Raw genomic sequence first — 137,071 nt, 5'->3', positions numbered from 1 at the left:
CAGTTACACCTGCTCCTTACACGCATCGTGTGTTTATCATAACCTTCAGTTACGCCACTCATACACACAGTCATGTATTTATCATAACATTCAGCTACACCTACTCATACGCGTCATATTGTTTGTCATAACCTTCAGTTACGCCTGCTCACTTACATACGTCATGTATTTATCATAACCTTCAGTTACACCAACTCACTTACACACACATCATGTATTTATTTTAAACCTTCAGGTTACACCAACCTCACTTACACACATCATGTGTTTATCATAACCTTCAGTTACACCTACTCACTTACACACATCATGTATTTATTTTAACCTTTCTACTATCTGTTTTACTGATACTTCACATGTAGATCAGTCTGTTATGTTTACTCGTGATAAAGTGTTCTTTGACAGACCTATGCATTTCAATACAAAGTCAGTTGAATTTAACAGTATTGCGTTTCACTAAAGCCATCACTTAAACCAAGAGTCTTGCCCATGATAAGAAACTGTAATAAGAAATGATACCAGACATTTTGTTACCGATGTAAAGGACTTTATTGTATCGGTGTCGTTTTCATTAGTTTTTAACCGTTTGTTTATAGAGTTGCCTTTAATGTGTTTATATTTATTTCAGTCTTTTAATTTAATTTCGAGGATGGAACAGCCGAGATGAGTCAATACATCTCTTTCAATCAGTTGTGTGGGTCAATACATCTCTTTCAATCAGTTGTATGGGTCAATACATCTCGTGTTGTTTCAATCAGTTGTGTGGGTCAATACACCTCATGTCGTTTCAATCAGTTGTATGGGTCAATACATCTCATGTTGTTTCAATCAGTTGTGTGGGTCAATACACCTTATGTCGTTTCAATCAGTTGTATGGGTCAATACATCTCATGTAGTTTCAATCAGTTGAGTGGGTCAATACATCTCATGTTGTTTCAATCAGTTGTGTGGGTCAATACACCTCATGTCGTTTCAATCAGTTGTATGGGTCAATACATCTATGTGTTGTTTCAATCAGTTGTGTGGGTCAATACACCTTATGTCGTTTCAATCAGTTGTATGGGTCAATACATCTCATGTAGTTTCAATCAGTTGAGTGGGTCAATACATCTCATGTTGTTTCAATCAGTTGTAAGGGTCAATACATCTCATGTTGTTTCAATCAGTTGTGTGGGTCAATACATCTCATGTTGTTTCAATCAGTTGTGTGGGTCAATACACCTCATGTCGTTTCAATCAGTTGTATGGGTCAATACATCTCATGTTGTTTCAATCAGTTGTATGGGTCAATACATCTCATGTCGTTTCAATCACTTGTATGGGTCAATACATCTCATGTTGTTTCAATCAGTTGTATGGGTCAATACATCTCATGTCGTTTCAATCACTTGTATGGGTCAATACATCTCATGTTGTTTCAATCAGTTGTATGGGTCAATACATCTCATGTTGTTTCAATTCGATGTGTGGGTCAATACATCTCATGTTGTTTTAATCAGTTGTATGGGTCAATACATCTCATGTTGTTTCAATCCGTTGTATGGGTCAATAGATCTCATGTTGTTTCAAACCGTTGCATGGGTCAATACATCTCATGTTGTTTCAATCCGTTGCATGGGTCAATACATCTCATGTTGTTTCAAACTGTTGTATGGGTCAATACATCTCATGTTGTTTCAAACCGTTGTATGGGTCAATACATCTCATGTTGTTTCAATCCGTTGTATGGGTCAATACATGTCATGGTGTTTCAAACTGTTGTATGGGTCAATACATCTCATGTTGTTTCAAACCGTTGAATGGGTCAATACATCTCATGTTGTTTCAAACTGTTGTATGGGTCAATACATGTCATGGTGTTTCAAACTGTTGTATGGGTCAATACATGTCATGGTGTTTCAAACTGTTGTATGGGTCAATACATCTCATGTTGTTTCAAACTGTTGTATGGGTCAATACATCTCATGTTGTTTCAAACTGTTGTATGGGTCAATACATCTCATGTTGTTTCAAACTGTTGTATGGGTCAATACATCTCATGTTGTTTCAAACTGTTGCATGGGTCAATACATCTCATGTTGTTTCAAACTGTTGCATGGGTCAATACATCTCATGTTGTTTCAAACCGTTGTGTTATGTTGTACTTTTAACTCAACTGCAACTCCGTCCACAATGTTTTGTTTTTTCCTTGATACATAATTTAATAACAGTTACAGTGAACAAAAATTGTTTTTAAAAGTTTTGCTTCCTTAAAAGTTTTTGCTGATTGTGACAGGTACCTGGTGGGTATGCACAAATATAGTTTTGGTTTTGCTTCATCACCTAGAAACTCTGTGAAATAGACAGTTAACTGTTTATCAGCAATAACGTATTTAATTGCGTTTATGTTTCAAATACGCTATTATGTTCAACATAATTAAAAGTGTTTTTCTCCTGATTTTCGTTTGTATTCAATGTCCCGTGCATCAGGTTGCAGTGTCTAACAGTAGTCAGCAAGCATTGACGAATTCCAGTTGTCCTGATATCGTTTTTCCATTGTAGCAAAACTGAAGGTTTCAATGAAACGGTACGTGATGGGCAAATTTGTTTATGATTTTCGTGATCAGCAGCCAAAAAATCAATAAAGAACACCCAACAGTGTTCAAGAAGCAAAACTTTGTTGTGCAGATTATATGCAATTAGTATGATGTTCTTCCGCTAGGTGTTGGTGTTTATTTATTTCTGACCGTTCGACAATGGTTTATCAGATCAGGCATGTTTTAAGTAATAGAAACGTTGTTTAGGTATGACAATAATTTTGTTTCTTTTGTCAATAAACTTAGACTTTGTGACAGAAACAGAATGCTGATTAAGGTCACGTGACACAGCGACAAACAGAAACAATGGTAACAACGGATCCCTGATTAATGTCACGTGACACGAGGCACACCAAATATGGTGGTAGCAAGAGATCCTTCAATACGTTCACGTTACACAAGGGAATGTAAACACACATTTCAAAAGTAAGAACAAAACTTGTAATAGGGGAAGAAATCTACACGTAAAGCACGTATTTTCTGAGGGAAGATTGTTTGATTGATTGATTTAGTGTTTTATGGCACAAAGCAGCGAGGCTATCTGCGCCAGACATTCGGTAAAAATGTAAAAAAAAAATAAATAAATAAATGTAGTAATAGACATAAATGGAAATGAAGGTAAAACAAAAAAGTATGAAACCAATGTTGACACCTAGTCTACAATGTTAAGATAGAAGGCACAGTATAAGAAGTTGTAAGGTATTTACTCTAGCAAAAAGGTAATGATCATAACACGCCAGGAAGACTATCAGGTAAGTTCAAGAACCACCCTCAGTCACCTGAAGTTGGTCTTTCCAGTCCTGGTTCCGGGTTATGTGTCATAGCAACCAGTATCAAAATATAAAAGAATAAATGTTTTAAAAGACACTCCGCAAAATCATAATAATGAGTAGCCAAATGTCCAGTAAAAAGATAAAAATCAAGTAATTCTGAGGGAAGAGGGTTATGAGATGGGTGGGTTAAACAAGAGTTAAGATATTAGTAGTTATTACGTGGAACACGTGCTTTATAATGAAACAGTTTTTGATGACGAAGGTGTTGCTTTAAAATGTCTTTTAATAACATTATTATAATGATAAAAACATCAAGAATTAACTGGGAGATTGAGGTTTCTGATACAAGTGTTGATACAATAATATACACTATCAACAAGAGATGTCACCTTTCTCCGGTCTTCCCTTAAATTATTGTTTGTATTTGAATTTTGCGGAAATCTACACGAGAGCTATCTGCACTAGCTGTTTCTAATTTAGCAGTGAACGACTAGAGGGAAGGCAGCTAGTCATCACCAACCACCGCCAACTCTTGGGCTACTCTTTTACTAACGAATAGTGGGATTGACAGTCACATTATAACGCCACCACGACTGAAATGGCGAGCATGTTTGGTGCGACACTCAGATTACGAGTCGAACGTCTTAACCCATCTGGCCATGCCGGGCCGATCACTGGTCTTACAATTCTTTCCTTCTTTCAGAGTCTAAATGATATCTAGAATAAATTATTAGTAGTTATCGACGGTTTCTAATGGAATCCAAATTACACACTGCGTGTGTCTTTCATCCAGACATTCTGGAGTGAATCAAAAAGATACAAATGTAAAAAAATATATAGGAGGCATTGAGGAAAAATAGAGAAACACATAGAAGCCAGTGAGAAAATATACAGTACGTCTAGATACATAGATAATCCGGGAAAAATAGAATAACACGTAAACGTACCTTCAAATTCATGTGCACCTCAAGAGTCCAGTATAATTCCGTAAGTTATTCTTAAGTTCAATGCATCCATTAAGGATATATTCCCTATACACTCAGATGTTTAGTGAATTGTGTGTGTGTGTTTTCTAATAGCAAAGCCACATTGGGTAGTCTGCTGAGCCCACTGAGAGGAATCGAACCGCTGATTTTAGCGTTGTAAATCTGAAGACATACTGCTGTACTAGCGAAGAGTTTAATGAATTTCAAAATGATTGTTTGGTTGAAGTTAAGGACAAAGTAACACCATAGGTTATAACCGTGCTCTGCCCACCACAGGTATCGAAACCTGGATTCTAGCGTGTTATGTCTCAGACATTCCGCTGTACCAATGTGGAAGGGGATTTCGAAATGTATATATATATATATTTCTTACCGCTGTTCGCTAATGTAGATTTATTTAGTATCAGGCCTTATAACTGTACAATTTAACAAACGACAAACTGAATGAAATGGTATGTTTCATATCTCTAGTTAGCCTCTTAAAATTAATTTGTAACACGCGCGTTTTATAAGCAAAGAAACAATTCACCCTCTAGCAAATCTGTTCTCCCGAGAAATTTATGGAAAGTTTTTATTTCACTGTTTGTTATAACTGAATCGAAACTTCTCCCATTTGTTGTGTTTAGAGTGTCTCACAAGCAAGTTTTACTTGGTTATTAGAACCTCACCCACGGGACTGTAGTGTAGGATCTTTGGAATATATTTCATTTTCAGCAAGTAATTGACACGTTGTAGATCAACGTATTTCATGTTAAATATTTTTCTTGTTATCTGTGTTTTTTGTTTGGCTTATGTTGCATTTGGGAAGAACTGAAACCGAAAGAAATACAACCAATTATATTACTCAAGCCGGAGGACCAAGATACCTTTAACGTAAGAAAGCTGGGAATGGGGAGGAAGATGGAATCTCTTAAACAGTAATCTTATTTTTAAAACTCTGAACGTTCTGTGTCAGTTGTTATGTTTTGTTCAATATTCATAAGGAATGTCACCCAGCTTTCGAATAATAACAAATTTCTATTTAGAATTTTGTCCTCTTTTCAAAGGACTTCTAAATTTACTTGCTCATAAAATAACCATATTTCTCGACACTTCAAAGAGCAATAGGCAACGTTTTCTTTTTAAGTCTTGTTTGGAAGAAATAACAAACGACTCACTTTGTGGTAGAGCGTGTATCATTATGTGCAATGTGCGACGTCGTGAAAGATAAATCAGCTTAGCTTTTGTGTTTTCCAAACTTGGAAGTATATTTTCCAAGAAGATAAACCTTTTCTCCTTCTTGTGCTCCCAAAGATAAAAATAAAAAAATTATTCGATTCAATGATTAATGATTTGCGTCGAACGAACGTGACTGTGTCAATAAAACGATCATACCCGAGGGTTGTATTAGGTTTCCTCACTTCAACTGGGTTTGATTTATTTTTGCTAGAAGAATGTAGGAACCACCCAGTCTGAAGAGCAGGTACACACCTAAGCAGACCGATCGATTGAAGTTTGTTATGAGTAAATATGTATCATATTTCCTCTGAACCTGACCAAACAAATTAACTCATGTTCAATTTGAGCCTGACCAACCAAATGATTTCATGTTCTGTTTAAACCTGACCAAACAAATTAACTCATGTTCAATTTGAGCCTGACCAACCAAATGATTTCATGTTCTGTTTAAACCTGACCAAACAAATTAACTCATGTTCAATTTGAGCCTGACCAACCAAATGATTTCATGTTTTGTTTAAACCTGACCAAACAAATTAACTCATGTTCAATTTGAGCCTGACCAACCAAATGATTTCATGTTCTGTTTAAACCTGACCAAACAAATTAACTCATGTTCAATTTGAGCCTGACCAATCAAATGATTTCATGTTCTGTTTAAACCTAACCAAACAAATTATCTCTGGTTCCATTTGAGCTTGACCAAAAAACGATCCCATGTTCTGCTTGTTTCTTTTTTGTATAGTAAAGCCACATCGGACTATCTGCTGAGCCCACCTAGGAGAATCTAACCCCTGATTCTAGACTTGTAAATCTGTAAACTTACCGCTGTACTGGCGTGGGGCTTCATGTTCTATTTAAACCTGACCAAACAAATTAACTCATGTTCTATTTAAACCTGACCAAACAAATTAACTCATTTTCTATCTCAACCCAACTATCCAAATTATCTCATATTCAATTTGCACTTGATCAACCAATTGATCTCAAGTTGTATTTAAACCTGACCAATCAAATAATCTCATGTTCTATTTGAACCTGACCAATCAAATGATGTTATGTCCTATTTAGACCTAACCAAACTAATAAACTCATATTATAATTAAACCTGACCAAACAAATTATTTCAAGTTCTATTTTGACATAACCAAACGATATCATGTTCCAAGCTTCCAGATTAACTTGTAAGTAGACTTTAGTTGTTTTATTACACGTAAAGATCAGAAAGTAATTGTACTAGACGCAGTAAACTCTCAAACTAATATAACATATAAATAAACATATATATATATATAAATAAAGAGATTTTAAGAAAGGTGTTACTGTGTTTACTGTAACTATACATATTCTTTCTACAATATACTCAGTGAAACGTAAGAGACTCCAATTCGTTCAATCCTCAAGTTGATATAAAGTTAAAATAAATAGATCAGAGAAAGAATAAACCGATTAAAACGAAATATTTCTAACAGTTTGTTTGACAATAGAAGTCATGTTGATCTGGAATAGCCACGTCATTTAAAAAATATTCAACTTTTGGCTCAACATTCAACATATCAAATAAACAACTACCATGAGTTGAAGAAAATGATGGCATAGAGAAGTGTCCCAGATTTACATTTTGAGTTGGATATAACACTAATCAGAGACAAGTGTCCTAGACTTACATCTTCAGTTGGATGTAACAATAATCATAGACAAATGTCCTAGACTTACATCTTCAGTTGGATGTAACAGTAATCATAGACACGTGTTCCAGACTTACATTTTCAGTTGGATGTAACAATAAACATAGAGAAGAGTCCAAGACCTACATCATGAGTTGAAAGCAATGATGATCATAGACAAGTGTCGGAGACTTACAAAATTAGTTGGATGTAGCAATAATTATAGACAACTGTCCCAGACTTAATATTTGATTTCAATGAAACAGTAATCATAGACAAGTGTCCCTGACTTACGTATCGAGTTGGATGTAACAATAAACACAGACAAGAGTCCCAGATTTACGTTTTGAGTTGGATGTAACAACAATCATAGACAAGTGTTCCAGACTTACATCATGAGTTGGAAGCAACGATAATCAAAGACAAGTGTCCCAGATTTGTATTTTGAGTTGGATGTAACAATAATCATCGACAAGTGTCCCAGATTTACATTTTGAGTTGGGGCAATGATGATAATAGACAAGTATCCAAGACTTCCATTTTGAGTTGGATTTAACAATAAACATAGACAGTGTCCCAGACCTACGTTTTGAGTTGGATGTAACAATAATCATAGAGAAATGTCCTAGACTTCCATTTTCAGTTGGATTTAACAATAAACATAGACAGTGTCCCAGACCTACGTTTTGAGTTGGATGTAACAATAATCATAGAGAAATGTCCTAGACTTCCATTTTCAGTTGGATGTAATAATAATGATAGACATGTGTCCCAGACTTACATCTTGAGTTGGATGTAACAATAATCATAGCCCCCCGCTGGTACAGCGGTATGTCTCCGATTTACAACGCTAAAATCAGGGGTTCGATTCCCCTCGGTGGGCTGAGCAGATAGCCACTTGTGGCTTTGCTATAAGAAAACACACACAAACAATAATCATAGACAAGCGTCCCAGACGTACATTTTTAGTTAGATGTAACAATAAAGAGACAAGTATCACAGACCTACATCATGAGCTGAAAGCTATGATGATCATAAGCAAATGTCATAGACTTACAATTTGAGTTGGATGTAACAGCATTCATAGAAAAGTGGCTCAGACCAATGTTTTGAGTTTGATGTAACAATAACCATAGACAAATGTCCTAGACTTCCATTTTCAGTTGGATGTAACAATAATGACAGACATGTGTCCCAGAGTTACATTTCCGTTTGTATGAAACAATAATGATAAACAAGTGCCCCAGACGTACAATTTAAGTTGGATGTAGCAATAATCACAGACAAATGTCCCAAACCTGCATCATGAGTTGGAGGCGACCATGATCATAGACAAGTGTCCCAGACTTACATTTTGAGTTAGATATAACAATAAACATAGACAAGTGTCCCAGATTTACGTTTTGACTTAAATATAACAATAAACATTGACAAGTGTTCCAGATTTACGTTTTAAGTTAGATATAACAATAAACATTGACAAGTGTTCCAGACCTACATCATGGGTTGAAAGCAATTTTCATCATAGACAAATGTCCCAGACTTAAACTATGAGTTCGATGTATCAATACTCATAGACAAGTGTCCCAAAACTACATCATTAGTTGTAGGCAATGATGATCATAGACAAGTGTTACAGACATACACTATTTAAGTTGGGTAAAACAATAATTAGAGAAAGGTGTCCTTGACTTACATTTTGAGTTGATGTAACAATAAACATAGACAAGTGTCCGTGACTTACATTTTGAGTTAGATATAACAATAAACATAGACAAGTGTCCCAGATTTACGTTTAGAGTTGGATGTAACAATAAACATAGACAAGTGTCCCAGATTTACGTTTTGACTTAGATATAACAATAAACATTGACAAGTGTTCCAGATTTACGTTTTAAGTTAGATACAACAATAAACATTGACAAGTGTTCCAGACCTACATCATGGGTTGAAAGCAATTTTCATCATAGACAAATGTCCCAGACTTAAACTATGAGTTCGATGTATCAATACTCATAGACAAGTGTCCCAAAACTACATCATTAGTTGTAGGCAATGATGATCATAGACAAGTGTTACAGACATACACTATTTAAGTTGGGTAAAACAATAATTAGAGAAAGGTGTCCTTGACTTACATTTTGAGTTGATGTAACAATAAACATAGACAAGTGTCCGTGACTTACATTTTGAGTTAGATATAACAATAAACATAGACAAGTGTCCCAGATTTACGTTTAGAGTTGGATGTAACAATAAACATAGACAAGTGTCCCAGATTTACGTTTTGACTTAGATATAACAATAAACATTGACAAGTGTTCCAGATTTACGTTTTAAGTTAGATATAACAATAAACATTGACAAGTGTTCCAGACCTACATCATGGGTTGAAAGCAATTTTCATCATAGACAAATGTCCCAGACTTAAACTATGAGTTCGATGTATCAATACTCATAGACAAGTGTCCCAAAACTACATCATTAGTTGTAGGCAATGATGATCATAGACAAGTGTTACAGACATACACTATTTAAGTTGGGTAAAACAATAATTAGAGAAAGGTGTCCTTGACTTACATTTTGAGTTGATGTAACAATAAACATAGACGAGTGTCCCAGACTTACATTTTGAGTTAGATATAACAATAAACATAGACAAGTGTCCCAGATTTACGTTTAGAGTTGGATGTAACAATAAACATAGACAAGTGTCCCAGATTTACGTTTTGACTTAGATATAACAATAAACATTGACAAGTGTTCCAGATTTACGTTTTAAGTTAGATATAACAATAAACATTGACAAGTGTTCCAGACCTACATCATGGGTTGAAAGCAATTTTCATCATAGACAAATGTCCCAGACTTAAACTATGAGTTCGATGTATCAATACTCATAGACAAGTGTCCCAAAACTACATCATTAGTTGTAGGCAATGATGATCATAGACAAGTGTTACAGACATACACTATTTAAGTTGGGTAAAACAATAATTAGAAAGGTGTCCTTGACTTACATTTTGAGTTGATGTAACAATAAACATAGACGAGTGTCCCAGACTTACATTTTGAGTTGGATGTGACAGTAAATATAGACAAATGTCCCAGACCTACGTTTTGAGTTGGATGTAACAATAATCATTGACAAGTGTCCCAGTTTTAAATTATGTGTTGGATGTAATAATACTCATAAACAAGTGTCCCAGAACTACATAATTAATTATAGTCAATGATGATCATAGACAAGTGTCTCAGACTTACACTGTGAGTTGGATGTAACAATAAACATAGACACGTGTCCCTGATCTATACGTGTTTCTGACTTATAGATGCGGCAATGATGAACAATTATACCTTGTTAATTAAAAATAATCGTATAATAATAAACGGCTAACTAACTGCACGTATAAGTTTGAACAGCAAACTGCATTTTAGACACGTACCACTCCTTACAGGCAGGTTGGTAATATGGAAGTTGTCCTAATGACATTATTTTTTGTTACGTGTCATTGATTTTGGTTTTGTTAAATCACAAACATGTATCTATTTTCCTTCAAATAAATATAATGTTCTATTAAGTAAAAATATTAAAACTCAATGTATTACTAAACGCTCAAAAGGTGAACTCCACATGACGGATGTGGTGTGTTTAAAATATAATATAAATTTACCATCTTTTACCCAAAAGGTCTTTAAGGGACCGTATAAGGAGTGTTGTGTGTAAATAATGAAGGTTATGCTATTGTATTATGAGAAAAATAAGTTACAATAATCACAATCATGTGGGTCTCACGAAAATAATTGTCAGAACAACAAACAGGTTATATAGTTTGTATTCCTAACAATAATACACTCGCTATGAATTCTGGGACGGAATGAGACGCGTAGTTTGCAATATGGTTGACATATTGTAGTTGGAACACTGTTATATAGCTTTATATATGCTGAGAGTCGAGGAAATCTCAGGTTCCATACCATAAAACTGTTATTTTAAATTTTTCTTTCGGCGACCAAGTATAAAAATAGATAATTTGATTGATTCCTCCAAGATCGATATAAGTAGATTGATAAAAGATTAGCCCTAACTGTCATGTGATAAAACAGTATACCAATGAAGAACCATGTGTGCCTTTCATGTCTTGTCGCACGAGTTCCTTCGTTCAGCACTTTCTGAGAATGAATTAAAGTTATCTTCTGTTTCTACAGATAAAGTCTTATTTAACCCCCGAGTGGAATCATTAAAAGACCCAGACACAAGTAACAATAGGCCTATTGTCCTTGGTCACGTTCATGTTGCTTTAAAAAAAATCACAAACGTTTTTTGCCCTAAAGCAGACGCTCCAAGTCTCCTCAAATAACAACTAATCCGAGTATACATCTTTCTGTTTAGAGTAAGTTCTACAAATGCACGCAGTTTTCTATACCTTTAAAAGATTGAACTATCTTTCTTAAAAGTGATTTCAAACAGTTTCAACAACACAATTTCAAAGGTCATTCACGTGAAAGAAGTCTGTGTTCATCCCACTCAACGGAGATAATGACATTCATTGTTTATCAATCTAACATGTGATAAAGTTGTCAAGTTCAATACGTCTCTCTTTACTGTATCGGCATCTTCTTTGTTATTTATAATTAATGATGTCTACGACTTTCACACTGTTTACATAACTAGCACCTCTGTTGTCCACGATTTTTACGCCATTTAAAATAACTAGCATCCCTGTTGTCCACTGTTTTCATAACAAGCACCAATGGCATTAACACACTTTCTGTCCATTTATTGATCTGGTAAAAGGACAGCGGACACGTCTGGCCATCCGCAGGTATTGAATTTAATGTAAGATAAACACAAGATATGTAAGAAAACACGCCGTCGGCTCCTGACAAACAGATATATTTATATATTTATCTATAAATAAAGAATTCCACTTTCACTCTCCCTTTCCAGAGTTATTCCATCAACAGAGTTTTGAATACCAATCAATCTTTATTGTTGTTATTCAGTTGTTTGTTTCAAAGAAGTTATTAATTTTATTTACGAGACAGATCCTCACGTACAAAGATTACATATTTTGGAAGTAAAAGGCACAGAAAAAATAGCATAATTTACAAAGCCACGAACAAACTGCAGAACAAAATATCTGAAGTAAATAAACATGGTTTAAAACCAGAATATATTTCAAGTGAAATTATCAAACAGAAGTAACACCTCCTAAAGTTGAAATTCTGTTTTAATAAAATGAAAATAACATAAAACACTGACACTATAACATAAAATACTGATATTATAGCATAAAACACTGATACTATAACATGAAACACTGATACTACAACATAAAACACTGATACTATAACATACAACATTCATACTCTAACATAAATCACTGATATAACATAAATCACTGATATTATAACACGAAACACCGATACTATAACATGAAACACTGATACTATAACATGAAACATTGATACTATAACATCAAACACTGATGCTATAACATGAAACACTGATACTATAACATAAATCACAAATATTATAACATAAACCACTGATACTATAACATAGAACACTGATACTATAACATAAAACACTGATACTATAACATAAACCACTGATACCATAACATAGAACACTGATACTATAACATAAAACACTGATACCATAACATGAAACACTGATACCATAACATGAAACACTGATACCATAACATGAAACACTGATATTATAACATAAACCACTGATACTATAACATAGAACACTGATACTATAACATAAAACACTGATACTATAACATGAAACACTGATATTATCACATGAAACACTGATATTATAACATAAACCACTGATACTATAACATGAAACACTGATATCATAACATGAGACACTGATATTATAACATAAACCACTGATACTATAACATAGAACACTGATACTACAACATAGAACACTGATACTATAACATAAACCACTGATACTATAACATGCAACATTGATACTATAACATAGAACACTGATACTATAACATAGAACACTGATACCATAGCATAAAACACTGATATTATAACATAAATCACTAATATTATAACATAAACCACTAATACTATAACATAGAACACTGATACTATAACATGAAACACTGATATTATAACATAAACCACTGATACTATAACATGAAACACTGATATCATAACATGAGACACTGATATTATAACATAAACCACTGATACTATAACATAGAACACTGATACTACAACATAGAACACTGATGCTATAACATAAACCACTGATACTATAACATGCAACATTGATACTATAACATAGAACACTGATACTATAACATAGAACACTGATACCATAGCATAAAACACTGATATTATAACATAAATCACTAATATTATAACATAAACCACTAATACTATAACATAGAACACTGATACTATAACATGAAACACTGATATTATAACAAACCACTGATACTATAACATACGACATTGATACTATAACATAAACCACTGATACTATAACATGAAGCACTGATACTATAACATAAACCACTGATACTATAACATGAAACATTGATACTATAACATAAAACACTGATACCATAACATGAAACACTGATACTATAACATGAAACATTGATACTATAACATAAAACACTGATATTATAACATAGAACACTGATATTATAACATAGAACACTGATACTATAACATAGAACACTGATATTACATAAAACACTGATACTCTAATATAGAACACTGATTCTCTTACATAGAACACTGATACTCTAACATAAAATACTGATACTTCAATATATAACACTAACATTAGAACGCTAATACTCTGACATAAATACGGATACTCTAACATAAAACACTGATCTCTAACATGGAAGACTGATACTGTACCAGAGACATTGATAGTGTAACATGAAACACTAATACTCTAAGATAAAACACAGATTATCTAATATAAAACACTGATACTTTAACATTAAAATAAATTGGATATTTGTCTTTCTGTTCTTGTCCACTAGCTTGTTTGGATTCTGTTAATTAACGTCCAGAGATGATTGTCCTTATTCTGTTTATTACTGTCCACTGGTAGTAAAAACAACATCAGTAAATACTCAATACTCGTTTGGATTCTGTTAATTAACGTCCAGAGATGATTGTCCTTAATCTGTTTATTACTGTCCACTGATAGTAAAAACAACATCAGTAAATACTCAATACTCGTTTGGATTCTGTTAATTAACGTCCAGGAATGATTGTCCTTAATCTGTTTATTTCTGTCCACTGGTAGTAAAAACAACATCAGTAAATACTCAATTTTAAATATCCAGTTCTTATTAGAAATATTCTACTTTTAATCTGGTTTTAAAACGTTTGTCCTTTTGGCGAGTCCCTAGGTCGAACAACGAGAAGTCTAAATACTTACAATGCTAAAATCCATAGCTCGTTTATCCGCGGTGGACACACCTGATAGTCCAAAGTGGTTTTACGCTTATAAACAATTCTTATAAGATCGTTGGTATGTACTGGTGATAAAATATATTTGTAGTTCTCACTGCTCAGAAAATGTTTGTCCTTTATATGTCCGTTAGTGTCCACTGAAATAATAAAATAAAAGAAAGATTCCTTTGATTCATATGTAGGGTTTAGTGGTGATGAATAAAAATTATTTATTTAGAATCTCTTCGTTACTAATCATTTGTAATAAAAATGATGTCTTTAATTTGTTTGTTATCGCCATCTGGTGGGTCGTACAAACATTGTGATACGTAATGAATAAATGTATCTAGCCTGTTTGTTTGTTTTTGAATTTCGCGCAAAGCTACTCAAGGTCTATCTGCGCTAGCCGCCCCTAATTTAGCAGCGTAAGACTAGAGGGAAGGCAGCTAGTCATCATCACCCACCGCCAACTCTTTGGCTACTTTTTTGCCACCGAATAGTGGGATTGACCGTCATTTTATAACGCCCCCACGGTTGATATGGCGACCCTGTTTCGTGTGACGGGATTCGAACCTGCGACTCTCGGATTACAAGTCGAGTGTCTTATCCACCTGGCCATGCCGAGCCGATGTCTCTAGCTGTAGCCTTGTACGAATATCCGAAAGAAACAAAAACTATAGACATTTTCAACCCTTACAATGTATTTCATATCATTTTATATTAAAAATGTTCCAGTGTTATTTCTAACCATAAGAATACATAATATTAGTTTGTAGGTTTGCACGTGCGGTAACGTCACTAGGCGGTTAGTAAAACATTTACTTATTTATACTACTCGGGGAACGATATTAAAGTTTGTTTGTTTTGAATTTCGCACAAAGCTACATGAGGGCTATCTTCGCTAGCCGTTCCTAATTTAGCAGTGTAAGACTAGAAGGAAAGCAGGTAGTCTTCACCACCCGCCGTCAACTCTTGGGCTACTTTTTACCAATTGACCGCACATTATAACGCACCTACGGCTTAAAGGGCGAGCATGTTTGGTGCGACCGGAATTCGAACCCGCAACCGTCGGATTACGAGTCGAACGCCTTAACATACTTGGCCATGCCGGGCACGATGTTATAGAAGGGTTTCTGAAGTTATTTTGTAGATTAGTAAACAAATTTCTGTTTTGATTAATTTAAAATTGCATTAGCATAATTCTGAATTGTGATTGGTCCCTTGTTTCAGAGTAAAGATAGACAAGTAGGAATCTAGCCCCGGATTTCAGTGTAGGAAATCCGCAAACTTAGTGTTTATTCAATGGTGGGGCTAATTACAAGCAGAAAACTATCGAATAAGGGATTATATAATCCGAGCATATTTATTGTACTTAGAAAAGCAGGTAAGTTTAGCAGGGACAGGGACAATTATCTGTCGTAAGAATATGCCCGAAGGAAAAATAAAATAATTTTTCGAAAACTTATTTCAAAACAGAACGAACGGTGTTTTGTTGGGACATTCTGGGCTGGTTAAGTTTCACCATTTGACTTGTTCAATGAAAAAACAAAATAACCACTTTTACGATACCGCTTTCTTCAGAAACCTAGCTTTCTGGTAAAAAAGATTAATTTGAAAAGAAAATGAGTGAAACCGATAACTGTTGGCGTAGTAGCCCAGTCAGAGTCTTTGTAGATGAAAGCATTTCTCTAGGCCTAGTCCGTTCATCAGTGCCAGAATCTTCATTCGCTGAGAAAGATCCATCACCCTTATCTGACGTCAGTAGAGCTACGCTGAACTTACTACACGTGATGTACGTTAGTTCTGTTAAGGCTTAAGTGATCGTTAAGTGTCACGTGACTCCAGTCGTTTTTCCATCCGACACCTGAGGCTGGTTGAGAAAGGAGAACCCAACCTATTACACCTCATCTGCCAAAGGCGTAATCTCAGTAGAGGTTCTGAGGCTTAAAAACCCACATTTATGATGTCAAAAAAAATATTTATCCGATTTCACTGTTATCAAAATAAATAATCCACAAACAGTTTTGATACTTTGGATCTTAAATTACTGAAAGTTAAATTAACTAAATGTTTAATTACAACAAAATTCACTTTACAGGCGTGGGTAGTAATAGTAATGTACTAATAACACATGAATAACACTGAAACTACAGTGACATAACACATAACTGAAACTGGGTTTTGTTTTTTTTTATTCATCGCGACTGTGCCTGGATCGAATCGGGGGGAGGTGGTCATTAGGTGAACATTAGGTATCATTAGGTAAACATTAGATGGTCATTAGGTGGACACTAGGTGATCATTAGGTAAACATTAGATGATCATTAGGTGAACATTAGGTGGTCATTAGGTAAACATCAGATGGCCAATAGGTGAAGATTAGGTGGTCATTAGGTGAACATTGTTCAAGTAATTTAGGGCAGAACCAAGGCGAGAAATTGAAATAACCAGGTGGTTATGCAGCTTGATTCGCAATATGAGGTTCGCTGGTTCGAATTCACGTCTCACCAAACATGATGGTCCTTTTAAATATGGTGTCGTTATAATCAGTCGTAATATTCGTTGATAAAAGAGTAGTCCAAGAGATGGAGGTGGGTGATGATAACTAGCTGCACTCTTAAATTAGGAACGGCTGGTGTAGCTTTGCGCAATATTAAAACAAAGAAACAAACAGACAGTACCGAATCACAATCAATCACATCAGGTTAATAGGAACTGGATCAGAACGCTTACTACTGATAGACAGAAATAAATGTTGACTTGCCTTTGTGTTTCCCGATAGAAATATGCTTAACATGACAAGAAAAAGACCTTGTGGCAAGAATGTGACACAATATCAGTATAAGTCCATTGTATAAGATGTGTCACCGTTATCTGACACAATATCAGTATAAGTCCATTGTATAAGATGTGTCACCATTATCTGACACAATATCAGTATAAGTCCATTGTATAAGATGTGTCACCATTATCTATCCAAGTGTATAAGATGTGTCACCATTATCTGACATTATCTGAATATCAGTATAAGTCCATTGTATAAGATGTGTCACCATTATCTGACACAATATCAGTATAAGTCCATTGTATAAGATGTGTCACCATTATCTGCACAATATCAGTATAAGTCCATTGTATAAGATGTGTCACCATTATCTGACACAATATCAGTATAAGTCCATTGTATAAGATGTGTCACCATTATCTGACACAATATCAGTATAAGTCCATTGTATAAGATGTGTCACCATTATCTGACACAATATCAGTATAAGTCCATTGTATAAGATGTGTCACCATTATCTGCACAATATCAGTATAAGTCCATTGTATAAGATGTGTCACCATTATCTGACACAATATCAGTATAAGTCCATTGTATAAGATGTGTCACCATTATCTGACACAATATCAGTATAAGTCCATTGTATAAGATGTGTCACCATTATCTGACACAATATCAGTATAAGTCCATTGTATAAGATGTGTCACCATTATCTGCACAATATCAGTATAAGTCCATTGTATAAGATGTGTCACCATTATCTGCACAATATCAGTATAAGTCCATTGTATAAGATGTGTCACCATTATCTGACACAATATCAGTATAAGTCCATTGTATAAGATGTGTCACCATTATCTGCACATTATCAGTATAAGTCCATTGTATAAGATGTGTCACCATTATCTGACACAATATCAGTATAAGTCCATTGTATAAGATGTGTCACCATTATCTGACACAATATCAGTATAAGTCCATTGTATAAGATGTGTCACCATTATCTGACACAATATCAGTATAAGTCCATTGTATAAGATGTGTCACCATTATCTGACACAATATCAGTATAAGTCCATTGTATAAGATGTGTCACCATTATCTGCACAATATCAGTATAAGTCCATTGTATAAGATGTGTCACCATTATCTGCACAATATCAGTATAAGTCCATTGTATAAGATGTGTCACCATTATCTGACACAATATCAGCATAAGTCCATTGTAAAAGATGTGTCACCATTATCTGCACAATATCAGTATAAGTCCATTGTATGAGATGTGTCACCATTATCTGACACAATATCAGTATAAGTCCATTGTATAAGATGTGTCACCATTATCTGATACAATATCAGCATAAGTCCATTGTATAAGATGTGTCACCATTATCTGACACAATATCAGTATAAGTCCATTGTATAAGATGTGTTACCATTATCTGACACAATATCAGTATAAGTCCATTGTAAAAGATGTCACCATTATCTGCGCGATATCAGTATAAGTCCATTGTATAAGATGTGTCACCATTATCTGACACAATATCAGTATAAGTCCATTGTATAAGATGTGTCACCATTATCTGCGCAATATCAGTATAAGTCCATTGTATCAGATGTGTCACCATTATCTGCACAATATCAGTATAAGTCCATTGTAAAAGATGTGTCACCATTATCTGCGCGATATCAGTATAAGTCTATTGTATCAGATGTGTCACCATTATCTGACACAATATCAGTATAAGTCCATTGTATACATTGTGTCACCATTATCTGACACAATATCAGTATAAGTCCATTGTATGAAATGTGTCACTATTATCCTTGCTTCCGAAAAATCGATTCCAGCCAGGGGAACAGTTAAACCTGTGATTACATGGTATTTGATGAACATGTATGGTTGATACTAGTAATATAAGTGTCTTCTACTGACAACAGTTGAACCTGTCATTATATGGTATTTGATGAACACGTATGGTTGATACTAGTAATGTAAGTGTCTTCTACTGACAACAGTTAAACCTGTCATTATATGGTATTTGATGAACACGTATGGTTGATACTAGTAATGTAAGTGTCTTCTACTGACAACAGTTAAACCTGTCATTATATGGTATTTGATGAACACGTATGGTTGATACTAGTAATGTAAGTGTCTTCTACTGACAACAGTTAAACCTGTCATTATATGGTATTTGATGAACACGTATGGTTGATACTAGTAATGTAAGTGTCTTCTACTGACAACAGTTAAACCTGTCATTATATGGTATTTGATGAACACGTATGGTTGATACTAGTAATGTAAGTGTCTTCTACAGACAACAGTTAAACCTGTCATTATATGGTATTTGTTGAACATGTATGGTTTATAACAGTAATTTATTTCGCTTCGTTACTAAATAGAGAAGTTGGTAAAGCAAGCTAAATATGAAATTCAAACTATCAATCAGTTACCACTTGTCACCTGAGACATACCACATTTCACCACCAAAGTGAAAGAACTGGTGCCTTTTGCAGTGTGTTGAACCCTTTGTGTGATTGATTTGTAAGTTTCATGTTAGATTACACAGTTTAACCATTATTCATATTGAATTATCTAAATATACCTGCTTTAATACAAGTTATGTGAATAGTAATGGGAGGGAAGTTTTTTAATCAAAAAATAAATCAAACATAATCAACTTTAACATCAGTTATGTAAACACTACAGTGAAGTAATACATTGAAACAAAATAACAAATCATTCATGAAAACTTTAACAAAAGTTATGTAAATACCACAGTGCACGAATAAATTGAACCAAAATAAGAAATCAAAGAACTATATCTTTATTGTTTTATTAACACCTGTAGTGTGTTGGTGACGTAATTACATAGAACTATGGGGACATTAAGACCTCTACTGTATGGGTGTTGTAAATACACAGAACTATCTGGGTAATAATATCTGTACCGTGTGGGTGATGTAAATACCTAAAATTATCTGGGTATTAACACCTGTACTGTATGGGTAATGTAAATACCTAAAATTATCTGGGTATTAACACCTGTACTGTGTGGGAAATGTAAATACCTAAAATTATCTGGATATTAACACCTGTACTGTGTTAATTTTCCAAATCTATTCATCACGTGCGTTTTATCACATTTACGTTTGTTATACATGATACTTTATTGTGAACCTTTATACACACTGAATATTTATATTATCAAATACTGTATCATTTTTATATGATAATAAAACATCTCAAGAATTGAATATCTGTCAATTGTCACCTGACCCAGTTTAATTTGAATTGTAAAAGTTTTTATTATGTTTCCAGCCTCTTTGTTTGTTAAGAACGTACGACTTATTTCATGTTATTATTATATAAAAATATAGATGAAGAAAAAGAATGTTTTACTATTCTACGTTTGTACGAATAATAAGATGTTTGTCCAGCAACAGTGTGTTTTATTCATCATTTTTGTAACGGAAGTTTTTCTTCCAAGTGTAGATCGATGCACTGTTCCGTGTGTGGATATTTTTAAAGCACCTCTAACATTGTCTGAACCTTGAAAAGAAAAACCCCAGTACCGGAATATGATACGACAGGCCCTTCCTTCCCTCCCCTTTAAACATGAAGCATATTGTAGCACATAGTTCCTAGCTTGTCTGATTTTTATTCTTTTTTTTTGGTATTGTTTGAAAGAGCATTCTACTTTCTTCGTTGATTGGATATCGATTTTCTAAGACAACTCTCTTATGACATGGAAAGAGTCATACACGAGCATCTACGTAGTTTTTGTTGTGGTTCGGTTTGTAGATAATAGTGAACTAGCCATAAGTGAAACAGATGGATGGATATATCGTGCATTTTGAATGGCAGAGAAAAACACAAAACGTAACGGAAAACAGCACACGAGATGTTTATATCTTCTCCAGTGTTCAGAGTGAGGAACGTTTTGTATATATAACAAAGTAAGATATTCATATCCTACGTTGTTAATCACGAACATCTATGTGAAACATACACTGTGTTACGATAATAGCGAATGACTTGCGTTTGAAACAAAGGTAAAATAATCGAATCATAAGGTTACTATTTTTATCAATTATTGAAAATGCATTTTTAAACAGTATTAGGAAATCCTCAAAACAATTCCCTATGACACAGTATTATCAAATCCTCAAAACAATTCCCTATGACACAGTATTATCAAATCCTCAAAACAATTCCCTATGACACAGTATTAGGAAATCCTCAAAACAATTCCCTATGACACAGTATTATCAAATCCTCAAAACAATTCCCTATGACACAGTATTAGGAAATCCTCAAAACAATTCCCTATGACACAGTATTATCAAATCCTCAAAACAATTCCCTATGACACAGTATTATCAAATCCTCAAAACAATTCCCTATGACACAGTATTAGGAAATCCTCAAAACAATTCCCTATGACACAGTATTATCAAATCCTCAAAACAATTCCCTATGACACAGTATTAGGAAATCCTCAAAACAATTCCCTATGACACAGTATTATCAAATCCTCAAAACAATTCCCTATGACACAGTATTATCAAATCCTCAAAACAATTCCCTATGACACAGTATTAGGAAATCCTCAAAACAATTCTCTATGACACAGTATTATCAAATCCTCAAAACAATTCCCTATGACACAGTATTATCAAATCCTCAAAACAATTCCCTATGACACAGTATTATCAAATCCTCAAAACAATTCCCTATGACACAGTATTAGGAAATCCTCAAAACAATTCCCTATGACACAGTATTATCAAATCCTCAAAACAATTCCCTATGACACAGTATTATCAAATCCTCAAAACAATTCCCTATGACACAGTATTATCAAATCCTCAAAACAATTCCCTATGACACAGTATTATCAAATCCTCAAAACAATTCCCTATGACACAGTATTAGGAAATCCTCAAAACAATTCCCTATGACACAGTATTATCAAATCCTCAAAACAATTCCCTATGACACAGTATTAGGAAATCCTCAAAACAATTCCCTATGACACAGTATTATCAAATCCTCAAAACAATTCCCTATGACACAGTATTATCAAATCCTCAAAACAATTCCCTATGACACAGTATTAGGAAATCCTCAAAACAATTCCCTATGACACAGTATTATCAAATCCTCAAAACAATTCCCTATGACACAGTATTAGGAAATCCTCAAAACAATTCTCTATGACACAGTATTATCAAATCCTCAAAACAATTCCCTATGACACAGTATTATCAAATCCTCAAAACAATTCCCTATGACACAGTATTAGGAAATCCTCAAAACAATTCCCTATGACACAGTATTATCAAATCCTCAAAACAATTCCCTATGACACAGTATTATCAAATCCTCAAAACAATTCCCTATGACACAGTATTATCAAATCCTCAAAACAATTCCCTATGACACAGTATTAGGAAATCCTCAAGAAAAGACCCTTTGAGTCAATGCTAACAAATGCTATATTCTTACATGTCAACACGTTACTACTTGCAAAGGGAAAATTTATCGCAATTTTGTCTCATTCTTTCTCTTTTGGTAAGGTTTCAGTTTCTGTTTCATGAAGGTGCTGATATATAGTCATATATATGTGTTTCACATTAGCAATGACATGATATTTTTATGTGTTGTTACGTTTTCTAACGTAGACTTAAAATATATTTTTATAATAAAGATAGCCCTAACAAACAAACAACAATTATGTCTTAACAGAAATTGATATTATATTCCATCAATAGAGGGCGAGAGATGACTTAGTACTCTTAGAAAGAATGGAATTGATATTACAATCATTTATTTGATGGATGATGTAAACAGTGATAATATAATAATTTATTTCAAATATGTTACAATTATCATAGTTACCTATAATTTGTCACATAGGTACTAGTTACCACGCTTAACTCTCACTTTTGATATGACTACCAGTTATTTACCACCGTAGTTAACTCTTACCTGTCACGCGGCTACCAGTAACTTACTGTGGTTAACTCTCATCTGTCACATGACTACTAGTGTCTCACCACAGCGATTATCTCTCACTTGTCACATGACCACCAGTAACTTACCACAATGGTTAACTCTCATTTGTCACATGAGAACTATTGGCTTACCATCTTTATTGACTCTAACTCGTCACACGACTACCAGTAAGTTACCACAATGGTTAACTCTAACTCGTCACTTGACTGCAAGTAACTTACCACAATGATTAACTATAACTCGTTACATGACTACCAGTGACTTATCACAATGGTTAACTCTAACTCGTTACATGACTACCAGTGACTTACCACAATGGTTAACTCTAACTCGTTACATGACTACAAGTAACTTACCACAATGATTAACTATAACTCGTTACATGACTACCAGTGACTTATCACAATGGTTAACTCTAACTCGTTACATGACTACAAGTACCTTACCACAATGATTAACTATAACTCGTTACATGACTACCAGTGATTTACCACAATGATTAACTATAACTCGTTACATGACTACCAGTGACTTACCACAATGGTTAACTCTAGCTCGTTACATGACTACCAGTGACTTATCACAAAGGTTAACTCTAACTCGTTACATGACTACAAGTACCTTACCACAATGATTAACTATAACTCGTTACATGACTACCAGTGATTTACCACAATGATTAACTATAACTCGTCACATGACTACAAGTAACTTACCACAATGATTAATTATAACTCTTCACATGACTACCAGTGATTTACCAAAATGGTTGAAAAAACAGAAATTGAAAAGCACTAAAACAGAATATGTTACATAAACATTGTTTTGTTGAAATACTTGTTATACGTGTTAAATTTAATAACGATAAATACGTGTTATTTGTATCTACTGTACAGGAAATTTTATTCTAAATATGGTTAAGTCTAAAATGTTTAGTTATATGAGAACTGAGCAGCGGTCTGTTTTAATATAAACACTCTTACAGTAAAACAGGAGTTTCAAACACTTTATTCCTACAACATCCGGGTAACTTGAACAAAAGTCGTACGCAGAAATAGAACATGGACAGAAGTAGCATGCTTTAAATCTGGATCGGTGGCAGAAGTCCAGAAAGCGTCATGCGTGTGTGTTTTCTTATAGTAAATCTACAGCAGGCTATCTGCTGAGTCCATCGAGGGGAATCAAACCCCTGATTTTAGCTTGGTAAATCAGTAGACTTACCGCTGTACCAGCAGGGTACAACTAAACTATGAAGAAGTTGTTTATGTAACTGTTTTGTGTTATTTTAAGTTTTAAAAAAGTATTGTTCTAAACTGTATAAGTGCATAACTTAGCGTGGAAAATATGTTTGTATCATAACTGTAGCACAAAACTGTGTAGAGTGATATCTGCGCATGTCCGTTCCTAGTTTTATAATAAATAGATTCGTCTTTAGGCAGGTAGTCAATAAATACATTACCCAATCCCATGTCGTGTGTTACACTGACACGTTGTGCACAGACAGAGAAACAGAAGAAGTGTTGTAGATGAAAACTGGTTAATTCAGAGAAGAATTCCGGTGTGACATTGATAAATATATCAGAACCAAAATCAGTCTAACTATGAGCATAAACATTACTTTCATTTTTCATATTTGTAGAGGTTATAATGCTTTGTTTCATCAGTTGGGTTCCCTCACTGTTAACGATATTTTCGGCCATAATCCCAATAATAGTTCACGAGATTTAACCAGTTTACGAGATTTAGATTATTAGTAAATCTGTATACTAACAAACAATACAAGGTACCTGACATAATAGAAATATAATATTCTATAGTTTAAAGTGATTAAAAATACGTTAAAAATAATAACAAATACTGTTCATGGAAACAACATTAAACGAACCAAAGAGTATAATACACAAACACTATCAGACAAAGACATATAGCTAAGTGGATGAGTGCATGATTCCACTTTTTATTTCTTTTTTCAGTTGTGTTTAAGCCTTATGACGCCGTCGTATATGACCAGCACGTTATGCTTGGAAACGCAGCAAAACTCGAATGTCACGTGCCTACCCACGTGCTAGACTACATACGGGTGACTTCGTGGATCAAAAATGATGGGCGACGCATATCACCTTCAAACACAGATGGTAAGTTGAAGAAATTGTAAGTACATATCAAAACGTCAAATTGTATCTGCTTCCAATAGCTGGTCTGGTAACAAGGGTTAATTCTTTACGTCTTATAATTGCAATGTTTGCTTATTGTCAGCACTGATTTGTCGTACGAATTTTCTAAGTTCAACAACATAGAAACCATTATGGCCAATTATATGTTCCACCAAATTAAAATAGTCATCAAACCCTCCACAACACGATGGTTCTAGATAACAGTGGATTACCTCTGGATTGACAGTTTTTAAGGACTTTTTTCACATGTAACAGAGAAAACATAAAATATTGTTTAAAACTAAAGAATACATTGATACGTTATTTTACAGATGTTTGTATATTTCCATGGGAACAAAGCCAGTGTGTTTTCAGCGAACTGTATTAAAATAGTTCCATCAAAAAGAGTAAAGTTCAAGAAGCTGTTATGTCAATCTGCAACATGTCATGTGGTACTGCTATGTCAATCTTCAACATGTCATGTGGTACTGCTATGTCAATCTGCAACATGTCATGTGGTGCTGTTATGTCAATCTTCAACATGTCATGTGGTGCTGTTATGTCAATCTTCAACATGTCATGTGGCGCTGTTATGTCAATCTTCAATATGTCATGTGGCGCTGTTATGTCAATCTGCAACATGCCATGTGGTACTGCTATGTCAATCTGCAACATGTCATGTGGTACTGCTATGTCAATCTTCAACGTGTCATGTGGTGCTGTTATGTCAACCTATGGGATGTCATGTGGTACTGCTATGCCAATCTTCAACATGTCATGTGGTACTGCTATGTCAATCTGCAACATGTCATGTGGTGCTGTTATGTCAATCTTCAACATGTTATGTGGTGCTGTTATGTCAATCTTTAATATGTCATGTGGCGCTGTTATGTCAATCTGCAACATGTCATGTGGTACTGCTATGTCAATCTGCAACATGTCATGTGGTACTGCTATGTCAATCTTCAACATGTCATGTGGTGCTGTTATGTCAATCTTCAACATGTCATGTGGTACTGCTATGTCAATCTGCAACATGTCATGTGGTGCTGTTATGTCAATCTTCAACATGTCATGTGGTGCTGTTATGTCAATCTTTAATATGTCATGTGGCGCTGTTATGTCAATCTGCAACATGTCATGTGGTACTGCTATGTCAATCTGCAACATGTCATGTGGTACTGCTATGTCAATCTTCAACATGTCATGTGGTGCTGTTATGTCAATCTATGGGATGTCATGTGGTACTGCTATGTCAATCTTCAACATGTCATGTGGTGCTGTTATATCAATCTATGGGATGTCATGTGGTGCTGCTATGTCAATCTGCAACACGTCATGTGGTGCTGTTATGTCAATCTGTGGGATGTCATGTGGTACTGCTATGTCAATCTTCAACATGTCATGTGGTGCTGTTATGACAATCTACGGGATGTCATGTGGTGGTGTTATGTCAGTCTACATGATGTCAAGTGGTGCTGTTATGACAATCTACGGGATGTCATGTGGTGCTGTTATGTCAATCTGTGGGATGTCATGTGGTACTGCTATGTCAATCTTCAACATGTCATGTGGTGCTGTTATGTCAATCTGCAACATGTCATGTGGTGCTGTTATGTCAATATGCAACATGCCATGTGGTGCTGTTATGTCAATACGCAACATGTCATGTGGTGCTGCTATGTCAATCTGCGGCATGTCTTATAGTGTTGTTATGTCAATGTAATAGATGTCATGTGGTGCTTCTATGTCAATCTATGGGATGTCATCTGATGCTGTTATGTCAGTCTACGGGATGTCATGTGGTGCTGTTGTGTCAATGTAATGGATGTCATGTGGTGCTGTTATGTCAATCTACGGGATGTCATGTGGTGCTGTTATGTCAATCTACGTGATGTCATGTGGTGCTGTTATGACAATCTACGGGATGTCATGTGGTGCTGTTATGTCAGTCTACGTGATGTCATGTGGTGCTTTTATGACAATCTATGGGATATCATGTGGTGCTGTTGTGTCAATGTAATGGATGTCATGATTTTTTATACATTTCTTCGAGAAAATGAAGAAATCTTTACTACGAATAAATCTAAATAATCTAAGTTATCCGTACCAGGCTGGAACGTTAGGTTTAGAAATAAGTTTTCTAAAAAAACCCACATTCTCTCTTCAGTTCTCCGTGAAGCATACATTAAGTCATTAGTTCTCCGTGAAATATACATTAAGTTATCAGTTCTCCGTGAAACATACATTAACTCATTAGTTCTCCGTGAAACATACATTAACTCATTAGTTCTCCGTGAAACATACATTAAGTTATCAGTTCTCCGTGAAACATACATTAACTCATTAGTTCTCCGTGAAACATACATTAACTCATTAGTTCTCCGTGAAACATACATTAAGTCACCAGTTCTCCGTGAAACATACATTCAACCATCAGTTATTCATGAGAGCTACTTTCAATCATCAGTACTTCCTGACAACTACTTTCAATCATCAGTTCTTCCTGAGAACTACATTCAATCATCAGTACTTCCTGACAGCTACATTCAATCATCAGTACTTCCTGACAGCTACTTTCAATCATCAGTTCTTCATGAAAACTACATTCAATCATCAGTTCTTCCTGACAGCTACTTTCAATAATCAGTTCTTCCTGACAGCTACATTCGATCATCAGTTCTTCCTGCAACTACATTCAATCATCATTTCTTCCTGACAGCTACTTTCAATCATCAGTACTTCCTGACAACTACTTTCAATCATCAGTTCTTCCTGAGAACTACATTCAATCATCAATACTTCCTGACAGCTACATTCAATTATCAGTACTTCCTGACAGCTACTTTCAATCATCAGTTTCTTCTGACAACTACATTCAATCATCAGTTCTTTCTGATAACTACATTCAATCATCAGTTTCTTCTGACAACTACATTCAATCATCAGTTCTTCCTGACAACTACATTCAATCATCAGTTCTTCCTGAGAACTACATTCAATCATCAGTTCTTCCTGAGAACTACATTCAATCATCAATACTTCCTGACAGCTACATTCAATCATCAGTACTTCCTGACAGCTACTTTTAATCATCAGTTCTTCCTGACAACTACATTCAATCATCAGTTCTTTCTGATAACTACATTCAATCGTCAGTTTCTTCTGACAACTACATTCAATCATCAGTTCCTCCTGACAACTACATTCAATCATCAGTTCTTCCTGACAACTACATTCAATCATCAGTACTTCCTGAGAACTACATTCAATCATCAGTTCTTTCTGATAACTACATTCAATCATCAGTTTCTTCTGACAACTACATTCAATCATCAGTTCTTCCTGACAACTACATTCAATCATCAGTTCTTCCTGAGAACTACATTCAATCATCAGTTCTTCCTGAGAACTACATTCAATCATCAATACTTCCTGACAGCTACATTCAATCATCAGTACTTCCTGACAGCTACTTTTAATCATCAGTTCTTCCTGACAACTACATTCAATCATCAGTTCTTTCTGATAACTACATTCAATCGTCAGTTTCTTCTGACAACTACATTCAATCATCAGTTCCTCCTGACAACTACATTCAATCATCAGTTCTTCCTGACAACTACATTCAATCATCAGTACTTCCTGAGAACTACATTCAATCATCAGTTCTTCCTGACAGCTACTTTCAATCATCAGTTCTTCCTGACAGCTATTTTCAATCATCAATTCCCTCCGCTGCCCTAGCGGTATGTCTGAGGACGTAAAACGCTTCAAATCGAGTTTCGATACCAGTTGTGGGAATATCTCTGATAGATCACTGTGTAGCATTGTGCTTAACTTCCAACCAATAAACAAACTTCTTATCTTATTTGTTCATACATTTACATAGAATAATTACGGAGTGTATTTTTAATACAAAATATTTTAATTTATTTACTGAAACTGTAAGATAAGCATAAAATTTATTTTTAATAAGATTGTTATTTATCTACTGAAATGTTTTTTTTTGTTTTTTTTTATCCTGTTCACAATTTTCTCATTAATGATAGTTTTTTTGTTTTTGAAATATATAGGAGACAAGTATCTGATATTACCGAGAGAGGGCCTGTTGATACGTAATGTCACGAGCCGAGATTCCGATGATTCTTACCTGTGTGAGATTTTCAATCGTCTGACGGGAGAAACCAAGCTGAGCACAAAAGCGGGAAAATTATTTGTAACAGGTTTGTTAGACTTACTGTTCCTTCCTAATGCATCGCCATTACTAATTCTTTTGTCAAATTTCTCACGGCACTTAAATTTGTTGCAGTTACAAGTACATGACGTTTTTTTTAAATGAAAATTTAATATAATAAGCCTGAATTAGCAGAGATCTGTGTTAAGCCTCGCCATATTAACAGAATACTGATACGTGTTACTGATACCGTGCAGCAATTAGTTAAACTTTACAGAGCCGACTTGAGGAATGAAACCAAGTTTACAGAATTACACTAATTACACTCGAGGTAAAAACAACTGTTTTATTCAAAACCGAAGTTTTGGTTTCTGTCTTACTCGAAAGCTACAGTGTCATAAACCCGATAACACACGCACACAGTAATTAAAAACTGACTTAATAAATAGTAACGTCTGGCGTTATCGCACGCGCGTTAAAGTGAATTAGAATAACTAATGAAAAAAACAAACAAAACTTAAGCTATCTAACTTAGTATCAACCAAGAATTATTTAAGATTTATAACACTACAAACTTTGAATTTACGATCAAGGAAAGTATTACGTACAACGGTGTGTAATTCGAAAGTGACCGACAATAATAGAATCTTTATAATCGAGATTCATGGAGTGTTCCTTAAAACGTTATGAGCAGGACTACCGGTTTCACCAAGATGTATATCATTACACTGGTTACATGTACAGGTCGATCGGTTTCACCAATGTATTTATTATCACACTACTGGATGACCTGATTTACCGATTTTAATCGCACCAAGCAAATGTAATCGATGACCGGTTTCACCGATGTATTCATCATTACACTGGGTACATGTACTGTACAACAGGTTTCACCACAAGAAAACAAACGTTATATTTACGAATAGGATGAAGAAACTTGGTAAATGCATGTCAGTAGGATGATCCAGTTTTATAAACTCTACTAACCCTAATCCAAAACTCTACCACTGAACGTGATTATTTATGTAAACTAAACGGACTTTCAAGAATAAGCAGCGCCCCCTTGCGATCGGAACGGTAAGCACTTCAATAATGGAAGAATTTTGAGGAGAGAAAATTTTACATCTAAACATCATAGTGACACTAGTTCTTGCTGGAAACATTTAATATCCAATAACCAGAGTTAATGCAATATTTTTTCGATATTTAGAAATATCGATTATTTCAAGGACAATTAAATTATTAAAAATTGTTGTAAATTTTGTTCGCCGGACATAATGCGTTATCTGCCATACGATTTGACGCCGTTTGTTTGTTTTTCGACATACAATCTTAATTAATTATGTATCTTAATTTTCTATAGATCCACACGACTCCATGCCACCGACTATATCTAGCTTCAGGTCCAGTGTGCATGGTTCTCAAGGTGACATGGTTACGTTACCGTGTGTAGCTCAAGGGAAACCTCCACCCCAGTATCACTGGTACAGGGAACACCATGGATTACGATCTTTCATTCGATCTGGTTACCTGGTTCTTCAAACAGGTATTATAGTGATACAACAGGCGCGTGTAGAAGATAGTGGAACCTATGTATGTGTTGCAAATAACAGTTTGGGAGCCGTGGAAAGCACAACAGAACTGTTCATAACCGGTGAATAAGTTTTGTATACAGAACTACATAGATTAAGTATGAATTAAAATGTTTTTTGGTATCCAGTAAATTTTACACTTCACTAAATATAAGTTAGTAAGTTTCAGAAACGATAATAAGTTTTAATATTGTCGTGCGTTGTAAGGAGCAAAAAATATAGCAAATAAAAAGTAGAGGACATAACCAGTGATTACGAAAAAACCCACTTGCAGAGAAAAATATGTATGTAAAACGGTTGGTATGAGAAGAGAAAACTATGCAGAGGAGCGAACTATGTTTTGACCTTCTTCGGTCATCGTCAGGTTCACAAAGAAAGAAAGACGTAATTGACCGATAGCTGACCACATGTTTGAAGGGGGTTGTGTAATTGAGTCTAGGAATGTAAAGGACGTGTTTAGATGTTTGATTATATTTATTAATGTAGGTATAAAGGTGTTTTTTTGTATTGGTTTATTTTGGGCTTGAGTTGTTGTATAAGTAAGGCTTCTTTAATTTTGCGTTTGTTTATGTTTGTTTCTTTATTTAGTATTTGAGTGTTTTCTATGGTTATGTTGTGTTTATTTGACTTGCAGTGTTTCAAAACGTTGGAAGGTATTTTGTGTGTGCTCTTTGAATCTGGTTTCCATTTTTCTACTTGTTTCTCCAATATAGAAGTTGTGGCAGTTATCACATTGTATTTTATAAATAATGTTGGTGTGGTGTTTGTCAGTGTAGTTTTTACATAGGATAGACCTCAGTTTTGTGCCTGGTTTTTGAATAAATTTGATATTAACTGGAATGTCATATTTTGTTACTAGTTTTTGCCAAATGTTGGTTATTTTTCTGCTGATGTCGGGAATATATGGTATGCAGCAGTATATGGTTTTGTGATTTTTTGATTCGTGAGATATATTTCCTTTTGTTGGTTGATTTTGCTTTCTGTCTAGATGTGTGCGTATAGTGTTTTATATGGTTTGTGGAGGAAACTTATTGATGTTGATGAAGTATTGTTTTATTTTGTCTACTTCATCGTTAATTTTATCTGGTGAGCATAGTTTTATGGTTGTGTTTATTTGGTTTCTTAGTATGTTGAGCTTTTGTTTTGTTTCATGTGCTGAGTCCCAAGGAATGTATAGTCCAGTATGGGTGATTTTTCGGTAGATTTCTGTTTTAAATTGTTTTAAATCCATTCAGTATGGATTTCTGTTTTAAATTGTGTGTCGGTTCTTGTAATTTTGAAGTTAAGAAATGATATTTGATTACTTCCTTCCTGTTCACATGTGAAGTTAATGTTGGGATGTATAGAGTTAATGTGATTGAAAAAATTCAGTGTGTGTTCTGTAGATGTGAATCCCGCAATTGTGTCGTCTACATATCTGTATCAGTATAGTGGTGGATGTAATGCTGTGTTAATTGCTTGTGTTTCAACTTGTGTCATAAAAATATTGGCTACAACTGGTGATACTGGGTTGGCCATGCTTAGGCCATTTGTTTGTATATAGTTGTGATTGTTGAACATGATGTTTGTCTTCATCGTGGTGAATTCTATGAGGGTTGCTAACTGGTTACTGGGAATTTCTATAGTTGGTTTAGGGTCTCGGATATAGAGTTCTAAGGCTATCTTGCAGGCTTCAGTGGTTGGAACTTCTGTAAAGAGGGATATAACATCGAAACTGGCCATTAAGGCTTTATGATTAAGTTGATTAAGATTAGACTTGAAATTAAAAGAGTCTTTGATGAATGAGCTGGCTGATGTTACATATTTGGAGAATGCCCATGCTATGTATTTACCAAGATTGTAATTAAACGATTCATATGTGGACATTATTGGTCGTAATGGACAATCTGGTTTATGAGGTTTGGGGATGCCGTATATTTGCGGTGTGCGTGAGTCGGTTTTTCGTAGGTAGAAATAAAGTGTTTGTGAAATTGTGTTGGCTTTTTTCATTTGTAGTAGTAATTTGTTTAGTTGCGTCTCGTGTGTCTTTGTTGGATTTGTGTGTATTGGTTTAAATTTGTTCGTGTCTGATAGAATGTTCTTCATTTTTTTGATGTATTCATTCGTGTTCATTATGACTACAGCGTTACCTTTATACTCTATACATCCCAACATCAACTTCACATGTGAACAGGAAGGAAGTAATCAAATATCATTTCTTAACCTCAAAATTACAAGAACCGACACACAATTTAAAACAGAAATCCACCGAAAAATAACCCATACTGGACTATACATTCCTTGGGACTCAGCACATGAAACAAAACAAAAACTCAACATACTAAGAAACCAAATAAACACAGCCATAAAACTATGCTCACCAGATAAAATTAACGATGAATTAGACAAAATAAAACAATACTTCATCAACATCAATAAGTTTCCTCCACAAACCGTAGAAAACATTATACGTACACACCTAGACAGAAAGCAAAATCAACCAACTAAAGTAAATATATCTGACGAATCAAAAAATCACGAAACCATATACTGCTATATACCATATATTCCTGACATCAGCAAACAAATAACCAACATTTGGCAAAAATTAGTAACAAAATATGACATTCCAGTTAATACCAAATGTATTCAAAAACCAGGCACAAAACTGAGGTCTATACTATGTAAAAACTACACTGACAAACACCACACCAACATTATTTATAAAATACAATGTGATAACTGCCACGACTTCTATATTGGAGAAACAAGTAGAAAAATGGAAACCAGATTCAAAGAACATAAAAAGTCACCTTCACACGTTTTCGAACACTGCAAGTCAAATAAACACAACATAACCATAGAAAACACTCAAATACTAAATAAAGAAACAAACATAAACAAACGTAAAATTAAAGAAGCCTTACTTATACAACAACTTAAACCCAAAATAAACCAATATAAAGGAACGCCTTTATACCTATATTAATAATATAAAATAAATAAAATTATTCAAACATCTAATACCGCCCTCTACATTTCGACACACAGTTACACAACCCCCTTCAAACATGTGGTCAGCTTCCGGGCAGTTACCTTTTTCTTTGTGAACCTGACGATGACCGAAGAAGGTCGAAACGTTGTTCGCTCTTCTATGTAAAATATTTTCTCAACCCAAACGAGCCGTTTTTGCATATAAATAATGTATCGTGTTTTATGTTGGGTGAATAAGGGTTAAATAATGTACCGTGTTTTATGTTAGGAAAATAAAGGTTAAATAATGTATCGTGTTTTATGTTAGTAGAATAAAGGTTAAATAATGTATCGTGTTTTATGTTGGGAGAATAAGGGTTAAATAATGTATCGTGTTTTATGTTGGGAGAATAAGGGTTAAATAATGTATCGTGTTTTATGTTGGGAGAATAAGGGTTAAATAATGTATCGTGTTTTATGTTAGTAGAATAAAGGTTAAATAATGTATCGTGTTTTATGTTGGGAGAATAAGGGTTAAATAATGTATCGTGTTTTATGTTGGGAGAATAAGGGTTAAATAATGTATCGTGTTTTATGTTGGGAGAATAAGGGTTAAATAATGTATCGTGTTTTATGTTGGGAGAATAAGGGTTAAGTAATGTATCGTGTTTTATGTTGGGAGAATAAGGGTTAAATAATGTATCGTGTTTTATGTTGGGAGAATAAGGGTTAAATAATGTATCGTGTTTTATGTTGGGAGAATAATGGTTAAATAATGTATCGTGTTTTACGTTGGGAGAATAAGGGTTAAATAATGTATCGTGTTTTATGTTGGGAGAATAAAGGTTAAATAATGTATCGTGTTTTATGTTGGGAGAATAAAGGTGAAATAATGTATCGTGTTTTATGTTGGGAGAATAAGGGTTAAATAATGTATCGTGTTTTATGTTGGGAGAATAAAGGTTAAATAACATATCGTTTTATTCCAAGTTGTTAATAATAAAATGTAATTAAAATATCCTGTTTCATGTTCACAAACAGCACGTCACAATATTAACTTTTCTTTGTGAAGAAGAAACAAGAATCACATAAAAATCCTCTTATTATGTTTTCATAAGTACTGATCTGGGAGTAAAATACAGATAAAACTCACTGGGTAAATTTACTTGTCAGAGAAAAGTGTGAAATAATGTGTAATTTGAGTGAACGTGGTTGAAAGTACCAATAATGAGGCAATCATAACTTGTGTGTTAAATACATGAATAGGTAATAGCTCCTGAGATTCTATTGTTGATAGTTGGAATATAAGTATATCAGTAGTCGTGATGTCATTTGATGGTTTGTTTTTGAATTTCGCGCAAAGGCTACATGAGGGCTATCTGCGCTGTCATTTGATTTTATATATATTTATATATTTCTTTGTTTTTCTTTATCTTCTTGGCCCGGCATGGCCAGGTGGTTAAGGTACTCGACTCGTAATTCGCAGGTCGCGGGTTTGAATCCCCGTCACACCAAATATGCTCACCCTTTCACCTGTGGGGGTGTTATAATGTAACAGTCAATCTCACTATTGGTTGGTAAAAGAGTAGCCCAAGAGTTAGCGGTGGGCGGTGATGACTAACTGCCTTTGTTTTAGTCTTACACTGCTAAATTAGGGACAGCTAGCGCAGATAACCCTCGTCTAGCTTTGCGCGAAATTCAAAATAAATAAATAAATAAACCTTTATCATCTTGGATGCATACTGTCATATCATCTCTGAGTGTCTAAAACATGCAGCCAACAGTTCGATACCGAAACAAAAACACTTCACAACAACTCATTCATGGCAACCACATAAAGATATAATACACTTAATTAAAAACAGACGTATACTCCGCAGACAGTACATTCAAAATCGAAACCCCACACTTAAAACTCAGATAAACACAATAAGAAATAAAATACGAAACTTAATCAGACAACAGAAACAAGAAAACTGGGACACCTTCTGTTCCGATCTAAATCATAAAACTGATCCTAAACAATTCTGGACACATTTGAAAAGATTTACAAACACAGGAACAACAAACACAGTATATCCACCACTGGAACTGGATGGAGAAACAGCATACACTAACACAGAAAAAAGCCGAGATATTTAAAAACACCTAGAAAACACGTTCAAAACACATCATGAACCAGACATGAACAGATACTTTTATAATACAGTCACAAACTTTATTGACCAAAACAGAAGCATTTTTACACCTAAATTTCCAGTCAACAATATTACACACCAAGAAAAAACAAAAGACTGGAGCACTCATCAACTGGTAAAACATATCACTGTTACAGAAGTAGTAACTGCTAATAAAAACACAAAAAACAAAGCTCCTGGAGAAGATGGTATTCAAGCTATCCTCCTAAAACAAGGCACTCAGAGATTATATGAACACCTAACAGCGTTATTTAATCTCTCACTATCAACTGGATATATCCCCGTTTCTTGGAAGGAAGCAATAGTATTAATGTTCCAGAAAGAAGGAAAGTCAGCGAATAAACCAAACAACTACCGCCCGATTAAGCAACCAGTTGTATTGGCAAAGTATTAGAGAGGATAATTAGTAATCGTCTGTCAGTTTACTTAGAAGAAAATTCAAAATTACCAGAAATTCAAAACAGTTTCGAAAAAACCATAAACTACAGACCACCTGATTCGACTTACAGAATCAATTACCGACAGCTTCAACAAAAAAGAATGCACTGTAGCTTGCTTTCTCGACATTGAGAAAGCATTTGACACAGTGTGGCATAACGGCTTAAGACATAGATTGCTTGAAATGGCATTACCCCAGGAAACTATTCGCTGGCTGTCCAACTTCCTGGATAACAGAATGTGTAAAGTAAATGTAAATGGGGCCCACTCAGGGTCCTTTTCACCCAAGCAGGAGTCCCGCAGGGAGGGGTTGTTAGCCTATATTATTTATAATGTACGTGAGTAATATGCCTCTGTCGGACCTAAATTTAGGTTATGCATCACAGTTCGCTGACGATGTAGCAGTCTGGAAAAGTGCCCCCACTCCGTCAATAGCAGCAACGAACCTACAACCAGTCCTAAATAACATCGAAGAATACTGCCAGAAATACAGAATCAAAATTAATATTCCAAAAACCCAAGTCATAGTATTCAGCAGACTGAATAAGCTGAAAAAAGATCCACCAAAACTCTATATGAATGGATCACTTTTACTGACTGCTACTTCTGCTAAATTTCTAGGTCTAACCTATGACTCAAAATTAACGTGGCTACCACATATTAAGAATGTACTGATACGAATCTGGAAAAGAGCAAACTATGCAAGAAGTCTTTCAGGTAAAATCCAAGGAACATCACCAGACAACATACTTAAAATCTACAAAACGTACATTAGACCAACAATAGAATATGCATCACCTGCCTGGATTAACATAGCACCCACACATGTACAGAAACTTCAACGTATACAAAATTCTGTACTAACTTCAGCATACAAAGTACCACGTAGCACCTCAACCACATTCATGCACAAGTATGCAAACATAGATACAATAGCTGAAAGACTCTTGCATAATTCTCTAAAATATTTCAATAAGAATTGGCACAAAAATAACTTAATGTGTGATCTCGACAGATATCACGTACATGATGTAAATGGTACTAAATATCTTTCCCCTTTTAACATATATTTAAGAAATGTAACACAAGCTGGCCACTATGCACTAGACACTTAGTCCTTGTTTCTTTTTATTTTTATTTTCTTCTCTTTTTGAATTATTATTCAAGTATTGAATAATAATAATTATTATTACTTTCTTTTCTGTGTGAGTGTTTGTGTTACTACAAGTAGTAGTAGCATTCTCTCAATCGAGAAAAAGGAGAAAAAATACAAAAAAAAAAAAATATATATATGAAAATACAAAAAAAAAAAATTAAATGAAAAAAAAAACAAAAAAACTTCTTGTTCGTCCATGCATGGACTGAGCCCTGAAATGGACCTGAGTATGATGTTATACTTTTACTCTGGCCCAAAGCTTTAAAAAAAAAAACAACCCTAAAGACAGACGCTATAATCGTTCGGGAGGGAGGAAGAGGTCAAATGTACCTGACCCTCCTGGGTATTTAACAACATCAATACCCAAATACCCACACAGTCAAACTTATCATCTTGGTACTGTACACATACAGCGCTATCTAGTGTCGAGTGCCTAGGTTATATCGTCTAGAGAGTATAAAATATGAATTATATTATTAAAGAATAGTATTGTTGTAATATTAAACTTAACAGAAATATTATACTTTTACATTTTCTAAACATTGTAAATATTTTGTGGTAAATTTCTACATATTAACTTGGATTATTTGTTTTATTAGTACTTTAACTATTTAGTTTAAAAAGCTCTTGTTAGATGTTGTGGTTGTAACTAGTTTTTAAGATTCCAAAACACATGAAATTTGTTATTGTTTCTATTCTCTTAAAATAAAAACCAGAAACACGACTTCAGTGAATTCGTGTAAGAGGGTATTTCATCTAAAATTTAGGCCCGGCTTGGCCAGGTGGGTTAAGGCGTTCGACTCGTAATCCGATGGTCGCGGGTTCGAATCTCCGTCGCACCAAACATGCTCGCCTTTTCAGCAGTGGGATTGTTATAATGTGACGTTTTTAAAAGAATAGCCCAATAGTTGGCGGTGGGTGGTGATGACTAGCTGCCTTCCCTGTATTTTTACACTGCTAAATTAGGGACGGCTAGCGCAGATAGCCCTCGTGTAGCTTTGCGCGAAATTAAAAAAAAAAATTAAAACCTAAGGTTTAAACCTGGCGTTTCTTCAAGTTCGATTTCATACATTGAAAACTTACTACAAGAAATATTCCGTGTTATCCGCCTACTAGTTGTTTTCAATCTTCCTGTCTTTTGCATGGAAATCAATAGTAGACAGGAAATATTTCCAGTAACTATCGATCAAACAAAGTGTCCAGCAATAGCACTTATAGTCACGCGACTTACACATAAAGTTTCTTAAAGAAAAGCGAAATGTTGCTGTCGTTCAAAGCGAACATATTATATGACAGAGAGATACCTAATGAAGATAAGTTTGGACAGCTTTTGTAGAAAACATTCAGGCCAAATTTGATATTCCTGTTCTGCAGAACACAAATATGATTTGGAAAAATAATTGGATTAAGATCGATTGATTTAGTTTTTTGTAAGTCCTGTAGAAAAACATGTTCGAAGCTCGGCTCGTTCCAATGTATTCACGATTATGTGTTTTACAGTTAAATATTCAAAATGTAATTTTTACAATGCTTTTAGTGGATCGTATCTTATATTTGCGTGTTTCGTGATTATTCTGTCGAGCCTACATGTCTAGTGTTTTACAGTTTTACGTTCCATGGATACCCGGTTAATTATTACCAAATGTTGTTTTACAATCTAGATTTGTAAGTAACTGACTAATAATGAAATGTCTCTTTACAGACTAAATATGTACTTGGTTAATTATAAATAAATCAGATTTAACAATTTATATATGTACTTGATTAATTATAATTTATATTATTTGATTACAATTAAATGTTATTTTACAATCAAGAGATTTACTTACTTTATTATAATATAATTATTATAAATTAACTGGGATATATGTTCCCTGGAGGGGAAGTATATGTAAATTCGTGATTAATGAAAGGTTATCTTAGCACATGAACAGTTGCTTCCCTTAACTTGTTCAGTGCCGAAATAACTCGTCCAAGCCGATCGGAAACACAGTGCCACGGACGAGTAATTCGTTCTCAATAATACCTAACTTCAACGCTAGATGTCAGCATCATACATGCATTTGACCTACTTTCAAGCTGTTTCACTTTCGATTCAAAATGGCGTCACGAAAAAGTTACCAGACGAAGAAGCATTAGAGTTGTATTGTAGCAGCTGAAATACTTGGCAGTCAACAGGTTAAATGCGGTTGTAACGAAAATAAAGATAAAAAATGCCCATAAAATCAGTAAAACACAAAATATGAAACCGAAAATGTACGTGTATCTTCAAATAGATACAACAAATTTCCATGCCAAATTTTTTGAACATCTATCAACAGAGGGCAAAACAGTAGTAAGTAAAGCTCACAAAAATATCAAAACTGAACTTTTGAATGTACCATTGCACGGATTTAATGAACTTCCATACCAGTTTTGGTGAAGATTCGTCTATACCATGCAAAATGGTTACATACACATACAACAGACAGTACTAGTATGTTTATATACATCTACCTGCATGTATATTTATTATATTTTATTACAAATCTAGATGTGTCCTTTATAATTATATTTAAAGGGTGTTTTCCATAATTACATATTGCATCAGACCGGTTAAAGTTAAACGTAAGGACACTGTCTAAATCTAACTGACTTTATCTTTCCAGCTCCGTTACTTTTAGAAGTTAACCCAGATTTTAAGATGGCAAACATTGGAGAAACAGTTGAATTCACGTGTATTGTAAATGGACACCCAATCCAGTCAGTGACTTGGTTACGAAACTGCCGCCCTCTGTTGTACAATAGTCGCATCACGCATCTTGGGACCAATGTTTTAAGAATCGCACCAGTTGAGAGAGGAGACCGTGGAATGTACCAGTGTGTAGTGGCTAATGAGAAGCAAGTGGTTCAAAGTGCAGCAGAATTAGTATTACAAGGCAAGTGGAAACAACTTGCTTTCCTTCAATTTATCAGAAAACCTTAACGTCACGAGCCATTTTGTCTGAATAACAGATATTAATTTTAATAACATTTCAAATAATAAACAGAGTAGAATATAGTGTTAACATGTCACTCGTAATAAGAAAATGTATTATAAAAATTATGAGTGAGCAAGAAAGAAAAATGTAATAATGTGCTATATGTATGTAAAAAATGTAATAATGTGCTATATGTATGTAAAAAATGTAATAATGTGCTATATGTATGTAAAAAATGTAATAATGTGCTATATGTATGTAAAAAATGTAATAATGTGCTATATGTATGTAAAAAATGTAATAATGTGCTATATGTATGTAAGAACGGGTGGTATGGGTTGAAAAAATTTTTACGTAGAGGAGCGAACAACGTTTCGACCTACTTCGTATGATCTAACAAAGTCGAACCATTGTTATGTACTGTAAAACTAAAGAACAACACTGGTTCTGCACCAACCCAGAGAGAGAACCAACGTTGATTGTTTTATAGACCAATTAAAAACAACACTGGTACTACACCAACCCAGACAGAGAACCTATATTGACTGTTTTATAGACAAACTACAAAACAACACTGGTTCTGCACCAACCTGGAAAAAGATAAAAATGTTGATTGTTTTATAGACCAATTAAAATCAACAATGGTACTACACCAACCCAGACAGAGAACCTATATTGACTGTTTTATAGACCAATTAAAAACAACACTGGTACTACACCAACCTAGACAGAGAACCTATATTGACTGTTTTATAGACAAACTACAAAACAACACTGGTTCTGCACCAACCTGGAAAAAGATAAAAATGTTGATTGTTTTATAGACCAATTAAAATCAACAATGGTACTACACCAACCCAGACAGAGAACCTATATTGACTGTTTTATAGGCATACTACAAAACAACACTGGTTCTACACCAACCCAGACAGAGAACCAACGTTCATTGTTTTGTAAACCAATCAAAAACAACAATGGTTCTACACCAACCCAGACAGAGAACCTATAGTGACTGTTATATAGACAAACTACAAAACAACACTGGTTCTGCACCAACCTGGAAAAAGATAAAAATGTTGATTGTTTTATAGACCAATTAAAATCAACAATGGTACTACACCAACCCAGACAGAGAACCTATAATGACTGTTTTATAGGCATACTACAAAACAACACTGGTTCTACACCAACCCAGACAGAGAACCTATAGTGACTGTTATATAGACCAATTAAACAATAACATTGGTTTTATACCAACCGAAAGTGGGGTGAAAACTGGTAAAAGATTAACTTGTTTGTGTTTATAAAGTGTTAGATCCTGGTAGAAAATTAATTTCCACGTGTTTACAAGGTGGTAGAAACTGGTAGAGAATTAACTTCCATGCGTTTATAAAGTGGTAGAAACTGGTAGAGGATTAATTTCCATGTGTTTATAAAGTGTTACAACCTGGTAGAGGATTAATTTCCATGTGTTTATAATGTGGTAAAAACTGGTAGAGGATTAATTTCCATGTGTTTATAATGTGGTAAAAACTGATAGAGGATTAATTTCCATGTGTTTATAAAGTGGTTGAAACTGGTAGAGGATTAATTTCCATATGTTTATAAAGTGTTAGAACCTGGTAGAGGATTAATATCCGTGTGTTTATATTGTGGTAGAAATTGGTAGAGGATTAACTTCCATGTGTTTATAAAGTGTTACAACCTGGTAGAGGATTAATTTCCATGTGTTTATAATGTGGTAAAAACTGGTAGAGGATTAATTTCCATGTGTTTATAATGTGGTAAAAACTGATAGAGGATTAATTTCCATGTGTTTATAAAGTGGTTGAAACTGGTAGAGGATTAATTTCCATATGTTTATAAAGTGTTAGAACCTGGTAGAGGATTAATATCCGTGTGTTTATATTGTGGTAGAAACTGGTAGAGGATTAATTTCCATGTGTTTATAAAGTGTTAGAACCTGGTAGAGGATTAATTTCCATGTGTTTATAATGTGGTAAAAACTGATAGAGGATTAATTTCCATGTGTTTATAAAGTGGTTGAAACTGGTAGAGGATTAATTTCCATATGTTTATAATGTGGTAAACACTGGTAGAGGATTAACTTCCATGTGTTTATAAAGTGTTAGAACCTGGTAGAGGATTAATTTCCATGTGTTTATATTGTGGTAGAAACTGGTAGAGGATTAATTTCCATGTGTTTATTAAGTGTTAGAACCTGGTAGAGGATTAATTTCCATGTGTTTATAGTGTGGTAAAAACTGGTAGAGGATTAATTTCCATGTGTTTATAAAGTGATAGAAACTGGTAGAGGATTAACTTCCATGTGTTTATAAAGTGTTATAACCTGGTAGAGGATTAATTTCCATGTGTTTATATTGTGGTAAAAACTGGTAGAGGATTAACTTCCATGTGTTTATTAAGTGTTAGAACCTGGTAGAGGATTAATTTCCATGTGTTTATAAAGTGGTAGAAACTGGTAGTGGATTAACTTCCATGTGTTTATAAAGTGTTAGAACCTGGTAGAGGATTAACTTCCATGTGTTTATAAAGTGTTAGAACCTGGTAGAGGATTAACTTCCATGTGTTTATAAAGTGTTAGAACCTGGTAGAGGATTAACTTCCATGTGTTTATAAAGTGTTAGAACCTGGTAGAGAATTAACTTCCATGTGTTTATAAAGTGATAGAAACTGGTAGAGGATTAACTTCCATGTGTTTATAAAGTGTTAGAACGTGGTAGATTATTAATTTCCATGTGTTTATAAAGTGGTAGAAACTGGTAGTGGATTAACTTTCATGTGTTTATAAAGTGGTAGAAACTGGTAGAGAATTAACTTCCATGTGTTTATAAAGTGGTAAAAACTTCGATAAATGTTGTTCAGTGTCGACTCTTTACAACGTGATCATTGAAGTTACGACTAATTGACTACACTCAAATTACTTTTCGTACTACGAGAAACTCCACGACTAAACAGTGGGTTTCACTAGATAGTCACCACTCTCTCCACGACTAAACAGTGGGTTTCACTAGGTAGTCACCACTCTCTCCACGACTAAATAGTGGGTTTCACTAGGTAGTCACCACTCTCTCCACGACTAAACAGTGGGTTTCACTAGGTAGTCTCCACTCTCTCCACGACTAAACAGTGGGTTTCACTAGGTAGTCACCACTCTCTCCACGACTAAACAGTGGGTTTCACTAGGTAGTCACCACTCTCTCCACGACTAAACAGTGGGTTTCACTAGGTAGTCACCACTCTCTCCACGACTAAACAGTGGGTTTCACTAGGTAGTCACCACTCTCTCCACGACTAAACAGTGGGTTTCACTAGGTAGTCTCCACTCTCTCCACGACTAAACAGTGGGTTTCACTAGGTAGTCACCACTCTCTCCACGACTAAACAGTGGGTTTCACTAGGTAGTCACCACTCTCTCCACGACTAAACAGTGGGTTTCACTAGGTAGTCACCACTCTCTCCACGACTAAACAGTGGGTTTCACTAGGTAGTCACCACTCTCTCCACGACTAAACAGTGGGTTTCACTGGGTAGTCACCACTCTCTCCACGACTAAACAGTGGGTTTCACTAGGTAGTCACCACTCTCTCCACGACTAAACAGTGGGTTTCACTAGGTAGTCACCACTCTCTCCACGACTAAACAGTGGGTTTCACTAGGTAGTCACCACTCTCTCACGACTAAACAGTGGGTTTCACTAGGTAGTCTCCACTCTCTCCACGACTAAACAGTGGGTTTCACTAGGTAGTCACCACTCTCTCCACGACTAAACAGTGGGTTTCACTAGGTAGTCACCACTCTCTCCACGACTAAACAGTGGGTTTCACTAGGTAGTCACCACTCTCTCCACGACTAAACAGTGGGTTTCACTAGGTAGTCACCACTCTCTCCACGACTAAACAGTGGGTTTCACTAGGTAGTCACCACTCTCTCCACGACTAAACAGTGGGTTTCACTAGGTAGTCACCACTCTCTCCACGACTAAACAGTGGGTTTCACTAGGTAGTCACCACTCTCTCCACGACTAAACAGTGGGTTTCACTAGGTAGTCACCACTCTCTCCACGACTAAACAGTGGGTTTCACTAGGTAGTCACCACTCTCTGCAATCGTGCAGACGTTTTTATGGAAGATTTTGAAGAAAACGCTTTCTCTTCAACACGAAGTTTCTACAGATGTTATGCTAACGAAACCTCCGTTATCCGAACCACTTCAGTATGAAAATGTACCAGCCAGCTTCCTAAACCACTTCAGTATGAAAATGTACCAGCCAGCTTCTTAAACCACCTCAGTATGAAAATGTACCAGCCAGCTTCCTGGTGCATAAACCACTTCAGTATGAAAATGTACCAGCCAGCTTCCTGGTGCATAAACCACTTCAGTATGAAAATGTACCAGCCAGCTTCCTGGTATATAAACCACTTCAGTATGAAAATAAAGCAGCACAACCTCCTACCATTTCTTGACATGTTCACCAGCAGATAACTGAGGCTTGAAAGATGTTTTTTTAACCTAACTTCCAGCCAAGTGTAGGATTTGACACACTGACCTGAAGACGTTGTCTTCATATTACTTATGTTGCTGTCTATTCAACTATGCATTTTCGTGAATGCTCTGCCTAAATAATCTGGAAGAGAATTTGTAAAAACCATTTCTGAAGAGAAATCTCAGCTGGCGAAGTGGTGAACGAAACAAGAATTTCTGAAGTCGGGTAGTTTAGTGTTGTTTTCTACGTCGAAATTTACAAAACAAGACGGTAACGCCCCCCTGAGCTTACACTATAATCCTGTCCGAACCTACACTATAAACCTATCATAAGCATTGCACTCTTGACCTACACTACAACCCTATCTGATGCACTGCCCTCCAAACCAACACTTCAAACTTATCTGAAGTATTGCCCTATAAACCTACAGTACAAACCTAACTAAGGAAACGTTCTCTTTCACAAAGTAAATATATTGGCTACTAAAATAAAATTACAAAATGAACTCTGATAAAGCTAGACGTACTCTCTTCCTGGTATAATAAACACGCCTTTCACGCTGACAAGATTGTATAACAGTTAATCCGTGTCACTGTTAAACTGTTTATCGTTTATTATACAGAAGCTGCCCCGTGAGAATTCTAGAGTTTTTAATAGTTCAGTAGTCACACGGGTCAGCTACTGTTTACCTTTTCATTGAACAGTAACTGACAGTAACTGCACAAACCTACACAAAAGGCTATCTGTGCTATACGCCTCGTTTCTCGCAGACATACTGGGGGACTTCACAGATGGACACGTGTTTTCGAATTATTGCAATTGAGATATTATTATTTAAACAGTAGTACTGGTGATAGAAGATTCTCCTAAACTTTTAAGTGTTTTACGACTGGTAATGTTTCTTTACGACTCGTTTCTACGCAGATCTGTTTGTATTCATGAAATTCCGTTATGTAATTTATTGGGTTCATCTGAAGAAACATTTCAAACGGATTGTTTTTAAATGTAATATCCTGAAAGATATACTCAGTTAACAACTAACAGAGGTATAGTTTTAAAATAATATAAATCACTTTACGTTGTTTCTATTTTTACTTTTAATTTCGTAGAACACTTCAGGGTAATATTTTAATGAAGCAATAGCTATTAAAATACCAAAATGAATTATTATTTCCTTTGTAAAGCTATTGTGATTTATTCAGATTTGTAAATCAGTGAACTTGAATCTCTGACTTTGTGTTTTGTTTCCTAGAACAAGCCCCAACTTTTCTTTTTACCTTCAACAAAAAGTACGTACATCCGGGCTCTTCACTTTCTTTGAAATGCTCTGCATCTGGCAATCCGTTACCACAAATAACGTGGACACGAGATGGCGCTGCTTTACCAGAAGCTTATCACATTCGAGTCGGAGATTATGTTAGTGGTACCAACACAGTAAACAGCTACATTAACATTACCACAGTAAGTATAGAAGATGGCGCTACTTACGCCTGTATCGCGACAAATGGCGCTGGTCAAGTTTATCACTCTAATCGTGTGGACGTGTATGGTCCACCGTTTGTCAGACCGTTGTCCAATCACACTGTCCTTGGAGGAAAGCCAGCTGTTTTCCATTGTCCAGTAAGCGGTTACCCTCTGAAAGAAATAATATGGAAGAAAGGTGAGGAATTATTGTTTGCTATCTGAATTCGACCCTTGTTGAGTGAACGAGTGGGGATGGAGGTAGAAAGCGAAAACGTGCCCCCCAAGAACCAATGTATATATAATGGAAAATTGTGAAAGATTAACAACTGAAGAGATGTTAAAAATCATAAGAGAATTTAAAACAGAAATATGTGTATATTTATTACATTAATAACACGTTTCATAAATAATGCAAGTTATTTATATAATGTATTTAAAAAACAAACAAATATTAAATGTTCTAAACTTAAGTGATGAAACTTGGCTCTAAGATAAAATATATCTTATCGATACTTTAAATTCTATGCGCTTTTTTTCCGATCTTTTCAAAGCATATTTAGTATTTTCTTTGTGTTATTTTAGGATAAATAAAAAAAAATATGACGTCTTTATTTCAGCAAATAAACGTCTTCCATTTAACCATCGACAAAAGACCTTTCCTAATGGTACCTTGGTTCTTCAAGACATCCAGAAATCAGTAGATGGCGGTTTGTACAGCTGTGAAGCTATTGGTGAGAAAGGAGAAACAGCTCGAAGTAGCATGGTGATATACGTAGCAAGTAAGAAACGTGTAGCACATGTTACGAAGGATGTTCTAAATATATGTAGCCTTTTGGAAATTTCAATTAAAAAACAAACATACTTTATATACCATATTTTATTTAGAAGTTATTTTAGACAACTATAGGTATACCTTCCTCAGTTCACTCTTGATCAGTGTTTGTAAGATGTCATATAACGTAATAGGAACAGCACAAATAGCGCGTGGTATAGCTTTGTGCTTAACAATAATAAAAACAAAAAAACACAAGTAAAGCCTTTTTCTCCACCCATTAACACGAATTTCTGAAAGTTCAATATCCAACTTTATCTGTTCTTTATTTTCATTATCAACTTTATCTCTTCTAGAATACATACTAAACTGTAATATCAACAAGAAACGTTAAGCATCTAGGCTTGACAACTTAATAACTTCTAAACTGTTAGTACTCTTGTTAATATCATGGTTCATCAGGCTGCTGGACATACGTTAGTACTCTTGTTAATATCATGGTTCATCAGGCTGCTCAATATACGTCAGTACTCTTGCTAATATCGTGGTTCATCAGGCTGCTTGACATACGTCAAAACTCTTCTTAATATCATGGTTCATGAGGCTGCTTGACATACGTCAGTACTCTTGCCAATATCATGGTTCATGAGGCTGCTTGACATACGTCAGTACTCTTGCCAATATCATGGTTCATCAGGCTGCTTGACATACGTTAGTACTCTTGTTAATATCATGGTTCATGAGGCTGCTTGACATACGTCAGTACTCTAGCTAATATCATGGTTCATCAGGCTGCTTGACATACGTCAGTACTCTTGTTAATATCATGGTTCATCAGGCTGCTTGACATACGACAGTACTCTTGCTAATATCATGGTTCATCAGGCTGCTTGACATACGACAGTACTCTTGTTAATATCATGGTTCATCAGGCTGCGTGACATACGTTAGTACTCTTGTTAATATCATGGTTCATCAGGCTGCTTGACATACGTTAATACTCTTGTTAATATCATGGTTCATCAGGCTGCTTGACATACGTCAGTACTCTTGCCAATATCATGGTTGATCAGGTTGCTTGACATACGTCAGTACTCTTGCCAATATCATGGTTGATCAGGCTGCTTGACATACGTCAGTACCCTTGTTAATATCATGGTTCATCAGGCTGCTTGACATACGTCAGTACTCTTGTTAATATCATGGTTCATCAGGCTGCTTGACATACGTCAGTACTCTTGTTAATATCATGGTTCATCAGGCTGCTTGACATACGTCAGTACTCTTGTTAATATCATAGTTCATCAGGCTGCTTGACATACGTCAGTACTCTTGTTAATATCATAGTTCATCAGGCTGCTTGACATACGTCAGTACTCTTGTTAATATCATGGTTCATCAGGCTGCTTGACATACGTCAGTACTCTTGTTAATATCATGGTTCATCAGGCTGCTTGACATACGTCAGTACTCTTGTTAATATCATGGTTCATCAGGCTGCTTGACATACGTCAGTGGTCCATACGTTAAGTTTTACTTTTTTTGGTAGATGCAAATCGCATCTAAACATGCTTCTAACACAATCACGTTAAATTAATGAAGTTACTGCAAAGAAACAAGTGTTAAAATAGGCCTATGTAAATTACGTTCAGATTCATTATGTTCTGATTCTAATCACTTAGTCCAACAATCGTATTCGTTAGTTTAAAAAGATGTTTTATTCCCCAGGTATTTCAAAGCTAAAAATCCAGTTTCAGTACTCGTGGTTGGTACGATAGAGTTATCGGTTTGTGTAGCATTGTGCTCAACGTCAAACAAGCAGTAACTGATTGTGTTTCTTCTACACAGCGCCACCAGTAGTTGAGCCCTTCAACTTCAACCCTGATCTAACGACTGGTCAGCGTGTAACGGTTGTATGTGTTGTATCAGACGGTGACCTTCCCATTACAATAAGGTGGTTAAAGGATGGAATAAGTCTGCCATCCAGCCTCCACGCGTCCATCAATATGGCCAACAATTATACATCTCTACTGTCCTTCCCAGTCGTCCGTCGTGAACACAGCGGAAACTACACCTGTGTAGCCTCTAATCCAGCGGCTTCGAATAATTTTACAGCCACGATGGACGTTAAAGGTAACGTGAATTTATGTTGTATAATTTTTGAAACTACGTATTTAAATTGCCCATTGAATTGGACAACGTGTTTAATCATTCATATGACAGTATAAAAAATTGGTCTTTATATAACCTTCTAAAGTCCAGTTGGAGGAGTCTCTTGTTTTAACAACTTACACTACCAGTATGATGTTATGGTGTTGTTTGAACAGACACCAGTATGATGTTATGGTGTTGTTTGAACAGATACCAGTATGATGTTATTGTGTTGTTTGAACAGACACCAGTATGGTGATGTAATTGTGTTGTTTGAACAGACACCAGTATGATGATGTTATTGTGTTGTTTGAACAGACACCAGTATGATGTTATTGTGTTGTTATAACAGACACCAGTGTGGTGTTATTGTGTTGTTTGAACAGACACCAGTGTGATGTTATTGTGTTGTTATAACAGACACCAGTGTGATGTTATTGTGTTGTTATAACAGACACCAGTGTGATGTTATTGTGTTGTTTGAACAGACACCAGTATGATGTTATTGTGTTGTTTTAACAGACACCAGTATGATGATGTTATTGTGTTGTTTTAACAGACACCAGTGTGATGTTATTGTGTTGTTTGAACAGACACCAGTATGATGATGTAATTGTGTTGTTTGAACAGACACCAGTGTGATGTTATTGTGTTGTTTGAATAGACACCAGTATGATGTTATTGTGTTGTTTGAATAGACACCAGTATGATGTTATTGTGTTGTTTGAACAGACACCAGTATGATGTTATTGTGTTGTTTTAACAGACACCAGTATGATGATGTAATTGTGTTGTTTGAACAGACACCAGTATGATGATGTAATTGTGTTGTTTGAACAGACACCAGTGTGATGTTATTGTGTTGTTTGAATAGACACCAGTGTGATGTTATTGTGTTGTTTGAACAGACACCAGTATGATGTTATTGTGTTGTTTTAACAGACACCAGTATGATGATGTGATTGTGTTGTTTTAACAGACACAAGTATGATGATGTAATTGTGTTGTTTGAACAGACACCAGTGTGATGTTATTGTGTTGTTTGAATAGACACCAGTGTGATGTTATTGTGTTGTTTGAATAGACACCAGTATGATGTTATTGTGTTGTTTGAACAGACACCAGTATGATGTTATTGTGTTGTTTTAACAGACACCAGTATGATGATGTTATTGTGTTGTTTTAACAGAAACCACTATGATGATGTTATTGTGTTGTTTGAACAGACACCAGTATGATGATGTAATTGTGTTGTTTGAACAGACACCAGTATGATGATGTAATTGTGTTGTTTGAACAGACACCAGTATGATGATGTTATTGTGTTGTTTGAACAGACACCAGTATGATGATGTTATTGTGTTGTTTTAACATACACCAGTATGTTGATGTTATTGTGTTGTTTTAACAGACACCAGTATGATGATGTTAGTGTTGTTTTAACAGACACCAGTATGATGTAATTGTGTTGTTTTAAGAGACACCAGTATGATGATGTAATTGTGTTGTATGAACAGACACCAGTATGATGATGTTATTGTGTTGTTTTAACAGACACCAGTATGATGATGTAATTGTGTTGTTTGAACAGACACCAGTATGATGATGTTATTGTGTTGTTTTAACAGACACCAGTATGGTGATGTTATTGTGTTGTTTTAACAGACATCAGTGTGATGTTATTGTGTTGTTTTAACAGAAACCAGTATGATGATGTTATTGTGTTGTTTTAACAGACACCAGTATGATGATGTAATTGTGTTGTTTGAACAGACACCAGTATGATGATGTTATTGTGTTGTTTGAACAGACACCAGTGTGATGTTATTGTGTTGTTTTAACAGAAACCAGTATGATGATGTTATTGTGTTGTTTTAACAGACACCAGTATGATGATGTAATTGTGTTGTTTGAACAGACACCAGTATGATGATGTTATTGTGTTGTTTGAACAGACACCAGTATGATGATGTAATTGTGTTGTTTTAACAGACACCAGTATGATGATGTAATTGTGTTGTTTTAACAGACACCAGTATGATGATGTAATTGTGTTGTTTGAACAGACACCAGTATGATGATGTTATTGTGTTGTTTTAACAGATACCAGTATGATGTAATTGTGTTGTTTTAACAGACACCAGTATGGTGATGTTATTGTGTTGTTTTAACAGACACCGGTGTGATGTTATTGTGTTGTTTTAACAGACACCAGTATGGTGATGTAATTGTGTTGTTTTAACAGACACCAGTATGATGATGTAATTGTGTTGTTTTAACAGACACCAGTATGGTGATGTTATTGTGTTGTTTGAACAGACACCAGTATGGTGATGTTATTGTGTTGTTTTAACAGACACCGGTGTGATGTTATTGTGTTGTTTTAACAGACACCGGTGTGATGTTATTGTGTTGTTTTAACAGACACCAGTATGGTGATGTTATTGTGTTGTTTGAACAGACATTAGTGTGATGATGTAATTGTGTTGTTTTAACAGATACCAGTATGGTGATGTTATTGTGTTGTTTGAACAGACACCGGTGTGATGTTATTGTGTTGTTTTAACAGACACCAGTATGGTGATGTTATTGTGTTGTTTGAACAGACACCGGTGTGATGTTATTGTGTTGTTTTAACAGACACCAGTATGGTGATGTTATTGTGTTGTTTGAACAGACACTAGTGTGATGTTATTGTGTTGTTTGAACAGACACTAGTGTGATGTTATTGTGTTGTTTTAACAGATACCAGTATGGTGATGTTATTGTGTTGTTTGAACAGACACCAGTATGGTGATGTTATTGTGTTGTTTTAACAGACACCAGTGTGATGTTATTGTGTTGTTTGAACAGATACCAGTGTGATGTTGTTGTGTTGTTTGAACAGACACCAGTATGATGATGTAATTGTGTTGTTTGAACAGACACTAGTGTGATGTTATTGTGTTGTTTTAACAGATACCAGTATGGTGATGTTATTGTGTTGTTTGAACAGACACCAGTATGGTGATGTTATTGTGTTGTTTTAACAGACACCGGTGTGATGTTATTGTGTTGTTTTAACAGACACCAGTATGGTGATGTTATTGTGTTGTTTTAACAGACATCAGTATGATGTTATTGTGTTGTTTTAACAGACATCAGTATGATGTTATTGTGTTGTTTTAACAGACACTAGTGTGATGTTATTGTGTTGTTTGAACAGACACCTGTATGGTGATGTTATTGTGTTGTTTGAACAGACACCAGTATGATGTTATTGTGTTGTTTGAACAGACACCAGTATGGTGATGTTATTGTGTTGTTTGAACAGACACTAGTATGGTGATGTAATTGTGTTGTTTGAACAGACACCAGTATGATGATGTTATTGTGTTGTTTGAACAGACACCAGTATGATGATGTTATTGTGTTGTTTGAACAGACACCAGTATGATGATGTTATTGTGTTGTTATAACAGACACCAGTATGATGATGTCATTGTGTTGTTTGAACAGAAACCAGTATGATGTTATTGTGTTGTTTCCACAGACACAGAAACCAGTATGATGTTATTGTGTTGTTTCCACAGACACCTGTATGATGATGTAATTGTGTTGTTTTAACAGATACCAGTATGGTGATGTTATTGTGTTGTTTGAACAGATACCAGTATGGTGATGTTATTGTGTTGTTTGAACAGACACCGGTGTGATGTTATTGTGTTGTTTGAACAGACATCAGTATGATGTTATTGTGTTGTTTTTACAGACACCAGTATGGTGATGTTATTGTGTTGTTTGAACAGACACTAGTGTGATGTTATTGTGTTGTTTTTACAGACACCAGTATGGTGATGTTATTGTGTTGTTTGAACAGACACTAGTGTGATGTTATTGTGTTGTTTTAACAGATACCAGTATGGTGATGTTATTGTGTTGTTTGAACAGACACCAGTATGGTGATGTTATTGTGTTGTTTTAACAGACACCAGTGTGATGTTATTGTGTTGTTTGAACAGACACCAGTGTGATGTTGTTGTGTTGTTTGAACAGACACCAGTATGATGATGTAATTGTGTTGTTTTAACAGACACCAGTATGATGTTATTGTGTTGTTTTAACAGACACCAGTATGACGATGTAATTGTGTTGTTTGAACAGACACCTGTATGGTGATGTAATTGTGTTGTTTTAACAGACACCAGTATGATGATGTAATTGTGTTGTTTTAACAGACACCAGTATGATGATGTTATTGTGTTGTTTTAACAGACACCAGTATGGTGATGTTATTGTGTTGTTTGAACAGACACCTGTATGGTGATGTTATTGTGTTGTTTTAACAGACACCAGTATGATGATGTAATTGTGTTGTTTTAACAGATACCAGTATGATGTTATTGTGTTGTTTGAACATCAGTATTTTACTTTCTGTAAACAAAACTCTAGTAGTGTTTACTTAGAGAAAAGTAAATTATGTTTTAATCATAGTAAGTGTGTAACACTTTTTGTCTGGCATTTTGATGTTGTTATTGTATTTACTGTTAGTCAGAATAAACATCACTCATTCATCAAATGTTGGTGAATACATTTAGATAGTGATATTGTTTATGTTATCTTCCAATAGTTCCTCCGTCTTGGAAAACTAAACCTCATAGTGAAGACTCAGTTGTTAATAAGAAAGTTATTTTACACTGTCAGGCGGACGGTTCACCTCCTCCTGTGATACGTTGGAAAAAATCGACAGGTATGAACTTCTCATGTGGTTCACATTTCTGATCATTAGCTGGACTGCTGGCTAACCAGGCTGAAATTTGACACTGAGTGGGCAGAGCACACACAGCCTTTTGGGTAGCTTTATGCATAGAAACATCCTAACTTCTGACTAACCCTTTTTAAGATCGAGGGTAATAAAGCTGATACTGTAAAGGTTTTCTCCTGAGCCTAATGTGGAACAGGAGATTCATATCACAGATTAACTGAGACGGTCCACAAGAGATGGGGTTATTCATCATACTGGAACATTATTGTGGACAGACTCCAACAACAAAAAGAGAAGTATTACTGTTGTTACATTTCCATCTAGGACTGAGCATGAGGGATGATTTATAACATGACAAATATATACATATAGTACTTTCTTCTATCTGTATTTATTTATATAGTTCTGTGTGTGATAAGAAAGAGGCGCTTCTATATATGTTTGTTCTTAGTTATAGAGTTTGAAGATTTTTGACAATCAAAGCGTGAGATGAAGAGGTTTGTTTGTTTTTAATGACAAACTACATATGTTATATTCAGTATATATTACATATTACATTCACTGTACATCTGAAAGTACGACTAAAATGTTATCACAATCGAGACAGTTTTGAAACTAGAAATTGTACAATGTTAACTAGATCGTGGTTATATAAAGATAATATGAACTTTAGAATAAAACAATATTTATTTTTCACATAATTATATTACATATATTATACATTTAATTATATCTAATTCATTCGATACTTACTATATATATAATATATTATACATTTAATTATATCTAATTCATTCGATACTTACTATATATATATATTCGTGGTGTGACGTAATACATTGTTTTTTACTATTGTTTTGTAAGCTATATATTTACTATCAAAACGTTCTGTTCACGAGCTGATATGGATCAATAGACATAACAGTTTATTTCTGATATACAACTGAGAATGCAATACGTTGTTTTACCGACTTTGATGTAAGTTATCATTGCTACCAATTATATATATAGATATATATGATTTTTAATAAGGTGTAAGTTAATAACATAATACTTAATGAGGTGTATATATAGTAATATGATACTAATAAGGTCTGTATAAAATAACATGATACTTAATGAGGTGTATACATAATAACATGATACTTAATGAGGTGTATACATAATAACATGATACTTAATGAGGTCTACATATAATAACATAATACTTAATGAGGTGTATATATAGTAATATGATACTAATAAGGTCTGTATAAAATAACATGATACTTAATGAGGTGTATACATAATAACATGATACTTAATGAGGTGTATACATAATAACATGATACTTAATGAGGTCTACATATAATAACATGATACTTAATGAGGTGTATACATAATAACATGATACTTAATGAGGTCTACATATAATAACATGATACTTAATGTGTAGATTAATAACACGATACTTAATGAGTTATATACACAATAACATAATACTTAATGAGGTGTATATATAGTAATATGATACTAATAAGCTTTGTATAAAATAACATGATACTTAATGAGGTGTATATATAGTAATATGATACTAATAAGCTTTGTATAAAATAACATGATACTTAATGAGGTGTATATATAGTAATATGATACTTAATGAGGTGTATACATAATAACATGATACTTAATGAGGTGTATATATAATAACATGATACTTAATGAAGTCTACATATAATAACATGATACTTAATGAAGTCTACATATAATAACATGATACTTAATGAAGTCTACATATAATAACATGATACTTAATGAGGTGTAGATTAATTACATCATACTTAGTGAGGTGTATACGTAATAACATGATACTTAATGAAGTCTACATATAATAACATGATACTTAATGAAGTCTACATATAATAACATGATACTTAATGAAGTCTACATATAATAACATGATACTTAATGAGGTGTAGATTAATTACATCATACTTAGTGAGGTGTATACGTAATAACATGATACTTAATGAAGTCTACATATAATAACGTGATACTTAATGAAGTCTACATATAATAACATGATACTTAATGAGGTGTAGATTAATTACATCATACTTAGTGAGGTGTATACGTAATAACATGATACTTAATGAAGTCTACATATAAAAACATGATACTTAATGAAGTCTACATATAAAAACATGATACTTAATGAAGTCTACATATAATAACATGATACTTAATGAGTTATATACATAATAACATGATACTTAATGAGGTGTATACATAATAACATACTTAATGAGGTGTATACATAATAACATGATACTTAATGAGGTGTATATATAATAACATGATACTTAATGAAGTCTACATATAATAACATGATACTTAATGAGGTGTATACGTAATAACATGATACTTAATGAAGTCTACATATAAAAACATGATACTTAATGAAGTCTACATATAAAAACATGATACTTAATGAAGTCTACATATAATAACATGATACTTAATGAGGTGTATACATAATAACATACTTAATGAGGTGTATACATAATAACATGATACTTAATGAGGTGTATATATAATAACATGATACTTAATGAAGTCTACATATAATAACATGATACTTAATGAAGTCTACATATAATAACATGATACTTAATGAAGTCTACATATAAAAACATGATACTTAATGAAGTCTACATATAAAAACATGATACTTAATGAAGTCTACATATAATAACATGATACTTAATGAGGTGTATACATAATAACATACTTAATGAGGTGTATACATAATAACATGATACTTAATGAGGTGTATATATAATAACATGATACTTAATGAAGTCTACATATAATAACATGATACTTAATGAAGTCTACATATAATAACATGATACTTAATGAAGTCTACATATAATAACATGATACTTAATGAGGTGTAGATTAATTACATCATACTTAGTGAGGTGTATACGTAATAACATGATACTTAATGAAGTCTACATATAATAACATGATACTTAATGAAGTCTACATATAATAACATGATACTTAATGAGGTGTAGATTAATTACATCATACTTAGTGAGGTGTATACATAATAACATGATACTTAATGAAGTCTACATATAAAAACATGATACTTAATGAAGTCTACATATAATAACATGATACTTAATGAAGTCTACATATAATAACATGATACTTAATGAGTTATATACATAATAACATGATACTTAATGAGTTATATACATAATAGCATGATACTTAATGAGGTCTACATATAATAACATGATACTTAATGAGGTGTAGATTAATTACATCATACTTAGTGAGGTGTATACATAATAACATGATACTTAATGAAGTCTACATATAATAACATGATACTTAATGAAGTCTACATATAATAACATGATACTTAATGAAGTGTAGATTAATTACATCATACTTAGTGAGGTGTATACATAATAACATGATACTTAATGAAGTGTAGATTAATTACATCATACTTAGTGAGGTGTATACGTAATAGCATGATACTTGATGAGGTGTAGATTAATAACATGATACTTAATAAAGTGTATGCTTAGTAACATAATACGTAATAAAGTGAATACATAATAATATGACACTTAATGAGGTGTATACATAATAACATGATATGTAATAAAATGTATACATAATGAGATGTATACATAACACTGATGTATTTTATAACATAAACTTATTGGGAATTTTAACTAAAATGGTCAAACAATGAACTATAAAATGTATAATTATTTTATACATACGTTTATTAGTTCTGAAAATGTTATTGATAATAAAATAACCTGTGACTTCAGCAATGAACGAAGATGAGACATAATAAACAGAAATCAAACTTACACAGTAAACAGGAATAAGACATACACAGTGAACAGAAATCAGACTTACACAGTAAACAGGAATAAGACATACACAGTGAACAGAAATCAGACTTACACAGTGAACAGAAATCAGACTTACACAGTAAACAGGAATAAGACATACACAGTCAACAGAAATCAGACTTACACAGTAAACAGGAATAAGACATACCCAGTAAACAGAAATCACTTACACAGTAAGCAGAAATCAGATATACCCAGTAAACAGAAATCACTTACACAGTGAACAGAAATCAGACTTACACAGTAAGCAGAAATCAGATATACCCAGTAAACAGAAATCACTTACACAGTGAACAAAAATCAGACTTACACAGTAAACAGAAATCACTTACACAGTGAGAAAAATCAGACTTACACAGTAAACAAAAATCAGACTTACACAGTAAACAAAAATCAGACTTACACAGTAAACAAAGATCAAACTTACACAGTAAACTGAAAAAGACTTAACACAGAATAAAACGAGTATTATTTATAAATGGTTTTAATAAGGACTGAAGAAATAAGTAAAAGACCCACTTTAGTAATTATCTATTGAGAAATTCATAAAACAGAAATGGAAGAGTTATAGGTGGTTTTATCATTTTATCGTGATGTTACTGCGTATTTGTGTGAGTTTTGTTTCCTTCTATTCACCATCAGATGGCGACATAAATGAAGAAATCCTAAAATAAATCAGTGGAACCCGAGAGTTGCTGAAAAACGTCATATTTAAAATACTTTAACTGATAATTTATATTTGAATAAATAAATATAAGTTTCTATGATATTACATCACCATGAAACTGGTGTATTCTCTAAGACATGTTTCTCTACTAACCTGTAGAGATTTCCAGTAAAACAAGTATTATAATTATAAATTGGTTTTATTTTATTTTATTAGAATTTCATCCATTTTTAAAATACATGTTCATATTTTATTTCCAAGGAGTTTTTATACTCCTGTAAGAGTATTTAAAATAATTATAAAATTTAACAACTAAACATTACAAACTATAGGTGTCGCTGATGCAGACTTCAGAGTGGTTATCAGCAACGCGAATGTCCAGATTTTAGAAAACGGGTCGCTACTAATTCGAGAAGCAGATGTTGACGATGGTGGTCACTACATGTGTCAAGCGACCAATGGTGTAAATCCAGATTTAAGTATGGTTGTTGAACTGAACATTCATGGTAAGTACGTCTGTTGAACTGAACATTCATGGTAAGTACGTCTGTTGAACTGAACATTCATGGTAAGAACGTCTGTTGAACTGAACATTCATGGTTATACGTCTGTTGAACTCAACATTCATGGTAAGTACGTCTGTTGAACTCAACATTCATGGTAAGTACGTCTATTGAACTCAACATTCATGGTAAGAACGTCTGTTGAACTGAACATTCATGGTTATACGTCTGTTGAACTGAACATTCATGGTAAGTACGTCTGTTGAACTGAACATTCATGGTTATACGTCTGTTGAACTGAACATTCATGGTAAGTACGTCTGTTGAACTCAACATTCATGGTAATACGTCTATTGAACTCAACATTCATGGTAATACGTCTATTGAACTCAACATTCATGGTAAGTACGTCTGTTGAACTCAACATTCATGGTAATACGTCTATTGAACTCAACATTCATGGTAAGAACGTCTGTTGAACTGAACATTAATGGTAAGAACGTCTGTTGAACTCAACATTCATGGTAAGAACGTCTGTTGAACTGAACATTCATGGTAAGTACGTCTGTTGAACTCAACATTCATGGTAAGTAGGTCTGTTGAACTCAACATTCATGGTAAGAACGTCTGTTGAACTCAACATTCATGGTAAGAACGTCTGTTGAACTCAACATTCATGGTAAGTACGTCTGTTGAACTCAACATTCATGGTAATACGTCTATTGAACTCAACATTCATGGTAAGAACGTCTGTTGAACTGAACATTAATGGTAAGAACGTCTGTTGAACTCAACATTCATGGTAAGAACGTCTGTTGAACTCAACATTCATGGTAAGTACGTCTGTTGAACTCAACATTCATGGTAAGAACGTCTGTTGAACTCAACATTCATGGTAAGAACGTCTGTTGAACTCAACATTCATGGTAAGTACGTCTGTTGAACTCAACATTCATGGTAATACGTCTATTGAACTCAACATTCATGGTAAGTAGGTCTGTTGAACTCAACATTCATGGTAAGTACGTCTGTTGAACTCAACATTCATGGTAAGTACGTCTGTTGAACTCAACATTCATGGTAATACGTCTATTGAACTCAACATTCATGGTAATACGTCTGTTGAACTCAACATTCATGGTAATACGTCTATTGAACTCAACATTCATGGTAAGTAGGTCTGTTGAACTCAACATTCATGGTAATACGTCTATTGAACTCAACATTCATGGTAAGAACGTCTGTTGAACTCAACATTCATGGTAATACGTCTATTGAACTCAACATTCATGGTAAGAACGTCTGTTGAACTGAACATTAATGGTAAGAACGTCTGTTGAACTCAACATTCATGGTAAGAACGTCTGTTGAACTCAACATTCATGGTAAGTACGTCTGTTGAACTCAACATTCATGGTAAGAACGTCTGTTGAACTCAACATTCATGGTAAGAACGTCTGTTGAACTCAACATTCATGGTAAGAACGTCTGTTGAACTCAACATTCATGGTAAGAACGTCTGTTGAACTCAACATTCATGGTAAGTACGTCTGTTGAACTCAACATTCATGGTAATACGTCTATTGAACTCAACATTCATGGTAAGTAGGTCTGTTGAACTCAACATTCATGGTAATACGTCTATTGAACTCAACATTCATGGTAATACGTCTATTGAACTCAACATTCATGGTAAGTAGGTCTGTTGAACTCAACATTCATGGTAAGTACGTCTGTTGAACTCAACATTCATGGTAAGTACGTCTGTTGAACTCAACATTCATGGTAATACGTCTATTGAACTCAACATTCATGGTAATACGTCTGTTGAACTCAACATTCATGGTAAGTACGTCTGTTGAACTCAACATTCATGGTAAGTACGTCTATTGAACTCAACATTCATGGTAAGTACGTCTGTTGAACTCAACATTCATGGTAATACGTCTATTGAACTCAACATTCATGGTAATACGTCTGTTGAACTCAACATTCATGGTAATACGTCTATTGAACTCAACATTCATGGTAAGTAGGTCTGTTGAACTCAACATTCATGGTAATACGTCTATTGAACTCAACATTCATGGTAAGAACGTCTGTTGAACTGAACATTAATGGTAAGAACGTCTGTTGAACTGAACATTAATGGTAACTACCGTTGTCGAACAAAATTCGTGTTAAGTTTCTTTCATAAAACCTAAGTGATTTAAACATATATATATATATAAACATAATGTCATAGGTTTGTTATTAGAGATACTTTGAAAAGACAATTAAAAGCCAGCTGTATAGACAGATCTAAGTAATAACACCACAGTGTTATTCCTCTAAAAGCACCAAACACCCGAGTATTAACACAGTAGTGTTATTACAAAGAGTCTATGTTACAAATCGCCTGCTGTGTCATGTTTAAGAAGTAACTTTACAAACGTATACATATCAAAACCCGATGTTTTTCAGTTTCACATGATGTTTATCTTCCAATTTCTAACACTGGGTTTATCTAATTACCTCATGATACTGTTTAACATAGTTTAAAAGATCATTTTTAAACAAATCTCTAGTGGCAGTTCAGACGGACCAAAGGTTTGAGACTCACAGTGTCAGAAGAGGCGAGAATGTCGTTCTTCAGTGTCGTGCTAAAGGGGATAAGCCTATTACTGTAACGTGGACCAATGAAATGATTCCTTTAATACCACGTGAGAACCCAAGGTAAGATGTCATGGAAATTGGTTTTATCTCATATAACATATAAACATGTTTTTCAATTTTTACATTTATTTTACTTTATTTTTATTTAGGCTTGTTTTTCGTTATAACGAATTAATATACGTAATTGAATTTTTCTATAAGTAAGAAAGTTAAAGTTTGCGGTAAACCCTACAATCTTATGTATTGTATGATTGTAAGTATAAACAACAGTAATAGTATTTTATGTATCGTATCACTGTAAGTATAAACAACAGTAACAGTATTTTATGTATTGTATCACTGTAAGTATAAACAACAGTAATAGTATTTTATGTATTGTATCACTGTAAGTATAAACAACAGTAACAGTATTTTATGTATTGTATCACTGTAAGTATAAACAACAGTAATAGTATTTTATGTATTGTATCACTGTAAGTATAAACAACAGTAACAGTATTTTATGTATTGTATCACTGTAAGTATAAACAACAGTAATAGTATTTTATGTATTGTATCACTGTAAGTATAAACAACAGTAATAGTATTTTATGTATTGTATCACTGTAAGTATAAACAACAGTAACAGTATTTTATGTATTGTATCACTGTAAGTATAAAACAACAGTAACAGTATTTTATGTATTGTATCACTGTAAGTATAAACAACAGTAATAGTATTTTATGTATTGTATCACTGTAAGTATAAACAACAGTAATAGTATTTTATGTATTGTATCACTGTAAGTATAAACAACAGTAATAGTATTTTATGTATTGTATCACTGTAAGTATAAACAACAGTAACAGTATTTTATGTATTGTATCACTGTAAGTATAAACAACAGTAATAGTATTTTATGTATTGTATCACTGTAAGTATAAACAACATTAATAGTATTTTATGTATTGTATCACTGTAAGTATAAACAACAGTAACAGTATTTTATTTATTGTATCACTGTAAGTATAAACAACAGTAACAGTATTTTATGTATTGTATCACTGTAAGTATAAACAACAGTAACAGTATTTTATGTATTGTATCACTGTAAGTATAAACAACAGTAATAGTATTTTATGTATTGTATCACTGTAAGTATAAACAACAGTAATAGTATTTTATGTATTGTATCACTGTAAGTATAAACAACAGTAACAGTATTTTATGTATTGTATCACTGTAAGTATAAACAACAGTAATAGTATTTTATGTATTGTATCACTGTAAGTATAAACAACAGTAACAGTATTTTATGTATTGTATCACTGTAAGTATAAACAACAGTAACAGTATTTTATGTATTGTATCACTGTAAGTATAAACAACAGTAATAGTATTTTATGTATTGTATCACTGTAAGTTATAAACAACAGTAATAGTATTTTTTATGTATTGTATCACTGTAAGTATAAACAACAGTAATAGTATTTTATGTATTGTATCACTGTAAGTATAAACAACAGTAATAGTATTTTATGTATTGTATCACTGTAAGTATAAACAACAGTAACAGTATTTTATGTATTGTATGATTGTAAGTATAAACAACAGTAATAGTATTTTATGTATTGTATCACTGTAAGTATAAACAACAGTAACACTATTTTATGTATTGTATCACTGTAAGTATAAACAACAGTAACAGTATTTTATGTATTGTATCACTGTAAGTATAAACAACAGTAATAGTATTTTATGTATTGTATCACTGTAAGTATAAACAACAGTAATAGTATTTTATGTATTGTATCACTGTAAGTATAAACAACAGTAATAGTATTTTATGTATTGTATCACTGTAAGTATAAACAACAGTAACAGTATTTTATGTATTGTATGATTGTAAGTATAAACAACAGTAATAGTATTTTATGTATTGTATCACTGTAAGTATAAACAACAGTAACACTATTTTATGTATTGTATCACTGTAAGTATAAACAACAGTAACAGTATTTTATGTATTGTATCACTGTAAGTATAAACAACAGTAACAGTATTTTATGTATTGTATCACTGTAAGTATAAACAACAGTAATAGTATTTTATGTATTGTATCACTGTAAGTATAAACAACAGTAATAGTATTTTATGTATTGTATCACTGTAAGTATAAACAACAGTAATAGTATTTTATGTATTGTATCACTGTAAGTATAAACAACATTAATAGTATTATATCTACAAAATCATGGAAAAAAGAATCATCTGCTTCGCTAGAAATTTGTTAGGTTTTTTCTTTGCTTTAGGTCTAAACACAACTAGTCTGTGATGAAGAAAGACAATATGTATTATGTATTGTCACTTAACTCAATGTTGAAAGACTTGTGCGACCAGTCTTCTAATTATGTTCAAATAGTCAGAAGTTGATAATAGGGAGGTACAGCAGGTCATTCACCCATCAGAAGAGGTTTTCAAGTTAAAAGAGGTGATAGAGAGATTTGAAAAATTAGGATTTCAAAAAGGAAAGTAGATTTGTGTTTCTGTTACAATAAAACGACAGAAGGTTATGGTAGAAGTGAGGAGGAAATAGAATATATTGAAATGGTTAAGACAGTAAAATTGTAAAGAAATAAGGTCAGTGTTACAACAAGAGGACAAAAGGTTATGGTAGAAGTAAGGAGGAAATAAAATATATTGAAATGGTTAAGACAGTAGTATTGTAAAGAAATAAGGTCAGTGTTACAACAAGACGACAGAAGGTTATGGTAGAAGTAAGGAGGAAATAAAATATATTGAAATGGTTAAGACAGTAGTATTGTAAAGAAATAAGGTCAGTGTTACAACGAGATGACAGAAGGTTATGGTAGAAGTGAGGAGGAAATAGAATATATTGAAATGGTTAAGACAGTAGTATTGTAAAGAAATAAGGTCAGTGTTACAACAAGAAGACAGAAGGTTATGGTAGAAGTGAGGAGGAAATAGAAGATATTGAAATGGTTAAGACAGTAGTATTGTAAAGAAATAAGGTCAGTGTTACAACAAGAAGACAGAAGGTTATGGTAGAAGTGAGGAGGAAATAGAATATATTGAAATGGTTAAGACAGTAGTATTGTAAAGAAATAAGGTCAGTGTTACAACAAGAAGACAGAAGGTTATGGTAGAAGTGAGGAGGAAATAGAATATATTGAAATGGTTAAGACAGTAGTATTGTAAAGAAATAAGGTCAGTGTTACAACAAGACGACAGAAGGTTATGGTAGAAGTGAGGAGGAAATAGAATATATTGAAATGGTTAAGACAGTAGTATTGTAAAAGAAATAAGGTCAGTGTTACAACAAGAGGACAGAAGGTTATGGTAGAAGTGAGGAGGAAATAGAATATATTGAAATGGTTAAGACAGTAGTATTGTAAAAGAAATAAGGTCAGTGTTACAACAGAGACGACAGAAGGTTATGGTAGAAGTGAGGAGAAATAGAATATATTGAAATGGTTAAGACAGTAGTATTGTAAAGAAATAAGGTCAGTGTTACAACAAGAAGACAGAAGGTTATGGTAGAAGTGAGGAGGAAATAGAATATATTGAAATGGTTAAGACAGTAGTATTGTAAAGAAATAAAGTCAGTGTTACAACGAGACGACAGAAGGTTATGGTAGAAGTGAGGAGGAAATAGAATATATTGAAATGGTTAAGACAGCAGTATTGTAAAGAAATAAGGTCAGTGTTACAACGAGACGATAGAAGGTTATAGTAGAAGTGAGGAGGAAATAGAATATATTGAAATGGTTAAGACAGTAGTATTGTAAAAAATAAGGTCAGTGTTACAACAAGAGGACAGAAGGTTATGGTAGAAGTGAGGAGGAAATAGAATACATTGAAATGGTTAAGACAGTAGTATTGTAAAGAAATAAGGTTAGTGTTACAACAAGAGGACAGAAGGTTATGGTAGAAGTGAGGAGGAAATAGAATATATTGAAATGGTTAAGACAGTAGTATTGTAAAGAAATAAGGTTAGTGTTACAACCAGACGACAGAAGGTTATGGTAGAAGTGAGGAAAAATAGAATATATTGAAATGGTTAAGACAACAGTATTGTAAAATAAATAAGGTCAGTGTTACAACAAGAGGACAGAAGGTTATGGTAGAAGTGAGGAGGAAATAGAATACATTGAAAGGGTTAAGACAGTAGTATTGTAAAGAAATAAGGTTAGTGTTACAACAAGAGGACAGAAGGTTATGGTAGAAGTGAGGAGGAAATGGAATATATTGAAATGGTTAAGACAGCAGTATTGTAAAGAAATAAGGTCAGTGTTACAACGAGACGACAGAAGGTTATGGTAGAAGTGAGGAGGAAATAGAATATATTGTAATGGTTAAGACAGTAGTATTGTAAAGAAATAAGGTTAGTGTTACAACCAGACGACAGAAGGTTATGGTAGAAGTGAGGAGGAAATAGAATATATTGAAATGGTTAAGACAGTAGTATTGTAAAGAAATAAGTTTAGTGTTACAACAAGAGGACAGAAGGTTATGGTTGAAGTGAGGAGGAAATATAATATATTGAAATGGTTAAGACAGCAGTATTGTAAAGAAATAAGGTCAGTGTTACAACGAGACGACAGAAGGTTATGGTAGAAGTGAGGAGGAAATATAATATATTGAAATGGTTAAGACAGCAGTATTGTAAAGAAATAAGGTCAGTGTTACAACGAGACGACAGAAGGTTATGGTAGAAGTCAGGAGGAAATAGAATATATTGAAATGGTTAAGACAGCAGTATTGTAAAGAAATAAGGTCAGTGTTACAACGAGACGACAGAAGGTTATGGTAGAAGTGAGGAGGAAATATAATATATTGAAATGGTTAAGACAGCAGTATTGTAAAGAAATAAGGTCAGTGTTACAATGAGACGACAGAAGGTTATGGTAGAAGTCAGGAGGAAATAGAATATATTGAAATGGTTAAGACAGTAGTATTGTAAAGAAATAAGGTCAGTGTTACAACGAGACGACAGAAGGTTATGGTAGAAGTGAGGAGGACATAGAATATATTGAAATGGTTAAGACAGTAATATTGTAAAGAAATAAGGTCAGTGTTACAACAAGAGGACAGAAGGTTATGGTAGAAGTGAGGAGGAAATAGAATATATTGAAATGGTTAATACAGTAGTATTGTAAAGAAATAAGGTCAGTGTTACAACGAGACGACAGAAGGTTATGGTAGAAGTGAGGAGGAAATAGAATATATTGAAATGGTTAAGACAGTAGTATTGTAAAGAAATAAGGTCAGTGTTACAACAAGAGGACAGAAGGTTATGGTAGAAGTGAGGAGGAAATAGAATACATTGAAATGGTTAAGACAGTAGTATTGTAAAGAAATAAGGTCAGTGTTACAACAAGACGACAGAAGGTTATGGTAGAAGTGAGGAGGAAATAGAATATATTGAAATGGTTAAGACAGTAGTATTGTAAAGAAATAAGGTCAGTGTTACAACAAGACGACAGAAGGTTATGGTAGAAGTGAGGAGGAAATAGAATATATTGAAATGGTTAAGACAGTAGTATTGTAAAGAAATAAGGTCAGTGTTACAACGAGACGACAGAAGGTTATGGTATAAGTGAGGAGGAAATAGAATATATTGAAATGGTTAAGACAGTAGTATTGTAAAGAAATAAGGTCAGTGTTACAACAAGACGACAGAAGGTTATGGTAGAAGTGAGGAGGAAATAGAATATATTGAAATGGTTAAGACAGCAGTATTGTAAAGAAATAAGGTCAGTGTTACAACAAGAGGACAGAAGGTTATGGTAGAAGTGAGGAGGAAATAGAATATATTGAAATGGTTAAGACAGTAGTATTGTAAAGAAATAAGGTCAGTGTTATAACGAGACGACAGAAGGTTATGGTAGAAGTGAGGAGGAAATAGAATATATTGAAATGGTTAAGACAGCAGTATTGTAAAGAAATAAGGTTAGTGTTACAACGAGACGACAGAAGGTTATGGTAGAAGTGAGGAGGAAATAGAATATATTGAAATGGTTAAGACAGCAGTATTGTAAAGAAATAAGGTCAGTGTTACAACAAGAGGACAGAAGGTTATGGTAGAAGTGAGGAGGAAATAGAATATATTGAAATGGTTAAGACAGTATTATTGTAAAGAAATAAGGTCAGTGTTACAACGAGACGACAGAAGGTTATGGTAGAAGTGAGGAAGAAATAGAATATATTGAAATGGTTAAGACAGTAGTATTGTAAAGAAATAAGGTTAGTGTTACAACGAGACGACAGAAGGTTATGGTAGAAGTGAGGAGGAAATAGAATATATTGAAATGGTTAAGACAGTAATATTGTAAAGAAATAAGGTTAGTGTTACAACGAGACGACAGAAGGTTATGGTAGAAGTGAGGAGGAAATAGAATATATTGAAATGGTTAAGACAGTAATATTGTAAAGAAATAAGGTCAGTGTTACAACAGGAGGACAGAAGGTTATGGTATAAGTGAGGAGGAAATAGAATATATTGAAATGGTTAAGACAGTAGTATTGTAAAGATATAAGGTCAGTGTTACACGCAGTCAAAGATTCTTATCGTGGGATGATGACACGTAACAATTCTGTCATTGAGATGTATCAAATGGTCTAACAATAACGAGATGCCGACAGCTGTAAGCCTGGTGAAATTGAAGCGACCTGTATGGAGGAATACAAACATGTGTTATCAGGCGGAAAAGAAGCAGATGTGCATGGATACATTACCAAGTGCTCAAACACCTAGTAGCAGCTGGTATCGTATGGTGCAAAGCAATTAGAAAATAGAAAGGGCTCTCACCCAAAATTTGCACCTTATAATATCGTAACAATACAGATAAGAAAAGGATGGCACATAATATCGTTTATTTACCAGTTGACAAAAAAGTACCTCACTTAATGTGGTTTATTTACCAGTTGACAGAAAGAACCTCACTTAATGTCGTTTATTTACCAGTTGACAGAAAAGTACCTCACTTAATGTGGTTTATTTACCAGTTGACAAAAAAGTACCTCTCTTAATGTGGTTTATTTACCAGTTGACAGAAAAGTACCTCTCTTAATGTGGTTTATTTACCAGTTGACAGAAAAGTACCTCTCTTAATGTCGTTTATTTACCAGTTGACAGAAAAGTACCTCACTTAATGTGGTTTATTTACCAGTTGACAGAAAAGTACCTCACTTAATGTGGTTTATTTACCAGTTGACAGAAAAGTACCTCACTTAATGTGGTTTATTTACCAGTTGACAGAAAAGTACCTCACTTAATGTGGTTTATTTACCAGTTGACAGAAAAGAACCTCAATTAATGTCGTTTATTTACCAGTTGACAGAAAAGAACCTCAATTAATGTCGTTTATTTACCAGTTGACAGAAAAGTACCTCACTTAATGTGGTTTATTTACCAGTTGACAGAAAGTACCTCACTTATTGTCGTTTATTTACCAGTTGACAGAAAAGAACCTCAATTAATGTCGTTTATTTACCAGTTGACAGAAAAGAACCTCAATTAATGTCGTTTATTTACCAGTTGACAGAAAAGAACCTCAATTAATGTCGTTTATTTACCAGTTGACAGAAAAGAACCTCAATTAATGTCGTTTATTTACCAGTTGACAGAAAAGTACCTCACTTAATGTGGTTTATTTACCAGTTGACAGAAAAGTACCTCACTTAATGTGGTTTATTTACCAGTTGACAGAAAAGCACCTCAATTAATGTCGTTTATTTACCAGTTGACAGAAAAGAACCTCAATTAATGTCGTTTATTTACCAGTTGACAGAAAAGTACCTCACTTAATGTGGTTTATTTACCAGTTGACAGAAAAGAACCTCAATTAATGTCGTTTATTTACCAGTTGACAGAAAAGAACCTCAATTAATGTCGTTTATTTACCAGTTGACAGAAAAGTACCTCACTTAATGTGGTTTATTTACCAGTTGACAGAAAAGAACCTCAATTAATGTCGTTTATTTACCAGTTGACAGAAAAGTACCTCTCTTAATGTGGTTTATTTACCAGTTGACAGAAAGAACCTCACTTATTGTCGTTTATTTATCAGTTGACAGAAAGAACCTCACTTAATGTCGTTTCGTTGCAGATTCACAGTAAATAAAATGTTTTATTTCAGGTATACAATAGAAAACAAGCGCTTGCCCGACTTCATCTCTTCCACTCTTCAAATCACCTCAGCTGACAGACGAGACTCAGGCTCGTTCGTATGTCTCGTTGAAAACCCATATGGCAGTGATGAAACAAGGTTTCGGCTTATAGTGCAAGGTAAACTTCGTATGAAGTATGATCGTCAAGTCCAGAATACACTTCTCATTTTGTAAACTATAAAAGGTTTTTCCTGGTTAAAACTGTGGGCAGGATGTGATAAACTATTTGTTTCTACTTAATTGCTGGAAAGTGTGGAACAGCAATAAGTATCAAAAGTCTAATCATAATAGAGGTCACCACCGGAGTTAAATATGATATGTGCTTTTCATATCGTTGCTTAAAACCGAGCTCTTCATATAGATCTAATTATAGATTCTATCGCTCTTTAAATTACGATTAATCTTACACTAAAACTGAAATCTCAACTTTAGGAATCATATGTTTACTTGACATGTAAATATAAAACCACAGATTGCAACAATTAAACATTTCAGTTATAAGAATTGATTAGATATAAACTCCAGTAAGTTGAAGAACTAGTGCAAAGAATTGGTTAGATATAATATTCAGTAAGTTGAACAACTAGTACATAGAACTGGTAAGATATAATCTCCAGTAAGTTGAAGAACTACTGCATAGAATTGGTTAGATATAATCTCCTGTATGTTGAACAACTAGTTCATAGGACTGGTTAGATATAATATTCAGTAAGTTGAAGAACTTGTACATAGATCTGGTTAGATATAATATTCAGTAAGAACTACCACATAAACTGGTTAGATATAATCTTCAGTAAGTTGAAAAACTAGTAAAAATAACTTTTTAGATATAATCTTGAGTAAGTTGATGAACTAGTACAAAGATATGATTACATATTCTCCGCTAGAAGGAGTTTAGGTACAAAATATAAAAATCTTCTTTGCTGCTACTGAGATATTTTTCGCTAAATGAAGCTGAACTGATATAAATATAGATACTCAGTTGCTTGTTTTGATATGGGCGGCAGTCTCTGTTACAATTAAAAATAAATCTAAGATGTTTTAAGCTCTTATACCACCGAAAATCTTTGAAATATGTTTTCAATAATATTAAGTAAAATCATTGTAACTTCTTCTTTTGTGAACTTATTTGAAGTCTTTTAATATTTAGAATTATCAGAACTCCTGTAGATTAGTACTGGCTGTTGAGTGTATGTTAATTGTATTTCCATGTTTTTAACTTTATGCAGAACGGCCTGATGCGCCTTTAAGGTTTCAGGTAAAGAACACATACAGCCGATCTGTTACCTTGACGTGGGCGCCACCTTTTGACGGAAATAATCCTATTACTCGTTACTTATTGGAATATAAAGAGGCTTCAAGTAAGAAGTACCTTTAAACTGTTTTGGTTATATATTTATTTCCTTAAGAACCATTCGTGTACATCACATGAAATGATCGCATTCTCTTTATGATTATTTTACAATGGAGAATATAATTAAAACATTACGCAGCAGAAAGCATACATAAATATTTTACATAATAATAATAATTTATTTTTAAGTATCTTCCGAGTCTCTTAACGTATTTCAGAAAGTATTTTAACTAATATAATACGTTTTAAACTAAAAATAAATAACTGTACAACAGCGATATTGCTTTCCCTGAAAGAGCTAAACCACAAGCTAATATCATCTTTTGGTTTCCTTTTTAAATACATACACAATGTTTGAAGTGTGGAGGAAAAAAGAACGCAACTGTTTGTGAACTTCTTGAGGATCTATACTATACTTCTTGTTTTTCAAATGCATTCTTTGTTTTTTATTATAAAAGTAATTAAATTTCAAAAATTAGAAACGTTTTGAATTAGACGAGGTTAGATCAGGTAAGATAATTAAAAATAATAATAATAATACTTCTTCATGAAATACACTAGCGACCAGCTCGTGCGTTACGTAATTTGATATTTTAATGCGAGTTGCACATTCGCCTAATGATTTAAGTTTTGTATGGCGGAATTATTAGTTGCACCCGATTTAAAGAGCAATGAAACAATAAAATTAAGCATAAATAAATGTGTGTTATTAAAAGTTATAGTATGGAAACTCTTATAGTTCCTTTGTGGAGCCAACTCGGTCACAATGACCGAGCCCGTAACGGGATGTTTCTATTGAGATTTATCCCTGTGCTATTTTGTCTCATTCTTTCCTTGCTCTTACACGAAGTTTTAAGGAAAACATAAACAGTTTTTCTCCTTAGTCTCTTACTGCAATAAATAGTTATTGCATCGTCTGTTAATCCTTTCCCTTCTGAGATGCTTACAATCTACTAAAAGATAACAAGATGGTTTTGGACTTTCCAGGAAAGGAGTGTTTGGTAATCCCGCCCCTATCAAGAATTGTATACATATATATATCACGTTATCTGCATAGATTCTTCATATCAATTAAAATAGTTACTCCGGATGTATCAAATGTTGTCCCTTATACAGAAATTCTTACCACTAGGGATTTTTATTTTAGAATTTAAGCACGAAATAGGCTATCTATTCTCTGCACACCACGGATATCGAAACTCGGATTCTAGTATTGTAAGTTTTCAGACATACTGCTGTGCCACTGGAGGATGAGAAGTTAATTAGTCACGCAAGCGTTTTATGCAGGCTAGCCTTGTTTTTCAGGATTACGTTAAAAACCCAAACAACAGTCTAGGATAAAACTGTAGTTGAGAGAACTTACAGGAAATGAGAGTTTCAAGAGTGTTAAACATTCTAGTAGTTATGATTATTGCTTGAAAACCTAACATTTAACTACATATAAACATAAATAAGATGTTACCACTTCGATCCTTTGTTACTCAGAACTTGTATTTATTTATGAACCTCAGTGCAAGGTGAACCCATATTAGATTTGTATTCTCTGCACGCTTTTATTGGATGAATGTAGTAATTCGGTACTCGAGCACAATACTTACGTGCACCTAATCTCATACCATTCCTATCACTGCCACCTGGTGCCAGGAGTTTCAGTATAAAAGTGATTCGAATAAATTTCAAGGTTATTTTATGTGTAACGAAGGAAGGAAAGCTGATAGGTCACATAAAGCCGAATATCTATCTTGTCTTCGAAACAAACACTTAGTTTATCTTTGTTTAAAATAGGCTACAAGTTTACAACAGTACCTTTTAGTTAAATATGTTTCTGTGGTAACTAGATACATACAACCAGAATAAAAGTGCACTTCCCGAATAAAATGAGGACGACTGAAAGTATTTTCTTTGCAAAATTTTATTTGGGAAGACGTAACTTTCCACACAAACAACATTTTTCTGTTGGCGAACAGCAATCTTCGCATGAATTATACAATTTACTTTAATAAGCACATATTTGATACAATATTTTAAATATTGGAAAAGATCGATGTGGAAATATTCGAGAAAGATTCTATTTTACTGACCAGTTATTTAACTACCTTTAAAGTGAAAGTTTTATGCCGTAACAGCGTAATATCACAACAATTATGAAGTTATAATACATGCATACATGTACGTCAGTGAATATCACTGTGTTTTGGAGTACACAGCGTAAATGAAGTAAAAGTCTTAAGTAACAACTCAGTAACTATTAGGATAAACAACCTAACCAACCGACTCACTGATGGAGTAAACAACCTAATAACAAATCATTTGTTGAATTGCTAGACGATAACAGATGAAACTTAAATATTTTACCTACTTTTTCATATTAATCAACGTCTATTTATAGGAGAAAGTGAAGTAACTCAGCAATTCATAAAATAGCAAACTAGAAAAATGTCGCTTGTCTCTTAGTTCCTAATTGTCATTGTATATTACAGGTCTCTTAGTTCCCGTTTGTCATATCTTTACAGTGTCTAACAACCTTGTCAATAATGTCACATTTTTGTGAAGTACAAACCATGTAACTTTTTAATAATACAACTTAGCACTGTTATATGTGAAGATAAGCCAGCACTTGGTGGAAGCACCATTGGTAACAATTATTGCTGTGAGTCTATTTGGATAGATGGCGTCTACCAGTTTTGTACAATGGGATGGTATAATTTTTGTCTATTCTTCCTGGCAGTATTGCTCCAGTTCTGAGGATCATTGATGAACTGCAGTCTTCATGTCTTTCCACAAATTTTCTATTTGATTCAAGTCAGGACTTTGATTGGACCACTCTAAGAGATTCACTTTGTTCCTTTGGAGTGGAGCTTTGGTCAGGACTTTGATTGGACCACTCTGAGAGATTCACTTTGTTCCTCTGGAGTGGAGCTTTGGTCAGGACTTTGATTGGATCACTCTAAGAGATTCACTTTGTTCCTCTGGAGTGGAGCTTTGGTCAGGACTTTGATTGGACCACTCTAAGAGATTCACTTTGTTCCTTTGGAGTGGAGCTTTGGTCAGGACTTTGATTGGACCACTCTAAGAGATTCACTTTGTTCCTCTGGAGTGGAGCTTTGGTCTTGTTCTTCAGGTCCTGCAGAAAAGTGGATTTTGGACCCAGTTTTAGATTCTTGACTGACTCAAGCATGTCTTCCTCTGGGATTCACTTATTCCATCCATCTTTCACTCAACCCTGACAACCTTCCCAGTCTCTGGTGGTAAGAAGAATCTTCATAACATAATGCTGTCACCACCATGCTTGACAGTTGATGATGTTGACTGGCTGATGTGCAGTGGGGACGTAACACATTAAATTTTGGCAATAAAAACTAACTTTGTGTCTCCTCTGACCACAAATCCTTCTACTACATGTCTAAAATGTAATTTAGGTGATTTGTTGTAAACTCCATATGACATATACCAGCTTTGTGTTTCTACCAGGGTATTTTCAATTCATGAACATTCACTCCCATTTCAAAACATTGCAAATCTCTCAATGTCACTGTTGGCTTCACAGTGACATACCTAATCAGTTTCCTGATTGTCTGGCTGCTAAGTTTGGAAGGATAGCCTCATCTGGATTGTATGAAGAACATTCCACTTCTTTATGATGGGCTTCACTTTACTCAAAGGGACAATCAGCAACTATGACAATTTTTTGTAACCTTTTCCTGATCTGTATTTCTCTATCATTGACTTGTTTGGAAAGATCCTTGGTTGTTATGATTGGTTTGTCGTGCCACTGTGTGAGTTGTGTTTTGAACAGATGCATTTGTTCTGAAATCAAGTTAAATCACTTTGATTAAACACAGACAACGACCATTACACTTATTTTGTGACATCTGAAACTAATCTCTTGCACCTGACCTGATTTAGGGTTGCCATAGTAAAGGGTTTGAATATTTATGTTATTTAGAATATTTAAATTTTCTTTAAAAATCTAACCTACTTACCGAATATCAGCGTTTTTTTTCACCTTTCTAAGTTTGTAGTAGATTGTGGATTCTAACTATTATATTCCATTTAAAAATTTCATAATTGCAAGTTTAAACGGCAACAAAATGTAGAAACTGTCCACAGATAAATACTGTAACAAAGCACTTTATGTATCATCGGTTCTCGGTTTCTAATTTTACTTATGTATATAGTACCAAATGTAGTCGCTAGGGGAAGAAAAAAACCACATTACCCTCTACCCAGCGGGAGGAATCGAACCCAAATTATGCGTTTCTCAGTCCGTAGACTTACTGCTGTTCTACCGGAAGAAAATTATCGGATAAAAAACCACAAGAATTATAATTATGTCTATCATAAGAGTTATATGATAAATAACTCCAGAGTTATATGAAGTACACCGTCAGTTATATAAAGTACCTTCAGAGTTGCGTTAAAAATATGTCAGAATTATAAAATCTCTAAAAATATATAAATTAGTAAAAAATGATTCGTAGTTTAAGTTAATATACAATTAAGATATGTTTTAGATACAACACAAATATAATCTAAATTAATATACAATTAAAATATGTTTTAGATACAACACAAGTGTAGTTTAAATTAATACACAATTAAGATATGTTTTAGACACAACACAAGCGTAGTGTAAATTAATATACAATTAAGATATGTTTTAGACACAACACAAGCGTAGTGTAAATTAATATACAATTAAGATATGTTTTAGACACAACACAAGCGTAGTGTAAATTAATATACAATTAAGATATGTTTTAGACACAACACAAGTGTAGTTTAAATTAATATACAATTAAGATATGTTTTAGACACAACACAAGTGTAGATTAAATTAATATACAATTAAGATATGTTTTAGATAAACCACAAGTGTAGTTTAAACTAATCTACAATCATAAATTCTAATAGATTGAAACCCTCTACTACAGTTAAATAGTAAAAGCTTCAACTAGAATTTATTCACAGAACTGGTAATAGAATAAAGTGACACCTGACGGTTCAAAATTTTTACAACTTTATTCATGTATCAGTTACTAGTTCTTAAAAGCGGACAAATGACGATATACCATTTACACAGTAAATTTTGTTTTAAAACGTTCGTAACACGATTATCTGTATATAGCTATCTCTAAACACCAGTGGGGACAGAAGACAGTCAGCACCAGCCACAGACAACTTCATACTTGTATCTAAAGACTACAGGAGACAGTTAATCAACACCGTCTACAGTTAATTTTATAGTTGTATCAAAAGACTACAGGAGACAGTTAATCAACACCGTCTACAGTTAATTTTATAGTTGTATCTAAAGACTACAGGGGACAGTTAATCAACACCGTCCATAGATAACTATATAGTTGTATCTAAAGACTACAGGAGACAGTTAATCAACACCATCCACAGTTAATTTTATAGTTGTATCTAAAGACTACAGGGAACAGTTAATCAACACCATCCACAGTTAATTTTATAAATGTATCTAAAGACTACAGGAGACAGTTAATCAACACCATCCACAGTTAATTTTATAGATGTATCTAAAGACTACAGGAGACAGTTAATCAACACCATCCACAGTTAATTTTATAAATGTATCTAAAGACTACAGGAGACAGTTAATCAACACCATCCACAGTTAATTTTATAGTTGTATCTAAAGACTACAGGAGACAATTAATCAACACCATCCACAGTTAATTTTATAGTTGTATCTAAAGACTACAGGGGACAGTTAATCAACACCATCCACAGTTAATTTTATAGATGTATCTAAAGACTACAGGGGACAGTTAATCAACACCGTCCATAGATAACTATATAGTTGTATCTAAAGACTACAGGGGACAGTTAATCAACACCATCCACAGTTAATTTTATAAATGTATCTAAAGACTACAGGAGACAGTTAATCAACACCATCCACAGTCAATTTTATAGTTGTATCTAAAGACTACAGGAGAGAGTTAATCAACACCATCCACAGTTAATTTTATAAATGTATCTAAAGACTACAGGAGACAGTTAATCAACACCATCCACAGTTAATTTTATAGTTGTATCTAAAGACTACAGGAGACAATTAATCAACACCATCCACAGTTAATTTTATAGTTGTATCTAAAGACTACAGGGGACAGTTAATCAACACCATCCACAGTTAATTTTATAGATGTATCTAAAGACTACAGGAGACAGTTAATCAACACCATCCACAGTTAATTTTATAGTTGTATCTAAAGACTACAGGGGACAGTTAATCAACACCGTCCATAGATAACTATATAGTTGTATCTAAAGACTACAGGGGACAGTTAATCAACACCATCCACAGATAATTTTATAAATGTATCTAAAGACTACAGGAGACAGTTAATCAACACCATCCACAGTTAATTTTATAGTTGTATCTAAAGACTACAGGGGACAGTTAATCAACACCATCCACAGTTAATTTTATAGTTGTATCTAAAGACTACAGGGGACAGTTAATCAACACCATCCACAGTTAATTTTATAGATGTATCTAAAGACTACAGGGGACAGTTAATCAACACCGTCCATAGATAACTATATAGTTGTATCTAAAGACTACAGGGGACAGTTAATCAACACCATTCACAGTTAATTTTATAAATGTATCTAAAGACTACAGGAGACAGTTAATCAACACCATCAACAGTCAATTTTATAGTTGTATCTAAAGACTACAGGAGACAGTTAATCAACACCATCCACAGTTAATTTTATAGATGTATCTAAAGACTACAGGAGACAGTTAATCAACACCATCCACAGTTAAGTTTATAGTTGTATCTAAAGACTACAGGGAACAGTTAATCAACACCATCCACAGTTAATTTTATAAATGTATCTAAAGACTACAGGAGACAGTTAATCAACACCATCCACAGTTAATTTTATAGATGTATCTAAAGACCACAGGAGACAGTTAATCAACACCATCCACAGTTAATTTTATAGTTGTATCTAAAGACTACAGGAAACAATTAATCAACACCATCCACAGTTAATTTTATAGTTGTATCTAAAGACTACAGGGGACAGTTAATCAACACCATCCACAGTTAATTTTATAGATGTATCTAAAGACTACAGGGGACAGTTAATCAACACCGTCCATAGATAACTATATAGTTGTATCTAAAGACTACAGAGGACAGTTAATCAACACCATCCACAGTAAATTTTATAAATGTATCTAAAGACTACAGGAGACAGTTAATCAACACCATCCACAGTCAATTTTATAGTTGTATCTAAAGACTACAGGAGACAGTTAATCAACACCATCCACAGTCAATTTTATAGTTGCATCTAAAGACTACAGGAGACAGTTAATCAACACCATCCACAGTTAATTTTATAGATGTATCTAAAGACTACAGGAGACAGTTAATCAACACCATCCACAGTTAATTTTATAAATGTATCTAAAGACTACAGGAGACAGTTAATCAATACCATCCACAGTTAATTTTATAGTTGTATCTAAAGACTACAGGGGACAGTTAATCAACACCATCCACAGTTAATTTTATAGTTGTATCTAAAGACTACAGGGGACAGTTAATCAACACCATCCACAGTTAATTTTATAGATGTATCTAAAGACTACAGGGGACAGTTGATCAACACCGTCCATAGATAACTATATAGTTGTATCTAAAGACTACAGGGGACAGTTATTCAACACCATCCACAGTTAATTTTATAAATGTATCTAAAGACTACAGGAGACAGTTAATCAACACCATCCACAGTCAATTTTATAGTTGTATCTAAAGACTACAGGAGACAGTTAATCAACACCATCCACAGTTAATTTTATAGATGTATCTAAAGACTACAGGAGACAGTTAATCAACACCATCCACAGTTAATTTTATAGATGTATCTAAAGACTACAGGAGACAGTTAATCAACACCATCCACAGTTAATTTTATAGATGTATCTAAAGACTACAGGAGACAGTTAATCAACACCATCCACAGTTAATTTTATAGTTGTATCTAAATACTACAGGAGACAATTAATCAACACCATCCACAGTTAATTTTATAGTTGTATCTAAAGACTACAGGGGACAGTTAATCAACACCATCCACAGTTAATTTTATAAATGTATCTAAAGACTACAGGAGACAGTTAATCAACACCATCCACAGTTAATTTTATAGTTGTATCTAAAGACTACAGGAGACAGTTAATCAACACCATCCACAGTTAATTTTATAGTTGTATCTAAAGACTACAGGAGACAGTTAATCAACACCATCCACAGTTAATTTTATAGTTGTATCTAAAGACTACAGGGGACAGTTAATCAACACCATCCACAGTTAATTTTATAAATGTATCTAAAGACTACAGGAGACAGTTAATCAACACCATCCACAGTTAATTTTATAGTTGTATCTAAAGACTACAGGAGACAGTTAATCAACACCATCCACAGTTAATTTTATAGTTGTATCTAAAGACTACAGGGGACAGTTAATGAACACCATCCACAGTTAATTGTATAGATGTATCTAAAGACTACAGGAGACAGTTAATCAACACCATCCACAGTTTATTTTATAGATGTATCTAAAGACTACAGGGGACAGTTAATCAACACCATCTACAAATAACTTTATAGCTGTAGCCTTTAGGTTAGAGAGAATTGGAGACAGTCAACAGAAACCACAGCTGACTTTCAGACTGATCCAGTGAGGATATTTGTTACGGCCTCGACATTTAAATACCGTTTTTGGAGACCAAGAGAAGCATTGTTTGTCACGGACAGAGCACAAAACTGCTAGGCTATTCCCAGCGTCGTATAAACCTAAGAATCCGCGTATTGTCACTATGTTTGGAGGCTAATATTGAAGTTTAACTTCTTGCTACACTCGAACGTTTGGCAGTCTTCAGGTTTAACGTGTTAAAAACTTTATTCTAGTTATAGCTTACAGTTGTAGCAACTGATTCGCGTTACAAAGCCTACTCTTCGCGTTGTTACTTGTATAAACCTTTTTGTTTCCCCTCACAGAATCATGGGAAAAGTCGACGGACGTCGTATCTGTCGTTAATAGTTCCAACCAGTACACTGTCCAGGGTCTTTCTTCACTTACCATGTACAGCTTCCGATTACGTGCACAAAATACTCTTGGACCAGGCGACTTCAGTGAAATACTTAACATTACAACCGACAGTGAGCGTAAGTTGATCACTAAACTTATGAGATAGTAAATATCTTAAGATTTTGTTTAACATTGATTTATTATTCCTATGATCGTACAGTTTGTGTGTGAGTTTTTACTTGCATTAAATTGCTAATTCACATTCTAACCAATCACATTTGCTTTTCCTAAATATATATGTATTATGAAACTGACACAAGCGGTGACGTGGAGATATTATGCAGATTTATGATCACTAAGGTGCACTCTCGTAACCTAACGCAGTGAATATATAGTTGAAGTTGAATATATAGTAGAAAGTTGATTTTGGAATATTTTGTTATGTTTTTATGCAATTGGTTTATTCTTATTTCTCCTGATTTTATTAGTTCAAATAATTAATATTATTATTTATGTTTTATTGTTCCTTAATATTAGTATTAACACAGTTTTTGATAACTCTAACTTTTATTCCAGGTGTTGTTGCAGTTTAATAAATTGTTTGTTTATTAAACCCTAGTTGTAGGAACGGGTTATTTCAGATTGTTAGAACTGTCATTTAAGGTGAGCATTTGTTTACAATAAACTTTGTATGTACAAGGTCTAGGGTGAATGTGGTTTTTACTATAAACTCTGCATGCAATAGGTCTAAGTTCAACGTGGTTTTACCGTACATATTTCATATACATCAAGGGTGAGCATGGTTTCACTGTAAAAACTTTAACAACGGCTTTGGTAAGAATTCTTTAATTCACAATATAAGAACTTTTGAACATTTCATGAAGTCAGTAGACTGTTCTACAAAGTGCCCGTAAGCTACGTTAACAAATGTATTTACATGTAACACTAGAGTATAAACAAAGTGTTATCACTCAATTATTGTGAAAATATACAACAAAATATCTTCTCAGTGCCTAAAGATACTCGTTTTTATCTCCTTCACAATTAAATAATTAAGAACACAGAGAGGAATGTTCAACTCAATCATGTTACTTTATTTCTCAGCCACACTGACATGTTTTACTGCATCATGTTACTTTATTTCTCAGCCACAGTAACATGTTTTACTGCATCATGTTACTTTATTTCTCAGCCACACTGACATGTTTTACTGCATCATGTTAATTTATTTCTCAGCCACAGTAACATGTTTTACTGCATCATGTTACTTTATTTCTCAGCCACAGTAACATGTTTTACTGCATCATGTTACTTTATTTCTCAGCCACACTGACATGTTTTACTGCATCATGTTACTTTATTTCTCAGCCACACTGACATGTTTTACTGCATCATGTTACTTTATTTCTCAGCCACAGTAACATGTTTTACTGCATCATGTTACTTTATTTCTCAGCCACACTGACATGTTTTACTGCATCATGTTGCTTTATTTTCTCAGCCACAGTAACATGTTTTACTGCATCATGTTATTTTATTTTCAGCCACAGTAACATGTTTTACTGCATCATGTTACTTTATTTTCAGCCACAGTAACATGTTTTACTGCATCATGTCAATTTATTTCTCAGCCACACTGACATGTTTTACTGCATCATGTTACTTTATTTCTCAGCCACAGTAACATGTTTTACTGCATCATGTTACTTTATTTCTCAGCCACACTGACATGTTTTACTGCATCATGTTACTTTATTTCTCAGCCACACTGACATGTTTTACTGCATCATGTTACTTTATTTCTCAGCCACAGTAACATGTTTTACTGCATCATGTTACTTTATTTCTCAGCCACACTGACATGTTTTACTGCATCATGTTACTTTTATTCTCAGCCACAGTAACATGTTTTACTGCATCATGTTACTTTATTTCTCAGCCACAGTAACATGTTTTACTGCATCATGTTACTTTATTTCTCAGCCACAGTAACATGTTTTACTGCATCATGTCAATTTATTTCTCAGCCACACTGACATGTTTTACTGCATCATGTTACTTTATTTCTCAATACACACTGACATGTTTTACTGCATCATGTTACTTTATTTCTCAGCCATAGAGAGAAATGTTTTACTGCATCATGTTACTTTATTTCTCAGCCACAGTAACATGTTTTACTGCATCATGTTAATTTATTTCTCAGCCACACTGACATGTTTTACTGCATCATGTTACTTTATTTCTCAGCCACACTGACATGTTTTACTGCATCATGTTACTTTATTTCTCAGCCACAGTAACATGTTTTACTGCATCATGTTACTTTATTTCTCAGCCATAGAGAGAAATGTTTTACTGCATCATGTTACTTTATTTCTCAGCCACAGTAACATGTTTTACTGCATCATGTTAATTTATTTCAGCCACACTGACATGTTTTACTGCATCATGTTACTTTATTTCTCAGCCACACTGACATGTTTTACTGCATCATGTTACTTTATTTCTCAGCCACAGTAACATGTTTTACTGCATCATGTTACTTTATTTCTCAGCCATAGAGAGAAATGTTTTACTGCATCATGTTACTTTATTTCTCAGCCATAGAGAGAAATGTTTTACTGCATCATGTTACTTTATTTCTCAGCCATAGAGAGAAATGTTTTACTGCATCATGTTGCTTTATTTCAGCCATAGAGAGAAATGTTTTACTGCATCATGTTACTTTATTTCTCAGCCATAGAGAGAAATGTTTTACTGCATCATGTTACTTTATTTCTCAGCCATAGAGAGAAATGTTTTACTGCATCATGTTACTTTATTTCTCAGCCATAGAGAGAAATGTTTTACTGCATCATGTTACTTTATTTCTCAGCCACAGTAACATGTTTTACTGCATCATGTTACTTTATTTCTCAGGCACAGTAACATGTTTTACTGCATCATGTTACTTTATTTCTCAGCCACAGTAACATGTTTTACTGCATCATGTTACTTTATTTCTCAGCCACAGTAACATGTTTTACTGCATCATGTTAATTTATTTCTCAGCCACACTGACATGTTTTACTGCATCATGTTACTTTATTTCTCAGCCACAGTAACATGTTTTACTGCATCATGTTACTTTATTTCTCAGCCACACTGACATGTTTTACTGCATCATGTTACTTTATTTCTCAGCCACAGTAACATGTTTTACTGCATCATGTTACTTTATTTCTCAGCCACAGTAACATGTTTTACTGCATCATGTTACTTTATTTCTCAGCCACAGTAACATGTTTTACTGCATCATGTTACTTTATTTCTCAGCCATAGAGAGAAATGTTTTACTGCATCATGTTACTTTATTTCTCAGCCACAGTAACATGTTTTACTGCATCATGTTACTTTATTTCTCAGCCATAGAGAGAAATGTTTTACTGCATCATGTTACTTTATTTCTCATCCACAGTAACATGTTTTACTGCATCATGTTAATTTATTTCTCAGCCACACTGACATGTTTTACTGCATCATGTTACTTTATTTCTCAGCCATAGAGAGAAATGTTTTACTGCATCATGTTACTTTATTTCTCAGCCACAGTAACATGTTTTACTGCATCATGTTAATTTATTTCTCAGCCACACTGACATGTTTTACTGCATCATGTTACTTTATTTCTCAGCCACAGTAACATGTTTTACTGCATCATGTTACTTTATTTCTCAGCCATAGAGAGAAATGTTTTACTCCAACATGTTATTTTTCTTTTTCAGCCCCAGAAGCGATTCCAGAGGAAGTGAGGTTTACGCCCACCAGTTCTCGAGCAATACGTGTTGAATGGAGAGTGAGTTTTATTCTTTATAGTTACTGTAAGAAGATATACTGTTGTGTATCTGTAAGAAGATATACTGTTGTGTATCTGTAAGAAGATATACTGTTGTGTATATTGTGTTGTTAAAAATGTAATATTTTGATCACTTTTTATGGCTAAACTTGTTAAAGTATTGATTGGAAACCTGGTGCCCTAATTTATTTTTACATGAATAACAACATTTTTTTTTTAAATTAGAAAGTTGAGTTGTTCTTGTTGGCGATTCAGACTTTATTTGTTAGTGAACTCTGACCTTTACTGACCGTGAGTCAACTTTTCTACTTTTGGAACCTACGAGTTTTTACACAAAATTTCAAAGATTGAGGTTGACAAAGATTTTACCCATATTTCGACATGAAATTTAAACTGTATTTTTGTGTTTTCTTCATAACTTTAATTTTTACATGAGAATTCCGCAAGTCACGACTTTAGAGTTAACTTCCAATTTAAGGTGTGCATTATTAATGTTATATTGAAATCCAAATATAACTTGCAGGTGTGAGTCAAGGGTTAACATTTAGTTAAGTTAGAGGGGGTATTACCGCCCCAGCAAGAGGCGATCTGTATATTAAAGTATTCCGTGCACTGTCACTCTCAAAAACTCTATATAAACACAAATTACTTGCCTTGGTGCAAGATTAAGGATTTTCAATCGATGGGATTGGTATAATGTGTCAGTCGTTGGTAAAAGAGTAGTCCATGAGTTGACGGTGGGTGGTGATAATTAGCCGCCTTTCCTCTTGTCTTACTCTACTATATTTGGCACGGCTAGCGTAGATAGCCCTCTGTAACTTTACGTGAATTTCAAAAACAAACAAACAATGACAGATCGTTTAAGTCCAATATTACGATCAATGTGAGACCTGACATGGCCAGGTGGGTTAAGGCGTTCAACTCGTAATGTGATGGTCAAATCCCCGTCACACCAAACATGCTCGCCCTTTCAGCCGTTTGGGCGTTATAATGTGACGGTCAATCCCACTATTCGTTAGTAAAAGAGTAGCCCAATAGTTGGCGCTGGGTGGTGATGACTAGCTGCCTTCCCTCTAGTTTTACATTGCTAAATTAGGGACGGCTTGCGCAGATAGCCCTCGAGTAACTTTGCGCGAAACTGAAAAACAAACAAACAAAGATCAATGTTTTATATGTAAATCTAAATGTATTAGAGCTACCATACGATCCTCGGTATCAAAAACTAAGAAATAACTGGATATTAAATGTAGCCAGTCTTTCAGTGTTAAAGAGCATGCGCCCTTCATTAAGGAAGTATCAAGTTTACATTATGAAATTTCAAAATAACAAACGTTAACTCACATTTGACATATAACACCTTTTGTTACTGGCTTCTAACAAAGCACTCTATAATGATTGACTAAGACCATCTACACATGGTAGCACTGCTGCTATCTAATCATTCATAAAACTTTGTCAGATTTAGTAGTACCATGATTTGAAAGTTGTTACATCACCACGTTTGGAAATACAGATATTTGAATTTCCCACAGTCCTTGTCAGTAAAACTGTTGTTTCTGTGCTACACGAATATAACATTACCCTGTAATAAATTATAACGTGTTCAGGTACATACAACCTAGGCTGCTCTCACTACACTTAAGGACCGTTGATCTTAGATTTTAAAAGAGATATTTATACAAGTTTTCACTTGGCAAGAGCTTCAGTGACGCAGGTAAACTTAGCATACATTGTACAGACGTTTTAAAATATATTTTATTAAATAAATATGATTTCATTTCAGACATATGACCATATAGTAATGGGTTTTATTCCTTTAAACAGTATGCTTTCACTTGCTATAATAAAAACACTCACCAGCGAATTATATAGCTTCCTCCTTACTTGTTATTGTTGTAACAGTTCACCACACCTTGTCTTGATATAGTTGTAACAGTTCACCACACCTTGTCTTGATATTGTTGTAACAATTCACCACACATTGTCTTGATATTGTTGTAACACTTCACCACACCTTGTTTTGATATTGTTGTAACAATTCACCACACATTGTCTTGATATTGTTGTAACACTTCACCACACCTTGTTTTGTTATTGTTGTAACAGTTCACCACACCTTGTTTTGTTATTGTTGTAACAGTTCACCACACCTTGTCTTGATATCGTTGTAACACTTCACCACACCTTGTCTTGTTGTTGCTGTAACAGTTCACCACACCTTGTTATTGTTGTAACAGTTCACCAAACCTTGTCTTGATATTGTTGTAACAATTAACCACACCTTGTCTTGATATTGTTGTAACAGTTCACCACACCTTGTTTTTTTATTGTTGTAACAGTTCACCACACCTTGTCTTGATATTGTTGTAATACTTCACCACACCTTGTCTTGTTGTTGCTGTAACAGTTCACCACACCTTGTTATTGTTGTAACAGTTCACCACACCTTGTCTTGATATTATTGTAACAATTCACCACACATTGTCTTGATATTGTTGTAACAGTTCGCCACACCTTGTTTTGTTATTGTTGTAACAGTTCACCACACCTTGTCTTGATATTGTTGTAACAATTCACCACACCTTGTTTTGTTATTGTTGTAACAGTTCACCACACCTTGTTTTGATATTGTTGTAACACTTCACCACATTTTGTTTTGTTATTGTTGTAACACTTCACCACACCTTGTCTTCATATTGTTGTAACAGTTCACCACATCTTGTTTTGTTATTGTTGTAACAGTTCACCACACCTTGTCTTGATATCGTTGTAACACTTCACCACACCTTGTCTTGATATCGTTGTAACACTTCACCACACCTTGTCTTGTTGTTGCTGTAACAGTTCACCACACCTTGTCTTGCTGTTGCTGTAACAGTTCACCACACCTTCTCTTGTTATTGTTGTAACAGTTCACCACACCTTCTCTTGTTATTGCTGTAACAGTTCTTCACACCTTGTCTTGTTATTGTTGTAAAAATTCACCACACCTTGTTTTGTTATTGTTGTAATACTTCACCACACCTTGTCTTGTTGTTGCTGTAACAGTTCACCACACCTTGTTATTGTTGTAACAGTTCACCACACCTTGTCTTGATATTATTGTAACAATTCACCACACATTGTCTTGATATTGTTGTAACAGTTCGCCACACCTTGTTTTGTTATTGTTGTAACAGTTCACCACACCTTGTCTTGATATTGTTGTAACAATTCACCACACCTTGTTTTGTTATTGTTGTAACAGTTCACCACACCTTGTTTTGATATTGTTGTAACACTTCACCACATTTTGTTTTGTTATTGTTGTAACAGTTCACCACACCTTGTCTTGATATTGTTGTAACAATTCACCACACATTGTCTTGATATTGTTGTAACACTTCACCACACCTTGTTTTGTTATTGTTGTAACAGTTCACCACACCTTGTCTTGATATCGTTGTAACACTTCACCACACCTTGTCTTGTTGTTGCTGTAACAGTTCACCACACCTTGTTATTGTTGTAACAGTTCACCACACCTTGTCTTGATATTGTTGTAACAATTAACCACACCTTGTCTTGATATTGTTGTAACAGTTCACCACACCTTGTTTTTTATTGTTGTAACATTTCACCACACCTTGTTTTTTTATTGTTGTAACACTTCACCACACCTTGTCTTGTTGTTGCTGTAACAGTTCACCACACCTTGTTATTGTTGTAACAGTTCACCACACCTTGTCTTGATATTGTTGTAACAATTCACCACACATTGTCTTGATATTGTTGTAACACTTCACCACACCTTGTTTTGTTATTGTTGTAACAGTTCACCACACCTTGTCTTGATATCGTTGTAACACTTCACCACACCTTGTCTTGTTGTTGCTGTAACAGTTCACCACACCTTGTCTTGATATTGTTGTAACAATTAACCACACCTTGTCTTGATATTGTTGTAACAGTTCACCACACCTTGTTTTTTATTGTTGTAACATTTCACCACACCTTGTTTTTTTATTGTTGTAACATTTCACCACACCTTGTTTTATTATTGTTGTAACAGTTCACCACACCTTGTCTTGATATTTTTGTAACAGTTCACCACACCTTGTCTTGATATTGTTGTAACAATTCACCACACCTTGTTTTGTTATTGTTGTAACACTTCACCACACCTTGTTTTGTTATTGTTGTAACAGTTCACCACACCTTGTCTTGATATCGTTGTAACACTTCACCACACCTTGTCTTGATATTGTTGTAACAGTTCACCACACCTTGTTTTGTTATTGTTGTAACAGTTCACCACACCTTGTCTTGATATCGTTGTAACACTTCACCACACCTTGTCTTGATATCGTTGTAACACTTCACCACACCTTGTCTTGTTGTTGCTGTAACAGTTTCCCACACCTTGTTATTGTTGTAACAGTTCTTCACACCTTGTTTTGTTATTGTTGTAACACTTAACCACACCTTGTTTTGTTATTGTTGTAACACTTCACCACACCTTGTCTTGATATTGTTGTAACAGTTCACCACACCTTGTTTTGTTATTGTTGTAACAGTTCACCACACATTGTCTTGATATTGTTGTAACAGTTCACCACACCTTGTTTTGTTATTGTTGTAACAGTTCACCACACCTTGTCTTGATATCGTTGTAACACTTCACCACACCTTGTCTTGTTGTTGCTGTAACAGTTCACCACACCTTGTTATTGTTGTAACAGTTCACCACACCTTGTCTTGCTGTTGCTGTAACAGTTCACCACACCTTCTCTTGTTATTGTTGTAACAGTTCACCACACCTTCTCTTGTTATTGTTGTAACAGTTCACCACACCTTGTCTTGATATTGTTGTAACAGTTCACCACACCTTGTCTTGATATTGTTGTAACAGTTCTTCACACCTTGTCTTGTTATTGCTGTAACAGTTCACCCCACCTTGTTTTGTTATTGTTGTAACAGTTCACCACACCTTGTCTTGTTATTGTTGTAAAAATTCACCACACCTTGTTTTGATATTGTTGTAACACTTCACCACACCTTGTTTTGTTATTGTTGTAACAGTTCATCACACCTTGTCTTGATATCGTTGTAACACTTCACCACACCTTGTCTTGTTGTTGCTGTAACAGTTCACCACACCTTGTCATTGTTGTAACAGCTCACCACACCTTGTCTTGCTGTTGCTGTAACAGTTCACCACACCTTGTTATTGTTGTAACAGTTCACCACACCTTCTCTTGTTATTGCTGTAACAGTTCACCACACCTTGTTATTGTTGTAACAGTTCACCACACCTTCTCTTGTTATTGTTGTAACAGTTCACCACACCTTCTCTTGTTATTGTTGTAACAGTTCACCACATCTTGTCTTGATATTGTTGTAACAGTTTTTCACACCTTGTCTTGTTATTGCTGTAACAGTTCACCACACCTTGTTATTGTTGTAACAGTTCACCACACCTTGTTATTGTTGTAACGGTTCACCACACCTTCTCTTGTTGTTGTTGTAACGGTTCACCACACCTTCTCTTGTTATTGTTGTAACAGTTCACCACATCTTGTCTTGATATTGTTGTAACAGTTCTTCACACCTTGTCTTGTTATTGCTGTAACAGTTCACCACACCTTGTTATTGTTGTAACAGTTCTTCACACCTTGTATTGTTATTGTTGTAAAAATTCACCACACCTTCTCTTGTTATTGTTGTAACAGTTCACCACATCTTGTCTTGATATTGTTGTAACAGTTCTTCACACCTTGTCTTGTTATTGCTGTAACAGTTCACCACACCTTGTTATTGCTGTAACAGTTCACCACACCTTGTTATTGTTGTAACAGTTCTTCACACCTTGTCTTGTTATTGTTGTAAAAATTCACCAAACCTTGATTTGTTATTGTTGTAACAGTTCACCATACCTTGTCTTGTTATTGTTGTAAGTTTACCGTACTTTATCTTGTTGTAAGTTGTATCACATCTTACCTTCTTATTGTTGTAACAGTTCATTGTACCTTGTCATATTATTACTGTAACATTATCATGTTATTTTTGTGATAACACATGAATCCTTGTCTAAAATTATCGTTATGATTTATCTTGATTATTACCATTCTATTGTTATGACTCTATATATTACAGTATATTAAGAGGACAGTGACCTTATTCATATATATGTGACTGTACCTACTTGACTGTTCATTTTTATCGTTTTGCAGAGAATTTTGCATAGATACTCCTAACGTTGCCTGAGTATGGCTGTAACCTTTTCTGTAAGGTTTTCGTACTTTTAGTTTAAGCCTTACCTATATATATATATCTTTACCTATTTACCATTTTAACCTAACTATAATATGGTTTAACCCTATATATGACTGTACTTTCCCTAATAAAATGTAGTATCTTTACCTACTTACCATTTTAACTAAAATATGGGTTAAGTCTTGTGAATATACTACTTACTTGTCTATATACTTTCACAAGTTCACAGAAAGGCTTCTCTCAAGAGTAAATAAAACCAAACTTTATAGTAACAAATTCTTTTATTTCTTGTGTTTCATATGTCATGCTGTTTTATATCATTCTCATGATTCATGGCCTGCGCACGTTTTACTGACGTTATAACAGTACCAACTGTTAAGTGTTTGCTTCCTTACTAACAGACAACATACTAGTTAAAACAATGATCCTCGAGGCGTCCTTTGGCTCTCTGTCGAAGAAATGATTGTACATTGATAAGGTTTTCATATATATGTATATGTTCATAATTTATGTAATTAATGCCTAGAATTCATTAATAGTAAGTTCATAAAGCATCTAATTAATTTTATTTCTTTTAACGCTATTCAGGCACCCGATTCGAAAGATAGCCATCGTATAATGGGGTACTACGTGGGATACCGTCGAAGAGGTTACGAGAAAACTTTCTCTTACAAAACAGTTGTTGCTACCATGGAAACAGATTACCACTGTGACATCAATCAGCTTGATAGGTCCACTGTATATGAAGTCATAGTTCAAGCCTTTAACGACCAAGGTTCAGGCCCTGCTACAAATGTCAAGTCCGTGGAGACTTTGAAGCACGGTATGTCGTGTTACTTGTTCGTGTGTTGAGACTTTCAAAAATGTTCATTCAGTTAGACCAAACACACCATGATCACCTGCTGCGGTTAGTGCGGTTATATTTACTTCACTAAACAACCTAAACCGTCGTTAACTGTTGACTTGTATAACTATAACTAGTTGTCAAACATCGTTAAAATAATGTTCTACTAGCATAACATATATGTACAGTAACAAGTTATTAAGTAGTATCTATAGTAACAAGTTATTAAGTAGTATGTACAGTAACAAGGTATTAAGTAGTATGTACAGTAACAAGGTATTAAGTAGTATGTACAGTAACAAGTTATTAAGTAGTATGTATAGTTACAAGTTATTAAGTAGTATGTATAGTAACAAGTTATTAAATTGGTATGTACAGTAACAAGTTATTAAGTAGGTATGTACAGTAACAAGTTATTAAATTGGTATGTACAGTAACAAGTTATTAAGTAGTATGTACAGTAACAAGGTATTAAGTAGTATCTATAGTAACAAGTTATTAAGTAGTATGTACAGTAACAAGGTATTAAGTAGTATGTACAGTAACAAGGTATTAAGTAGTATGTACAGTAACAAGTTATTAAGTAGTATGTATAGTTACAAGTTATTAAGTAGTATGTATATTAACAAGTTATTAAGTGGTATGTACAGTAACAAGGTATTAAGTAGTATGTACAGTAACAAGTTATTAAGTGGTATGTACAGTAACAAGTTATTAAGTAGTATGTACAGTAACAAGTTATTAAGTAGTATGTATATTAACAAGTTATTAAGTAGTATGTACAGTAACAAGTTATTAAGTAGTATGTATAGTAACAAGTTATTAAGTAGTATGTACAGTAACAAGTTATTAAGTAGTATGTACAGTAACAAGTTATTAAGTAGTATGTACAGTAACAAGTTATTAAGTAGTATGTACAGTAACAAGGTATTAAGTAGTATGTATAGTAACAAGTTATTAAGTAGTATGTACAGTAACAAGGTATTAAGTAGTATGTACAGTAACAAGTTATTAAGTAGTATGTACAGTAACAAGTTATTAAGTAGTATGTACAGTAACAAGTTATTAAGTAGTATGTATAGTAACAAGTTATTAAGTAGGTATGTACAGTAACAAGGTTATTAAGTGGTATGTACAGTAACAAGTTATTAAGTAGTATGTACAGTAACAAGTTATTAAGTAGGTATGTATAGTAACAAGTTATTAAGTACTATGTACAGTAACAAGTTATTAAGTGGTATGTACAGTAACAAGTTATTAAGTGGTATGTACAGTAACAAGTTATTAAGTAGTATGTACAGTAACAAGTTATTAAGTAGTATGTATATTAACAAGTTATTAAGTAGTATGTACAGTAACAAGTTATTAAGTGGTATGTACAGTAACAAGTTATTAAGTGGTATGTACAGTAACAAGTTATTAAGTAGTATGTACAGTAACAAGTTATTAAGTAGTATGTATATTAACAAGTTATTAAGTAGTATGTACAGTAACAAGGTATTAAGTAGTATGTATAGTAACAAGTTATTAAGTAGTATGTACAGTAACCAGTTATTAAGTAGTATGTACAGTAACAAGTTATTAAGTAGTATGTACAGTAACAAGTTATTAAGTAGTATGTACAGTAACAAGTTATTAAGTAGTATGTATAATAACAAGTTATTAAGTAGTATGTATAGTAACAAGGTATTAAGTAGTATGTAGAGTAACAAGTTATTAAGTAGTATGTATAGTAACAAGTTATTAAGTAGTATGTATATTAACCAGTTATTAAGTAGTATCTACAGTATCGAGTTATTCAGTAGTATGTACAGTAACAAGTTATTAAGTAGTATGTATTGTAACAAGTTATTAAGTAGTATGTACAGTAACAAGTTATTAAGTAGTATGTACAGTAACAAGTTATTAAGTAGTATGTACAGTAACAAGTTATTAAGTAGTATGTACAGTAACAAGTTATTAAGTAGTATGTACAGTAACAAGTTATTCAGTAGTATGTACAGTAACAAGTTATTAAGTAGTATGTACAGTAACAAGTTATTAAGTAGTATGTACAGTAACAAGTTATTAAGTAGTATGTACAGTAACAAGTTATTAAGTAGTATGTACAGTAACAAGTTATTAAGTGGTATGTACAGTAACAAGTTATTAAGTAGTATGTATAATAACAAGTTATTAAGTAGTATGTACAGTAACAAGTTATTAAGTAGTATGTACAGTAACAAGTTATTAAGTAGTATGTACAGTAACAAGTTATTAAGTAGTATCTACAGTATCGAGTTATTCAGTAGTATGTATAATAACAAGTTATTAAGTAGTATGTACAGTAACAAGTTATTAAGTAGTATGTACAGTAACAAGTTATTAAGTAGTATGTACAGTAACAAGTTATTAAGTAGTATGTACAGTAACAAGTTATTAAGTAGTATGTACAGTAACAAGTTATTCAGTAGTATGTACAGTAACAAGTTATTAAGTAGTATGTACAGTAACAAGTTATTAAGTAGTATGTACAGTAACAAGTTATTAAGTAGTATGTACAGTAACAAGTTATTCAGTAGTATGTACAGTAACAAGTTATTAAGTAGTATGTACAGTAACAAGTTATTCAGTAGTATGTACAGTAACAAGTTATTAAGTAGTATGTACAGTAACAAGTTATTAAGTAGTATGTATAGTAACAAGGTATTAAGTAGTATGTACAGTAACAAGTTATTAAGTAGTATGTACAGTAACAAGTTATTAAGTAGTATGTATAATAACAAGTTATTAAGTAGTATGTACAGTAACAAGTTATTAAGTAGTATGTACAGTAACAAGTTATTAAGTAGTATGTACAGTAACAAGTTATTAAGTAGTATGTACAGTAACAAGTTATTAAGTAGTATGTACAGTAACAAGTTATTAAGTAGTATGTACAGTAACAAGTTATTAAGTAGTATGTATTGTAACAAGTTATTAAGTAGTATGTACAGTAACAAGTTATGAAGTAGTATGTACAGTAACAAGTTATGAAGTAGTATGTACAGTAACAAGTTATTAAGTAGTATGTACAGTAACAAGTTATTAAGTAGTATGTACAGTAACAAGTTATTAAGTAGTATCTACAGTATCGAGTTATTCAGTAGTATGTACAGTAACAAGTTATTAAGTAGTATGTACAGTAACAAGTTATTAAGTAGTATGTACAGTAACAAGTTATTAAGTAGTATGTACAGTAACAAGTTATTAAGTAGTATGTACAGTAACAAGTTATTAAGTAGTATGTACAGTAACAAGTTATTAAGTAGTATGTACAGTATCGAGTTATTAAGTAGCATGTATAGTAACAAGGTATTAAGTAGTATGTACAGTAACAAGTTATTAAGTAGTATGTACAGTAACAAGTTATTAAGTAGTATGTACAGTAACAAGTTATTAAGTAGTATGTACAGTAACAAGTTATTAAGTAGTATGTATAGTAACAAGTTATTAAGTAGTATGTACAGTAACAAGTTATTAAGTAGTATGTACAGTAACAAGGTATTAAGTAGTATGTACAGTAACAAGTTATTAAGTAGTATGTACAGTAACAAGTTATTAAGTGGTATGTACAGTAACAAGTTATTAAGTGGTATGTACAGTAACAAGTTATTAAGTAGTATGTACAGTAACAAGTTATTAAGTAGTATGTACAGTAACAAGTTATTAAGTAGTAGTATGTACAGTAACAAGTTATGAAGTAGTATGTATAATAACAAGTTATTAAGTAGTATGTACAGTAACAAGTTATTAAGTAGTATCTACAGTATCGAGTTATTCAGTAGTATGTATAATAACAAGTTATTAAGTAGTATGTACAGTAACACGTTATTAAGTCGTATGTACAGTAACAAGTTATGAAGTAGTATGTACAGTAACAAGTTATTAAGTAGTATGTACAGTAACAAGTTATTAAGTAGTATGTATAGTAACAAGTTATTAAGTAGTATGTATAGTAACAAGTTATTAAGTAGTATGTACAGTAACAAGTTATTAAGTAGTATGTACAGTAACAAGGTATTAAGTAGTATGTACAGTAACAAGTTATTAAGTAGTATGTACAGTAACAAGTTATTAAGTAGTATGTACAGTAACAAGTTATTAAGTAGTATGTACAGTATCGAGTTATTAAGTAGTATGTACAGTAACAAGTTATTAAGTAGTATGTACAGTAACAAGTTATTAAGTAGTATGTACAGTAACAAGGTATTAAGTAGTATGTACAGTAACAAGTTATTAAGTAGTATGTACAGTAACAAGTTATGAAGTAGTATGTATAGTAACAAGTTATTAAGTAGTATGTATGGTAACAAGTTATTAAGTAGTATGTATAATAACAAGTTATAAAGTAGTATGTACAGTAACAAGTTATGAAGTAGTATGTATAGTAACAAGTTATTAAGTAGTATGTATGGTAACAAGTTATTAAGTAGTATGTATAATAACAAGTTATTAAGTAGTATGTACAGTAACAAGTTATTAAGTAGTATGTATAGTAACAAGTTATTAAGTAGTATGTATAGTAACAAGGTATTAAGTAGTATGTATAATAACAAGTTATTAAGTAGTATGTATATTAACCAGTTATTAAGTAGTATCTACAGTATCGAGTTATTCAGTAGTATGTATAGTAACAAGTTATTAAGTAGTATGTATAGTAACAAGTTATTCAGTAGTATGTATAGTAACAAGTTATTAAGTAGTATGTATAGTAACAAGTTATTCAGTAGTATGTACAGTAACAAGTTATTAAGTAGTATGTACAGTAACAAGTTATTAAGTAGTATGTACAGTAACAAGTTATTAAGTAGTATGTACAGTAACAAGTTATTAAGTAGTATGTATAGTAACAAGTTATTAAGTAGTATGTATATTAACCAGTTATTAAGTAGTATCTACAGTATCGAGTTATTCAGTAGTATGTATAGTAACAAGTTATTAAGTAGTATGTATAGTAACAAGTTATTAAGTAGTATGTATAGTAACAAGTTATTCAGTAGTATGTATAGTAACAAGTTATTAAGTAGTATGTATATTAACCAGTTATTAAGTAGTATCTACAGTATCGAGTTATTAAGTAGTATGTATAGTAACAAGGTATTAAGTAGTATGTATAGTAACAAGTTATTAAGTAGTATGTACAGTAACAAGTTATTAAGTAGTATGTACAGTAACAAGTTATTAAGTAGTATGTATAGTAACAAGTTATTAAGTAGTATGTATATTAACCAGTTATTAAGTAGTATCTACAGTATCGAGTTATTCAGTAGTATGTACAGTAACAAGTTATTAAGTAGTATGTACAGTAACAAGTTATTAAGTAGTATGTACAGTAACAAGTTATTAAGTAGTATGTACAGTAACAAGTTATTAAGTAGTATGTATAGTAACAAGTTATTAAGTAGTATGTATATTAACCAGTTATTAAGTAGTATCTACAGTATCGAGTTATTCAGTAGTATGTATAGTAACAAGTTATTAAGTAGTATGTATAGTAACAAGTTATTAAGTAGTATGTATAGTAACAAGTTATTCAGTAGTATGTATAGTAACAAGTTATTAAGTAGTATGTATATTAACCAGTTATTAAGTAGTATCTACAGTATCGAGTTATTAAGTAGTATGTATAGTAACAAGGTATTAAGTAGTATGTAGAGTAACAAGTTATTAAGTAGTATGTACAGTAACAAGGTATTAAGTAGTATGTACAGTAACAAGGTATTAAGTAGTATGTATTGTAACAAGTTATTAAGTAGTATGTACAGTAACAAGTTATTAAGTAGTATGTACAGTAACAAGTTATTAAGTAGTATGTATAGTAACAAGTTATTAAGTAGTATGTATGGTAACAAGTTATTCAGTAGTATGTATAGTAACAAGTTATTAAGTAGTATGTATATTAACCAGTTATTAAGTAGTATCTACAGTATCGAGTTATTAAGTAGTATGTATAGTAACAAGGTATTAAGTAGTATGTACAGTAACAAGTTATTAAGTAGTATGTATATTAACAAGTTATTAAGTAGTATGTACAGTAACAAGTTATTAAGTGGTATGTATTGTAACAAGTTATTAAGTAGTATGTACAGTAACAAGTTATTAAGTAGTATGTATAGTAACAAGTTATTAAGTAGTATGTATAGTAACAAGTTATTCAGTAGTATGTATAGTAACAAGTTATTAAGTAGTATGTATATTAACCAGTTATTAAGTAGTATCTACAGTATCGAGTTATTAAGTAGTATGTATAGTAACAAGGTATTAAGTAGTATGTACAGTAACAAGTTATTAAGTAGTATGTATATTAACAAGTTATTAAGTAGTATGTACAGTAACAAGTTATTAAGTAGTATGTATTGTAACAAGTTATTAAGTAGTATGTACAGTAACAAGTTATTAAGTAGTATGTATAGTAACAAGTTATTAAGTAGTATGTACAGTAACAAGTTATTAAGTAGTATGTATTGTAACAAGTTATTAAGTAGTATGTACAGTAACAAGTTATTAAGTAGTATGTATAGTAACAAGGTATGAAGTAGCATGTACAGTAACAAGTTATTAAGTAGTATGTATTGTAACAAGTTATTAAGTAGTATGTACAGTAACAAGTTATTAAGTAGCATGTACAGTAACAAGTTATTAAGTAGTATGTATTGTAACAAGTTATTAAGTAGTATGTACAGTAACAAGTTATTAAGTAGTATGTATAGTAACCAGTTATAAAGTAGTATGTACAGTAACAAGTTATTAAGTAGCATGTACAGTAACAAGTTATTAAGTAGCATGTACAGTAACAAGGTATTAAGTAGCATGTACAGTAACAAGTTATTAAGTAGTATGTATTGTAACAAGTTATTAAGTAGCATGTACAGTAACAAGTTATTAAGTAGCATGTACAGTAACAAGTTATAAAGTAGTATGTACAGTAACAAGTTATTAAGTAGCATGTACAGTAACAAGGTATTAAGTAGCATGTACAGTAACAAGTTATTAAGTAGTATGTATAATAACAAGTTATTAAGTAGCATGTACAGTAACAAGGTATTAAGTAGCATGTACAGTAACAAGTTATTAAGTAGTATGTATAATAACAAGTTATTAAGTAGTATGTATAATAACAAGTTATTAAGTAGTATGTATAGTAACAAGTTATTAAGTAGTATGTATAGTAACAAGGTATTAAGTAGTATGTATAGTAACAAGTTATTAAGTAGTATGTACAGTAACAAGTTATTAAGTAGTATGTACAGTAACAAGTTATTAAGTAGTATGTATAGTAACAAGGTATTAAGTAGTATGTACAGTAACAAGTTATTAAGTAGTATGTACAGTAACAAGTTATTAAGTAGTATGTATAGTAACCAGTTATAAAGTAGTATGTACAGTAACAAGTTATTAAGTAGTATGTATAATAACAAGTTATTAAGTAGTATGTATTGTAACAAGTTATTAAGTAGTATGTATTGTAACAAGTTATTAAGTAGTATGTATAATAACAAGTTATTAAGTAGTATGTATAATAACAAGTTATTAAGTAGTATGTACAGTAACAAGTTATTAAGTAGTATGTACATTAACAAGGTATTAAGTAGTATGTACAGTAACACGTTATTAAGTAGTATGTATAATAACAAGTTATTAAGTAGTATGTACAGTAACAAGTTATTAAGTAGTATGTACAGTAACAAGTTATTAAGTAGTATGTATAATAACAAGTTATTAAGTAGTATGTACAGTAACAAGTTAAGTAGTATGTACAGTAACAAATTATTAAGTAGTATGTATAGTAACCAGTTATTAAGTAGTATGTATAGTAACAAGTTATTAAGTAGTATGTATAATAACAAGTTATTAAGTAGTATGTACAGTAACAAGTTATTAAGTAGTATGTACAGTAACAAATTATTAAGTAGTATGTATAGTAACAAGTTATTAAGTAGTATGTATAGTAACCAGTTATTAAGTAGTATCTACAGTATCGAGTTATTAAGTAGCATGTACAGTAACAAGTTATTAAGTAGCATGTACAGTAACAAGGTATTAAGTAGTATGTACAGTAACACGTTATTAAGTAGTATGTATAATAACAAGTTATTAAGTAGTATGTATAATAACAAGTTATTAAGTAGTATCTATAGTAACAAGTTATTAAGTAGTATGTACATTAACAAGGTATTAAGTAGTATGTACAGTAACACGTTATTAAGTAGTATGTACAGTAACAATGTATTAAGTAGTATGTATAGTAACAAGTTATTAAGTAGTATGTATAATAACAAGTTATTAAGTAGTATGTACAGTAACAAGTTATTAAGTAGTATGTACAGTAACAAGTTATTAAGTAGTATGTACAGTAACAAGTTATTAAGTAGTATGTATAGTAACAAGTTATTAAGTAGTATGTATATTAACCAGTTATTAAGTAGTATCTACAGTATCGAGTTATTAAGTAGCATGTACAGTAACAAGTTATTAAGTAGCATGTACAGTAACAAGTTATTAAGTAGTATGTACAGTAACAAGGTATTAAGTAGTATGTACAGTAACAAGGTATTAAGTAGCATGTACAGTAACAAGTTATTAAGTAGCATGTACAGTAACAAGTTATTAAGTAGTATGTACAGTAACAAGTTATTAAGTAGTATGTACAGTAACAAGTTATTAAGTAGTATGTACAGTAACAAGTTATTAAGTGGTATGTACAGTAACAAGTTATTAAGTAGTATGTATAGTAACAAGTTATTAAGTAGTATGTATAGTAACAAGTTATTAAGTAGTATGTATAGTAACAAGTTATTAAGTAGTATGTACAGTAACAAGTTATTAAGTAGTATGTATTGTAACAAGTTATTAAGTAGTATGTATAATAACAAGTTATTAAGTAGTATGTATAATAACAAGTTATTAAGTAGTATCTATAGTAACAAGTTATTAAGTAGTATGTACATTAACAAGGTATTAAGTAGTATGTACAGTAACACGTTATTAAGTAGTATGTACAGTAACAATGTATTAAGTAGTATGTATAGTAACAAGTTATTAAGTAGTATGTATAATAACAAGTTATTAAGTAGTATGTACAGTAACAAGTTATTAAGTAGTATGTACAGTAACAAGTTATTAAGTAGTATGTACAGTAACAAGTTATTAAGTAGTATGTATAGTAACAAGTTATTAAGTAGTATGTATATTAACCAGTTATTAAGTAGTATCTACAGTATCGAGTTATTAAGTAGCATGTACAGTAACAAGTTATTAAGTAGCATGTACAGTAACAAGTTATTAAGTAGTATGTACAGTAACAAGGTATTAAGTAGCATGTACAGTAACAAGGTATTAAGTAGCATGTACAGTAACAAGTTATTAAGTAGCATGTACAGTAACAAGTTATTAAGTAGTATGTACAGTAACAAGTTATTAAGTAGTATGTACAGTAACAAGTTATTAAGTAGTATGTACAGTAACAAGTTATGAAGTAGTATGTACAGTAACAAGTTATTAAGTAGTATGTACAGTAACAAGTTATTAAGTAGTATGTATAGTAACAAGTTATTAAGTAGTATGTATAGTAACAAGGTATTAAGTAGTATGTATAGTAACAAGGTATTAAGTAGTATGTATAATAACAAGTTATTAAGTAGTATGTACAGTAACAAGTTATTAAGTAGTATGTATAGTAACAAGTTATTAAGTAGTATGTATAGTAACAAGGTATTAAGTAGTATGTATAATAACAAGTTATTAAGTAGTATGTACAGTAACAAGTTATTAAGTAGTATGTACAGTAACAAGTTATTAAGTAGTATGTACAGTAACAAGTTATTAAGTAGTATGTATAGTAACAAGTTATTAAGTAGTATGTACAGTAACGAGTTATTAAGTAGTATGTATAGTAACTATGTCTTAAGAATACAATATTATATGGTCCACTTATACCTGTAATTGTTATGAATACAATATTATATGATCCACTTGATACTTGTAACCGTTATGTATACAATATTTTATGATCCACTTGATACTTGTAATTGTTCTGAATACAATATTATATGATCCACTTGATACTTTTAACCGTTATGTATACAATATTTTATGATCCACTTGATACCTGTAATTGTTCTGAATACAATATTATATGATCCACTTGATACTTGTAACCGTTATTAATACAATATTATATGATCCACTTGATACTTGTAATTGTTCTGAATACAATATTATATGATCCACTTGATACTTTTAACCGTTATTAATACAATATTATATGATCCACTTGATACTTGTAACCTTTATGAATACAATATTATATGATCCACTTCATACCTGTAATTGTTCTGAATACAATATTATGTGATCCACTTGATACCTGTAATCGTTATGAATACAATATTATATGATCCACCTGATACTTGTAAATGATTGTGAATACAGTCGTATATGATGCACTTGATACCTGTCGCTGTTCTGAATACACTTGTTCTGTTCAGACTATCGTGATCCAAGTGTTATTATTACTTACTTCAAAAACTCTAAGATGTTATCTATATGACACTCTACTGTTTTTCTCTAAATAAGATAACAGGTGATATAATGGCGTCTGTTCTTGTTCTGAATGAGAGAATAGGTTATTAAGTGAACATTGTTTTCTTTGCATGTGGTTCGAAACATTCATATCATTGAATTTGTTAAGCCTCTTCCAATTCGTTCTTTCACATTAACCCACAGTGGAAGTTGTGAGTAGTAGGTTGATAAACTGTATGGATTTTTGTTTCATCTTTCATTCTAGACACACGTTTCTTTAGTGTATCCAATTCTTCAGTTTAAAGTGCTACCCTTTATTTTCAGACCCACCGGACCCTCCGACTCTTCGAGTCGTTACGTCAACCACCACGTCTGTATATCTTAACTGGGAACCAAAGGAACCAGATAATTCAATTGAGTGTAAGAAGCTTATAGAACTTACAATCATTATACTCATGTGTTTTGATATATATATATTGTCCGAAATCTTTCATCTCTAAAAATAGTTTCTACCTTCAGATTTCCATTTTGTTATAGACTACCTTCTGTATAGAAGCACAGAACACAACTGGGAAGAGATTCAGTCGCCTGGCAACAAGAAAAGTTATATCTTTCATGGGCTACGTTGTGGAACAAGATATCAGTTTTATATTGTTGCCCACAACAGCGCAGGAAAGGGCACACCGAGTGACATAATATCCGCTAAAACCTACGGAACAGGTCAGAGAAATTCTTTATTTAGAAACCTTAGTTCAAAAGTTGTCGTACCGAAAATATTTATTTGTGTTGTACTGAAATAAGCTAGTTGTAGAATTCTAAGTGATATAAATATCTATATTATTGGACATTCTGAATTACTCATCATTACTTATCCAAATCTCTATGATATCAGAAGTAATTAGAACAATCTACTCTGATGTTGGTTCCGTCAAACAGAACACAAATGTAATTTCTAATATTACAGCGAATTCAGTTATAAAATAATGTAATTTTACTTTAAACGTGATGATCTGTTTACACTTCTTCATGTCTTATAATCTGTTTAGCCTACTTAATGTCTTATAATTTGTTTAGACTACTTAATGTCTTATAATCTATATAGAATACTTGCTGTTTTATGATTTGTTTATACTACTTGCTGCTCTATCATCTGTTTAGACTGATTATTGCCTCATGATATGTTTAGAATACTTATTGCCTTATGAGGACACTTCTGTTCTACAATTCCTTCTTTTTCTTATAATTAAAATTATAATGGTTCTTAAATTGCCATTGTCGGACACAACAAGAAAGAAATATGTAACTGTTGTCTTAAATTTTAGCACCACAAGCGCCAGAAAAACATTCTCTACTCTCAGTAAATACTACTTTTGTAGTTATCCATTTGACCGCTTGGTGGAGTGGTGGATGCCCAATTCTTCACTTCGTCATTCAATACAAGCAGAGCGATAGCCAGGAATGGGTTCTGTTTTCTAACAACATCCTACCGGACCAAAAGTCTATTTCCATCACAGACCTACTCCCAGCCACGTGGTACACTCTTCTGATGACAGCAACGAATGAGGCAGGAAGTACAGAAGCTGAATATCTTTGGGCTACTTTAACCAGTACAGGAGGTGAGGGATAAACAAGTAGTTCTTTAACCAGTACAGGAGGTGACGGATAAACAAGTAGTTCTTTAACCAGTACAGGAGGTGAGGGATAAACAAGTAGTTCTTTAACCAGTACAGGAGGTGAGGGATAAACAAGTAGTTCTTTAACAAATACAGGGGGTGAGTTATAAACAAGTAGTTCTTTAACCAGTACAGGAGGTGAGGGATAAACAAGTAGTTCTTTAACAAATACAGGGGGTGAGTTATAAACAAGTAGTTCTTTAACCAGTACAGGAGGTGAGGGATAAACAAGTAGTTCTTTAACCAGTACAGGAGGTGAGGGATAAACAAGTAGTTTTTAACCAGTACAGGAGGTGAAGGATGAACAAGTAGTTCTTTAATCAGTACAGGAGGTGAGGCATAAACAAGTAGTTCTTTAACCAGTACAGGAGGTGAGGGATAAACAAGTAGTTCTTTAACCAGTACAGGAGGTGAGGGATAAACAAGTAGTTTTTTAACCAGTACAGGAGGTGAAGGATGAACAAGTAGTTCTTTAATCAGTACAGGAGGTGAGGCATAAACAAGTAGTTTTTTAACCAGTACAGGAGGTGAGGGATAAACAAGTAGTTCTTCAACCAGTACAGGAGGTGAAGGATGAACAAGTATTTCTTTAACCAGTACAGAAGGTGAGGGATAAACAAGTAGTTCTTTAACCAGTACAGAAGGTGAGGGGTAAACAAGTAGTTCTTTAACCAGTACAGGAGGTGAAGGATAAACAAGTAGTTCTTCAACCAGTACAGGAGGTGAGGGGTAAACAAGTAGTTCTTCAACCAGTACAGGAGGTGAAGGATGAACAATAAGTTCTTTAACCAGTACAGGAGGTGAGGGATAAACAAGTAGTTCTTTAACCAGCACAGAAGGTGAGGGATAAACAAGTAGTTCTTTAACCAGTACAGGAGGTGAGGGATAAACAAATAGTTCTTCAACCGGTACAGGAGGTGAAGGATGAACAAGTATTTCTTTAACCAGTACAGGAGGTAAGGGATAAACAAGTAGTTCTTTAATCAGTACAGGAGGTGAGGGATAAACAAGTAGTTCTTCAACCAGTACAGGAGGTGAAGGATAAACAAGTAGTTCTTCAACCAGTACAGGAGGTGAGGGATAAACAAGTAGTTCTTTAACCGGTGCAGGAAGTTACCGACAGTGTATCAGTAACTTATGATCAAAGGAAGCTTCCTACAGATTGTACTAAAGATATTTGTTGGTGTTGGTGGTCCATCTCATTACCTTACCAAAGATAATCTTTTTTATTGATGGTCCATCCCACTACCTCACTAAAGATAATCTTTTTTATTGATGGTCCATCCCACTACCTCACTAAAGATAATCTTTTTATTGATGGTCCATCTCACTACCTTATTAAAAATAGTATTTGTTATTGAAGGTTCATCTTACGTCTTTACTAAAGATAATCTTTGTTATTTATGGTCCATTTTACGACTTTACTAAACATAATCTTTACTATTGATTGTCCATCTGACTACCTTATTACAGATAATCTTTTTTTTTTATGATCCATCTTACAACTTTACTAAAGATAATATTTGTTATTGATGGTCCTTCTCATTACTTTACTAGTTATAGTATTTGTTATTGATGGTACTTCTCATTACCTTACTAATTATAGTATTTATTATTGATCGTCCTTCTCATTACTTTACTAGTTATAGTATTTGTTATTGATGGTACTTCTAATTACCTTACTAATTATAGTATTTATTATTGATCGTACTTCTCATTACTTTACTAGTTATAATATTTATTATTGATCGTACTTCTCATTACTTTACTAGTTATAATATTTGTTTTTGATGGTACTTCTCATTACTTTACTAGTTATAGTATTTGTTATTTATGGTACTTCTCATTACTTTACTAGTTATAGTATTTGTTATTTATGGTATTTCTCATTACTTTACTAATTATAGTATTTGTTATTGATGGTCCTTCTCATTACTTTACTAGTTATAGTATTTGTTATTGATGGTCCTTCTCATTACTTTACTAATTATAGTATTTGTTATTGATGGTACTTCTCATTACTTTACTAGTTATAGTATTTGTTAGTGATCGTACTTCTCATTACTTTACTAGTTATAGTATTTGTTATTGATGGTCCCTCTCATTACTTTACTAGTTATAGTATTTGTTATTTATGGTACTTCTCATTACTTTACTAGTTATAGTATTTGTTATTGATGGTACTTCTCATTACTTTACTAGTTATAGTATTTGTTATTTATGGTACTTCTCATTACTTTACTAGTTATAGTATTTGTTATTTATGGTATTTCTCATTACTTTACTAATTATAGTATTTGTTATTGATGGTCCTTCTCATTACTTTACTAGTTATAGTATTTGTTATTGATGGTCCTTCTCATTACTTTACTAATTATAGTATTTGTTATTGATGGTACTTCTCATTACTTTACTAGTTATAGTATTTGTTATTTATGGTACTTCTCATTACTTTACTAGTTATAGTATTTGTTATTGATGGTACTTCTCATTACTTTACTAGTTATAGTATTTGTTATTTATGGTACTTCTCATTACTTTACAAGTTATAGTATTTGTTATTGATGGTACTTCTCATTACTTTACTAGTTATAATATTTGTTATTGATGGTCCCTCTCATTACTTTACTAGTTATAATATTTGTTATTGATGGTACTTCTCATTACTTTACTAGTTATAGTATTTGTTATTGATGGTACTTCTCATTACTTTACTAATTATAGTATTTGTTATTGATGGTCCTTCTCATTACTTTACTAGTTATAGTATTTGTTATTGATGGTACTTCTCATTACTTTACTAGTTATAGTATTTGTTATTGATGGTCCTTCTCATTACTTTACTAGTTATAGTATTTGTTATTGATGGTACTTCTCATTACTTTACTAGTTATAGTATTTGTTATTGATGGTACTTCTCATTACTTTACTAATTATAGTATTTGTTATTGATGGTACTTCTCATTACTTTACTAGTTATAGTATTTGTTATTGATGGTACTTCTCATTACTTTACTAGTTATAGTATTTGTTATTGATGGTACTTCTCATTACTTTACTAGTTATAGTATTTGTTAGTGATCGTACTTCTCATTACTTTACTAGTTATAGTATTTGTTATTGATGGTACTTCTCATTACTTTACTAGTTATAGTATTTATTATTGATCGTCCTTCTCATTACTTTACTAGTTATAATATTTGTTATTGATCGTACTTCTCATTACTTTACTAATTATAGTATTTGTTATTGATGGTACTTCTCATTACTTTACTAATTATAGTATTTGTTATTGATGGTCCTTCTCATTACTTTACTAGTTATAGTATTTGTTATTGATGGTCCTTCTCATTACTTTACTAGTTATAGTATTTGTTATTGATGGTCCTTCTCATTACTTTACTAGTTATAATATTTGTTATTGATGGTACTTCTCATTACTTTACTAATTATAGTATTTGTTATTAATGGTACTTCTCATTACTTTACTAATTATAGTATTTGTTATTGATGGTCCTTCTCATTACTTTACTAGTTATAGTATTTGTTATTGATGGTCCTTCTCATTACTTTACTAGTTATAGTATTTGTTAGTGATCGTACTTCTCATTACTTTACTAGTTATAATATTTGTTATTGATGGTCCCTCTCATTACTTTACTAGTTATAATATTTGTTATTGATGGTACTTCTCATTACTTTACTAGTTATAGTATTTATTATTGATCGTCCTTCTCATTACTTTACTAGTTATAATATTTGTTATTGATGGTACTTCTCATTACTTTACTAGTTATAGTATTTGTTATTTATGGTACTTCTCATTACTTTACTAGTTATAGTATTTGTTATTTATGGTATTTCTCATTACTTTACTAATTATAGTATTTGTTATTGATGGTCCTTCTCATTACTTTACTAGTTATAGTATTTGTTATTGATGGTCCTTCTCATTACTTTACTAATTATAGTATTTGTTATTGATGGTACTTCTCATTACTTTACTAGTTATAGTATTTGTTATTTATGGTATTTCTCATTACTTTACTAATTATAGTATTTGTTATTGATGGTCCTTCTCATTACTTTACTAGTTATAGTATTTGTTATTGATGGTACTTCTCATTACTTTACTAGTTATAGTATTTGTTATTGATGGTACTTCTCATTACTTTACTAATTATAGTATTTGTTATTGATGGTCCCTCTCATTACTTTACTAATTATAGTATTTGTTATTGATGGTCCTTCTCATTACTTTACTAGTTATAGTATTTGTTATTGATGGTACTTCTCATTACTTTACTAGTTATAGTATTTGTTATTGATGGTACTTCTCATTACTTTACTAATTATAGTATTTGTTATTGATGGTCCTTCTCATTACTTTACTAATTATAGTATTTGTTATTGATGGTCCTTCTCATTACATTACTAGTTATAGTATTTATTATTGATTGTACTTCTCATTACTTTACTAATTATAGTATTTGTTATTGATGGTCCTTCTCATTACTTTACTAGTTATAGTATTTGTTATTGATGGTCCTTCTCATCACTTTACTAATTATAGTATTTGTTATTGATGGTACTTCTCATTACTTTACTAGTTATAATATTTATTATTGATCGTCCTTCTCATTACTTTACTAGTTATAATATTTGTTATTGATGGTACTTCTCATTACTTTACTAGTTATAGTATTTGTTATTGATGGTCCTTCTCATTACTTTACTAATTATAGTATTTGTTATTGATGGTCCTTCTCATTACTTTACTAATTATAGTATTTGTTATTGATGGTACTTCTCATTACTTTACTAATTATAGTATTTGTTATTGATGGTCCCTCTCATTATTTTACTAGTTATAGTATTTGTTAGTGATCGTACTTCTCATTACTTTACTAGTTATAGTATTTGTTATTGATGGTACTTCTCATTACTTCACTAGTTATAGTATTTGTTATTGATGGTACTTCTCATTACTTTACTAGTTATAGTATTTGTTATTGATGGTACTTCTCATTACTTTACTAATTATAGTATTTGTTATTGATGGTACTTCTCATTACTTTACTAGTTATAGTATTTTTTATTGATGGTCCTCCTCATTACTTTACTAATTATAGTATTTGTTATTGATGGTCCTCCTCATTACTTTACTAGTTATAATATTTGTTATTGATGGTACTTCTCATTACTTTACTAGTTATAGTATTTGTTATTGATGGTACTTCTCATTACTTTACTAGTTATAGTATTTGTTATTGATGGTACTTCTCATTACTTTACTAGTTATAGTATTTGTTATTGATGGTCCTCCTCATTACTTTACTAATTATAGTATTTGTTATTGATGGTCCTCCTCATTACTTTACTAGTTATAATATTTGTTATTGATGGTACTTCTCATTACTTTACTAGTTATAGTATTTGTTATTGATGGTACTTCTCATTACTTTACTAGTTATAGTATTTGTTATTGATGGTCCTCCTCATTACTTTACTAATTATAGTATTTGTTATTGATGGTCCTCCTCATTACTTTACTAGTTATAGTATTTGTTATTGATGGTACTTCTCATTACTTTACTAGTTATAGTATTTGTTATTGATGGTACTTCTCATTACTTTACTAGTTATAGTATTTGTTAGTGATCGTACTTCTCATTACTTTACTAGTTATAGTATTTGTTATTGATGGTACTTCTCATTACTTTACTAGTTATAGTATTTGTTATTGATGGTCCTCCTCATTACTTTACTAGTTATAGTATTTGTTATTGATGGTCCTCCTCATTACTTTACTAGTTATAGTATTTGTTATTGATGGTCCTCCTCATTACTTTACTAGTTATAGTATTTGTTATTGATGGTCCTCCTCATTACTTTACTAGTTATAATATTTGTTATTGATGGTCCCTCTCATTACTTTACTAGTTATAGTATTTGTTAGTGATCGTACTTCTCATTACTTTACTAGTTATAGTATTTATTAGTGATCGTACTTCTCATTACTTTACTAATTATAGTATTTGTTATTGATGGTCCCTCTCATTACTTTACTAGTTATAGTATTTGTTATTGATGGTACTTCTCATTACTTTACTAGTTATAGTATTTGTTATTGATGGTCCTCCTCATTACTTTACTAATTATAGTATTTGTTATTGATGGTCCTCCTCATTACTTTACTAGTTATAATATTTATTATTGATCGTCCTTCTCATTACTTTACTAGTTATAATATTTGTTATTGATGGTACTTCTCATTACTTTACTAGTTATAGTATTTGTTATTGATGGTACTTCTCATTACTTTACTAGTTATAGTATTTGTTATTGATGGTCCTTCTCATTACTTTACTAGTTATAGTATTTGTTATTGATGGTCCTTCTCATTACTTTACTAGTTATAGTATTTGTTATTGATGGTCCTTCTCATTACTTTACTAGTTATAGTATTTGTTATTGATGGTACTTCTCATTACTTTACTAGTTATAATATTTGTTATTGATGGTCCCTCTCATTACTTTACTAATTATAGTATTTGTTATTGATGGTCCTTCTCATTACTTTACTAGTTATAGTATTTGTTATTGATGGTACTTCTCATTACTTTACTAATTATAGTATTTGTTATTGATGGTCCCTCTCATTACTTTACTAATTATAGTATTTGTTATTGATGGTCCCTCTCATTACTTTACTAATTATAGTATTTGTTATTGATGGTCCCTCTCATTACTTAACTAATTATAGTATTTGTTATTGATGGTCCCTCTCATTACTTTACTAACTATAGTATTTGTTATTGATGGTACTTCTCATTACTTTACTAATTATAGTATTTGTTATTGATGGTCCTTCTCATTACTTTACTAGTTATAGTATTTATCATTGATGGTCCCTCTCATTACTTTACTAATTATAGTATTTGTTATTGATGGTCCCTCTCATTACTTTACTAATTATAGTATTTGTTATTGATGGTCCCTCTCATTACTTTACTAATTATAGTATTTGTTATTGATGGTCCCTCTCATTACTTTACTAACTATAGTATTTGTTATTGATGGTACTTCTCATTACTTTACTAATTATAGTATTTGTTATTGATGGTCCCTCTCATTACTTTACTAATTATAGTATTTGTTATTGATGGTCCCTCTCATTACTTTACTAATTATAGTATTTGTTATTGATGGTACTTCTCATTACTTTACTAATTATAGTATTTGTTATTGATGGTTCTTCTCATTACTTTACTAGTTATAGTATTTATTATTGATGGTCCCTCTCATTACTTTACTAATTATAGTATTTGTTATTGATGGTCCCTCTCATTACTTTTACTAATTATAGTATTTGTTATTGATGGTCCCTCTCATTACTTTACTAACTATAGTATTTGTTATTGATGGTCCTTCTCATTACTTTACTAGTTATAGTATTTGTTATTGATGGTACTTCTCATTACTTTACTAATTATAGTATTTGTTATTGATGGTCCCTCTCATTACTTTACTAATTATAGTATTTGTTATTAATGGTCCCTCTCATTACTTTACTAATTATAGTATTTGTTATTGATGGTCCCTCTCATTACTTAACTAATTATAGTATTTGTTATTGATGGTCCCTCTCATTACTTTACTAATTATAGTATTTGTTATTGATGGTCCCTCTCATTACTTTACTAACTATAGTATTTGTTATTGATGGTACTTCTCATTACTTTACTAATTATAGTATTTGTTATTGATGGTCCTTCTCATTACTTTACTAGTTATAGTATTTATCATTGATGGTCCCTCTCATTACTTTACTAATTATAGTATTTGTTATTGATGGTCCCTCTCATTACTTTACTAGTCATAGTATTTGTTATTGATGGTACTTCTCATTACTTTACTAGTTATAGTATTTGTTATTGATGGTACTTCTCATTACTTTACTAGTTATAGTATTTGTTAGTGATCGTACTTCTCATTACTTTACTAGTTATAGTATTTGTTATTGATGGTACTTCTCATTACTTTACTAGTTATAGTATTTATTATTGATCGTCCTTCTCATTACTTTACTAGTTATAATATTTGTTATTGATCGTACTTCTCATTACTTTACTAATTATAGTATTTGTTATTGATGGTACTTCTCATTACTTTACTAATTATAGTATTTGTTATTGATGGTCCTTCTCATTACTTTACTAGTTATAGTATTTGTTATTGATGGTCCTTCTCATTACTTTACTAGTTATAGTATTTGTTATTGATGGTCCTTCTCATTACTTTACTAGTTATAATATTTGTTATTGATGGTACTTCTCATTACTTTACTAATTATAGTATTTGTTATTAATGGTACTTCTCATTACTTTACTAATTATAGTATTTGTTATTGATGGTCCTTCTCATTACTTTACTAGTTATAGTATTTGTTATTGATGGTCCTTCTCATTACTTTACTAGTTATAGTATTTGTTAGTGATCGTACTTCTCATTACTTTACTAGTTATAATATTTGTTATTGATGGTCCCTCTCATTACTTTACTAGTTATAATATTTGTTATTGATGGTACTTCTCATTACTTTACTAGTTATAGTATTTATTATTGATCGTCCTTCTCATTACTTTACTAGTTATAATATTTGTTATTGATGGTACTTCTCATTACTTTACTAGTTATAGTATTTGTTATTTATGGTACTTCTCATTACTTTACTAGTTATAGTATTTGTTATTTATGGTATTTCTCATTACTTTACTAATTATAGTATTTGTTATTGATGGTCCTTCTCATTACTTTACTAGTTATAGTATTTGTTATTGATGGTCCTTCTCATTACTTTACTAATTATAGTATTTGTTATTGATGGTACTTCTCATTACTTTTACTAGTTATAGTATTTGTTATTTATGGTATTTCTCATTACTTTACTAATTATAGTATTTGTTATTGATGGTCCTTCTCATTACTTTACTAGTTATAGTATTTGTTATTGATGGTACTTCTCATTACTTTACTAGTTATAGTATTTGTTATTGATGGTACTTCTCATTACTTTACTAATTATAGTATTTGTTATTGATGGTCCCTCCTCATTACTTTACTAATTATAGTATTTGTTATTGATGGTCCTTCTCATTACTTTACTAGTTATAGTATTTGTTATTGATGGTACTTCTCATTACTTTACTAGTTATAGTATTTGTTATTGATGGTACTTCTCATTACTTTACTAATTATAGTATTTGTTATTGATGGTCCTTCTCATTACTTTACTAATTATAGTATTTGTTATTGATGGTCCTTCTCATTACATTACTAGTTATAGTATTTATTATTGATTGTACTTCTCATTACTTTACTAATTATAGTATTTGTTATTGATGGTCCTTCTCATTACTTTACTAGTTATAGTATTTGTTATTGATGGTCCTTCTCATCACTTTACTAATTATAGTATTTGTTATTGATGGTACTTCTCATTACTTTACTAGTTATAATATTTATTATTGATCGTCCTTCTCATTACTTTACTAGTTATAATATTTGTTATTGATGGTACTTCTCATTACTTTACTAGTTATAGTATTTGTTATTGATGGTCCTTCTCATTACTTTACTAATTATAGTATTTGTTATTGATGGTCCTTCTCATTACTTTACTAATTATAGTATTTGTTATTGATGGTACTTCTCATTACTTTACTAATTATAGTATTTGTTATTGATGGTCCCTCTCATTATTTTACTAGTTATAGTATTTGTTAGTGATCGTACTTCTCATTACTTTACTAGTTATAGTATTTGTTATTGATGGTACTTCTCATTACTTCACTAGTTATAGTATTTGTTATTGATGGTACTTCTCATTACTTTACTAATTATAGTATTTGTTATTGATGGTACTTCTCATTACTTTACTAGTTATAGTATTTTTTATTGATGGTCCTCCTCATTACTTTACTAATTATAGTATTTGTTATTGATGGTCCTCCTCATTACTTTACTAGTTATAATATTTGTTATTGATGGTACTTCTCATTACTTTACTAGTTATAGTATTTGTTATTGATGGTACTTCTCATTACTTTACTAGTTATAGTATTTGTTATTGATGGTACTTCTCATTACTTTACTAGTTATAGTATTTGTTATTGATGGTCCTCCTCATTACTTTTACTAATTATAGTATTTGTTATTGATGGTCCTCCCTCATTACTTTACTAGTTATAATATTTGTTATTGATGGTACTTCTCATTACTTTACTAGTTATAGTATTTGTTATTGATGGTACTTCTCATTACTTTACTAGTTATAGTATTTGTTATTGATGGTCCTCCTCATTACTTTACTAATTATAGTATTTGTTATTGATGGTCCTCCTCATTACTTTACTAGTTATAGTATTTGTTATTGATGGTACTTCTCATTACTTTACTAGTTATAGTATTTGTTATTGATGGTACTTCTCATTACTTTACTAGTTATAGTATTTGTTAGTGATCGTACTTCTCATTACTTTACTAGTTATAGTATTTGTTATTGATGGTACTTCTCATTACTTTACTAATTATAGTATTTGTTATTGATGGTCCTTCTCATTACTTTACTAGTTATAGTATTTATCATTGATGGTCCCTCTCATTACTTTACTAATTATAGTATTTGTTATTGATGGTCCCTCTCATTACTTTACTAATTATAGTATTTGTTATTGATGGTCCCTCTCATTACTTTACTAATTATAGTATTTGTTATTGATGGTCCCTCTCATTACTTTACTAACTATAGTATTTGTTATTGATGGTACTTCTCATTACTTTACTAATTATAGTATTTGTTATTGATGGTCCCTCTCATTACTTTACTAATTATAGTATTTGTTATTGATGGTCCCTCTCATTACTTTACTAACTATAGTATTTGTTATTGATGGTACTTCTCATTACTTTACTAATTATAGTATTTGTTATTGATGGTTCTTCTCATTACTTTACTAGTTATAGTATTTATCATTGATGGTCCCTCTCATTACTTTACTAATTATAGTATTTGTTATTGATGGTCCCTCTCATTACTTTACTAATTATAGTATTTGTTATTGATGGTCCCTCTCATTACTTTACTAACTATAGTATTTGTTATTGATGGTACTTCTCATTACTTTACTAATTATAGTATTTGTTATTGATGGTCCCTCTCATTACTTTACTAATTATAGTATTTGTTATTGATGGTCCCTCTCATTACTTTACTAATTATAGTATTTGTTATTGATGGTCCTTCTCATTACTTTACTAGTTATAGTATTTGTTATTGATGGTACTTCTCATTACTTTACTAATTATAGTATTTGTTATTGATGGTCCCTCTCATTACTTTACTAATTATAGTATTTGTTATTGATGGTCCCTCTCATTACTTTACTAATTATAGTATTTGTTATTGATGGTCCCTCTCATTACTTTACTAATTATAGTATTTGTGTTTGATGGTCCCTCTCATTACTTTACTAACTATAGTATTTGTTATTGATGGTACTTCTCATTACTTTACTAATTATAGTATTTGTTATTGATGGTCCCTTTCATTACTTTACTAATTATAGTATTTGTTATTGATGGTCCCTCTCATTACTTTACTAATTATAGTATTTGTTATTGATGGTCCCTCTCATTACTTTACTAATTATAGTATTTGTTATTGATGGTCCCTCTCATTACTTTACTAATTATAGTATTTGTTATTGATGGTCCCTCTCATTACTTTACTAACTATAGTATTTGTTATTGATGGTACTTCTCATTACTTTACTAATTATAGTATTTGTTATTGATGGTCCCTCTCATTACTTTACTAATTATAGTATTTGTTATTGATGGTCCCTCTCATTACTTTACTAACTATAGTATTTGTTATTGATGGTACTTCTCATTACTTTACTAATTATAGTATTTGTTATTGATGGTACTTCTCATTACTTTACTAATTATAGTATTTGTTATTGATGGTCCCTCTCATTACTTTACTAATTATAGTATTTGTTATTGATGGTCCCTCTCATTACTTTACTAATTATAGTATTTGTTATTGATGGTCCTTCTCATTACTTTACTAATTATAGTATTTGTTATTGATGGTCCCTCCTCATTACTTTACTAACTATAGTATTTGTTATTGATGGTACTTCTCATTACTTTACTAATTATAGTATTTGTTATTGATGGTCCCTCTCATTACTTTACTAATTATAGTATTTGTTATTGATGGTCCCTCCCATTACTTTACTAACTATAGTATTTGTTATTGATGGTACTCTCATTACTTTACTAATTATAGTATTTGTTATTGATGGTAATTTCCTCATTACTTTACTAATTATAGTATTTGTTATTGATGGTACTTCTCATTACTTTACTAATTATAGTATTTGTTATTGATGGTCCCTCTCATTACTTTACTAACTATAGTATTTGTTATTGATGGTACTTCTCATTACTTTACTAATTATAGTATTTGTTATTGATGGTCCTCCTCATTACTTTACTAATTATAGTATTTGTTATTGATGGTACTTCTCATTACTTTACTAGTTATAGTATTTGTTATTGATGGTCCTTCTCATTACTTTACTAATTATGGTATTTGTTATTGATGGTCCTTCTCATTACTTTACTAGTTATAGTATTTGTTATTGATGGTCCTTCTCATTACTTTACTAATTATAGTATTTGTTATTGATGGTACTTCTCATTACTTTACTAGTTATAGTATTTGTTATTGATGGTCCTTCTCATTACTTTACTAATTATGGTATTTGTTATTGATGGTCCTTCTCATTACTTTTACTAGTTATAGTATTTGTTATTGATGGTCCTTCTCATTACTTTACTAATTATAGTATTTGTTATTGATGGTACTTCTCATTACTTTACTAATTATAGTATTTGTTATTGATGGTCCTTCTCATTACTTTACTAGTTATAGTATTTGTTATTGATGGTCCTTCTCATTACTTTACTAATTATAGTATTTGTTATTGATGGTCCTTCTCATTACTTTACTAATTATAGTATTTGTTATTGATGGTACTTCTCATTACTTTACTAGTTATAGTATTTGTTATTGATGGTCCTTCTCATTACTTTACTAATTATAGTATTTGTTATTGATGGTACTTCTCATTACCTTACTAATTATAGTATTTGTTATTGATGGTCTTTCTCATTACTTTACTAGTTATAGTATTTGTTATTGATGGTCCCTCTCATTACTTTACTAGTTATAGTATTTGTTATTGATGGTACTTCTCATTACTTTACTAGTTATAGTATTTGTTATTGATGGTCCTTCTCATTACTTTACTAGTTATAGTATTTGTTATTGATGGTCCCTCTCATTACTTTACTAATTATAGTATTTGTTATTGATGGTACTTCTCATTACTTTACTAATTATAGTATTTGTTATTGATGGTCCTTCTCATTACTTTACTAATTATAGTATTTGTTATTGATGGTACTTCTCATTACTTTACTAATTATAGTATTTGTTATTGATGGTACTTCTGATTACTTTACTAATTATAGTATTTGTTATTGATGGTACTTCTCATTACTTTACTAATTATAGTATTTGTTATTGATGGTCCTTCTCATTACTTTACTAATTATAGTATTTGTTATTGATGGTACTTCTCATTACTTTACTAATTATAGTATTTGTTATTGATGGTACTTCTGATTACTTTACTAATTATAGTATTTGTTATTGATGGTCCTTCTCATCTCCTAGCAACTCTTACCCCCAAGTCTTCACCAGCTGCTTCTACTAAAGAGTTTTATCGTCACTTGAAGATTGTCATCCCTGTTGTCTGTACCACGGTAGTGTTAGTTCTGGTCCTCACGACCACGTGTCTTATCCTCATTCGTCGAAGACACGGTGTCCCCAGTAACCGCACCTACTCTCCAGGTATTGTTTTTGGTTTATCTATTTTTACCGTGACACAGCAAACCTTAACCCCAATTATGTATTCAACATTAAACTTCTAGATCTGAGAGTTTTGGGTTTGAATCGCCGTCCAAGTATGGATGAATTTTTTTCAGTTGTGGGGCGTTATATCGTTGCAATCAATCGCACTGTTAGTTGTTAAAAAGGGTAGCACAAGAGCTGGCGGTGGATGGTGATATTTAACTACTTTCCGCCTAGGTTTCATTGGTAAGTTAGAGACGGCCATCAAATACTGTTTCGCGAAATTCAAATTATTGACAACTGATTGCCATAACTTTCCACCCCAGGCGCTCCCTGTTGCACAGATGATGTTTATTTATTCCAAACATTGGCGGAGTAGCTCAACAGTAACTTTCTTCAAAATTCAATAAAAAACAATATTTTCCAATCCTTCTTTATATAACTATCGAAACCAGCTTGCGGGTTATCTGTGCTGTACTCAACACGAGTATCGAACACCAGGAATTAATGTTATTAGCATTCAGATTTACCAATTAGTTCTTAAAAACAAATTTATTTCGTTCTTTCGAGTTATAACTCTGAAGAGAGACATAGTTTTTCTCTCGTTTCTTTTGTCCTTGCTACATTTTTCACTGGACTGACTTATAATTTCGTGGGTTATATTGCCCCTTCCTACATTTTTCACTGGACTGACTTATAATTTCAAAGGGTTATATTGCCCTTCCTACATTTTTCACTGGACTGACTTATAATTTCAAAGGGTTATATTGCCCTTCCTACATTTTTCACTGGACTGACTTATAATTTCAAAGGGTTATATTGCCCCTTCCTACATTTTCACTGGACTGACTTATAATTTCAAAGGGTTATATTGTCCTTCCTACATTTTTCACTGGACTGACTTATAATTTCGTAGGGTTATATTGCCCTTCCTACATTTTTCACTGGACTGACTTATAATTTCATAGGGTTATATTGCCCTTCCTACATTTTTCACTGGACTGACTTATAATTTCATAGGGTTATATTGCCCTTCCTACATTTTTTCAGTGGACTGACTTATAATTTCATAGGGTTATATTGCCCTTCCTACATTTTTCACTGGACTGACTTATAATTTCAAAGGGTTATATTGCCCTTCCTACATTTTTCACTGGACTGACTTATAATTTCATAGGGTTATATTGCCCTTCCTACATTTTTCACTGGACTGACTTATAATTTCATGAGGTTATATTGCCCTTCCTACATTTTTCACTGGACTGACTTATAATTTCAAAGGGTTATATTGCCCTTCCTACATTTTTCACTGGACTGACTTATAATTTCAAAGGGTTATATTGCCCTTCCTACATTTTCACTGGACTGACTTATAATTTCAAAGGGTTATATTGCCCTTCCTACATTTTCACTGGACTGACTTATAATTTCGTAGGGTTATATTGCCCCTCCTACATTTTTCACTGGACTGACTTATAATTTCAAAGGGTTATATTGCCTCTTCCTACATTTTCACTGGACTGACTTATAATTTCAAAGGGTTATATTGCCTCTTCCTACATTTTTCACTGGACTGACTTATAATTTCGTAGGGTTATATTGCCCCTTCCTACATTTTCACTGGACTGACTTATAATTTCATAGGGTTATATTGCCCTTCCTACATTTTCACTGGACTGACTTATAATTTCATGAGGTTATATTGCCCTTCCTACATTTTTCACTGGACTGACTTATAATTTCAAAGGGTTATATTGCCCCTTCCTACATTTTCACTGGACTGACTTATAATTTCAAAGGGTTATATTGTCCTTCCTACATTTTTCACTGGACTGACTTATAATTTCACCCTTCCTACATTTTTTTCACTGGACTGACTTATAATTTCAAAGGGTTATATTGCCCTTCCTACATTTTTTCACTGGACTGACTTATAATTTCAAAGGGTTATATTGCCCTTCCTACATTTTCACTGGACTGACTTATAATTTCAAAGGGTTATATTGCCCTTCCTACATTTTCACTGGACTGACTTATAATTTCAAAGGGTTATATTGCCCTTCCTACATTTTTCACTGGACTGACTTATAATTTCAAAGGGTTATATTGCCCTTCCTACATTTTTCACTGGACTGACTTATAATTTCAAAGGGTTATATTGCCCTTCCTACATTTTTCACTGGACTGACTTATAATTTCAAAGGGTTATATTGCCCCTTCCTACATTTTCACTGGACTGACTTATAATTTCAAAGGGTTATATTGCCCTTCCTACATTTTTTCACTGGACTGACTTATAATTTCAAAGGGTTATATTGCCCTTCCTACATTTTTTCAGTGGACTGACTTATAATTTCATAGGGTTATATTGCCCTTCCTACATTTTTTCACTGGACTGACTTATAATTTCATAGGGTTATATTGCCCTTCCTACATTTTTCACTGGACTGACTTATAATTTCATGAGGTTATATTGCCCTTCCTACATTTTTCACTGGACTGACTTATAATTTCAAAGGGTTATATTGCCCTTCCTACATTTTTCACTGGACTGACTTATAATTTCAAAGGGTTATATTGTCCTTCCTACATTTTTCACTGGACTGACTTATAATTTCATAGGGTTATATTGCCCTTCCTACATTTTTCACTGGACTGACTTATAATTTCATAGGGTTATATTGCCCTTCCTACATTTTTTCACTGGACTGACTTATAATTTCATAGGGTTATATTGCCCTTCCTACATTTTTCACTGGACTGGCTTATAATTTCATAGGGTTATATTGCCCTTCCTACGTTTTTCACTGGAGTGACTTATAATTTCATGGGTTATATTGCCCTTCCTACATTTTTTCACTGGACTGACTTATAATTTCAAAGGGTTATATTGCCCTTCCTACATTTTTTCACTGGACTGACTTATAATTTCATAGGGTTATATTGCCCTTCCTACATTTTTCACTGGACTGACTTATAATTTCAAAGGGTTATATTGCCCTTCCTACATTTTTCACTGGACTGACTTATAATTTCATGAGGTTATATTGCCCTTCCTACATTTTTCACTGGACTGACTTATAATTTCAAAGGGTTATATTGCCCTTCCTACATTTTCACTGGACTGACTTATAATTTCAAAGGGTTATATTGCCCTTCCTACATTTTCACTGGACTGACTTATAATTTCAAAGGGTTATATTGCCCTTCCTACATTTTCACTGGACTGACTTATAATTTCAAAGGGTTATATTGCCCTTCCTACATTTTCACTGGACTGACTTATAATTTCAAAGGGTTATATTGCCCTTCCTACATTTTCACTGGACTGACTTATAATTTCAAAGGGTTATATTGCCCTTCCTACATTTTTTCACTGGACTGACTTATAATTTCAAAGGGTTATATTGCCCTTCCTACATTTTTCACTGGACTGACTTATAATTTCATAGGGTTATATTGCCCTTCCTACATTTTTTCACTGGACTGACTTATAATTTCAAAGGGTTATATTGCCCTTCCTACATTTTCACTGGACTGACTTATAATTTCAAAGGGTTATATTGCCCTTCCTACATTTTTTCACTGGACTGACTTATAATTTCAAAGGGTTATATTGCCCTTCCTACATTTTCACTGGACTGACTTATAATTTCAAAGGGTTATATTGCCCTTCCTACATTTTCACTGGACTGACTTATAATTTCAAAGGGTTATATTGCCCTTCCTACATTTTTTCACTGGACTGACTTATAATTTCAAAGGGTTATATTGCCCCTTCCTACATTTTCACTGGACTGACTTATAATTTCAAAGGGTTATATTGTCCTTCCTACATTTTTCACTGGACTGACTTATAATTTCAAAGGGTTATATTGCCCTTCCTACATTTTTTCACTGGACTGACTTATAATTTCAAAGGGTTATATTGCCCTTCCTACATTTTTTGACTTATAATTTCACTGGACTGACTTATAATTTCAAAGGGTTATATTGCCCTTCCTACATTTTCACTGGACTGACTTATAATTTCGTAGGGTTATATTACCCCTCCTACATTTTTCACTGGACTGACTTATAATTTCAAAGGGTTATATTGCCCTTCCTACATTTTTCACTGGACTGACTTATAATTTCATAGGGTTATATTGCCCTTCCTACATTTTTTTCACTGGACTGACTTATAATTTCATGAGGTTATATTGCCCTTCCTACATTTTTCACTGGACTGACTTATAATTTCAAAGGGTTATATTGCCCTTCCTACATTTTTCACTGGACTGACTTATAATTTCAAAGGGTTATATTGCCCTTCCTACATTTTCACTGGACTGACTTATAATTTCGTAGGGTTATATTGCCCTTCCTACATTTTTTTCACTGGACTGACTTATAATTTCATGAGGTTATATTGCCCTTCCTACATTTTCACTGGACTGACTTATAATTTCAAAGGGTTATATTGCCCTTCCTACATTTTTCACTGGACTGACTTATAATTTCATGAGGTTATATTGCCCTTCCTACATTTTTCACTGGACTGACTTATAATTTCAAAGGGTTATATTGCCCCTCCTACATTTTTCACTGGACTGACTTATAATTTCATGAGGTTATATTGCCCTTCCTACATTTTCACTGGACTGACTTATAATTTCAAAGGGTTATATTGCCCTTCCTACATTTTTTTCACTGGACTGACTTATAATTTCAAAGGGTTATATTGCCCTTCCTACATTTTCACTGGACTGACTTATAATTTCAAAGGGTTATATTGCCCTTCCTACATTTTCACTGGACTGACTTATAATTTCAAAGGGTTATATTGCCCTTCCTACATTTTTTCACTGGACTGACTTATAATTTCAAAGGGTTATATTGCCCTTCCTACATTTTCACTGGACTGACTTATAATTTCAAAGGGTTATATTGCCCTTCCTACATTTTCACTGGACTGACTTATAATTTCAAAGGGTTATATTGCCCTTCCTACATTTTTCACTGGACTGACTTATAATTTCAAAGGGTTATATTGTCCTTCCTACATTTTTCACTGGACTGACTTATAATTTCAAAGGGTTATATTGCCCTTCCTACATTTTTTCACTGGACTGACTTATAATTTCATGGGTTATATTGCCCTTCCTACATTTTTTCACTGGACTGACTTATAATTTCATAGGGTTATATTGCCCTTCCTACATTTTCACTGGACTGACTTATAATTTCAAAGGGTTATATTGCCCTTCCTACATTTTCACTGGACTGACTTATAATTTCAAAGGGTTATATTGCCCTTCCTACATTTTTCACTGGACTGACTTATAATTTCATAGGGTTATATTGCCCTTCCTACATTTTTTTCACTGGACTGACTTATAATTTCATAGGGTTATATTGCCCTTCCTACATTTTTTCACTGGACTGACTTATAATTTCATAGGGTTATATTGCCCTTCCTACATTTTTTTTCACTGGACTGACTTATAATTTCATGAGGTTATATTGCCCTTCCTACATTTTCACTGGACTGACTTATAATTTCATAGGGTTATATTGCCCTTCCTACATTTTTTCACTGGACTGACTTATAATTTCAAAGGGTTATATTGCCCTTCCTACATTTTTTCACTGGACTGACTTATAATTTCATGAGGTTATATTGCCCTTCCTACATTTTTTTCACTGGACTGACTTATAATTTCAAAGGGTTATATTGCCCTTCCTACATTTTTTCACTGGACTGACTTATAATTTCAAAGGGTTATATTGCCCTTCCTACATTTTCACTGGACTGACTTATAATTTCAAAGGGTTATATTGCCCTTCCTACATTTTTTTTTATATTGCACTGGACTGACTTATAATTTCAAAGGGTTATATTGCCCTTCCTACATTTTTTCACTGGACTGACTTATAATTTCATGAGGTTATATTGCCCTTCCTACATTTTTTTCACTGGACTGACTTATAATTTCAAAGGGTTATATTGCCCTTCCTACATTTTTTCACTGGACTGACTTATAATTTCAAAGGGTTATATTGCCCTTCCTACATTTTCACTGGACTGACTTATAATTTCGTAGGGTTATATTGCCCCTCCTACATTTTTCACTGGACTGACTTATAATTTCAAAGGGTTATATTGCCCTTCCTACATTTTTTCACTGGACTGACTTATAATTTCAAAGGGTTATATTGCCCTTCCTACATTTTCACTGGACTGACTTATAATTTCAAAGGGTTATATTGCCCTTCCTACATTTTCACTGGACTGACTTATAATTTCAAAGGGTTATATTGCCCTTCCTACATTTTCACTGGACTGACTTATAATTTCAAAGGGTTATATTGCCCTTCCTACATTTTCACTGGACTGACTTATAATTTCAAAGGGTTATATTGCCCTTCCTACATTTTTTTCACTGGACTGACTTATAATTTCAAAGGGTTATATTGCCCTTCCTACATTTTTTTTATATTGCACTGGACTGACTTATAATTTCATAGGGTTATATTGCCCTTCCTACATTTTTTCACTGGACTGACTTATAATTTCAAAGGGTTATATTGCCCTTCCTACATTTTCACTGGACTGACTTATAATTTCACTGGAGGGTTATATTGCCCTTCCTACATTTTCACTGGACTGACTTATAATTTCGTAGGGTTATATTGCCCCTTCCTACATTTTTCACTGGACTGACTTATAATTTCATAGGGTTATATTGCCCTTCCTACATTTTTTCAGTGGACTGACTTATCATTTCATAGGGTTATATTGCCCTTCCTACATTTTTTTTCACTGGACTGACTTATAATTTCATAGGGTTATATTGCCCTTCCTACATTTTTTCACTGGACTGACTTATAATTTCATGGGTTATATTGCCCTTCCTACATTTTCACTGGACTGACTTATAATTTCAAAGGGTTATATTGCCCTTCCTACATTTTTCACTGGACTGACTTATAATTTCATAGGGTTATATTGCCCTTCCTACATTTTCACTGGACTGACTTATAATTTCAAAGGGTTATATTGCCCTTCCTACATTTTCACTGGACTGACTTATAATTTCAAAGGGTTATATTGCCCTTCCTACATTTTTTCACTGGACTGACTTATAATTTCAAAGGGTTATATTGCCCTTCCTACATTTTTTTCACTGGACTGACTTATAATTTCAAAGGGTTATATTGCCCTTCCTACATTTTCACTGGACTGACTTATAATTTCAAAGGGTTATATTGCCCTTCCTACATTTTTTCACTGGACTGACTTATAATTTCAAAGGGTTATATTGCCCTTCCTACATTTTCACTGGACTGACTTATAATTTCAAAGGGTTATATTGCCCTTCCTACATTTTTTCACTGGACTGACTTATAATTTCAAAGGGTTATATTGCCCTTCCTACATTTTCACTGGACTGACTTATAATTTCATAGGGTTATATTGCCCTTCCTACATTTTCACTGGACTGACTTATAATTTCAAAGGGTTATATTGCCCTTCCTACATTTTCACTGGACTGACTTATAATTTCATGAGGTTATATTGCCCTTCCTACATTTTTTTTCACTGGACTGACTTATAATTTCAAAGGGTTATATTGCCCCTTCCTACATTTTCACTGGACTGACTTATAATTTCAAAGGGTTATATTGCCCTTCCTACATTTTTCACTGGACTGACTTATAATTTCAAAGGGTTATATTGCCCTTCCTACATTTTTCACTGGACTGACTTATAATTTCATAGGGTTATATTGCCCTTCCTACATTTTTTCAGTGGACTGACTTATAATTTCATAGGGTTATATTGCCCTTCCTACATTTTTTCAGTGGACTGACTTATCATTTCATAGGGTTATATTGCCCTTCCTACATTTTTCACTGCACTGGCTTATAATTTCATAGGGTTATATTGCCCTTCCTACATTTTCACTGGACTTACTTATATTTTCACTGACTTATAATTTCAAAGGGTTATATTGCCCTTCCTACATTTTCACTGGACTGACTTATAATTTCAAGGGTTATATTGCCCTTCCTACATTTTTCACTGGACTGACTTATAATTTCAAAGGGTTATATTGCCCCTTCCTACATTTTCACTGGACACTTATAATTTCACCCTGGACTGACTTATAATTTCAAAGGGTTATATTGCCCTTCCTACATTTTTTTTCACTGGACTGACTTATAATTTCAAAGGGTTATATTGGGACTGACTTATAATTTCAAAGGGTTATATTGCCCTTCCTACATTTTTTTCACTGGACTGACTTATAATTTCAAAGGGTTATATTGCCCTTCCTACATTTTTTTCACTGGACTGACTTATAATTTCATAGGGTTATATTGCCCTTCCTACATTTTTTCACTGGACTGACTTATAATTTCATTTATATTGCCCTTCCTACATTTTTTTTTTTCACTGGACTGACTTATAATTTCATAGGGTTATATTGCCCTTCCTACATTTTTTTCACTGGACTGACTTATAATTTCAAAGGGTTATATTGCCCTTCCTACATTTTTTCACTGGACTGACTTATAATTTCATAGGGTTATATTGCCCTTCCTACATTTTTCACTGGACTGACTTATAATTTCAAAGGGTTATATTGCCCTTCCTACATTTTCACTGGACTGACTTATAATTTCATAGGGTTATATTGCCCTTCCTACATTTTTTCACTGGACTGACTTATAATTTCAAAGGGTTATATTGCCCTTCCTACATTTTCACTGGACTGACTTATAATTTCATAGGGTTATATTGCCCTTCCTACATTTTTTTTCACTGGACTGACTTATAATTTCATAGGGTTATATTGCCCTTCCTACATTTTCACTGGACTGACTTATAATTTCATAAGGGTTATATTGCCCTTCCTACATTTTTTTCACTGGACTGACTTATAATTTCATAGGGTTATATTGCCCTTCCTACATTTTCACTGGACTGACTTATAATTTCATAGGGTTATATTGCCCTTCCTACATTTTTTCACTGGACTGACTTATAATTTCAAAGGGTTATATTGCCCTTCCTACATTTTTTTCACTGGACTGACTTATAATTTCATGAGGTTATATTGCCCTTCCTACATTTTTTCACTGGACTGACTTATAATTTCAAAGGGTTATATTGCCCTTCCTACATTTTCACTGGACTGACTTATAATTTCAAAGGGTTATATTGCCCTTCCTACATTTTTTTCACTGGACTGACTTATAATTTCAAAGGGTTATATTGCCCTTCCTACATTTTTTTCACTGGACTGACTTATAATTTCATTTATATTGCCCTTCCTACATTTTTTTCACTGGACTGACTTATAATTTCAAAGGGTTATATTGCCCTTCCTACATTTTCACTGGACTGACTTATAATTTCAAAGGGTTATATTGCCCTTCCTACATTTTTTTCACTGGACTGACTTATAATTTCAAAGGGTTATATTGCCCTTCCTACATTTTTTTCACTGGACTGACTTATAATTTCACCCTTCCTACATTTTTCACTGGACTGACTTATAATTTCAAAGGGTTATATTGCCCTTCCTACATTTTCACTGGACTGACTTATAATTTCAAAGGGTTATATTGCCCTTCCTACATTTTCACTGGACTGACTTATAATTTCAAAGGGTTATATTGCCCTTCCTACATTTTTTTCACTGGACTGACTTATAATTTCAAAGGGTTATATTGCCCTTCCTACATTTTTTCACTGGACTGACTTATAATTTCAAAGGGTTATATTGCCCTTCCTACATTTTTTTCACTGGACTGACTTATAATTTCAAAGGGTTATATTGCCCTTCCTACATTTTTTCACTGGACTGACTTATAATTTCAAAGGGTTATATTGCCCTTCCTACATTTTCACTGGACTGACTTATAATTTCATAGGGTTATATTGCCCTTCCTACATTTTTTTCACTGGACTGACTTATAATTTCATAGGGTTATATTGCCCTTCCTACATTTTTTCATAGGGTTATATTGCACTGGACTGACTTATAATTTCATAGGGTTATATTGCCCTTCCTACATTTTTTCACTGGACTGACTTATAATTTCATGGGTTATATTGCCCTTCCTACATTTTCACTGGACTGACTTATAATTTCATAGGGTTATATTGCCCTTCCTACATTTTTTTCACTGGACTGACTTATAATTTCAAAGGGTTATATTGCCCTTCCTACATTTTCACTGGACTGACTTATAATTTCAAAGGGTTATATTGCCCTTCCTACATTTTTCACTGGACTGACTTATAATTTCAAAGGGTTATATTGCCCTTCCTACATTTTTTCACTGGACTGACTTATAATTTCAAAGGGTTATATTGCCCTTCCTACATTTTTTTATAATTTCAAAGGGTTATATTGCACTGGACTGACTTATAATTTCAAAGGGTTATATTGCCCTTCCTACATTTTTTTCACTGGACTGACTTATAATTTCATAGGGTTATATTGCCCTTCCTACATTTTCACTGGACTGACTTATAATTTCATAGGGTTATATTGCCCTTCCTACATTTTTTCACTGGACTGACTTATAATTTCATAGGGTTATATTGCCCTTCCTACATTTTTTTCACTGGACTGACTTATAATTTCAAAGGGTTATATTGCCCTTCCTACATTTTTTTCACTGGACTGACTTATAATTTCATAGGGTTATATTGCCCTTCCTACATTTTTTTTCACTGGACTGACTTATAATTTCAAAGGGTTATATTGCCCTTCCTACATTTTTTCACTGGACTGACTTATAATTTCAAAGGGTTATATTGCCCTTCCTACATTTTCACTGGACTGACTTATAATTTCAAAGGGTTATATTGCCCTTCCTACATTTTCACTGGACTGACTTATAATTTCAAAGGGTTATATTGCCCTTCCTACATTTTCACTGGACTGACTTATAATTTCAAAGGGTTATATTGCCCTTCCTACATTTTTTCACTGGACTGACTTATAATTTCAAAGGGTTATATTGCCCTTCCTACATTTTTTCACTGGACTGACTTATAATTTCAAAGGGTTATATTGCCCTTCCTACATTTTTTCACTGGACTGACTTATAATTTCAAAGGGTTATATTGCCCTTCCTACATTTTTTTATATTGCACTGGACTGACTTATAATTTCATAGGGTTATATTGCCCTTCCTACATTTTCACTGGACTGACTTATAATTTCATAGGGTTATATTGCCCTTCCTACATTTTTTCACTGGACTGACTTATAATTTCAAAGGGTTATATTGCCCTTCCTACATTTTTTTTCACTGGACTGACTTATAATTTCATAGGGTTATATTGCCCTTCCTACATTTTTTCACTGGACTGACTTATAATTTCATAGGGTTATATTGCCCTTCCTACATTTTTTTCACTGGACTGACTTATAATTTCATAGGGTTATATTGCCCTTCCTACATTTTTTTCACTGGACTGACTTATAATTTCATAGGGTTATATTGCCCTTCCTACATTTTTCACTGGACTGACTTATAATTTCAAAGGGTTATATTGCCCTTCCTACATTTTTCACTGGACTGACTTATAATTTCATGAGGTTATATTGCCCTTCCTACATTTTCACTGGACTGACTTATAATTTCAAAGGGTTATATTGCCCTTCCTACATTTTTTCACTGGACTGACTTATAATTTCAAAGGGTTATATTGCCCTTCCTACATTTTTTTCACTGGACTGACTTATAATTTCATAAGGGTTATATTGCCCTTCCTACATTTTCACTGGACTGACTTATAATTTCAAAGGGTTATATTGCCCTTCCTACATTTTTTCACTGGACTGACTTATAATTTCATAGGGTTATATTGCCCTTCCTACATTTTTTTCACTGGACTGACTTATAATTTCAAAGGGTTATATTGCCCTTCCTACATTTTCACTGGACTGACTTATAATTTCAAAGGGTTATATTGCCCTTCCTACATTTTCACTGGACTGACTTATAATTTCAAAGGGTTATATTGCCCTTCCTACATTTTCACTGGACTGACTTATAATTTCAAAGGGTTATATTGCCCTTCCTACACTTATAATTTCAAAGGGTTTTTGCACTGGACTGACTTATAATTTCAAAGGGTTATATTGCCCTTCCTACATTTTTTCACTGGACTGACTTATAATTTCAAAGGGTTATATTGCCCTTCCTACATTTTTTCACTGGACTGACTTATAATTTCAAAGGGTTATATTGCCCTTCCTACATTTTTTTCACTGGACTGACTTATAATTTCAAAGGGTTATATTGCCCTTCCTACATTTTTTCACTGGACTGACTTATAATTTCAAAGGGTTATATTGCCCTTCCTACATTTTCACTGGACTGACTTATAATTTCATAGGGTTATATTGCCCTTCCTACATTTTTTTCACTGGACTGACTTATAATTTCATAGGGTTATATTGCCCTTCCTACATTTTTTTCACTGGACTGACTTATAATTTCAAAGGGTTATATTGCCCTTCCTACATTTTCACTGGACTGACTTATAATTTCATAGGGTTATATTGCCCTTCCTACATTTTTTTCACTGGACTGACTTATAATTTCATAGGGTTATATTGCCCTTCCTACATTTTTTCACTGGACTGACTTATAATTTCATTTTTCACTGGACTGACTTATAATTTCATAGGGTTATATTGCCCTTCCTACATTTTTTTCACTGGACTGACTTATAATTTCAAAGGGTTATATTGCCCTTCCTACATTTTCACTGGACTGACTTATAATTTCACTGGAGGGTTATATTGCCCTTCCTACATTTTTTGACTTATACTGGACTGACTTATAATTTCAAAGGGTTATATTGCCCTTCCTACATTTTTTCACTGGACTGACTTATAATTTCAAAGGGTTATATTGCCCTTCCTACATTTTCACTGGACTGACTTATAATTTCAAAGGGTTATATTGCCCTTCCTACATTTTTTTTTCACTGGACTGACTTATAATTTCAAAGGGTTATATTGCCCCTTCCTACATTTTCACTGGACTGACTTATAATTTCAAAGGGTTATATTGCCCTTCCTACATTTTTCACTGGACTGACTTATAATTTCATAGGGTTATATTGCCCTTCCTACATTTTTTTCACTGGACTGACTTATAATTTCAAAGGGTTATATTGTCCTTCCTACATTTTCACTGGACTGACTTATAATTTCAAAGGGTTATATTGCCCTTCCTACATTTTTTTTCACTGGACTGACTTATAATTTCATAGGGTTATATTGCCCTTCCTACATTTTTTTCACTGGACTGACTTATAATTTCATAGGGTTATATTGCCCTTCCTACATTTTTCACTGGACTGACTTATAATTTCATGAGGTTATATTGCCCTTCCTACATTTTTCACTGGACTGACTTATAATTTCATAGGGTTATATTGCCCTTCCTACGTTTTTTCACTGGACTGACTTATAATTTCAAAGGGTTATATTGCCCTTCCTACATTTTTTCACTGGACTGACTTATAATTTCAAAGGGTTATATTGCCCTTCCTACATTTTTTCACTGGACTGACTTATAATTTCAAAGGGTTATATTGCCCTTCCTACATTTTCACTGGACTGACTTATAATTTCAAAGGGTTATATTGCCCTTCCTACATTTTTTCACTGGACTGACTTATAATTTCAAAGGGTTATATTGCCCTTCCTACATTTTCACTGGACTGACTTATAATTTCAAAGGGTTATATTGCCCTTCCTACATTTTTTCACTGGACTGACTTATAATTTCAAAGGGTTATATTGCCCTTCCTACATTTTTTTCACTGGACTGACTTATAATTTCAAAGGGTTATATTGCCCTTCCTACATTTTCACTGGACTGACTTATAATTTCATAGGGTTATATTGCCCTTCCTACATTTTTTTCACTGGACTGACTTATAATTTCATAGGGTTATATTGCCCTTCCTACATTTTTCACTGGACTGACTTATAATTTCAAAGGGTTATATTGCCCTTCCTACATTTTCACTGGACTGACTTATAATTTCAAAGGGTTATATTGCCCTTCCTACATTTTTTCACTGGACTGACTTATAATTTCATAGGGTTATATTGCCCTTCCTACATTTTCACTGGACTGACTTATAATTTCAAAGGGTTATATTGCCCTTCCTACATTTTCACTGGACTGACTTATAATTTCATAGGGTTATATTGCCCTTCCTACATTTTTTTCACTGGACTGACTTATAATTTCATAGGGTTATATTGCCCTTCCTACATTTTTTTCACTGGACTGACTTATAATTTCATAGGGTTATATTGCCCTTCCTACATTTTTTCACTGGACTGACTTATAATTTCATGAGGGTTATATTGCCCCTTCCTACATTTTCACTGGACTGACTTATAATTTCATAGGGTTATATTGCCCTTCCTACATTTTTTTCACTGGACTGACTTATAATTTCATAGGGTTATATTGCCCTTCCTACATTTTCACTGGACTGACTTATAATTTCAAAGGGTTATATTGCCCTTCCTACATTTTTTTCACTGGACTGACTTATAATTTCATGGGTTATATTGCCCTTCCTACATTTTCACTGGACTGACTTATAATTTCAAAGGGTTATATTGCCCTTCCTACATTTTCACTGGACTGACTTATAATTTCAAAGGGTTATATTGCCCTTCCTACATTTTTTCACTGGACTGACTTATAATTTCACTGGTTATATTGCCCTTCCTACATTTTCACTGGACTGACTTATAATTTCAAAGGGTTATATTGCCCTTCCTACATTTTTTTCACTGGACTGACTTATAATTTCAAAGGGTTATATTGCCCTTCCTACATTTTTTTCACTGGACTGACTTATAATTTCAAAGGGTTATATTGCCCTTCCTACATTTTTTTCACTGGACTGACTTATAATTTCATAGGGTTATATTGCCCTTCCTACATATTTTCACTGGACTGACTTATAATTTCAAAGGGTTATATTGCCCTTCCTACATTTTTTTCACTGGACTGACTTATAATTTCACTTCCTACATTTTCACTGGACTGACTTATAATTTCATAGGGTTATATTGCCCTTCCTACATTTTTTTCACTGGACTGACTTATAATTTCATAGGGTTATATTGCCCTTCCTACATTTTCACTGGACTGACTTATAATTTCATAGGGTTATATTGCCCTTCCTACATTTTTCACTGGACTGACTTATAATTTCATGGGTTATATTGCCCTTCCTACATTTTTTCACTGGACTGACTTATAATTTCATAGGGTTATATTGCCCTTCCTACATTTTTTTCACTGGACTGACTTATAATTTCAAAGGGTTATATTGCCCTTCCTACATTTTCACTGGACTGACTTATAATTTCAAAGGGTTATATTGCCCTTCCTACATTTTTTCACTGGACTGACTTATAATTTCAAAGGGTTATATTGCCCTTCCTACATTTTTTTCACTGGACTGACTTATAATTTCAAAGGGTTATATTGCCCTTCCTACATTTTCACTGGACTGACTTATAATTTCAAAGGGTTATATTGCCCTTCCTACATTTTCACTGGACTGACTTATAATTTCAAAGGGTTATATTGCCCTTCCTACATTTTTTCACTGGACTGACTTATAATTTCAAAGGGTTATATTGCCCTTCCTACATTTTTTCACTGGACTGACTTATAATTTCAAAGGGTTATATTGCCCTTCCTACATTTTCACTGGACTGACTTATAATTTCAAAGGGTTATATTGCCCTTCCTACATTTTTTCACTGGACTGACTTATAATTTCATAGGGTTATATTGCCCTTCCTACATTTTTTCACTGGACTGACTTATAATTTCAAAGGGTTATATTGCCCTTCCTACATTTTTTCACTGGACTGACTTATAATTTCAAAGGGTTATATTGCCCTTCCTACATTTTTTTCACTGGACTGACTTATAATTTCATAGGGTTATATTGCCCTTCCTACATTTTTTCACTGGACTGACTTATAATTTCAAAGGGTTATATTGCCCTTCCTACATTTTCACTGGACTGACTTATAATTTCAAAGGGTTATATTGCCCTTCCTACATTTTCACTGGACTGACTTATAATTTCAAAGGGTTATATTGCCCTTCCTACATTTTTGGACTGACTTATAACTTATATTGCCCTTCCTACTGACTTATAATTTCAAAGGGTTATATTGCCCTTCCTACATTTTTTCACTGGACTGACTTATAATTTCATAGGGTTATATTGCCCTTCCTACATTTTTTTCACTGGACTGACTTATAATTTCATAGGGTTATATTGCCCTTCCTACATTTTCACTGGACTGACTTATAATTTCATAGGGTTATATTGCCCTTCCTACATTTTTTCACTGGACTGACTTATAATTTCATAGGGTTATATTGCCCTTCCTACATTTTTTCACTGGACTGACTTATAATTTCATAGGGTTATATTGCCCTTCCTACATTTTCACTGGACTGACTTATAATTTCAAAGGGTTATATTGCCCTTCCTACATTTTCACTGGACTGACTTATAATTTCATAGGGTTATATTGCCCTTCCTACATTTTCACTGGACTGACTTATAATTTCAAAGGGTTATATTGCCCTTCCTACATTTTAATTTCATAGGGTTATATTGCCCTTCACTGGACTGACTTATAATTTCAAAGGGTTATATTGCCCTTCCTACATTTTTCACTGGACTGACTTATAATTTCAAAGGGTTATATTGCCCTTCCTACATTTTTTCACTGGACTGACTTATAATTTCAAAGGGTTATATTGCCCTTCCTACATTTTCACTGGACTGACTTATAATTTCAAAGGGTTATATTGCCCTTCCTACATTTTCACTGGACTGACTTATAATTTCAAAGGGTTATATTGCCCTTCCTACATTTTCACTGGACTGACTTATAATTTCAAAGGGTTATATTGCCCTTCCTACATTTTTTCACTGGACTGACTTATAATTTCAAAGGGTTATATTGCCCTTCCTACATTTTCACTGGACTGACTTATAATTTCAAAGGGTTATATTGCCCTTCCTACATTTTTTCACTGGACTGACTTATAATTTCATAGGGTTATATTGCCCTTCCTACATTTTTTCACTGGACTGACTTATAATTTCATAGGGTTATATTGCCCTTCCTACATTTTTTCACTGGACTGACTTATAATTTCATAGGGTTATATTGCCCTTCCTACATTTTCACTGGACTGACTTATAATTTCATAGGGTTATATTGCCTTCCTACATTTTTCACTGGACTGACTTATAATTTCATAGGGTTATATTGCCCTTCCTACATTTTTTTCACTGGACTGACTTATAATTTCAAAGGGTTATATTGCCCTTCCTACATTTTCACTGGACTGACTTATAATTTCATAGGGTTATATTGCCCTTCCTACATTTTTTTCACTGGACTGACTTATAATTTCATAGGGTTATATTGCCCTTCCTACATTTTTTCACTGGACTGACTTATAATTTCATAGGGTTATATTGCCCTTCCTACATTTTTTCACTGGACTGACTTATAATTTCATAGGGTTATATTGCCCTTCCTACATTTTTTCACTGGACTGACTTATAATTTCATAGGGTTATATTGCCCTTCCTACATTTTTTTTATAATTTCACTGGACTGACTTATAATTTCATAGGGTTATATTGCCCTTCCTACATTTTTTTCACTGGACTGACTTATAATTTCATAGGGTTATATTGCCCTTCCTACATTTTTGCCCTTCACTGGACTGACTTATAATTTCAAAGGGTTATATTGCCCTTCCTACATTTTTTTTCACTGGACTGACTTATAATTTCAAAGGGTTATATTGCCCTTCCTACATTTTTTTCACTGGACTGACTTATAATTTCAAAGGGTTATATTGTCCTTCCTACATTTTCACTGGACTGACTTATAATTTCAAAGGGTTATATTGCCCTTCCTACATTTTCACTGGACTGACTTATAATTTCAAAGGGTTATATTGCCCTTCCTACATTTTCACTGGACTGACTTATAATTTCAAAGGGTTATATTGCCCTTCCTACATTTTTTCACTGGACTGACTTATAATTTCAAAGGGTTATATTGCCCTTCCTACATTTTCACTGGACTGACTTATAATTTCAAAGGGTTATATTGCCCTTCCTACATTTTTTCACTGGACTGACTTATAATTTCAAAGGGTTATATTGCCCTTCCTACATTTTTTCACTGGACTGACTTATATTTCATTTTCAGGGTTATATTGCCCTTCCTACATTTTTTCACTGGACTGACTTATAATTTCATAGGGTTATATTGCCCTTCCTACATTTTTTTCACTGGACTGACTTATAATTTCATAGGGTTATATTGCCCTTCCTACATTTTTTTCACTGGACTGACTTATAATTTCAAAGGGTTATATTGCCCTTCCTACATTTTCACTGGACTGACTTATAATTTCATAGGGTTATATTGCCCTTCCTACATTTTTTCACTGGACTGACTTATAATTTCATAGGGTTATATTGCCCTTCCTACATTTTTTTCACTGGACTGACTTATAATTTCATTTATATTGCCCTTCCTACATTTTTTCACTGGACTGACTTATAATTTCATAGGGTTATATTGCCCTTCCTACATTTTTTCACTGGACTGACTTATAATTTCAAGGGTTATCATATAATTTCATAGGGTTATATTGCCCTTCCTACATTTT

General features: G+C 32.8%; 1 protein-coding gene across 1 annotated transcript; it reads left to right on the top strand.

Moving 5' to 3' along the window:
- Window positions 1-23,519: 23,519 nt before the first annotated feature.
- Window positions 23,520-118,356, top strand: LOC143245838 (cell adhesion molecule Dscam1-like). Its single transcript, XM_076492094.1, has 20 exons — window positions 23,520-23,664; window positions 25,471-25,632; window positions 29,727-29,876; window positions 31,191-31,481; window positions 40,812-41,081; window positions 46,882-47,289; window positions 47,711-47,872; window positions 49,714-49,998; window positions 54,626-54,745; window positions 59,689-59,862; window positions 62,427-62,574; window positions 70,657-70,805; window positions 71,917-72,048; window positions 81,101-81,268; window positions 84,899-84,969; window positions 91,813-92,047; window positions 102,935-103,030; window positions 103,148-103,330; window positions 103,933-104,226; window positions 118,100-118,356. Exons 1-20 carry the CDS (start codon window positions 23,520-23,522, stop codon window positions 118,354-118,356), a joined length of 3,900 nt encoding a protein of 1,299 aa, XP_076348209.1.
- Window positions 118,357-137,071: the final 18,715 nt, after the last annotated feature.

Source organism: Tachypleus tridentatus, chromosome 3, assembly GCF_004210375.1.
Source record: "Tachypleus tridentatus isolate NWPU-2018 chromosome 3, ASM421037v1, whole genome shotgun sequence".
Lineage (NCBI taxonomy): Eukaryota > Metazoa > Arthropoda > Merostomata > Xiphosura > Limulidae > Tachypleus > Tachypleus tridentatus.
Note: the sequence above shows the minus strand (reverse complement) of the source record. Positions and strands in the feature narration are given on the sequence as shown.

Coding starts and splice junctions, on each gene's coding strand:
- LOC143245838 (XM_076492094.1), top strand. CDS start 23,520: ATGACTACTAGTGTCTCACCACAGCGATTATCTCTCACTTGTCACATG. Junction 49,999..54,625: donor AGCCACGATGGACGTTAAAG/GTAACGTGAATT, acceptor ATCTTCCAATAG/TTCCTCCGTCTTGGAAAACT. Junction 103,331..103,932: donor CGCTAAAACCTACGGAACAG/GTCAGAGAAATT, acceptor CTTAAATTTTAG/CACCACAAGCGCCAGAAAAA.